The 140,650-nt window shown below is 45.3% G+C and overlaps 8 protein-coding genes and 1 pseudogene across 20 annotated transcripts; 6 read left to right on the forward strand and 3 right to left on the reverse strand.

Moving 5' to 3' along the window:
- Window positions 1-33,693: 33,693 nt before the first annotated feature.
- THEM5 (thioesterase superfamily member 5) lies at window positions 33,694-39,492 on the forward strand. Of its 5 annotated transcripts, none has more exons than XM_037814640.1 (6): window positions 33,694-33,942; window positions 34,913-35,114; window positions 35,715-35,853; window positions 38,453-38,563; window positions 38,921-39,004; window positions 39,312-39,344. In XM_037814640.1, exons 1-5 carry the CDS (start codon window positions 33,700-33,702, stop codon window positions 38,994-38,996), a joined length of 771 nt encoding a protein of 256 aa, XP_037670568.1. In that variant the 5' UTR covers window positions 33,694-33,699; the 3' UTR covers window positions 38,997-39,004; window positions 39,312-39,344. The 5 variants fall into 5 exon arrangements, with proteins under 5 accessions (XP_037670568.1, XP_037670556.1, XP_037670561.1 ...); XM_037814617.1 differs by having other exon boundaries at window positions 33,703-33,942; window positions 38,880-39,004; window positions 39,312-39,492; XM_037814628.1 differs by lacking the exon at window positions 38,921-39,004 and having other exon boundaries at window positions 39,312-39,492.
- Window positions 39,493-50,261: 10,769 nt separating this feature from the next.
- On the forward strand, window positions 50,262-52,497 carry C2CD4D (C2 calcium dependent domain containing 4D). Its single transcript, XM_037814652.1, is given in 11 exon segments — window positions 50,262-50,379; window positions 51,072-51,471; window positions 51,473-51,535; window positions 51,537-51,707; window positions 51,709-51,742; window positions 51,745-51,857; window positions 51,859-51,888; window positions 51,890-52,015; window positions 52,018-52,164; window positions 52,166-52,448; window positions 52,451-52,497. Coding segments are annotated over 10 exon segments (1,059 nt in total). The 5' UTR covers window positions 50,262-50,379; window positions 51,072-51,426.
- A 5,369-nt stretch (window positions 52,498-57,866) lies between these two features.
- On the forward strand, window positions 57,867-80,995 carry RORC (RAR related orphan receptor C). 4 transcript variants are annotated; one of them, XR_005215234.1, is made up of 11 exons: window positions 57,867-57,967; window positions 60,214-60,243; window positions 71,451-71,536; window positions 71,922-72,063; window positions 73,297-73,812; window positions 74,042-74,163; window positions 75,100-75,232; window positions 75,407-75,514; window positions 75,695-75,805; window positions 76,937-77,065; window positions 80,325-80,462. XR_005215234.1 is itself a non-coding variant. In XM_037825964.1 (11 exons), the coding sequence occupies exons 1-11, from the start codon at window positions 57,928-57,930 to the stop codon at window positions 80,484-80,486; spliced, it is 1,560 nt and encodes a 519-aa protein (XP_037681892.1). In that variant the 5' UTR covers window positions 57,867-57,927; the 3' UTR covers window positions 80,487-80,995. The 4 variants fall into 4 exon arrangements, 3 of the variants coding, with proteins under 3 accessions (XP_037681892.1, XP_037681893.1, XP_037681895.1); XM_037825964.1 differs by having other exon boundaries at window positions 76,956-77,065; window positions 80,325-80,995; XM_037825965.1 differs by having other exon boundaries at window positions 75,407-75,478; window positions 76,956-77,065; window positions 80,325-80,995.
- A 147-nt stretch (window positions 80,996-81,142) lies between these two features.
- Window positions 81,143-87,661, forward strand: LINGO4 (leucine rich repeat and Ig domain containing 4). Its single transcript, XM_037825963.1, has 2 exons — window positions 81,143-82,724; window positions 85,269-87,661. Exons 1-2 carry the CDS (start codon window positions 82,522-82,524, stop codon window positions 87,061-87,063), a joined length of 1,998 nt encoding a protein of 665 aa, XP_037681891.1. The 5' UTR covers window positions 81,143-82,521; the 3' UTR covers window positions 87,064-87,661.
- Window positions 87,662-96,337: 8,676 nt separating this feature from the next.
- TDRKH (tudor and KH domain containing) lies at window positions 96,338-115,003 on the forward strand. Of its 5 annotated transcripts, none has more exons than XM_037825969.1 (14): window positions 102,433-103,722; window positions 104,263-104,366; window positions 107,927-108,075; window positions 108,838-108,944; window positions 109,553-109,742; window positions 110,464-110,603; window positions 110,714-111,044; window positions 111,890-112,050; window positions 112,239-112,411; window positions 112,643-112,707; window positions 113,006-113,157; window positions 113,362-113,463; window positions 113,728-113,824; window positions 114,275-115,003. In XM_037825969.1, the coding sequence occupies exons 3-14, from the start codon at window positions 107,952-107,954 to the stop codon at window positions 114,493-114,495; spliced, it is 1,863 nt and encodes a 620-aa protein (XP_037681897.1). In that variant the 5' UTR covers window positions 102,433-103,722; window positions 104,263-104,366; window positions 107,927-107,951; the 3' UTR covers window positions 114,496-115,003. The 5 variants fall into 5 exon arrangements, with proteins under 5 accessions (XP_037681898.1, XP_037681899.1, XP_037681897.1 ...); XM_037825972.1 differs by lacking the exons at window positions 102,433-103,722; window positions 104,263-104,366 and adding exons at window positions 107,524-107,598; window positions 114,008-114,099 and having other exon boundaries at window positions 114,275-114,410; XM_037825970.1 differs by lacking the exons at window positions 102,433-103,722; window positions 104,263-104,366 and adding an exon at window positions 96,338-96,400.
- Window positions 102,567-104,666, reverse strand: LOC119526669 (annotated as a pseudogene).
- Window positions 115,004-116,481: 1,478 nt separating the features above from the next.
- On the reverse strand, window positions 116,482-119,390 carry OAZ3 (ornithine decarboxylase antizyme 3). The gene is given in 6 exon segments (XM_037825975.1): window positions 116,482-116,624; window positions 117,382-117,467; window positions 117,941-118,116; window positions 118,813-118,887; window positions 118,889-118,949; window positions 119,233-119,390. Coding segments are annotated over 6 exon segments (561 nt in total). The 5' UTR covers window positions 119,253-119,390.
- A 2,946-nt stretch (window positions 119,391-122,336) lies between these two features.
- On the forward strand, window positions 122,337-126,086 carry MRPL9 (mitochondrial ribosomal protein L9). 2 transcript variants are annotated; one of them, XM_037825973.1, is made up of 7 exons: window positions 122,337-122,529; window positions 122,727-122,883; window positions 123,305-123,429; window positions 123,674-123,724; window positions 124,753-124,854; window positions 125,322-125,405; window positions 125,498-126,086. In XM_037825973.1, exons 1-7 carry the CDS (start codon window positions 122,386-122,388, stop codon window positions 125,630-125,632), a joined length of 798 nt encoding a protein of 265 aa, XP_037681901.1. In that variant the 5' UTR covers window positions 122,337-122,385; the 3' UTR covers window positions 125,633-126,086. The 2 variants fall into 2 exon arrangements, with proteins under 2 accessions (XP_037681901.1, XP_037681902.1); XM_037825974.1 differs by lacking the exon at window positions 122,337-122,529 and adding an exon at window positions 122,980-123,218 and having other exon boundaries at window positions 122,746-122,883.
- A 9,787-nt stretch (window positions 126,087-135,873) lies between these two features.
- On the reverse strand, window positions 135,874-140,642 carry LOC119517719 (methylsterol monooxygenase 1-like). Its single transcript, XM_037814664.1, has 2 exons — window positions 139,635-140,642; window positions 135,874-136,774 (listed from the first exon to the last, which is right to left on the reverse strand). The coding sequence occupies exon 1, from the start codon at window positions 140,516-140,518 to the stop codon at window positions 139,637-139,639; it is 882 nt and encodes a 293-aa protein (XP_037670592.1). The 5' UTR covers window positions 140,519-140,642; the 3' UTR covers window positions 135,874-136,774; window positions 139,635-139,636.
- Window positions 140,643-140,650: the final 8 nt, after the last annotated feature.

Below are 140,650 nucleotides of genomic sequence, written 5' to 3' on the forward strand. Positions count from 1 at the left end.
AAAGGGGATTAGAGGTTTAAAATGCTAATAGCAGAGATGATCCCAATCTAGATAATCCTACAGTGGTAGGGGGGTATACTTGAAGATTTATATGTATCAAGTTTGCAAGTCTGATTACTAGACTGTTATTAAGAGTGATTCAAATTTCCTGAGTGCACACCATATTTATTTGTGATTAAAGCCCAGGAGTGCTACTGAAACAAAACCATCAGGGGTTAAAAATTGGCGATAAATAAATCAGAGAGTAGAAGATCAATAATTTTAAATATTTTTAAAATAAAACAAAAATATTTAAAATCACTGTATTTTAAAAATAAAATAAAACCAGGACTGAGGTTCCCAATGCCACAATTGAGTTTTTTATTTTATTTCTTAAGAGACAATTTATTCCAATATAGTAGAAATCTCAAACATTGAGTCACTAAATATACAAATTCTTACAAAGTTCCTATTAAAATATAACATTTATTTTGATTTTTCATAGGTTCTAAGTCAAAATAAAATATGGAAATGGTAGTAAGAGAAGTTAAACAAGTACTTCTTCAAATGTAAACCTAATACTGATATATCAAAAAAGTAGCACTTTAAGCAAGTTTGAAAAAACAAAGAATCAGCAATAATAATTAAAGGTGATTGACTCTATGGAAGTTGAAAATGGAGCAGGGTGGAGGGAATATTCTGTTTTTGATAATAAAGCTTGCTTCCACAAGGGTTGACTAAATTATGTGCAAGTATTACTTTGATAAAATAAAAATAGAAATTTTAAAATAGTACATACATACATGGGGATGTTGTAGGGCTTAAAAGTAAATATTTGTAGAGCACTTAATACAGCACACAGTAAGTGTACAGTAAATGTGTGTACATATCCCTGGGTGGAGAAGGAAATGCCCATGCCTTTACAAAGAAGACAGAACTTACTGAGACTTGGTTTCTGTTGACCAGGCCTGGGCTCTGTGCTCACTTAAGAAGATACTTAGTCATGATTTGAAGACTCTGGCTGGTGGAAGAGCTCACTCACTGTAAGTTCTTTCTCTGGTAGTGCCTCATCCTGCCCAGGTAGCCTTTAAGGGGAGTCCTCTGGCAGCACATGATCTGGTGGGTTTGTCACAGTGGGAAAAAAACATCTAAGCCTGGACTTAGGAGCTAGACGATCTGGATTTTGTCCTGGCTGTGAGACTTCAGGCAATTTAGGTAGCTGAGTTTCCTAATCTGTAAAATGCCCCTACTTCCTAGGGTTGTCATGAGGAGTAAGTAAATGAATATAAAGTGCTCAGCACAGTGTCTGGTTAAGTGTCAATGTAAGTGTTTGCTGTTATTGTCACTTTTACCTTCTGTCCGCCTTGTTTGGGAGCCATGTCAACCTACTTTTGACTCACATGATACCCAGCAATGTGTTGTGCTTGAAAATTAAATTTTGAATAAGCATAGGTATACACAAGGAATTTATAATCCGATGGAGGAGATAAACTCAACCTACAAAGAAAAGTAATAGAGAAGTGCTTAGGGAGGTAATACTTCAAAACATTTTTCCAAGAAAATTGACTATTACTGATTGACTTATTATCCCCCTTTCTGTTTCCAGGGCATGTTGTCAGACAGAAAAACAGGCGGAGCCAAGTCACCCTTCCTTCCACCCCTTCATCACCACCAACCCCCTCCCCTTAACTATTTTTTTAATTCAGTTTTATTAAGATATATTCACACACTCTACAGTCATCCACAGTGTACAATCAGTTATTCACAGCACCATCAAACAGTTGTGAATTCATCACCAGAATCAATTTTTGAACCTTTTCCTTACTTCAAGATAAAAATAAAAGCAAAAAAGAACACCCAAAACTTTCCACCCCCTCCATCCCACCCTATTCTTCATCTAATTTTTGTCCCCATTTTTCCACTCATGTGTCCATACACTGAATAAAGGGAGTGGGAGCCACAAGGTTTTCACAATCACACAGTCACACTGTGCAAGCTACATAGTTATACAATTGTCTTCAAGAATCAAGGTCACTGGGTTGCAGTTTAACAGCTTCAGGTATTTCCCTCTAGCTATTCCAACACACCAAAAACTAAAAAGTGATATCTATATAACGCATAAGAATACCCTCCAGAGTGATCTCTTTACTCCATTTGAAATCTCTCAGCCACTGGAACCTTATTTTGTTTCATCTCTCTTCCCTCTTTGGTCAAGAAGATTTTCTCGATCCCACAGTGCTGGGTCCAGGCTCATCCCCAGGAGTCATTTCCCCCATTGCCATGGGGATTCACACCCCTGGAAGTCATGTCCCATGTAGCAGGGAGGGTCATGAGTTCACCTGCCGAATGGGCTTAAAGAGAGGGGGAGCCACATCTGAGCAACAAAGAGTCTCTCTGGGGTAGACTCTTAGGCACAATTATAAGTGGGCTTAACCTCTCCTTTGAAGCAAAAAGACTCACAAAAGAAAGCCCTTCCAGATCAAGGGCTCGGCCCACCAAATTGGCAGTCCTCAACGTTTGCGAGAAAATCAGCAATAACCCAGGTGGGGAAGTCCAACATTTCCACATTTCTCCCCAGTTCCTCAGGGGGCCCTGCAGATACCCTTTTATTCTCTGCCCATATCACTCTGGGATATATCAGGATTTCACCCCAGCCTGTACAAATTCACCAAATCCCACTTCCCATTTCAAAGCTCCATGCACCTATGGTGTTCAAATTAACTGATCATACAGGTTAAATTATCTAGTGTGCTACAGAAAATATAGATCCTGCACCAAACAAACATCTCCTGCCTTGGTCTTGCACAAAAGTTGTAGTTTTAAAAGCTAGTCTATCATCCTTTACCAATTGGCTTGATTTGCCTTAATCCTAACTAGATCCACTTTGTTCATATCTCTAATTGAAGTCTGAACTCTTTTTCAGCTCTTTCAACAGTTGCCGTATGGGGTAATGCTGACATTCATAGCTGCCAAGCTCTAGCTCCGAGTCTCAGGTGTCACACAGATACCCAAAGTTCCAGAGACCAAACAGGCTATACACAAGGAGCTCAACATCACAGGATTTATAGATAACCATTACAACTTGGGAATAGATGTGACTGCAATAGGAGCTTACAATCTAGGGACCATTATTATTAGTGTTCCCCTGATAAGCTGTGTTCTAAGATTCAGTTCTCACAGTTTACACATTATAGTTAGTCCATATTAAAGAGGCATTATAATGTTTGTCCTTTCGTTTCTGGCGTACTTCACTCAAAATGCTGTACTCAAGATCCATTCACCTTGTAGCCGCTCAGTATTCTATTGTATGCATACAGCACAGTTCACCATTCTGTTCATCAGATGATGTACCCTTAAGGCCACCTCTGTCCATTGCAAATCATGAATACTGCCGCGATAAACACCAGTGTGCAAATTTCATTCATGTCCCTGCTCTCAGATCTTCCAAGTGTATAACCTATAATGAGGTTGCAGAACCTTTTGACACCCACATATGTAACTTCTTGTGGAACCACCACACTGTCCTCCAGATAGGCTATACCATTGTACTTCCCACCAACAACAAATACATACATCTTTCTCTCCAAGTTCTCTTCAGCACTGTGTCCCTCTGTTTATTCTTTTCCCTACAATTTTATAGGGATATATACAAGTACCATATAATCATCCACAGTGTGCAGTCATTTACAGTATCATCATATAGTTGTGCATTCATCACCACAATTAGCACTTACACATACTCATTACTCAAAAAAAGAATTGAAACAAAAGAATAGTAAAAAGGATAAAAGAAAAAGTAAGAGTAAAATAAAATTCAGCAATAAGGTCGGACAACAACACCACTACCAAGAATCCCGTACCTCTCCCTTACACCCCCCTCAAAGATATTGCCTTTGTTATGTTTAATGGAAGCATATTACAATATTACTGTTAACCCCAGACTCCAGTTGCATTGATTATACTTTTTACCCAATACCATCCCTTTTTCAATGCCTTGCAAGGTTAATATTCATTTGTTCTCCCACATGTAAAAATATTTTTACATTTGTATATTTAGTCATCATCACTGACCACTCTAGGTTTCACTAAGTTACACAGTCCCAGTCTTTATCATCCATCCTTCCCTCTGGTATCACACATGCCCCTAGCCCTCCTCTTTAAACTTTACTCACAGACATCCTTGGTCATTGTACCTACAGTACTGTGCTACCATCACACAGCACTGCACTCTCCATCTCTGGATCTACACAGTCAGTCCGGTTGAACTTTCTATAATCCTTCAGCATCAAATGCCTGATCTCTACCATCTTTCTATTTCCTGATAACCTGTGTTCTCAGCTTCAACTCTCAAAGTTTGTTCACTAATATTAGTTCATATTAGTGAGACCATAAAGTATGTGTCCTTTTGTTTCTGGCTAACGCACTCAACATAATATTCTCAAGGTTCATTCACGTTATTGTATGTTCTGTGACTTTGTTCTGTCTTAAAGCTGCGTTAATATTCCTCAACAAAATACTGGCAAACTGTGTGTATATACCACAGTTTGTTTATCCACTCAACCGTTGTTGGACATCTGGGCTGTTTCCATCTCTTGGCAATCGTGAATAATGCCACTATAAATATCAGTTTACAAATGCTCGTTCACATCTTAGCTTTCAGTTCCTCTGAGTATATACCTAGTAATGGAATTGCTGGATCATATGGCAATTCTATACTTAGCTTCCTGAGGAACTGCCACACTGCCTTCCAGAGCGGTTGCACCATTCTACATTCCCACTAACAGTGATTAATTGTGCCTCTCGAGGCGGGGCAAGATGGCAGACTGGTGAGCTGTAAGTTTTAGTTACTCCTCCAGGAAAGTAGGTAAAAAGCCAGGAACTGCGTGGACTGGACACCACAGAGCAATCTGTCTTTGGGCATACTTCATACAACACTTATGAAAACGTGGAACTGCTGAGATCAGCGAAATCTGTAAGTTTTTGCGGCCAGGGGACCCGTGCCCCTCCCTGCCAGGCTCAGTCCCGGGGGAGGAGGGGCTGTCAGCTCCAGGAAGGAGAAGGGAGAATTGCAGTGGCTGCTCTTATCGGAAACTCATTCTACTGATTCAAACTCCAACCATAGATAGACTGAGACCAGACACCAGAGACTCTGAGAGCAGCCAGCCCAGCAGAGAGGAGACAGGCATAGAAAAAAAACAACACGAAAAACTCCAAAATAAAAGCAGAGGATTTTTGGAGTTCTGGTGAACACAGAAAGGGGAAGGGCGGAGCTCAGGCCTTGAGGCGCATATGCAAATCCCGAAGCAAAGCTGATCTCTCTGCCCTGTGGACCTTTCCTTAATGGCCCTGGTTGCTTTCTCTATTAGCATTTCAATAACCCATTAGATCTCTGAGGAGGGCCGTTTTTTGTTTTTGTTTTTTTTTTTAAATCCTTTTTTCTTTTTCTAAAACAATTACTCTAAGAAGCCCAATACAGAAAGATTCAAAGAATTGCAATTTGGGCACGTCAAGTCAAGAGCAGAACTAAGAGAGCTCTGAGACAAAAGGCAATAATCCAGTGGCTGAGAAAATTCACTAAACACCACAACTTCCCAAGAAAAGGGGGGGTGTCCGCTCACAGCCACCATCCTGGTGGACAGGAAACACTCCTGCCCATCGCCAGCCCCATAGCCCAGAGCTGCCCCAGACAACCCAGTGTGACAGAAGTGCTTCAAATAACAGGCACACACCACAAAACTGGGCGTGGACATTAGCCTTCCCTGCAACCTCAGCTGAATGTCCCAGATCTGGGAAGGTGGAGCAGTGTGAATTAACAAAGCCCCATTCAGCCATCATTTGAGCAGACTGGGAGCCTCCCTACACAGCCCAGCAGCCCAGAACTGCCCTGGGGGGATGGCACTCACCTGTGACATAGCACAGTCATCCCTCAACAGAGGACCCGGGGTGCACGGCCTGGAAGAGGGGCCCACTTGCAAGTCTCAGGAGCCATACGCCAATACCAAGGACTTGTGGGTCAGTGGCAGAGACAAACTGTGGCAGTACTGAACTGAAGGATTAGACTATTGCAGCAGCTTTAAAACTCTAGGATCATCAGGGAGATTTGATTGTTAGGGCCACCCCCCCTCCCCGACTGCCCAGAAACACGCCCCACATACAGGGCAGGCAACACCAACTACACACGCAAGCTTGGTACACCAATTGGGCCCCACAAGACTCACTCCCCCACTCACCAAAAAGGCTAAGCAGGGGACAACTGGCTTGTGGAGAACAGGTGGCTCGTGGACACCACCTGCTGGTTAGTTAGAGAAAGTGTACTCCACGAAGCTGTAGATCTGATAAATTAGAGATAAGGACTTCAATAGGTCTACAAACCCTAAAAGAACCCTATCAAGTTCAGCAAATGCCACGAGGCCAAAAACAACAGAAAATTATAAAGCATATGAAAAAACCAGACGATATGGATAACCCAAGCCCAAGCACCCAAATCAAAAGACCAGAAGAGACACAGCACCTAGAGCAGCTACTCAAAGAACTAAAGATGAACAATGAGACCCTAGTACGGGATACGAAGGAAATCAAGAAGACCCTAGAAGAGCATAAAGAAGACATTGCAAGACTAAATAAAAAAATGGATGATCTTATGGAAATTAAAGAAACTGTTGACCAAATTAAAAAGATTCTGGACACTCATAGTACAAGACTAGAGGAAGTTGAACAACGAATCAGTGACCTGGAAGATGACAGAATGGAAAATGAAAGCATAAAAGAAAGAATGGGGAAAAAAATTGAAAAACTCGAAATGGACCTCAGGGATATGATAGATAATATGAAACGTCCGAATATAAGACTCATTGGTGTCCCAGAAGGGGAAGAAAAGGGTAAAGGTCTAGGAAGAGTATTCAAAGAAATTGTTGGGGAAAACTTCCCAAATCTTCTAAACAACATAAATACACAAATCATAAATGCTCAGCGAACTCCAAATAGAATAAATCCAAAAAAACCCACTCCAAGACATATACTGATCACACTGTCAAACATAGAAGAGAAGGAGCAAGTTCTGAAAGCAGCAAGAGAAAAGCAATTCACCACATACAAAGGAAACAGCATAAGACTAAGTAGTGACTACTCAGCAGCCACCATGGAGGCAAGAAGGCAGTGGCACGATATATTTAAAATTCTGAGTGAGAGGAATTTCCAGCCAAGAATACTTTATCCAGCAAAGCTCTCCTTCAAATTTGAGGGAGAGCTTAAATTCTTCACAGACAAAGAAATGCTGAGAGAATTTGCTAACAAGAGACCTGCCCTACTGGAGATACTCAAGGGAGCCCTACAGACAGAGAAACAAAGACAGGACAGAGAGACTTGGAGAAAGGTTCAGTACTAAAGAGATTCGGTATGGGTACAATAAAGGATATTAATAGAGAGAGGGAAAAATATGGCAAACATAAACCAAAGGATAAGATGGCCGATTCAAGAAATGCCTTCACGGTTTTAACGTTGAATGTAAATGGATTAAACTCCCCAATTAAAAGATATAGATTCGCAGAATGGATCAAAAAAAATGAACCATCAATATGTTGCATACAAGAGACTCATCTTAGACACAGGGACACAAAGAAACTGAAAGTGAAAGGATGGAAAAAAATATTTCATGCAAGCTACAGCCAAAAGAAAGCAGGTGTAGCAATATTAATCTCAGAAAAAATAGACTTCAAATGCAGGGATGCTTTGAGAGACAAAGAAGGCCACTACATACTAATAAAAGGGGCAATTCAGCAAGAAGAAATAACAATCGTAAATGTCTATGCACCCAATCAAGGTGCCACAAAATACATGAGAGAAACACTGGCAAAACTAAAGGAAGCAATTGATGTTTCCACAATAATTGTGGGAGACTTCAACACATCACTCTCTCCTATAGATAGATCAACCAGACAGAAGACCAATAAGGAAATTGAAAACCTAAACAATCTGATAAATGAATTAGATTTAACAGACATATACAGGACATTACATCCCAAATCACCAGGATACACATACTTTTCTAGTGCTCACGGAACTTTCTCCAGAATAGATCATATGCTGGGACATAAAACAAGCCTCAATAAATTTAAAAAGATTGAAATTATTCAAAGCACATTCTCTGACCACAATGGAATACAATTAGAAGTCAATAACCATCAGAGACTTAGAAAATTCACAAATACCTGGAGGTTAAACAACACACTCCTAAACAATCAGTGGGTTAAAGAAGAAATAGCAAGAGAAATTGCTAAATATATAGAGACGAATGAAAATGAGAACACAACATACCAAAACCTATGGGATGCAGCAAAAGCAGTGCTGAGGGGGAAATTTATAGCACTAAACGCATATATTAAAAAGGAAGAAAGAGCCAAAATCAAAGAACTAATGGACCAACTGAAGAAGCTAGAAAATGAACAGCAAACCAATCCTAAACCAAGTACAAGAAAAGAAATAACAAGGATTAAAGCAGAAATAAATGACATAGAGAACAAAAAAACAATAGAGAGGATAAATATCACCAAAAGTTGGTTCTTTGAGAAGATCAACAAGATTGACAAGCCCCTAGCTAGACTGACAAAATCAAAAAGAGAGAAGACCCATATAAACAAAATAATGAATGAAAAAGGTGACATAACTGCAGATCCTGAAGAAATTAAAAAAATTATAAGAGGATATTATGAACAACTGTATGGCAACAAACTGGATAATGTAGAAGAAATGGACAATTTCCTGGAAACATATGAACAACCTAGACTGACCAGAGAAGAAATCGAAGACCTCAACCAACCCATCACAAGCAAAGAGATCCAATCAGTCATCAAAAATCTTCCCACAAATAAATGCCCAGGGCCAGATGGCTTCACAGGGGAATTCTACCAAACTTTCCAGAAAGAACTGACACCAATCTTACTCAAACTCTTTCAAAACATTGAAAAAAATGGAACACTACCTAACTCATTTTATGAAGCTAACAACAATCTAATACCAAAAGCAGGCAAAGATGCTACAAAAAAGGAAAACTACCGGCCAATCTCCCTAATGAATATAGATGCAAAAATCCTCAACAAAATACTTGCAAATCGAATCCAAAGACACATTAAAAAAATCATACACCATGACCAAGTGGGGTTCATTCCAGGCATGCAAGGATGGTTCAACATAAGAAAAACAATCAATGTATTACAACACATTAAAAACTCGAAAGGGAAAAATCAATTGATCATCTCAATAGATGCTGAAAAAGCATTTGACAAAATCCAACATCCCTTTTTGATAAAAACACATCAAAAGGTAGGAATTGAAGGAAACTTCCTCAACATGATAAAGAGCATATATGAAAAACCCACAGCCAGCATAGTACTCAATGGTGAGAGACTGAAAGCCTTCCCTCTAAGATCAGGAACAAGACAAGGATGCCCACTGTCACCACTGTTATTCAACATTGTGCTGGAAGTGCTAGCCAGGGCAATCCGGCAAGACAAAGAAATAAAAGGCATCCAAATTGGAAAAGAAGAAGTAAAACTGTCATTGTTTGCAGATGATATGATCTTATATCTAGAAAACCCTGAGAAATCGACGATACAGCTACTAGAGCTAATAAACAAATTTAGAAAAGTAGCGGGATACAAGATTAACGCACATAAGTCAGTAATGTTTCTATATGCTAGAAATGAACAAACTGAAGAGACACTCAAGAAAAAGATACCATTTTCAATAGCAACTAAAAAAATCAGGTATCTAGGAATCAACTTAACCAAAGATGTAAAAGACCTATACAAAGAAAACTACATAACTCTACTAAAAGAAATAGAAGGGGACCTTAAAAGATGGAAAAATATTCCATGTTCATGGATAGGAAGGCTAAATGTCATTAAGATGTCAATTCTACCCAAACTCATCTACAGATTCAATGCAATCCCAATCAAAATTCCAACAACCTACTTTGCAGACTTGGAAAAGCTAGTTATCAAATTTATTTGGAAAGGGAAGATGCCTCGAATTGCTAAAGACACTCTAAAAAAGAAAAACGAAGTGGGAGGACTTACACTCCCTGACTTTGAAGCTTATTATAAAGCCACAGTTGCCAAAACAGCATGGTACTGGCACAAAGATAGACATATTGATCAATGGAATCGAATTGAGAATTCAGAGATAGACCCTCAGATCTATGGCCGACTGATCTTTGATAAGGCCCCCAAAGTCACCGAACTGAGCCATAATGGTCTTTTCAACAAATGGGGCTGGGAGAGTTGGATATCCATATCCAAAAGAATGAAAGAGGACCTCTACCTCACCCCCTACACAAAAATTAACTCAAAATGGACCAAAGATCTCAATATAAAAGAAAGTACCATAAAACTCCTAGAAGATAATGTAGGAAAACATCTTCAAGACCTTGTATTAGGAGGCCACTTCCTAGACTTTACACCCAAAGCACAAGCAACAAAAGAGAAAATAGATAAATGGGAACTCCTCAAGCTTAGAAGTTTCTGCACCTCAAAGGAATTTCTCAAAAAGGTAAAGAGGCAGCCAACTCAATGGGAAAAAATTTTTGGAAACCATGTATCTGACAAAAGACTGATATCTTGCATATACAAAGAAATCCGACAACTGAATGACAATAGTACGGACAGCCCAATTATAAAATGGGCAAAAGATATGAAAAGACAGTTCTCTGAAGAGGAAATACAAATGGCCAAGAAACACATGAAAAAATGTTCAGCTTCACTAGCTATTAGAGAGATGCAAATTAAGACCACAATGAGATACCATCTAACACCGGTTAGAATGGCTGCCATTAAACAAACAGGAAACTACAAATGCTGGAGGGGATGTGGAGAAATTGGAACTCTTATTCACTGTTGGTGGGACTGTATAATGGTTCAGCCACTCTGGAAGTCAGTCTGGCAGTTCCTTAGAAAACTAGAAATAAAGCTACCATTCGATCCAGCGATTGCACTTCTCGGTATATACCCGGAAGATCGGAAAGCAGTGACACGAACAGATATCTGCACGCCAATGTTCATAGCAGCATTATTCACAATTGCCAAGAAATGGAAACAACCCAAATGTCCTTCAACAGATGAGTGGATAAATAAAATGTGGTATATACACACGATGGAATACTACGCGGCAGTAAGAAGGAACGATCTGGTGAAACATATGACAACATGGATGAACCTTGAAGACATAATGCTGAGCGAAATAAGCCAGGCACAAAAAGAGAAATATTACATGCTACCACTAATGTGAACTTTGAAAAATGTAAAACAAATGGTTTATAATGTAGAATGTAGGGGAACTAGCAGTAGAGAGCAATTAAGGAAGGGGGAACAATAATCCAAGAAGAACAGATAAGCTATTTAACGTTCTGGGGATGCCCAGAAATGACTATGGTCTGTTAATTTCTGATGGATGTAGTAGGAACAAGTTCACTGAAATGTTGCTATATTATGTAACTTTCTTGGGGTAAAGTAGGAACATGTTGGAAGTTAAGCAGTTATCTTAGGTTAGTTGTCTTTTTCTTACTCCCTTGTTATGGTCTCTTTGAAATGTTCTTTTATTGTATGTTTGTTTTCTTTTTAACTTTTTTTTCATACAGTTGATTTAAAAAGGAAGGGAAAGTTAAAAAAAAAAAAAAAAAAAAAAAAGAAAAAAAAGGAAAAAAAAAAAAAAAGATTTAGTGCCCCCTTGAGGAGCCTGTGGAGAATGCAGGTGTATTCGCCTACCCCACCTCCATGGTTGCTATTCCTCCCTGTATTTGTGCCTAAGAGTCTCCTCCTGAATGCCTCTTTGTTGCTCAGATGTGGCCCTCTCTCTCTGGCTAAGCCAACTTGAAAGGTGAAATCACTGCCCTCCCCCCTACGTGGGATCAGACACCCAGGGAAGTGAATCTCCCTGGCAACGTGGAATATGACTCCCGGGGAGGAATGTAGACCCGGCATCGTGGGATGGAGAGCGTCTTCTTGACCAAAAGGGGGATGTGAAAGGAAATGAAATAAGCTTCAGTGGCAGAGAGATTCCAAAAGGAGCCGAGAGGTCACTCTGGTGGGCACTCTTACGCACACTTTAGACAACCTTTTTTAGGTTCTAAAGAATTGGGGTAGCTGGTGGTGGATACCTGAAACTATTAAACTACAACCCAGAACCCATGAATCTCGAAGACAGTTGTATAAAAATGTAGCTTATGAGGGGTGACAATGGGATTGGGAATGCCATAAGGACCAAACTCCACTTTGTCTAGTTTATGGATGGATGTGTAGAAAAGTAGGGGAAGGAAACAAACAGACAAAGGTACCCAGTGTTCTTTTTTACTTCAATTGCTCTTTTTCACTCTAATTATTATTCTTGTTAGTTTTGTGTGTGTGCTGATGAAGGTGTCAGGGATTGATTTAGGTGATGAATGTACAGCTGTGTGATGGTACTGTGAACAATCGAAAGTACAATTTGTTTTGTATGACTGCGTGGTGTGTGGATATATCTCAATAAAATGATGATTTAAAAAAAAAAAAAAAAAAGACCTTGTATTAGGAGGCCACTTCCTAGACTTACACGCAAAGCACAAGCAACAAAAGAGAAAATAGATAAATGGGAACTCCTCAAGCTTAGAAGTTTCTGCACCTCAAAGGAATTTCTCAAAAAGGTAAAGAGGCAGCCAACTCAATGGGAAAAAATTTTTGGAAACCATGTATCTGACAAAAGACTGATATCTTGCATATACAAAGAAATCCTACAACTCAATGACAATAGTACAGACAGCCCAATTATAAAATGGGCAAAAGATATGAAAAGACAGTTCTCTGAAGAGGAAATACAAATGGCCAAGAAACACATGAAAAAATGTTCAGCTTCACTAGCTATTAGAGAGATGCAAATTAAGACCACAATGAGATACCATCTAACACCGGTTAGAATGGCTGCCATTAAACAAACAGGAAACTACAAATGCTGGAGGGGATGTGGAGAAATTGGAACTCTTATTCATTGTTGGTGGGACTGTATAATGGTTCAGCCACTCTGGAAGTCAGTCTGGCGGTTCCTTAGAAAACTAGATATAGAGCTACCATTCGATCCAGCGATTGCACTTCTCGGTATATACCCGGAAGATCGGAAAGCAGTGACACGAACAGATCTCTGCACGCCAATGTTCATAGCAGCATTATTCACAATTGCCAAGAGATGGAAACAACCCAAATGTCCTTCAACAGATGAGTGGATAAATAAAATGTGGTATATACACACGATGGAATACTACGCGGCAGTAAGAAGGAACGATCTGGTGAAACATATGACAACATGGATGAACCTCGAAGACATAATGCTGAGCGAAATAAGCCAGGCACAAAAAGAGAAATATTATATGCTACCACTAATGTGAACTTTGAAAAATGTAAAACAAATGGTTTATAATGTAGAATGTAGGGGAACTAGCAGTAGAGAGCAATTAAGGAAGGGGGAACAATAATCCAAAAAGAACAGATAAGCTATTTAACGTTCTGGGGATGCCCAGAAATGACTATGGTCTGTTAATTTCTGATGGATGTAGTAGGAACAAGTTCACTGAAATGTTGCTATATTATGTAACTTTCTTGGGGTAAAGTAGGAACATGTTGGAAGTTAAGCAGTTATCCTAGGTTAGTTGTCTTTTTCTTACTCCCTTGTTATGGTCTCTTTGAAATGTTCTTTTATTGTATGTTTGTTTTCTTTTTAACTTTTTTTTTCATACAGTTGATTTGAAAAAGAAGGGAAAGTTAAAAAAAAAAAAAAGAAAAAAGACAAACAAGGAAAAAAAAAAGATGTAGTGCCCCCTTGAGGAGCCTGTGGAGAATGCAGGGGTATTCGCCTACCCCACCTCCATGGTTGCTAACATGACCACAGACATAGGGGACTGGTGGTTTGATGGGTTGAGCCCTCTACCATAAGTTTTACCCTTGGGAAGACGGTTGCTGCAAAGGAGAGGCTAGGCCTCCCTGTATTTGTGCCTAAGAGTCTCCTCCTGAATGCCTCTTTGTTGCTCAGATGTGGCCCTCTCTCTCTGGCTAAGCCAACTTGAAAGGTGAAATCACTGCCCTCCCCCCTACGTGGGATCAGACACCCAGGGAAGTGAATCTCCCTGGCAACGTGGAATATGACTCCCGGGGAGGAATGTAGACCCGGCATCGTGGGATGGAGAACATCTTCTTGACCAAAAGGGGGATGTGAAAGGAAATGAAATAAGCTTCAGTGGCAGAGAGATTCCAAAATGAGCCAAGAAGTCACTCTGGTGGGCACTCTTACGCACACTTTAGACAACCTTTTTTAGGTTCTAAAGAATTGGGGTAGCTGGTGGTGGATACCTGAAACTATTAAACTACAACCCAGAACCCATGAATCTCGAAGACAGTTGTATAAAAATGTAGCTTATGAGGGGTGATAATGGGATTGGGAATGCCATAAGGACCAAACTCCACTTTGTCTAGTTTATGGATGGATGTGTAGAAAAGTAGGGGAAGGAAACAAACAGACAAAGGTACCCAGTGTTCTTTTTTACTTCAATTGCTCTTTTTCACTCTAATTATTATTCTTGTTATTTTTGTGTGTGTGCTAATGAAGGTGTCAGGGATTGATTTAGGTGATGAATGTACAACTATGTAATGGTACTGTAAACAATCGAAAGTACAATTTGTTTTGTATGACTGCGTGGTATGTGAATATATCTCAATAAAATGATGATTAAAAAAAAAAAAAACACTGAGGCATTAAAATTGGGGAAACTTGTCTTTAGGAAAATCAGAATTTCAAGTTCAGATGACATAACAAAAAGGACTCGAGTATGCCCTAATTAGAACAAAATGAATTTAAGTCTGCTTCATTTTTTTTAGCTCCCAATAGATTAACAGGATCTTTAAAAATGTGCTAAAGGTGATTCAGTCCGTTTCACCTACAGATTAGTAACTGTAATGAAAAAAAGCAATGGGCAGGAAGCTGATACCTGAATACTTGTCCAACTCTGTCCTTAATTTATGTTCTTTAAGTGTCTCTCCCATACTCCCCACCTTTAAAATGAGGAGGTTAGATTATATGTTTTCTCTGGTCCTTTTGAGATCTGGCATTCTATGATTAAATATCAATCTACAACTTTGTGGTGGTTTGAAGCTGTATATATCTCCTAAAAATATGTTCTTAAATTTAATCCATTCCTGAAGGATTGTCCATTGTAAGTAGGATGGATCTTTTGATGTGGTTACTTCAGATAAGGTGTGTAAGGCGTGTGGCCCAGCCTGCAATCAGGATGGGTCTTAACGCTATTACTAGAGTCCTTTTAAGCAGACTGAATTCAGACATGAGAGAAAGAAAGCCATAGGAAGCAAGAAGCTGAAACAGAACCCAGAAGAGAAGGAAGAGACCAGAAAACACCACCATGTGCCTTGCCATGTGACAGAAGAACCAAGGATCACTGGCAGCCAGCCCCAGAACACCACTGTCTTTGGGAAGACAGCATCAACTTGATGACGCCTTGACTGGGATGTATTCCAGGCCTCAAAAAACCATGAGCAAATAAATTCTCATTTTTTAAAAAAAAAAAAAAAAAAAAAAAAAAAATTGTCCCTCTCTCCACATCCTCTCCAGCATTTGTAGTTTTTTGTTTTTTTGGATAATGGCCATTCTGGTAGGTGTGTGATAATATCTCACTGTGGTTTTGATTTGCATTTCCCTGATAGCCAGTGCAATCAAGCATCTTTTCATGTTTTTGAGCCATTTGTATTTCCTCTTCAGCAAAGTATCTATCCATGTGTTTTGCGCGTTTTTAAATTGGGTTGTTTGTCTTTCTCTTGTTCAGTTGTAGGATCTCTTTATATATTCTGGATATTAAACCCTTATCTGATATGTGGTTTCCAAATATTGTCTCCTATTGCATAGGCTGCCTTTTTACTTTTCTGACAAACTCCTTTGATGTACAAAAGTGTTTAATTTTGAGGAGATCCCATTTAACTGTTTTTTTCTTTCATTGCTTGTGCTTTGGGTGTAAGGTCTAGGAAACCACCTCCTATCACTAGATCTTTAAGATATTTCCCTACATTTTCTTCTAAAAGTCTTATGGTCTTAGCACTAATGTTTAGATCCTTGATCCATTTTGAGTTAATTTTTGTATAAGGTGTGAGATAGGGGTCCTCTTTCATTGTTTTGGATGTGGATACCCATTTTTCCAAACACCATTTATTGAAGAGGCTGCTCTGTCCCAGTTGCATTGGCTTGACCACCTTATCAAAGATCAGTTGTCCGTAGATGAGAGGGTCTATTTATGAACACTCAATTCAATTCCATTGGTTGGTATATCTATCTTTATGCCAGTACCATGCTGTTTTGACCACTGTAACTTTGTAGTGTGCTTCAAAGTCAGGTAGTATGAGACCTCCCACTTCGTTCCTCTTTCTCAAGATATTTTTGGCTATTCAGGGCAACTTACCCCTCCAAATAAATTTGGTTATTGGTTTTTCTATTTCTGCAAAGTAAGTTGTTGGGATTTTAATTGGTATTGCATTAAACCTATCAAGCAGTTTAGGTAGAATTGACGTCTTAACCATATTTAGTCTTCTAATCCACGAACATGGTATGTTCTTCCTTTTCTTTTATTTATTTATTTATTTATTTATTTATTTTGGTCTTGTTTGATTTCTTTTAGCAGTTTCTTGTAGTTTTCTCTGTATAGGTCTTTTATGGCCTTGGTTAAGTTTATTCCTAAATACTTGATTCTTTTGGTTGCTATTGTAAATGGAATTTTTTTCTTCATTTCCTCCTCCTGTTGCACATAACTGTGTATAGGAAAACTACTGATTTTTGCATGTTGATCTTGTAGGCTGCCATCTTGCTGTATTCATTGATTAGCTCTTGTAGTTTTGCTGTAGATTTTTCTGGATTTTCTACATAGAGAATCATGTCATCTGCAAACAGTGAAAGTTTTACCTCTTCCTCTCCAATTTGGGTGCCTTTTACTTCTTTTTCTTGCCTAATTGCTCTAACTAGAACTTCCAGCACAATGTTGAATAACAATGGTGACAGTGGGCATCCCTGTCTTGTTTCTGATCTTAGAGGGAAAGCTTACAGTCTTTCTCCATTGACTATGATGTTAGCTGTGGGTTTTTCATATATTGCCTTTATCATATTGAGAAAGTTTCCTTCTATTTCTATCCTTTGAAGTGTTTTCATCAAGAAATTATGTTGAATTTTGTCAAATGCCTTTTCTGCATCAATCAATATGATCATGTGGTTCTTCAGTTTTGATTTATTGATGTGGTATATTACATTAATTGATTTTCTTATGTTGAACCAGCCTTGCATACCTGGAAAAAATCCCACTTGATCATGATGTATAATTCCTTGAATGCACTGCTGAATTTGATTTGTGAGTATTTTGCTGTGGATTTTTGCATCTATATTCATTAAAGGGAGAGGTCTTTAATTTTCCTTTTTTTTTCCTAGTATATTTGTCTGACTTTGGTATTAGGGTGATGTTGGCTTCATAGAATGAGTTAGGTAGCTTTCTCTCCTCTTCAATTTTTTTGAAGAGTTTGAGCAGGTTTGGTACTAATTCTTTCTTGAATGCTTGGTAGAATTCACATTTGAAGCTATCTGGTCCTGGACTTCTTTTTAGGGGTTTTTTTTTTTTTTTTATTAAATTCAGTTTTATTGAAATACATTCACACACCATACAATCATCCATGATATACAATCCACTGTCCACAGTATGATAACATAGTTATGCGTTCATCACCACAATCCATCTCTGAACATTTTCCCCACATCAGAAAGAACCAGAACAAGAATAAAAAACAAAAGTGAAAAAAAAAACCCAAATCATCCCCCCATCCCACCCCATTTGTCCCCCAGTTTTTATCCCCATTCCTCCACTCATCCATACACTAGATAAAGGGGGTGTGATCCACAAGGTCTTCACAATCACACTGTCACCCCTTGTAATCTACATTATTATATAATTGTCTTCAGGAGTCCAGACTGCTGGGTTGGAGTTTGGTAGTTTCAGGTATTTACTTCTAGCTATTCCAATACATTAAAGCCTAAGAGGTGTTATCTATATAGTGCATAAGAATGTCCACCAGAGTGACCTCTCGACTCCATTTGGAATCTCTCAGTCGCTGAAACTATTTCATCTCATTTTGCATCCCCCTTTTGGTCAAGAAGATACTCTCAGTCCCATGATGCCGGGTCCACATTCATCCCCGGGAGTCATACTCTGCGTTGCCAGGGAGATTTACACCCCTGGGAGTCGGGTCCCATGTAGGGGGGAGGGCAGCGAGATCACCTGTCGAGATGGCTCAGTTAGAGAGAGAGAGAGGGCCACATCTGAGCAACAAAGAGGTACTCAGGGGGAGACTCTTAGGCACCATTACATACAACTTTAGACTCTCCTTCGTGGTAATGAGCTTCATAAGGGCAAGTCAGTGGGGGGGGTGCATTTTGATGACTGATTCAATCTCTTTGCTTGTGATTGGTTTGTTGAGGTCATCTATTCTTCTTGAGTCAATGTCAGTTGTTCATGCTTTCCTAGGAAGTCATCCGTTTCATCTAAGTTGTCTAATTTATTAATGTATAGTTGCTCATAGTATCCTCTCATTATCTCCTTTATTTCTGCAGGGTCATTAGTTACATCCTCTTTCCCATTTCTGATTGTGTTTATTTGTGTTCTCTCTCTCTCTCTCCCCCTCTCCCTTTTTGTTAGCCTAGCAAAGGTTCCATCAATTTTATTGATTTTAAGAACTAACTTATGGTTTTGTTGATTCTCTCTATTGTTTTCCTGTTCTCAATTTCATTAATTTCTGTTCTAACCTTTGTTATTTCTTTCCTTCTGTTAGCTTTGGGGTTAGTTTGCTGTTCTTTCTCTAGTTCTTCCAGGCAAGCAGTTAATTCCTCAATTTGTTCTCTTTCTTCTCTTTTAATATAGATATTTAGGGCAATAAATTTCCCTCTCAGCAATGCCTTTGCTGCTTTGATATGTTGTGGTTTCATTTGCATTTGCATTGAGGTATTTACCAATTTCTCTTGTAATTTCTTCCTTTACCCCCTGGTTGTCTAAGAGTGTGTTATTTAGCCTCCATATATTTGTGAATTTTCCGACCTTCTGCCTGTTATTGATTTCCAACTTCATTCCATTATGAACTGAGAAGGTGTTTTGTATAATATCAATTCTTTTAAATTTGTTGAGATTTCCTTTATGACCTAACATGTGGTTTGTCCTAGAGAATGATCCATGAGCACTTGAGAAAAATGTGTATCCTGTTGTGGGGTGTAGTGTTCTATAAATGTCTGTCAAGTCTAGATCGTTTATTTCTGTTTCCTTATTAATCCTCTGTCTAGATGTTCTATCCATTGATGAGAGTGGTATATTGAAGTCTCCAGCTATCATTGTAGAGGTATCTACTTCTCCCTTCAATGTTGACAGTGTTTGCCTCATGTATTTCAGGGCACTCTGACTTGGTGCATAAATATTTATGATTGTTATATTTTCTTGATGAATTGTCCCTGTGATGGTTAGGTTCATGTGTCAACTTGGCCAGAGATAGTACCCAGCTGTCTGGTCAAGCATCACTGGCCTAACAATTGCTGCGAGGACGTTTGTGGCTGATTAATAAACCAACAGACTGGTTTATTAAATCATCAGTCAATTGACTGCAGCTGTGACTGATGACTCACCAAAGGGTGTGTCTTCCACAATGAGAGAATGCAATTGGCTGGATTTAATCCAATTTATCACTTGAAGACTTATAAGCGAGACAGTTAGAGGACCTTCACTTCTTCTTCGGCTGCCCAATGAAGCATTTCCTGAGGAGTTCATTGAAGTTGTCAGTTCATTTCCTGAGGAGTTCATCCAACATGTTCATTGAGGATCCCAGTTCATTTCCTGAGGAGTTCGTCGAAGTTGCTGATTTGTTTCCTGAGGAGTTCATCGGACATCTTCCTTGGAGTTGACAGTTTGCTGACTACAGAATTTGGACTCGTGCATACCTACAGTAGTGTGAGTCACTTTTACAAATCTGATAGTCAGAGACACCTCTCATTGTTCCTGTTTCCCTAGAGAACCCTAACTAATACAGTCCCTTTTATTAATATATAGTGTCCTTCTTTGTCTCTGTTGATTGTTTTACATTTTAAGTCTAATTTTTCTGATATTAATATAGCTACTCCCACTTTTTTCTATTTGTTGTTTGTATGATATATCTTTTTCCAACCTTTCACTTTCAGGCTATTTGTGTCCTTGTGTCTAAAGTGAATTTCCAGTAGACAGCATATAGATGGTTCTTGTTTTTTAGCCCATTCTGCTAGTCTGTGTCTTTTTATTGGGGAGTTTAATCCATTAACATTTAGTGTTACTACTGTAAGGGCAGTATTTTCTTCTATCATTTTGTCTTTTGGATTTTATATGTCATATCTTATTTTTTTTCTCTTTCTCTCTCTCCTTTTTCCCTTCCTGATAGTCTTAATTTCTACACTCTTCTCCAGAACTCTCTCTCTCTCCTGTCTTTTCCTATCAGCCTGTAGCACTCCCTTTAGTATTTCTTGAAGTGCAGGTCTCTTATTCACAAACTTTCTCAATGTCTGTCTGTCTGAAAATATTTTAATCTCTCCCTCATTTTTGAAAGACAGTTTTGCCGGATATAGAATTCTTGGTTGGCAGTTTTTCTTTTTCCATATCTTAAATATATCATACCACTGCCTTCTCACCTCCATGGTTTCTGTGAAGAAATCTGTACATTGTCTTATCAAGCTTCCCTTGTATGTGATGAATTGCTTTTCTCTTGTTGCTTTCAGAATTCTCTCTTTGTCTTTGACATTGGACAGTCTGATCAGTAAGTGTCTTCGAGTAGGTCTATTGGGATCTATTCTATTTGGGGTATGCAGGACATCTTGAATCTCTAATTTTATGTCTTTCATAAGAGTTGGGAAATTTTCAGTGATTATTTCTTCTATTATTCTTTCTGCCCCTTTTCCCTTCTCTTCCGCTTCTGGGAAACCCATAACATGTATATCCATATGCTTCCTGTTGTCATTCAGTTCCCTATGACCCTATTCATATTTTTCCTTTCTTTTCCTTATCTGTTCCTTTGTGTGTAGGATTTCAGATGTCCTGTCTTCTAGATCACTTATCCTTTCTTCTGCCTCTTCAAATCTGGTGTTGTAATTCTGCATTGTGTTTTTCATTTCTTTGATTGTGCCTTTCATTCCCATAAGTTCTGCCATTTGTTTTTTCATATTTTCAAGTTCCTCCTTATCTTCACCCAATGTCTTCTTTATATCCTTCATCTCTTTTGCCATATCTTCCCTCAGCTCATTGATTTGATTTTTGAATTGATTTTTGAATTGATTTAGGAGAGCTGTTTGATTATTAATTAGTTGTTTCAATCCCTGTATCTCAGTGGAAGTATTAGTTTGTTCCTTTGACTGGTCCATATTTTCGTTTTTCCTAGTATGGCTTTTCTTTAGCTGTCTTGGCATCTGATTTTCTTGATTAATTTATTCTGGAGCTCATTTTCACTCTTTTACCTATGATTTTCTTGTTTATTGGCTCTGTTCTCTGTTCTTTGGCATTCAGTTCAACTTAGTCTAGACCTCTACCATAGCTTCTGTTTGATTGATCAGAATTTTTCACCTCTTGTTTTTCTGGTTCTTACTCTGCCTCTATATAACCTTTATGTGAGAGGGTCTTCCCAGATAAGATCGACCCCAATCAGATTTGACCAGTCCAGACAGGCCCAGATCTTAGGAGGAAGGTACAGCATTTCCCTGAGAATAAGAACCCAGAGGTTGCCAGACCCTCCTGTGTAATTTCTACTGTCTTTGTTTTTCCTATCCTGTCCGGCAGGTGGCACTTGTCAGGTCGCAGCACCCTACCAGCCTAAAGAGATGCCACAGGTGTCTTTAATACTCTGCAAACCTTGTCCCTGCCAGGGGCATGGCTGACCTAAGCTGGTTTCTGTTTTCTAGCCCCCGGGCACTGAGTTCTCTGAAGGAGGGCTGCCACTTGAGCTGGACCCTGCCCTCCCCCTTTCTTGGGGAAGTTATGCCCTTCAGGGGATTGTCTCCCTCACTAGACTCATTGCTTTGTCTCTCAGAGATATCTTAGCTCCACTCTTGCCTGCGTCCAGTGGTAAATTGGAAGGAAGGAAGAAAGGAAGGGAGGGAGGGAGGAAGGAAGGGGCCCCAAGTTTTCTCAGTCCCAGCATAGACTATTTAAAGATAAGCCCTTTAGGCTATTATTCCCCTTAACTACTGATATGTGGAGCCTAGAGAGTAATTGTGGAAGTAGGGTGGGGTAATTAGTTTATATAAGGATCTTCGGGTCTTTCTAAGAAGGAAGGGATCAAGATCACAGGATTCAAAGTCTTTGAAATGTCTGGAAGTACACATGGATAGAGGTGCAATGCAAGGAAAGAAGGCAGAAAGAGGCAGGGGTGGTGGGCAAGAGGAAGGGGAAGGGGTTTGTGGAGTCAAAGCCATGAGGTGGCCCTATTTAGTCCTCTGGAAGACTGTAAGCCAGGGAAGTGGCCACATCTATGACCACAGCAATGGAGTTGTGTCTGTCTATAGAGTACCCTAGTAGTGGGAACCCAGGCCCACCTGGTGGGAAGTTCCTCTTTCTTCCCCCATCGTGGAAGTAAAGGTGTGTTGGGGTCACAGTAGTAACTGTGGAAAAAACGGCAGGCTCAGTGGTGTCATACCTCAGATGCCACAGTGAACAAAGGGCACATTAGAGACATAGCAGCAGTTTCAGCAGCACCAGCCAAAGAGAATGGGTCTCTCCACAGACTGAGAAACCTACCCCCCCATCTTCCATGGTAGTAGCTAGGACTTCCTCCTTGGGGCTAGGCGACAGGGGGCTTCTTGGATATATTGAAGGAGGACAGGAGGGGCAACCCTGGGGTGTGTAAAAATATGACTCCCTGCCTGTCCACACAGGTTGGGGGTGACTTTGCAGTATTGAATTTAGAGCACCTTCTACATAGACCAGTATTCACACCCTAAATAGTAAAGAGGAACACTCCAGATAAATGCACAATTACAAATGACATTAATGAAAGTGAGTAAAGCAAGCTGGCTCCCTCTGGGAATGTGTGGCCGGCCTTCAGCTGTGACAGTTCACTCATCTTAGAGCCCTGAGCATGGCAGTCTGGCCAAGTGAGGATAGGAAGTGGGAAGAAGAGGGGCAAAACTTAAGTTGAGCTTCCACACAGCAGGCAGTGATTACATTGTCTTCAAGAACATTCTTTATGAGCATACACACAATAGATTTTAATGCAAGGTCTTTGCCCTACTTAGTTGATTTTGTCTTCAGTTATTGCTGGGGAGAAGCAGTGTTAAAGATTATGGACACTAAGGCAGCCCAGTTTACTAGAGGCTAGAGGCTATTTATGAAGAGGCTGTATTCAAAATGAAATTGATCCATATCTCTCCCTTCAGTGGTTCAAGTCTACTGCAGTACAAGGAATTGGGGGAAAAGCGATATTGTTACTTAAAATTGTGATTTGCCAATTATTGTGCAAGCACATTATTATCAGCACTTCCTTTACTTCTTAGATACTTATTGATGCCCTCATTTTACAGGTGAGGAAACTGTGTGAGGTTAAGTAAATTTTCCAAAGTCATACAACAGCCCTGTGAATTAGGTACTCTTATTATTCCCATCCTACAGATGAGGAAGCTGAGGCAAACCTGGAATTTGCATCTGGGTCTCCTATTTCCAGATACCAAGCTTCCAACACTGGGATTAATTGTCTTTCTGTGATTACAGACACGGACACAGAGTTGTGTAAAAGTAAGATAGAGTAATTGCTAGGTCATGTAGAGAGCTCCTGAAGAAAATAGAGTTGGAAAGGACATTTCCTTTATCACTGGACTTAAGATCAGAATTTTCAAACCTGACTCTTGCAAAATTTCTATTTTATGAAGAATGATATCCTAATCAAGAAATTGATAAAGTTTTAATAATAATGCAAAATTTGATAGTGGTATATCATTAATGTCTATTTTAGGAACAGGAAAAAACTCAAATAACAACAGACAAAAATATAAGTGTAAAGGGCTTGAATGTATTATGTCCCCCAAAACTCCACTGTCTTTGTTGTAATCTTGTGTGGGCAGAGGTATCAGTGTTGATTAGATTGTAATTCTTTGAGTGTTTCCATGGAGGTGTGCCCCACCCAACTGTGGGTGATGACTCTAATTGGATAATTTCCATGGAGGTGTTACCCCACCCATTCAGGGTGGGTCTAAATTAAATCACTGGAGCCATATAAATGAGCTGACAGAGGGAACTCAGTGCAGCTGAGAGTGACATTTTGGAAAGGAGCTACAGCCAAGAGGGACACTTGGAAGAATGCACAGAACCTGAGAGAGTAGCTGCAGATGAGAGACAGTTTGAAGATGGCCATTGAAAGCAGACTCTTGCTCTGGAGAAGCTAAGAGAGGACAAACAGCCCAAGAGCAACTACGAGTGACATTTTTGAGGAGCTGAAGCCTAGAGAGGAACATCCTGGGAGAAAGTCTTTAGAAACCAGAACTTGGAGCAGACGCTGGCCACGTGCCTTCCCAGCTAACAGAGGTTTTCCGGACACCATTGGCCATCCTCCAGTGAAGGTACCCGATGGCTGATGTGTTACGTTGGACACTTTATGGCCTTGAGACTGTAACTGTGTAACCAAATAAACCCCCTTTTATAAAAGCCAATCCATTTCTGGTGTTTTGCATTCTGGAATCATTAGCAAACTAGAACAGGGCTGGGGATAGATGTTATAGAATTGTAACTGATTGTCTAACTGTACATTAGCTGAGTCAGGAATGCAAATGCAATAAATTTCCTACCTACGGGGACAACACTAAGGCTGTTAATTCCCTCGTCACTAAGGCTGTTAATTCCCTCTGAAGTATCTTATTGTTCTTAAGAAAAAATAAATACACCACTGCAGGTAAGGAAAAGTATTGAAAACAGAACTCAAGAGTAATATCCATCTCACCCGTATCTAAAATATGAAAAAAAAAATGCTTTCATAAAGTCACTCAAGTCCTCTCAGTCCATTTATGAAATGCAAACTTCAGCAAATTTAGCAAGTTTCTGAAGACATCGCTGATTGAAAAACTGAACTGTAACACTTCAAAATGAGCCTTGGCAGAGACTGCCACTTCTACTCCTTTCTTTTACTTTGTCTCCATTTCATCCCTTCTTTCCAAAATACAGTCTTCACACTGAGGGCGTGACTCCTTGGCAACCCCTTCCCCATCATAACTGACCTCTATGTTTATTTCTGTTCATCCCTGAGGCAGAAACCTTTGGGCCACTGCTTAGATACAGTCACAGACATCAGTTTTTTGCCTTTCCTCCATCACTCCTCCCTGTCCTCTGGTATCAGAACTATGCTGACTTGGGGCACAGCCCTTTCAAGTTCTATTTGATTCTAGAGGGATTGCCAATCACACCCCCTGGTCACTGGGCTAGGCATGTGACCTGTCTTATTGACCCTAACGCCTCACCTTTCCATCACAGACACTGGTCCCAGGAAGGGGGCATATACCCCAAGCGATTAGAGCCTTTCCTTAGGAGTTTAAATATGGATGATAGGTGAAGGAAGTAGAAAGATTAAAATATATTTTGGAAATGCAATCAGTGAGGCCCGATGTATGGATGAACGAGTAATTTAACTTCAATGAACTTGAATAAGTTCTGTAAGATGAGAGGCTTAGGACAATGGCTCTTGGAGGCACTCCAAACTCAGTCTGAGTGTTCTAGGTTTCACCTATGAAGAAGTCAGACAGTCTGGTCCAGCCATGCCCTTTCAGGAAGGAATTATTTAGCAAAATTGTGCATCCAGGGAAATTTCTCTTCCATAATCTTAGCCTCAAGGTTGTCCCCTTAGTCATCGTTTCTCTCTTCTCCTTATCAAAACTAAGAAGTTTAAACTGGGGTAATATAACTAACTGCTTATATTGTGACCCTTCATAGGAATATTTACATTTTAAAAGAGAATCAAAACTTTAAACTATGATGAACAGTTCATGGTCCAATAGCTGTCATTATCACAATTCCCTAAACTCACTCCAAATATCCCCCACATGCATACATACAAACATTCCCCCTTCCCTTCTCCCACCTCTTGGAAAGTATGGTCATGTGTTTGCACATGCACATATGTAAGTGTGCAAGTGTGTGTACATGTGCCTCTTTGTATGCTTATGTGTGGTAGTTGTGTGAGTCAGTGTGTAGGTATGTGGCTTGTGCCATTTATGTGCATGTGTGTATGCATATGTACGTGCATGTATTTGTGTGTGCATGCACCTGTGCACACATTGTATATCCAGGTGTGTACGAGTGTGCTGCATGTGTGTGTGTTTATGTATGCACATAAACCCCTATGAGTATGCTGTCAGCATGTGTATGCATATGTGTGTTTCTGAGTGTGTCCACATTGTTATGTGTGAGTGTGTGCACATATGTATATGTGCGAGCATACATATGAGTGCATATATTTGAGCATGTGTGCATACATGTATGAATGTGTGTGTGTGTGTGTGTGTGTGTGTGTGTGTGTATGATGGTGTGGACATGTGTGTATGTACCTGTACCTGTGCCTCTGTGTGTGTGTGTGTGTGTGTTCACTAAAAAGGCCAGGTAACTCGGGGGCTGCGGTTGCTGGAGGTGGGGGCAGGAAGTAAAGCCCACAGTGCCAAAGAGCCAGGCCAGTTCAGCCTAACAGAGGGCACAGAGCTGGGAGCAAGGCTTTCTCTCATGCCCTCACACCAAGGGACTCTACACCAGAGCAGTCATAGCACTGTTCTTTGCTGACAGGACCACCAGGGCTCAGGGTTGACATTGCCCAGCTATGGGCAGGAGATCTGCCCCTCCAAGCAACCACATCTCCCACACTTCCCTGCCCAACTAAAGGCCAGGAGCAGAGCTGCAGGAAGGAAAGAGCTCCCCAATGGGTTCTTTCTCTGTTCTCATAGACAGAAGCCAGGCCAGAGCTCTAGAACTAGACACTACTAGGCAGCCTAGCTTTAAGGGGGGAAATCCTTGGTCAGACCGGTTTAGGATGAAACAGTCTTATTGTGGCACTCCAAAAATAGAATGCCAGTGTTTCACTTCATCCTCCAGAGTAGTGAAGAATGAGCCCTAGCAGCCCGCAGGGGAAGAGGAACCGGTTTTTCAGATGCTGATCATTTATTTCTGTGCTTTCTTGAGAGATTGGGAGAATTTCCCCACCACACTAAAAGGAGATCTGAGGCTTGGTTGAGAAGAGGGGGATGGAGAAGGGTATTTCCAGGGGATTTAGCAGGAAATTGCCCAATAAGGGAGAGGGATCCTTACCTGAGAAGCACCGGAGGAGAGGGGTGGAGGTGGAGAATGTTGGAAGGCTCCCCTGTGTGGGACATTGTTCAAGAGTTCCTTGGAGAGCCAGTTAGTAGCTGAATCACCCAGCAACACCTTGTTCCTTTTACTCCCAAAGCCTTGCAGCTTTTCCTCCTGTGGGCCTCACCCCACCCCAACCCCTCCCATGACTGATCAGCAGGAGCAATGCCCCAACAGGGCCATGGTTATTGGCTCCATCTCTGTCTGGTTATCTAGGATGGACCCCCAGGATACCTATAGCTCCAAGAAAAGGGGGCTGAGGTCCTGGGCACCCAGCCACAGCCGGTGAAGACACCATCACCTGTACTCAGGGGACCCACGAGCCTGGCCCCTGAGCTGGTCCAACAGTTAGTGACACCCCTGTTTCACTGTTTTTTGGGGGAGAAACAGGTGGGGGGCAGGGTGCCAGCAATATGCTTGTTAAAAGGAATGTGGCCTAATTTTACACATCAACCAGTTGAGAGCATGATGAGCCAATGGCACTAACTGGCTGTCCCGCTGGTTTGAAAGTACTGCCTCTGCAGTTATCATCTGGATTTCAGAAGGGGGTGTGCCAGTTTGAATGTATTATGTGCCCCAAAACACCATTATCTTTGATGCAATCTTGTGTGGGCAGATGTATTAGTGTTGATTTCTTTGATTGTTTCCATGGAGGTGTGACCCCACCCACTCAGCATGGGCCTTGATTAGTTCACTGGAGCCCCATAAAAGCTCAGACAGAAGGAGCAATCTTGCCACAGCCAAGAGAGACACTTTGAAGAATGCACAGGAGCTGAGAGAGGAACATCCTGAGAGAAAGCCATTTTGAAACCAGAACTTGGGAGCAGACACCAGCCACATGCCTTCCCAGCTAACAGAGGTTTTCCAGACACCATTGGCCATCCTCCAGTGAAGGTACCCAATTGCTGATGTGTTACCTTGGACACTTCATGGCCTTAAGACTGTAACTGTGTAACCAAGTAAACCCCCTTTTATAAAAGCCAATCCATTTCTGGTATTTTGCATAACAGGCAGCATTAGCAAACCAGAACAGAGGGGATTCCAGGTATGGGCCTGTCAGTGTTACCAACAGAAAACACAGTTCTAAATAGTCGGGCCTGCCTGATCCCACATCAAACAGAGAAACAAGTCTCTTTGCTTTGGTGAGAAGGTGAGTTTATTGAAGATGCATCAACAAGGAGCTGGAGAAAAAAAAAGGCTTTCCAAGACCAGTTCAGAGGGAGAAGAATTATTTGGGCTTTTATAACCCCAAACAAAGAAATGGCCAGAAGCCAGAAGAAAGCAGAAAGAAAAAAAAAAAAAAAAGAAGAAGAAGAGCGAAAGCTGTTTGGTCAGCATCTCCTTGTTATCTTCAGGTCCTCCCCTCATTCAGGCTTGTTTTTCAAGGTCCTGATTATGAGACGATACGGTTACATCCCTCATATCTTACTGAAGGCAATGCTGGGAAAGTTCATAGGAACAGAGAATAAGTTTTTGTTGTTGAGATTAGAACAATAGAAATTTATTTTAAGAAGGGCTTTTCATGGTCAGAATAACTCAAAGCTGCTTGAGTGAAGTGATCTCAATAAACAGCTTTTTTTTTTTTCCTCGATTGGCTATTGAAGACTATACTAACCATTTTCCAGCTAAAGAATTATATTGAATATTTTCTACTTATCCAGCTATCATCAACCCTACTCTGAGCATCCACACACACATGCACACATGCATACACAAACACACACCCCTTTGGAGTGTGTCACGGCAGCTTTCTGAGCTTAGAGGTTCCCTCCCTGTTTGTTTCACAAATAGGAATTCAGTTCCAGTGCGGTCGTTGGGTTCAGCATTTCTGGGAGACATTCTCAAGGTTCAGCAGGTCCTCACCTTCCCCCATACTCTGCCCAGCCCCTCCATCAACCTGGAGCCAGACCTGCTTATCCACTGCCCCAGATCCCCTGGGCACAAGGTCCCTCTGCCACAGTCCTGCCCTCTCCGTGTTATTTGTCACCCAGGTGGGCATTTCACACAGCCCAACTACCCAGGGCCCCTCTGGGCAAAACACTCAGCAACTACTTCTTTTAGCTCCCACCCTTTGCCCCAGGTTTCATCAAGAGAGTCTTTTTCCTGGTCTTGGCTAGTTCTCAGCCAGCCCTTCCCCAGGCTGCCTACTGACACTTCCCACCCACAGCAAATACTAGAAAACTTCAGAAACTGGATGAAGCAAAAAACCATGAAGCAGCATAGGGTCAACTAATTCATTGGTTTCAACAGATGACCATGATTTTCCCTCCCAAAGGGCCCACCATGGGTGTCCAAGCTGTAAAATAAATCTCAGTTTCTCCAAGAGGGTACCAGGAAAAAACAGTCTGATCTGGGAGCAGTCGGAGAGACTACTCTGGGACAGGCAGGCTTCCAGGAAGAGGATCTGAGGGGAAAGTCCCAGTAATGAGCTTAGAACCAGCAGCCTACAGGGCAAGACTGAAACAGGAGTGTTTGGTTTGGCCCATACGATATTTTTAAAATCAGTTGCAACTAATGAAAGTCTGGATTTACGGCTGACTTTCCTTAACAGATTAGAAGAGCTGACAACTGGGCCTGTTTGCCCTAATGGAAACTCCTCTGAGTGCCCTTGAGTTTGCCCCAGCCCCACGCCCTCTTGTGCACAGTTGTTCCTGCCCTGCATGCCCTCTGACCCTTAGCTCGGAAGAAGGTCAAAAAACCAAGCTTCGTCCCATAATAATGCAAAGTGTTAATAATGGGGAAAACTGAGTGTGAGTGGGGGTATATGGGGACTCTGTACTTTCTGCATGATTCTTCTGTAAACCTACAGCTTCTCCAATAAAAAGGAAGGAAGGGACAGAGGGAGGGAGGCAAGGAGAGAGGCGAGGGGTGGAGAGAGAGAGAGACGAGGGAGGGAGGGAAGGAGGAAGGAAAAGAGGTTTCCCCTGGGAGCAGGTTCAGCCTTAGCAGGAGTCTGGGGGGTCAGCCAAGGACTAACAGGTCAGACAGTCCAGGAGCCCTCCAGGAATTGCCCCTAGTGATCCCACAGGGACAAATCTTCAGAAGGGATTTGAGTTCACCGTAGCCTAAGCCAGGAAAGGCATCGAGGAAGGCCACTAGGGAGTTCCTTCCTCACTCTAAAAGGCCAGATGGGGGTCAACCCAGACAGAACCACTTTTGAAATGGTGGGAATCCCACCATCGCAGCAGGGAGCCGACCAGCCTACATCAGGGGAGCTCTACACATGTGTCCAGAAGGATCTGAGAGGGGGCTACCAGAACCAGCCAAGATGAGGAGGACTTGGTAAGATTTCCAGAAATGTTAATAATTTTCCTGCTTCCCCTTAGGGAACAGGAATTAGCAGTGAAAATCTTCAAACAGCAAATGTCCTTTGAACTTGTTTAGGAAGCAGGAAGGGAGGAGGGCAGGCTGGGGAGACTAAGTTCTGTTCCACAGTCAGTCTTGTGAGGAAAGGGAACTCTAGCCAATAAGGAAGTGGAAGCAAATTTAGTTCTGGGGGGCCAGCTAAAAGGGAGAAAGGGCCTGAGACCAAGAAGTGATCCACTGAACCTACCAAGACCCTGGTTACCCTTGTTGCTTTGTTTGCTCCAAGCTGTGTGCTGGAGTGGGTTCCCACTGGCTTGTAAAGGCCAGTTATGCACCTCTCTTCCCAGCTTCACATTCAGGGTCAGTGACCTACTTGTGGGTTCAAATCAGCCTTGCTGGGAGTATTTACACCACAGAAATTGGCAAATGCTACAAATCAGAATTGTCCGGTGCATTGCCCCTCCAACTCCCACCTGACAGAGCCAGTTGTTAAATATTTACTGGCACAAAACTGCTGATTCTCTTTTGGACCACCAGTCAGTTCAGGGCCAGGCTATGCTTCTTGATACAGGTTATGTCTCATCCAGAGAAGTCCTCAAACTCACTCCCCCACGGGTCCCAAACTGGAAATGAACCAGTCAGGCAACAAGCTATATCAGCATCCAACAGGAGTTCTGAATTATGCTGAACCTTTGCTGCTGACTTCTCTTTTTTTTTTTTTTTTTTTTTCCCTAGTTTTATCTCTAGAGAGTGCAAGTCTGGGAAGAAACTTTATTTTCTCTGAGCTGAGTTCACACAGAAGGAGATGGTTAAAGACCAAAGTTCTCAGGTTGTAATAAAATACATCCAAGGCATGCCAAGCAGCTTTCTTTTTCTTTGAGAGCTAACCGTTCAAAACACATCTAGGAAGGGCTCAGTTTTCAGAAAGAACCCACAAGATCTGTGGGATGGTGGAAAAAGGAGTCAGATCTTGGAAAAGGAGCATTTTCTCCACAACCCTAATCTTTGTCTTCCTCAATGGCCTTAGTCAAATTCCTCCATTCTACTCTGGCCACCCTAATTCAGGGCCACATCCATGGTTTTTCCATCATCTACAGGTGTTCTCTTCATGTCTTTCTTCCTAATTACCCGCCATCTGTCTTGCCCTTGATCCCATTATATCTGTTCTTCAATATCACAGACTTCCCCAGATCATTTAGTTTATTTTCTCTCTCCTGGACTCTCTTCCCTCCCAACTTGGAAATGGTGGTTGGTCATCTCAACCACCCACTGCATCCTCCAATTCCCCTGTGTTCCCCTGGACCACATTGTCTAGCTGAACCTTGGTAATTATCAACTCAAGGAAAATAAAAGTTGTACAAGAAAAGAAAAGTAACTACAGTACACTATGTGGCAGGGCTGAGAACAAAATTTACATAATCACAATGACAGAAATATTTGAAAGTTGATTTAATCAAAAATTATGAAATAACTAAATTGGAAGGGTGTCACTCCTCCAGGCAGAAATCAAGAGAAGCACTCAAGGCAGATCCCACGGGGATGTACTACCTGCAGGGAAGGCCTGGCTGTGCATGGTGTTAACCCAGCTCCCAAGTGGCTTTCCAGTAATGAAACGACTGTGTCCTTTCCCAAGTTCACCTATTGGATCTTCTTCAGATGATGGCCCTTTCCTCATCCTGGAGCAACATTGCTAGGATTAGCTACAAACCCTCAAGATTTCCTATTGAACTCCTCCTCCTCCCCATTCCCCTTTCCTTTGGCGCCTCTTCAGGCCTTCTACCCTTTGAAAGATTCTTCTCCCTCCTGCCCCCTCCTCAAACCCTATCTTCCGAATCAAGGTCACACATAGATGCTGGAATGAATGAACACCGGCCCCAGGAATGGCCAGTTGATAAGTAAGAGGGAGAACAAAGCATCAGCTCCAGCCAACTACTGCTGACAAAAATAAAGACGCATTGTCAGCCAGAGATCTTTGACCTTCAACTTTATATGAAATACCCTGTTTTTAATTGTTGGCAACTAATACAAATATTTTTGGTTAGACCCAGAGCCTGAAACAATAAAAAACCTGGATTCTCCAGTCCTTGAGGAAGTTTAATTCAAACCTTCACAGCAAGTGAGGAAAAGCATTTATATTCCAGTTTTCTAGGGCAGCCAAATAGAGGGTGGACAAAAACTTTGAATTTCCATATTAGACCAGTCTAATTTTTCAGAACCTGACAAAACATTGTCATCATCATTTTTATTATTCTGAACTTTAGAAAGTGCTTTATTCTAGGGAATTAAACTGCCAGTTTTAATTCAGTAGAAGAAAGAACAACATCAAAAAAATAGCCCATGGTCTTGCAGGGGCTTAAGAAACACTCCTCTCCACCCACCCAAAGCTATCTCTTTCCAGGCTCACCAGTTTGCTAGTGACAAAGTATCCACTGTCCCCACCTCCCACCTCACTCCCAGCACATTCTGCTGCTATTAGCCCTCCCTGGGGTTCCAAAAGTACGAGCATATCCTGTTACGCCGCTTCCTTCCAAATGATTGTCTATCGCCCACTACCACCACACATCCCAGTACCCACCCACCTTCACACCACACACACACACACACACACACACACACACACACACACATACACACACACACACACACAGAAGGCCAGAAGGCCTCTGTTTGGAAAGGCACATAGCACAGACATTATCTAATGAAGGGAGAGATCTGCCTTCTCTTTCTGAGCATTTTGGCAGCTCTCCAAGACTCCATGTACCCCTCACTATTGTATTATGTGTTTTCTAAATAAATATTTCCTTTAATAAATATGTATTTCTGAACTCAGGCTAGCACTGCTCCCCATTTGCATCCAAGCAGCCTCTGCCCCTCCCCAAGCTATCAAGCACTGGGTGGGGTCTGGGACCAGCTGAAGGCCCCAAGCAAGGGCCTCCCAGCCTATTTCCCCATCTCGGGTGTTGTTTCAAACCAGCCCAGCCTTGCCCTAGTTATAAATGCATCCTCTCTGCAGTGCATACTTGCTCCCACAGCTCCACAGCACAGCTGAAAAGCACTGCTCGCCTTTGGCTTCTCAGGATTCAGCCTGGAGCCCGCCGGGACCCAGCCACTCAGCCATGCTAAGGAGAGGCTTCCAGGCAGCAGCAAGACTTGGCTATCACAGAGTCCTCCCTGGTGGCCGCTGCATCCTGCCCAGACTCAACCCTGCCTCAGCGTTTGGATCCTCCACAGACTCTCTGGTGAGTTCCCAGTTCAGCCAGATGGGCAGCACCGCTCCAGGGAGCCTAGGGCTTCAGGAGCACCCCAAATCTCCTCTTCCCAGCTCATAGCCAGAGATAGCAGTCTGTGCGTCGGGGACCTATTTGATTTGGCAAAGGGAAGGTGCTCTAGGGATACCAAGTAGTCCAGATCCAAGACTAAGACCTTCAGGACACTTGAGTTCTGGTCTGAATCTTGATCGCCAATGAGGCGCTTTCTTCCTCCAGGACCCAGACCCAGGCTGGGTTGGTGTGTCCCTAGATGGAGGCCTCCCCAGGACAAAATTCAGATGTACTTTCTGTCTCTGGTGTTGGCATACAGCTCGCTTACTACCCACAGTTGTGATTGTGGCTCACCCTCGCCCCATGATTGACATGTACTCCCTGCTCCCGCCATGACACTGTGTTTCCAACCAGCCACCCTGTCCAGGTGGGCCCAGGGCTGTGAACAGAGCTGGAGCAGGCCCTGAGGTGAAAGGTCGGTAACAGGACCCCTCTGTGGTATCACCCCCACGGTAGACGGTGTCTCAGAATAGGCTGTTGTCTAACTGTCAGCTGTTATACTCAAAAGCTTGGCATTTTTTCCTCAGTTTCCCCATCTGTACAACAGGGCTAGTAATAGCAGTTCTCAGCCTCAAAGAGCTGCTCCAAAGATTTAAAACAGGACAATTGTACTGCACCACCACAGAGCAGCATCCCTGTAATTGTTAGCCCCAAACCCTTTCTTTCCCTTCCTTTGCCCTTTAGGGTCCCACCACATGGTCACCCACAGGGCTCCCTGAACCCTCTGCAAGCAAGATGGGCCCTTTCCTTCAAGTGAACACTCTGGGCAAAGGGGTTCTGAGGATCCCAAGAACCCAGAAACAGACTACCTAGAGGCTCCCATAGCCCAAGCAGCAGCCTACCCCCTCTCCTGGGAAGCTGTCTAGTCCCCCTGGTATTTCTGACCTAGGTCTCAAGATTCTGTCCAGAGAAGACAGACTTTAAGGATTATGCCCTCCCCAATGCCAGCTGGTGTCCAGACATGCTGAGCCTGTACAAAGAGTTCATGGAGAAGACCAAGTCCAGCGGCTGGGTGAAGTTGCCCTCCTTCAAGTCCAACAGAGAACACATACAGGGACTCAAGCTCCCATCAGGGCTAGCAGTCCCCTCAGGTAAGGCCCAGCATACAGTCAGCCCACGGTCGGGGGAGGTTCCTTCTGTCTAACTTCACTGCTTAGGTCCATAGGAGGAGTCTTCTTTGAGGTCTGTGGTTCTTGTCCGCCCAGCTGAAGAGGGCACACCCAGAGGGAGGGTCTCACCTTTGCTCCCAGTCAAGTGTGTCCCCACAGGAACACCACTGCCAGCTCAGCTCCCTGCCTTTCCGACTTCTCATCGGTTGTTGTTCTCTTACTTTCAAGCCTATCCCAAGTCCTCCTTCCCCAGCTCATAAAAGCCCTACCTTGTCCACTGCAGGCCTCAGCACACCTTCCCGGCTCTGCTCAGCCCAGGGGTTGTGGCCCCTCCCAGAATGATGGTTCCCTGAGGGTCTCCGCCTCAGACCCAGTGTCTCAGACCCAGCACTCCCTGAGGACAGAGACTGTGCCTTTCCTCTCAAACTGAGGGCTCCCTGAGGGTGGGGCCTGGGGTTCCTATGGTTGTCTCTCCTTGCCCTATACCCAAGGCAGGCTGAAGCCATTGTGCTGCATCCTGACCAGGCCCCCCATCCCCACACCCTCCCTTCTCCAGTTGCAACACTGCCTGTCTCTCCTCAGACAAAAGGGACTGGCGCTCCCTCACCAGGTGCATCCAAGTGGAAGGACAAGGCTACGAGTATGTCATCTTTTTCCACCCGTCCGAGAAGAAGTCGGTCTGTCTTTTCCAACCAGGCCCCTACCTGGAGGGCCCCCCGGGGTAAGAGAGGCAGGGCCAGAGCAGGTGTCCTTGGCTGCCTCCTGGGCTTGATTCAGAAGGGTTGATCCCATACTCCACCAGCCCTGGGGTCTGTACCCTTCTCTGAGGGGCCTGGAAAGGACATCCCAGGTCATCTGGTCCGGTCCCCATGGTGTAGACAAGGGAAAGGCTCCTTATCAAGGTCTCAGAATTTTCCAGCAAGAAAGGACCCTAGAGGCCATTTTTTGAAGGATGAGAGAGGCCTGGCTTCCAGTCCTGCTCTGCCACTGCTGGCCTTGGGACCCCAAGCAAGCAATTTAACTTCTGGCCTGCAGTGTCCTTTCCTAAAACCTGGGCAATAACATCTACCTGCCAGGGTGGCTGAGAGGTGTCATATCACCGGCCTGTATTTACATGCTTGTGAACTCTAAAGCACATTAGAGGTATCAGAAACCACCTATCCAAACCCCACATTTTATTCATGAGGAAACAGGCACATGAGGGAAGGTAACTGTGCCCAAGACAGTCAGAGCCAGATTCAGGACTCTGATCTGGGAGCTGGGACACTAAGTCCATTGTTCTCTCTACTGCACTCTGAGCTTCCAAACATGGAAGAGACCTAGGAGGGAACTCAGGCTGGACATAGTATGTCCACAAGGGAAATCAGGCTGGCTCTGGACCTACTGCCTGAGGCCACTGGGCCACCAAGTCCATAGTTGTCTGCTTTCTCCCTCTTCCTTGTTCTTGCTCCAGATAGTCAATGAGGGTGGTGGCTAGTGCTGGAGTGTCCGAAAGGAGTAGAGAGAAAGGGGAAGAGGGAAGGGCAGAAGCAGCATTAGGGTCCCATGAGGGACTCACTTACAGTTAAACAGAATTTAGAGTGCTAAGTAGATGTCAGCACCTCCGCAGGCCATGGATTCAGACTGAGGCCCTGGTTGCCTTGGCCATCCCAGAGGTGATCTCTATGGGGACAGTATTCTCCAAACGAGTGCATGAAGACTCTGGGGAAATAGGTCAGAACCCTTACTCAGGCCACAGACCCCCTCCCTTCTAAGGTGGAAGACCCCAAGGAGGCAGGGGTGGGGGGTGAAGAGCAGCTGACTTTCACCAAGGGGCACAGGAAGGTCTGGCAGGTGCTGTCACTGGATTGAATGGGCTCCAGTGAAGAGATTAAGATCCCCCCAGCCCCTTGGCAATGGGGAGGGGGTGCTGGCCAGCCAGGCTGCTCTGCAGAATCCGTAAATTTGCCAGTGGGTCCCCTGCCTGAACAGTGAAAACAAGGAGGGAAGAGCCAGCTTTGGGCTCTTTGGCACCAACTCTTTTTCCCTCTTTCAGGCAATCTGGGGACAGGAGGAGGAGGGAAGCACTTGGAAGTGTGCGTGAGGCTTTGCAAATGAGCTCATTTAATCTGATGATATAGGAATTATTTTATTCACAATTCATAGTAAAAAAACAAAACAAAACAAAACAAAACTAAGGCTCAGAAAGGTTTTAGCAGATTGCTTAAGATCACATAGGTCTTGAGCAATAGAGCAAGGCGTTAAACAAAGTTGGTTGGGGTTCCATGACTCCATGCGCTTTCCACCAAAGGGAGTGGGGAGGCAAGAGTCCAGGAAGTCTTTTGGAGGCAGTACAGGAGGGTACAGCTGACGTGGTGTGTGGAGAATCAGGAACATGCTTTTGGCAATCAGAAACTCAGAACTGATTTGTGTTATTTGCATTCTAAAATTGAGCACCTTTCCATTTTCCCTAACTAAACAACAGTGAAGTAGCTTCGGCATCAAGGACAACTTACATAACTGAGAATGAGAATTATATGCGCTTTTTTTTCCTATTGAAACTTTTTTTTATTGTGAACTTTAACATACATACATACATAACAGTGATAACTTTTCAAAGTGTGATCCCACAAGTCATTAGAGAGCAAATCTAAAGAATGTCATAAGTCACTGCTCTACAACACCAGCCATTTCCATCACTGTAAAATATAACATACACACAGAAAGCTGTCTATATGCACTTTAAATAAAGCAAATATTTGCTGCATCCTGCTGAAGCAGGCTCTCGGCTTTCCACAGGCAGCACTGCTCAGGTGTCCATCTTGTCAGCACTTTATAGGCTATAAGTTACATTTCACATTTAACAATCTTGAAAATGTGGGCTCAGCACTTGCAGTAGTGACTGGTAAGGTGAGAGACGGCCCAAGGAAGTGCTTCAAAGACCTAGTGAAAAAGTTCAGGGAGTTTTTCATTCCCTGTATGAGTGCACTCTTCCAAAATATGGCAACTGCTGCCAGCAATTAGGTGATGAACCAGAAAAGTTTTTCCATTAGTTCTATCAGAAAAACATATTTTTCCTGATTAAAAAAAAATTTTTATCAGTGGATGCTAACACATGCTGAAGCAAGATAGGAGAAAAGCTTGGATAATTTTGACTGGTTTGATCAGATGAGTTTCTGCTTTGTATCCTTTCCTGTTTGGCTGCCCTGAGGCTGAAGATCTGGTTTGGGAGAGATCTGGAGGAAGGGTGACGCAGGAGGTAGTTTCACCTCAGGGCTGGGGGAAGACCTAGTGCCCACAGTAGCCACAGCCCTAGCCTTCTTCCCCGCCCCCACCTCCAGACTTGCTCACGGAGGGGCCCTGGCAGCCATGATGGATGAGACCTTTTCTAAAACTGCCTACCTGACTGGAGAGGGGCTGCTCACACTAAGCCTCAATATCAGGTTCAAAAAGTAAGTATGAATCCCTGGAGTGTTGGCCAAAGGTGTGGCCATTTTCATCAGTGAGGGGGGTGGCCATCCTAGGCAGTTGGGGCATGAGGGCCTTGCCTGCCACTTTCCTTGCCCAGCCCAGTCCTGGTCAATTCTCTGGCCGGAATATGACCTCTGCTGGAGCCAGCAAATGGGGACCTAAGCCCTGGGCCACTTATGAGTCCTTGAGGAGGAGGAGTGGGGGCGGGGGGCAGTGAACAGGACAGGGATGGGAGGGTGGAGGGACAGAGGAGAGAGGGGTTCAAAGGAAGGTGGGCTAAGCTGGCTCCTCTGCCAGTCTGATCCCCGTGGGCTCTCTGGTTGTACTGAATGTTGAAGTGGAAAAAATCGAGGACCAGAAGATTTACATTTCCTGTATCGCCCAGAACAGAGACCAGCAGATGGTTTATGCTAAGTCCTCAGGTAAGGAAGTCCTCACCCTCAGTCCCATGCCCCGTCCTGCCGTCACCCACCCCCAGAAGAAATGGGGAGGGAAAATGCTAAGGATCAGGTCACAAACTGGTCCAGCTTATTAGGGATAGGATTTGGTGCCTGCTGTAGACACAGACCAAGTGCCGAAGAACTTTCTCTAGGGATGGTTTGCCCGACCTGTACCACCAGAACAAGATCCAGTTAACAGGTATCTGGTAGCAAAATGCTCAGAGCATCCTGTCAAGCTCCTGCCATCCCCGCCCTGACTCCCGCCATTCAGCTTACCCTTTTCTTGCAGCTGTTTTCCTTCAGCTGCAGCTGGAAGAAGAGTCATCCCAACAGTAGTCACCATGCCTGCAGAAGCACCTACCACTGACCACCTTGCCTGCTTGGGGCCCACCCCAGAACAGGAAGGTGTCCCCAGGAAGTGACTGGGAAAAGTGAGGGAGGGGGGGACCTTCTTCTGAGTAAATAAAGTCTCAGCCCCATTCTTGGCTTTTGTAGTTGAAAATCAATATCCTTTCAGGACCTGCAACCTACCCAGTTTCCCATTCAGCACCAGTGGGAGAGATTAACTGAGCACCTGCCAGGTACCAGGCATGGGGTGAGGTGCAGGCACACAGTCATGAAGGACCCCAGGCCTCAGAACACACCCCAGTAGGAAAGAGGGGAGGGGTCAGCAACAAAGTGCCAATCAAGATCCCCCCCCACCATGAGTGCAGTAGAGGCACAAAGCAGGAGGGGTAATTTTACTCACGAAAGAGATCAGAAAAGGCTTTATAGAGGATGCTGTGTTTGAGCTGACTCTCAAAAGTTAAGTGGTATTCCCCAGGCAGGCAGGGGGAGAGGAGGAAGTTCCAGGAGGAGAGAATAGTAAGAGCAAAACCATAGAGGGGCGAAAGAGCACAGCGACATAGGAGGCCAGCAAGGTGTTGAGTAGGGCAGAAGGTAAGGGAGAGGTTAGGTAGGCAAGTGGGCAGGGTCAGGCCATGGAAGTCTTTGTAAACCCTACTATGAAGCTTGCACTGTGTCCTGTAGGCAATGGAGAGCCTTTAAGGGGTTTGAGCTGGGGAGTGACATTAAGTTTTGTTTTTTAGAAAGATGACTCTGGTGATAGTAAGGAGTCAGCAAGCCTGATAGCAGGAGCACTGGTTAGGAGATCCCTGCAGGACTCCAAACTAGATAGAAACAGTAAGTCCTGAAGTGGCATCAGAGCTGTGAAGATGAGAGAAATGGAAATGCTAAAACAAAAGAAGTGCAAAATGGTGGCATTTTCATTTTGCCATTGTATATAATGGATTCCTGAAGGGGAGCCATCTAGAATGACTCCAAGTTTCCAACTTGGGGGTTCCAGGGGGCATCATTGGGAATATAGGAGGAGCAAGCCTGAAATGGGGGGAAATAATGAGCTCAATTTTACATGTACTGAGCTTGAAGTACCCATGGAATTTCCACATGGCAAATGCCAGCAGGGACCTGGATATTGGGATTTGGAGCTCAGGGGTGACATCATGGCAGGAAATGGAAATCAATGAATCACCAATATAAAAACCTACATGAAATCTATAGGAGTGAATGATGCAGGGTGGAAGTGAGGGAAAAGCAAGGGGAGTGACAATGAGAGGACAAGAGGGGAGGGGAAAGAAAGGGAAGAGAGGGAACATTAGGTCATGCTAAGGTTTAAGGTTGGGACAAAGGACCAAAGATCCACAAAGGAGGCAAAGAAAGGAAGAGGAGTGATCATCAGTAAGAAGGTAAGATTAGCAGTATAGAATCCTGCAGAGAAGGCAAGGCAGATGAGAACTAAAAAGAGGCCCTAGGAGACAGAAGAAGATGGTGGCATAGAGAGGAGTGGAAGCTAGTTTGTCCCCCTGGAACAACTAATAAACAACCAGAAACAACTAGTAAATAATCTAGAATAACTGCGGGGGGACAAACATGACTGTCCAGTCATCATACACCAACCTGAATTGGGAGGAATACCCAACATCATGGCATAAAATCTGTAAGTAAAAACTGCGGATCCAAACCAGGGGCCCTCTCCCCCCACAGCCCGAACTGCAAAGCCTCACTGTGCTAGAGAGCAGCTCTCTCCCAGCAAGCGAATATAGCTCAGCTGAGCTCCAACTGAGGTTTTAATTAACAAAAATGGACTGCTCAATACAAGCTACGAATCCCCAACAAGCAGACAGAGGCTTTTGGTGATGACTGACCTTGCTGAGCCAGAGGGTGGCCATGGACTGGCCCTGAGCGGGGGCTTTCTGTCCCTTTTTTGGCTCAGTGGAGAAACCCTCAGCCATTTTCAGTTCCCAGCACTTTGATTCAGACAATGGTGGGGATAGCACAGGCTGAGAGTCTATTCAAATGCTAATGACCTCTCCCTAGGGGGTGTATTTTTCCTAAGAGGAAGAAGGTAGTGCCAAGCTCTACTACACACCTTCCATTCAGAACCAGACCCTGGAGCTTAGGGGAAAACAGCCATGGGCCACCCTCCTTACACCAGTCTGGAGCTACAGGCTGACAGGCACTACCTGCTGGCTGGAAAATCACAGTGACTTGAGGTCTCACAGGGTGCACTAATCTTCTGAGACACACCCTCAGGGAGATGTGATACTATTGACTCCTTCTGAGACCTGAGCCCGTTCTGATATGGGAAAACCTGATTGGGGTAACCAAGGAAATCAGATGCCTAGACAACAGAAAACTACAACCTACACTAAGAAACATGAAGTTATGGCCAAGCCATAGGAACAAACTTACACTTCAACTGAGATACAGGAATTTAAACAACAAATACTAAATCAATTCAAAAAGTTTAGGGAAGATATGGCAAAAGAGATGAAGCGTATAATGAAAACACTGGGCATACATAAGGTAGAAATCAAAAGTACAAAAAAACAACTGGCAGAATCTATGGAAATGAAAGGCACAATGCAAGAGATGGAAGATACAATGGAAATATACAACAGCAGATCTGAAGAGGCAGAAGAAAGCACTCAGAAACTGGAGAACAAGACACCTGAAAGCTTACACACAAAAGAAAAGATAGAGAAAAGAATGGAAAAATATGAGCAACGTCTCCGGGAACTTAAGCACAAAATGAAATGCAGGAATGTACATGTCATTAGTATCCCAGAAGGAGAAGAGAAGGGAAAAGGGGCAGAAGCAATAATAGAGGAAATAATGAATGAAAATTTTCCCATCTCTTATGAAAGACATAAAATTATGGATCCAAGAAGCACAGCATACCCCAAACAGAATAGATCCGAATAGGCCTATGCCAAGACACTTAATAATCAGATTATCAAATGTCAAAGATAAAGAGAGTCCTGAAAGCAGCAAGAGAAAAGAAATCCATCACATACAAAGGAAACTTGATAAGACTATGTGCGGATTTCTCAAGAGAAACCATGGAGGCAAGAAGGAAGTGGAGTGATATATTTAAGATACTGAAAGAGAAAACCACCAACCGAGAATCCTATATTCAGCAAAACTGTCCTTCAGATATGAGGGAGAGCTTAAAATATTCTCTGACAAACAGACAATGACAGAGTTTGTGAACAAGATACCTGCTCTACAGGAAACACTAAAGGAAGCACTGCAGACAGAAAGGAAAAGACAGGAGTGAGAGGTTTGGAAAACAATTTGGGACGATAGTAGCACAGCAATGTAAGTACACTGAACAAAGATGACTGTGAGCATGGTTGAAAAAGGAAGGTTAGGAGCATGTGGGATACCAGAATGAAAGGAAAGATAAAGACTGGGACTGTATAACTCAGTGAAACCTAGGGTGCTCAACGATTGTAATAAAAGGTACAAATATGTTTTTACATGAGGTAGAACAAATGAATGCCAACATTGCAAGGTGTTAAAAATAGGGTGGGATTGGGGGGAAAATACAATCAATGCAAACTATAATTAACAGAAACATTGTATTATGCTTCCTTTAATATAACAAAGGCAATATACCAAAGCTAAATGCTTATAGGGGAGTGGGGAGGTACATAGGGGAAGGGTATGGGACTCCTAGCATTGGTGATTGTTTATTCTACTTTAGTTTAATGCTATCTTTCCTTTTGTTGCTTTCTAGCAGTCATGTTTTTTTCTCTCTCTCTCTTTTTTCTTTTTCTTTTGTCTCTCTACCTTCTTTGACTCTTCCTCCTTCTTTGTGGAAGAAATGGAGATGTCCTTATATAGATAGTGGTGATGGTACTGAATACATAAATACTTGACTATACAGGGAACCAACGATTGTTTACTTAGGACAGAATGTATGGTGTGTGAACAAAACCATCTTTAAAAAAATGAAGAAACCTGGAGGGCACTATATTGAGTGAAATAAGACAGACACATAAGGACAAATATTTCAGGGTCTCACTGATATGAGCTAATTATAATATGTAAACTCATAGACATGAAATATAAGTTACCAGGATATAGAAATGAGGTAAAGAATGGGGAGCAGTTGCTTATTATGAGCAGAATGTTCAACTAGAGTGAAAAACATTTGGGAATGGACAGAAGTGAGGGTAGCACATTGTGAGAATAACTAACAGTGCTGAATGGTGTGTGAAGGTGGTGGAAAGGGGAAGCTCAGAGTCACGTATGTCACCAGAAGGAAAGTTGGAGGTTAAAAGATGGGAATGTATAAAACAGTGAATCTTGTGGTGGACAATGTCCATGACTAACTGTACAAATAGTAGAAATCCCTCTCATGAACTAGAACAAATGTATGACACTATAACTAGAAGGTAATAATAGAGGGGCATATAGGAAAAAAATATATACCTATTGCAAACTATATACTACAGTTAGTAGTATTTTAACATTCTTTCATCAACAGTAACAAATGTACTATACCAATACTATGAATCAATAATGGAGTGGTTAGGGGTATGGGAGGATTGGAGTTTCCTTTTTTATCTTTATTTCTTTTCTGGAGTAATGAAAATGTTCTAAAAATTGAAAAAAATATTAATTGTGGTGATGGATGCACAGCTGTATGGTGGTGCCATGGGCAATTGATTGTACACTTTGGATCTTTGGATAGTTGTATGGTATGTGAACAATCTCAATTAAAAAAAGAGAGAGGCCTTAGGATTTGGTGATGAAGAGGAAGGTGGTCTTTTTGAGCAGAGCAATTTTAGGAGGTAGGCATAAAATCCAGATTATGGTGGATGCAAAAAATGAATGGGGAATGAGGAAATAAGTGTAGATAATTCTTTCTAGGAATTTTGTTGTTGTTTTTGTTGTTGTTTAAAGGAAGATATTTGACTATATTTATAAATAGCTTTAGAAGGAGCCAGTGGAGAAAAGCTGAAAGTCTAGGAGAGAGTTCTACCAACGAGCAGTTTCCTGGTCTTAAGAGATGGATTAAAAGCACAGGTGGAGACAGTAGTCACAGGAGACCATCGATGTGATTCTGAGACTGACAGGGAGGTGGTGGGGGTGCAGAAAAGGACCAGAGATTGAGGAAATTTACCCCAGAGCACTTCTACTTTCTCAGCAAATAGGAGGCAAGGCCATCAGTGGGGAAAGAGGTCTGGAAAAAGAGTAATGATTTGGAAGAGCCACCAGGGGCATGAGGAAAACAAATTGACCAAATACATGTGGGACATTCCAAATGTCCAGTTGCTGGTGGAAAACAAGAATCTGGAATGGCCCCAATCTCAGGTAAGAGGAAGGTGTAAGCCAGGGGCCACAGCAGAGCAGTCAGGGGAGAATAGCACCAAAGAAGGAAAGAGAACAACATGGCTGGAAGGTACACATTTCAAAAGAGTTGAGGTTTGACATAAGGGGGAGAGCAATGGACCGGAAGAAGCAATGCAGCTCCTCTGGCCCTAGGGAAGTGAGGGCTGGGAAATCGAGCACCTTCCACAGGGAGGCCTGCAAAAGAAGAGGTATCTATCCTGAGATAGCCAGAATTTCATTAAGGTCAATAAGTGGAGGGGATGTTCAGAAAAGAAGTAAAACATCAGGGAAGTTTTACCAAAGAATGGGAGCTCCAAGGGACATATATTTTTTTATTAGGTATGGTAAAACCAAATGTTGAAACAGACAAACCCTTAAATCTCTAGAGCGTAACCTTTATCTTAAATAGAACTTTCTTCTCACTTGCATAAAGTCCAGTTGGGGGTGCCTAGGAGTCATTCAGGAACTTGACTGAGAAAAACTCTGCCATGTTCAACACATGACTTCCAAAGTCATCCTGGGTGTTGACATCCAGTTTCCAGATGAGAGAAGAGAGAAACACAAAGAAGATGTTTCAGGGCCAAACATCTAAGTGGTTTATGTCATGTCTGCCCATATTCTACCAGTCAGAAGGCAGTCACAAGGCCCCACCAAACCGCAAGGGGAGTTGGTTAGAAAATGTGGTCTAACTAGATGTTGAAGGATGGAAGATGGGTTTGGTGAAAAACTATCAGCCACTGCCTCAATTTGAGAAGACGGTCAGCAGGGGAAGGAAGAATCTATGTCCAAACCCTTATCCTGGGAGGTAAAGGATTCAGGTTCAGGTCAAAACTGGGGTTTGGAGATCTGGATCTGGGGTTCAGAGCAGCCAAGAAAATGAAAAGCTTTGTGGCAAGGAACAAGGTCAGTGAGTTGTGCCCAAACTCAGCAGCAGTGGTAAGGTAGGTGGATCAGGTTCTCTTGCCAGTAGCCAGATTACATACTTCCAAAGCCATCAGTCTTGAAATGACAAGCAAAGAATAAGTGGACATGGATTCAAAGGGCCTTTGCCCAGTGCCCCCCAAAAGTAGAGACGTGCTGGAGGTCATAGCCAGAAATTTTGTGGCAACCAACTATCTCCATCCCCAAATGCTCACATAAAAACCCTTTCCTTGCCTTTTCATATATATGTTATATTTCACAGTAAGGAAATAACTGAAACTATGGTACTATAACTCATAACAACTTTGGAAATTTCCTATATAGCTACTTGTTAAATTATAGTTTGAAAGATATTACCTTTTTGTATATATGTTATATTTCATAATGAGGAAATAACTGAAACTGTGGAACTGTAACCTATAATATTTTTTGAAATTTGCTCTTCAACTACTTGTTAAATTACACTTGGAAAATTATCACTTCTATGTATATGTTATGTTCAATAATAAAAAATACGATTAAAAAAAAAGCTCCGTTCACCTTTTGTGCTTTCCCAGTTGCCCTTGACACTCTATTAAACCCAGAGCCTAAATCATTGTACACTGAGAAACTTGTTGCCTTTTACTCATGGTCAAGGAGAGCTTCAGTAAAGTCAAGTAAAGGAAGAAAAAGAAAACATTCGATTTCAAGTTTCCATATTAAAATAGGTTGAATGCATTCTGCCACTTCTCTGTTAGGACCAGTCTTAAATATATAGGCACAGGGTGGAAATCCCCAGAAGTGGGAGCCTCTCAGGAAAGGCCCCACAGCCAGGCTGGGAGTATCAGGCAAGGCCAGGTGGGTAGGCAGGATCTGGATAAGAAAAATAAAGTCATCAACTGCTGGGACACTTCTCTAGTATCTAGGGCTTTGACAGATGCCTTTCCTTTCCTAGGAGTCCTTCTAGACAGAAACAAGGGAAGTTGTTGCCTCCACATTTATAAACCCATCCCCATAGGTAATACATTTATCTGGAATGCAACTGCTGCAGAGGTAGATGGGGTAGAATCCAGTAGGGAATCCAAGATAACACAGCAGCCAATTCTGCCTTGAAGGAGAGGACGTGTACCCTCCAGATGGTCAAGTGCCAAGAGAAAATACAGAGTGAACAAAGTGTTTGCCAGATCAACCAGTTAAAGAAGAACCTCTGTAGCTCATGCCAGCTTTCAAAGAAAGGCCCCCCAAAGTATTCCTGGAACTGAGACCACAGAGCTAGAACTTTCATTGCAGGTCCTGGGCAAGGAGCTAGAACTGCAAGACACAGTACATCCCAACCCCATGACCTGCCAGTGCCTGCAAAGGATACTGGTGGCCAAGTCATGCTGCCTGAGGCCACTGCTCAAGGCCAAGGGACATAGAGCTTAGCGAGGCCCAAAAGCCCAGGGAATCTTGTAGAAGTTGCCTGTGTAACTGGAGGAGAGGCTTTTCCCTGTCTGTCTCTTCTATCTGGCTTGAACCCAGGGAAGCACTCTGTACTGCCCAGTCCTCTGAGTATTATCCTACAATGACACCAGCAAAAGAAAGGTCAGGGCCGTTGGATCACCTGGGACGTTCTCCAGGAGTGGCAGCAATGGTGCTGGGAGAGATGAGGAGGCAGCACTCTGGCTCCCCGCCCCACCCCATCCCCTACTCAAGGGAACACCTCTGCTTAAATCTGAAAACCCATAGGGTACAAGAAAGATAGGAGGTGTGGGTTCTAGTCTCAAATCTGCAGCCAGTTGGCTGGGTCTGTTTTCTGCTCTGTAAAATGAGAGGGTTGGCTGAGGTGACCTTTAAGTTCCTTCCAGATGTGATTATTTTATTGCTCAAAAAGGGCCAACTTTTGACGACTAGCATGCCAGACATTTGATTGCTCTCGTCCCCTATCCTGCCTCTACTTTGTTTTGAATTCAGAGGACTGGTGCCTACAAACCATATTTCCCAGTCTCCCTTGTCAGCTGGCATTGGGAGACTCTGGTGGCAGATTGGAAGGTGAGAAGAAGAGAGAAATGAAGTTATTCATCCCAGTCTCTCTGCTTCAGGAGGTGATTCAAGTAGTGGTGTGTCTCCATAGCAGCTCCTGCCAGACAACCCCTCACCACCCTGTGTGCCAGCTCAGCTCTTCCAACTCCTTCGTAACAAGTTCCCTGTACTAATTCCCTCTATAACCACTTAGCAAGCACTGTTTTCCTGACCAGACACTGACTAATGCAACCAGACTGTGGATTATCTGTAGTACTTTTCAATCTCATGGCCTAGATGGTGGGTACTCTCGTGTGCAGCCTTAATTTAATATCTACAAAGAGAAGGAAATAGAAGAAGAGGGGGAGAAGGAAAAGGGAACTGTCAAATATGGAGCAAACTCCTGGCAAAATCCCAATCTCTGCTCATTTTCATCCTGTACAGTGCACAGCTGAACACAACCAGAGAAAAACATACAGCCATGCCATCCAGCCTCACTTTAAAGTCGTGATCGGTCCCCTAAAGGGGGTGTGCTTGTGCTGCCAGCAATTCCCGAAACCATTCATTCTCCCACAGTTCCATACCTGCCCCTCTCTACTCAACTCCTGCACCTCCTCCCCCATCATTACTCACGGCTGATGACCTTGCTTCCTGTTTCACTGAGAAAACAGAAGCCTCAGAAGACGTGTCATTGCTCTACTCACCAAAGTTAAAGCCAAAATCAGTGGCAGTGGCAACACGCACCTACAGTCTGGCCCCATTACCTCTCTGACCTCATCTCCCCCTCGCTCGTTCTGCTCTAGCTACACTGGCCTCATTGCCTCTCTGAACAGTCCAGGCAGGGATCCAGCCACAGGGCCATTGCATCTTGCTATTCCCTCTGCCTAGAATGCTCTTCCCTCAGATATCCTGCAGGGACCCCTCCTCCTTCCTTCTTGTCAAGTCAGCCATCCCTGACCACTCTCTTTCAAATTGTCTACCCTCTTGATGTGCTCTAGCAGACTAGAGGCCTCTACTTATTGCTTCTACTTATTGCCTCTACTTATTGCTTCCTAATAACTATATATCTTATTAATTTCTTTTGCTTATTGTCTTTCTCTTCCTCCACTAAAGTATAACTCCATGAGGGCAGGGACTTGATCTGTTTTCTCACTACTGTGAGCCCAGAACAATACCTGGCACATAGTAGGTGCTCCATAAATATGGTTAATAAATGAATGATTTGAGCCACAGAATTCAACTGCCTTAAATCCCACCCTACCTCTGGACTTTCTCCATGGAAGCCAAAAAATGTTCCTTATTGTTACGTCAGAATGAGTTAGGATTTCTGTTTTCTTATACTTCAACAGAAACCCTACTGTCTATTATTATTTCACTTAATCCTCACATGAATTCTGAGGGGTTGGGTATATTCACTCCATTTTCCAGATAGGAAAGTGAAACCCAGAGAGATAAGTACTTGTCAGAGGCCCAAAGCTAGTAAGTAGCAGAGCCCAGATTCCTAGCCCATCTGACAGATGTCAAAGCCCTGAGCTCTTGGCTGCAGCACTCCACACAGACAGACAGCCCAAGAAATGACACTGGGCTGAGCCTGAGTCAGGGACCACAGAAAGGGAGGGTCTGGGGTTCAGCAGGGGATTTCCACAAAACACTTGCTCTATCAAACCCTCAAGTATCAGATGTTAAAATGATCATTGCACTGTTTTGTTTCACCTTGTCTGTTTCCTATATTTCACAGTTTGTCTTGTTGTTATTTGCATGCTTATTGTCTGTCTCTCCCCTTAGACTGCTCCTCATTATATATATCCCCAGGACACAGGACCTGGTACAATTTAGGTACTCAATGAATGGATGAACAAACTAATTCAGGTAAAATTCTGCTTAATATAATTGAAGCTACCATTCAGACCCATGGTAACCCATTCCACTTTTGACATCTAACAAGTCCCTCAGAGTGATGCCCAGACTGAGACACCTTTCAGAAGGGCTGTGGGCCACACCAAGTTCTCTTTCCCCTTCACTTCTGCTTCCCCTCTCCAGGCCTCTCTCATTAATTCATTCAACAAATCCTGGTTGAGCATTTGGCTTGTGCTGAGCACTGTCCACGTGATGCATACGGTCTAGGAAGGGAGGCAGACATTAAACAAATAATCACACAAATAAAGGGGGGGGGGGTACTGTAATCAACACCATGAAGGCAAGGGCAGGGTGCTGTGAAAGTTACAACGTGGACCCCTAATTTCGATGGGAAGGTGTCAGTGAGGGCCTCCAGATTGGAAGGATAAAGGGGAAGAGTGGTCCTAGAAGAGAAAATAGCCCATGCAAAGGTCCTCAAGAGGGAATAAGCTTGCTGCCTTTGCGAGACTGAAAGATGGTGGATGTGCCTGGCATGCAGCCGATGGTCTCGTCTTGTCAGTGGTGGCCATGGGCAGCATAGAGGGGTGGCGTCCACGTTGGCCTTCTCCCTCTATGCTGCCACCCCCTCCCTTCACACCTCCCAAGCAGCCCAGGCCCAGGAGAGGAGGCCCAGGGCACAGGACTGGCTTGCTGACTAGAAACAAGAAACCTGGAGGAAGGAGTTAAGAAGGCCGGGCTGATGGCCACGGAGACGAGCTGTGTTTATCCAGGAAAAGAGGTCGGACGTAGGCAGCGGAGGCCCCTGCCAGCTCCTCCCAGAAGGCCTGGGTTGGGGGAGCAAGCTGGAGAGGAAGCTGCTCCCCTCCTGGCTCTGAACGCCTCCCGGCCAGAGACCAGGACCCAGCGGCGGCCCACAGGTGAGGCCGGCACTCCGAGCGCCCGATGGAGCCCGCGGTGGCTCGGACTACTGGCAGACGGTCTAAACGTCTCGCTCCCGGGGGTGTAGCGCGGGGATGCGGCGAGCGAGGCGGGCGTCGGAGCCTCCCGGAGCCGGCTCCTGGCGTTGGCGGAGAATCAATGGGGCCTTTGTGCTCCGCGGTTTCCCAGGGAGAGCAAAAATGGAGAGTGGGAGGGGCAGCCCAACAGCACGGCCCCGCCCTACAGACTCCCGACGCGGCGGGGCTGGGGGACCCGGGCTGCTTGGTCAGGGCTGGGGTGAGGGGGGTGGGATGGGAATTCTGTGCCCCGGGGAGGTGCGACCTCCTTGGACCGGCCCTAGGTGCCCACAGTCAGCAGCTGGTTGTTCAGGGAGTAGGCTTCTGGGCAGAAGCGATTCAGGAAGGCGAGCGTGGAGCCAGAAGAGGCCGGTTGCGCTGGGGCCGGAGGATGACACAGTTCTGAGAAGCTGCAGCGCAGGGGAGGGAAGTCCGTGAGGTGCCAGGCAAGACCTTGGAGGAGAGCTCGAGTCTTAATGGGCGGGGGGAGAAGGGGGGTGAGTCACCCCTAGGGCCTCGCGTCCCTCCAGGGGGCGCATGTAATATAAGCGGGATCTGGGTAGGTGTTTATGACTACAGACCTTTTGGTAATGCGGTTGTTATTCTATTTCTAGGGTCTAGAGGAGTGCATTGTGATATGGGTGGGGACATCTTTAGTACCACTGGGAGAGTCTGTGCCCTCGGGTGTCCGAGGCCTGCATCTGAGAATATGACCGTCTGGCCCTGGGCTCTCCCCACACCCCTGACTTCACCGCCTTTTATCTTTCTTGCTCAAACGGGGGCCAGCGCGCCCAGTGGACCCAGGGAGGAGAAGGGCACGACGGCAGAAATTCCGGTGTACACTCGCAGGATCACCCACCTGCAGCTCCTTTTCTCTCCTCTCCCAACCCAGCTCCTCCCAGCCTTCCAAACTGAGACCCTGGATTTGGACTCGCTCACTTTCCGGCTTTCGTCATCCCACCCCACCGCATGTGGCTCTTGGAGAAAGCTGGCTACAGGGTGGGGTCCGCGGAACCCGGGGGCATGGTGGGCGCCCTCCAACCTGTTCCTAAGCGAGCGGCCGCTCCGGGCCCCGCCAGGCCGCGGCCTGCCCCAACGTCCTCACCCCCGACAGCATCCCGCAGTTCTTCATCCCGCCTCGGCTCCCGAACAGGAGGCCCCGAAGCCGCTTCCGGGCGCGAGGTCGGCGGACGAGGCCCATCCCAGCGCCCTGCTCACTGCCGCACCTGGCAGGCCGCGAAGGCTGGGCCCTTCCTGCCCGAGAGCCCGCACACTCGCCGGCGCGAGTCCTGTTCCACTGGCCGCCTCCCGCCCCCGCCGCGGGGCTCCCTCCCGCGCAGCCCCGGCTGCACGTGTCCGCCCCGGACCTGCGCCTCTGCCGGGCGCCCGACCGCGACACGGGCCTCGGCGCCGGACTCGTCGCCCTTCGGCCTCCCCGCGCCCGGGTCCCGACCGGCGCCGGCCGCCCAGGCCACACTCGCTGTCCCCCGAGGAGGCGAGCTCGGCGGACACTAGTCCGTACGCGCCGCGCCGCGCCGGGCCGCCCACGCCATCCGCTCTTTCCATCTCGACTTCCTGTGCTGCCAGCTGCGGCCGACCAAGGAGAACGTGCTGCGCCTCGCGCCCCGCGGCGGGCAGCTGCGGCTCTCCGCCGAGTATCAGGCCGGGCCCGGGCGGCTGCGGCTGCGCCTGGTAGCGCCGAGGGCCTGCCCCCAGGCCGCGGGCTGGCCCTGGGAGCGGCGGCGGCGGCTGCTGCGTAGTACTGAGGCTGCGGCCGCGAGTCCGGCCGCGGGGCCAGCGAAGCCGCGTGGTCAAGTGCAGCGCCAACCCCATCTTCAACGAGGACTTCTTCTTCGACGGGCTGGGCCCGCCAGACCTGGCCACCCGCAGCCTGAGGGCCAAGGTGCTGGACAAGGGCGCAGGGCTCCGCAGGGACGTGCTGCTGGGGGGAGTGCGAGACTCCCCTGCTGCCCTGCTGCCCCCCTTGGGTGGGAGCTAGGCCCAGGAGCCTCCCTGGTGCCCATCCATTACAGCCTCTAGGACTGAGAGTCTCTTCCTCAGGAGGTCTCCCTGGATCCGCAGTCCATCATTCTTTCCGTCTGCCTGGAGTGTATTTATTTTTGCTAATAAAATGTACATTTGTCTCTAGCCTGTATCTCTCCCCTTCTTTGGCACCCTACACTCTCAGATCTTCTACAGTCTGCCCTCTTCCCTCTGCCCTAGCCATAGAAGGGCTGGAGGAGCTCATCCAGGCCATCTGAATTGGAGCAGACCTGGAGCAGTGGTTCTCAAATTTGAATGAGCATCAGAATCACCAGGCATCAGAAATTCAGGAAAAGTTCACTAAACATGCAGAATTCTGGGCTCCATTCACCAAGAGATGGTCGTTCAGTAGGTCTGGGCTGGATAGGCCTACAGTCCCTGCTCAAAAAAGGCCCCCCATCTTGGCAGGAAGCGCTCCAATCACTAAGTCACTCTGGAAAAAGCTCTGGCTGAAACCAACACAGGATCCCTTCCCTGGGGAGGGGTGTTGTCCTTGAGGCTGCACAGGGGAAATTAGCACAAAGGTCCTTCTCATCTCTCCCACAACCCCAGGCCTGCACTCACACCCGCATCTGTCCTTGAAGAGATGAGATTCCTGGCTCTTGAGAGTGGGTCAAGGGATGTCAGACCAACACACAGTGCCCCCTAGGCTTTCTGCCTCTTTTCTATCCTCTCCACACTGGTGCGACCCTGGGGGCCAAGACTAGGGTTGAGCAAGGGTCAGAGCTGTGCTTGGGCATGGAATGACTGAGATATAAAGTCTCCCCCACTCCCCCAATGAGATCTGGGGGTAGGAGGGGTCCTGCCAGAGGTGAGAGCTGTACTCAAGGTGCCAAGCCCACTGGGGGAGGGGGCTGAAGATGGATAAATGTAGGTCAGATTGTATTTACTTCCTACCTGAACGTCCCTGACGTCAGCAGCGACCTTCTCTCTCCCTTCCCTGGAGCTGGTTCCTCTTGGCACAGGCCAGGCTTGAGGGAGGGAGGGAGGGAGGCAGACACTGGGCTAGCCCAGCTTCTGCTTCCCTCCCCCTTGGGCCTTTCCTCATTCCCTGCTATGGCTCTGCACCAGGGCTGATTCTGAATCCTGATGAAACCTCAGCACGTGCAACTCCAACACAGCACACACACACCCTTCCATTCAGATGGCTCCCTGGTTCCTTCTCTCTCCCTTGGAATACATAGGTCCCCACCCAGCCCTTGGCCAAGCTTGCTCCAGATGTCCACCAGGTGGTAGCATTCACAAAAGAAACTTTAAGACCTAGCAGCTACGAATAGATCATCCTCACGCAAGGTACTATTCCAACATGTCAACCCATTTGTTCCCCCCCAGCAACACCCATAAAGTTTTATTATTGTTATTTAGTGTGACGTTGGGCATGCAGCTAGTAAGGAAGGGGTAGAAGTAAGATTTTAACCCAGAGAGTCTGGCTTCAGATTCCATGCTCTTAATCACCTCTCTATAATATCCCCACTGTCCAACTGCAGCTTCCCAGCCAGGTCACTCTAAAAGGGGTCTCCTCTTTCCCCAGGATGTTAGCTCTCCAATCTTTTCACACTGTCTTCACATGTGTAAATTCTGGGAAGTCCACCCATAGGTCTAGCTCTATCCCTAGTGCTGGACTTCAGCCCCCAAATCTTCCCATTATAACCCTTGGTGAGCAACTGGATTTGATGTCCATTTGAAAGTCTAGAAGGAAACCTAGAGATCATTGAACCTTGATTCATGTATTCCTTCAACAGACATTTAGCAAGGGCCTATGAGGTGCCAGGTATTGGACAGAGCAGTGATCAAGACGGATGTGGAGATCAGACACGTGGCCAAATAAATAAAGTGACATATGTTACGGAGAAAAGTAAAGCAGAAAAAGGAGATGGGAAAGGGGATTCAGATAAAGAGAAGAAGGAAAAAATATAGGAATGAAAAGAGGGAGGGAAGAAAGGAAACTTTTTTTTTCCAACACAGTACTTTGTACCAGGTCCTGTACTTTATCTGTATTATCTCAGTTAATCATCACAACCACTCAGTAAGGAAGGCATTATTTTTCCCATTTTACAGAGGAGGAAATAGATCAGAAAGTAAATGTGCCCGCAGACCCAGGGCCAGCCTGGGGATCTGCCCTGCAGAGGGAAGGTTTCCGACTGGGGCTCCACCCCAGATTTCCCACCCCCAAACCCTGCAGCCCAGGGGAGGATGTGAGGTGGGAATTCAAGTCCACTCTGCTCAGGAGCAGTTCACTCAGCATTCACAGCACTCAAGGGCTGTGATGGGGACCACAAAGCTCCTGGAGGAACTTCCCGGAGAGCTAAAGCTACAGAAAAATGCATGGGGTCAAATAAGCTCCTCGGAGTCCCTCTTGCATGTGTAGATGGCTTTGACCCCAAAGCAGTTTCACAAACACTTGAATTTGGTCCTCATTGATGTGGCCATTGAGGACTGAGGACTGGGAGGCTCAAGGATTTGCCTGGGGATAAATGGTAGGCCACATTCTTACCCAGGTCTTTTGGCTCCAAATGTCAGAGCTCCTGCTTCTCAGCCCTCCTTGCTGCCTCCCAGCCGAAGTAACTCTAAATGTTAATTGACAGATGAGTGGTATAGGCAGGGTCACCATGGAAAGTCCAGAGCCAGGAGCTGGGATCAAACTCCCAGTGCTCCCTCCTCTGCCCTCAGTGGCCTTTGTGACAGGAAAGGGGAGGGGTGGAGGCTATGGGAGCTGGAAGCTTCAGATGTTTATACAGACTGGGTTGTCCCTTTTTCTAACCATCGGGTGACCCTGGGTCACCCCCGGGAGTTGAGGTCTCTCCAGGAATGGCACCCTCCTGGGGAAGGAAGGTGGTCCCTAATCGCTGGATCAGGCCTCCCACAGAGGAAGGATGAGGCTAGGGCAGTGTGTAACATTGCAGGCTGCCCAGGTCCCTCGTGTGCTCCACCCTCACACCCCCAGTCCCTCCCTGGAAGGGCAGGTTTGAACCGAGCTTTAAGTGGTTTGTGTGGTTTGGAGGGTGGGGAGGAAGAGAAGGAGAAGTTGGTGACTGCTCCCCAGTTCCACACCACCACCACCACTCCTAGCCCCAGGTGGCCTACCTCCTGCATTGAGATTCTCTGGCCTGATAAGGGGACTTGGGCACATGGCGGGTGAAATGATTCTCTGATCCCTATCAGCCTCTTTCTTGCATAATAATATAAGAATGTATTTGAGGAGGAAATAACCACTGACCTGCTTTGAAAGGACTGATTGCAGCAAGAGGGAGCAAGGTTTGGTATGAGGGAGGACTTCCCAAAAGAATGACCAAGGTACGTTCTTGCCCTAGGGAGAAAGAACACCAGCCATCCATGCTTAGTACAGGAAAGGGGTAGATGTGAATGTCTAGGAAGCATGTGACTCACTTAGGCCTAGAGGCCAGGACCTTGTCTTCCCAAGCCCCAATCACTTCCTCCCCAACCCACACAGTGGCACAAAGTAGCACAGCTGGGATAGGCAGCCATATCTGCAGTACCTGGAGTGGTCAGGATTGCCTGGCACAGTGCCATGGCCAAGTGCCCTTCCCCAGCACTCTGCATGGCCCCTACTCTGTGCATACAATTGGGAGTTCAGGAAGAGGCCTATGAGAACCAGGGTCAGAGAGGAAAAGAAGCCTAAAGAGAAGAGGAGATAGGGTGGGGAGAGCTGGAGAGACCCGGAAAACAGAAGAGCCATACCGATGGGCAGGGACGGCAGGGAGAGACTTAGAGATAGAGGAATTGAAGGGGAAGGAAGAGAATCGTGGCTGCCTCCAGATGCAGGAGTTCTGAGGAAAGGAGAAGGGCAGAAATCACCACACCCAGCAGTTCCATCCCTCTGCCTGTTGCTGGCTCTACTTGTCAACTTTTATATGCCCCACTACCCTACCCCCACCCCCCTGTAGCCAAAGTGTTCTGGGAGGGTGGTACAGTGGAGAGCTTTGCCTCTTACTTCAAACCTGCCCAAGGAACAAGGCCTCCAAATAAGCTGACGTCCTGTTCTGCACAGAGAAGTGCACATAGCTGGAAAAAGACATGGAGATCATCAGACCCTCAGAAGCACACACACAGACTCTCAGAATCTTAGTACAAGGTCGGTTAAAAGTTTCCACTCCACTCTCCCTCACTCCCCATCCCACTGTCAACCACCCCAGGAGTTGGAAAGTCCTTCTTTACTTCTAACCGTTGTCCCTCATGCTGCAGCCAGTGGGGGAGTCAGGGAGCTACCCAGGAACAGAGGTGCTGATGGCAGCAACATGTTGAGGCTCCAGGGTGGGGCAGGAGAGGAGGATGGTGAGATGGGAGGGCCGGAGAGGGAAGGGACAGCTGCCTGCCCTCTCCACGCCAGGTGCCACGTGCACCAGGTGGGGGGGAGTGGGTGAGTCACGAGGCTGTAGTATGGCTGGCTCCTGCACTGCTGTTTACCAGCTGGGAGCAAGCGCAGGAGGAGGTGCCAGGGAGCCTCCCCACTGCAGCCTGGCCCCTGGCCAGCCAGCCTGTTGGGTAACCAGGAGAGCCAGGCCCAGCTAATCAAACTCTGGGCCGAAGCCGCAGCAGGAGAGCATGGCATCCAGGCTCCACGGGGACCTCGTCTCAGAGCCCTCCTCAGCGTCCAACAGTGCAGACCGCAGTATGGGCCCACTCAGTCTGGGGGGCTCCCCTGCCCCCCCACACACACTAGTCCAGCCTAGTGTCTCTCCTCTCTCCCCTCCCACTGCTTCTCTGCCTCTGCAAACTCCTCCAGGCCTGCCCAGCCCCCGAGGGAACCAGGGGGATAGAGACATTAGAGAGCCAGGGGCTTCTAGAGAAGGGCGGCAAGGGGCAGGGGCCAAGCTGATAGATGCCCCAAGGACCCAAGGAACTGGTGGGATAAGCCTGATCCTATCCTGGAGAAGAGGCAGGATCCCCTCAAACATGCCATCCCCTGCCATCTCCCCCATTCCTGTCACCTTTCTTGGTTAAGTGGAAAGCACACAATTCTGAAGTCACAAAGACCTGGGTTCAAATCGCAGCTCAACCCCTTACTGTCCTTGTGATTTGGGGCAAGTGATTAATAATATCTGTGAGCATCATTTGGCCTATCAGTAAATCTGGAATAATTATTCTTGTCTCATGGTGGGTATCGTGAGGATGGAATAAAACCATGGATGTACATAAAGTACCTGGCAAAGGCCCAGAACACAGTAGGTGATCAATAAATCCCTTCACATATCCCGTTTCTCCTCAAGGCTCCGAACTCTGGTCCTCTGGTCTCTCCCCGTGTCCCCTCCCGGTCCCAGGACACTCTGCCAGCCACTCCTTTCCCCTGCCTGCTGGCGGGCCAGGTGCTCCCTCCCTCCTCCCTCCACCCTCCACCCTCCCCTGGGCCCTGCTCCCTGCCCTCCTGGGCAGCCAGGGCAGCAAGGACGGCACCAAGGGAGCTGCCCCATGGACAGGGCCCCATCGAGACACCACCAAGCCTCACGGGGTAAGAGGCCCTACAGCCCCGCAGGCAGGTGGAAGGGCCTGCTGGGAGGGCCAGAGGGGAGGGAGAGATGGCAAGAAGTGAGGAGGGTGGCGGGAGACAGGGCAAAGATGGGGCAGAAGGGAGGAGGCAGACAGGAGCACAGGGAAGGAGGGAGAGCAATGAACTAACCGGGGAAGGCAGGAGGGTGAGACAGGATAAGTTTTGATAGAGACTGAAGGAGAAGCAGGAGGAGTGGAATGAGAATAGAGGAGAGAAAAGAGAGAGAGGAGTGAAGAAGGAAGAGACAAGACCGAGACCCGAGACGGGAGGGGGAGATGAGAAGGCAAGAGCAGAACTGGGGAATCAGAGCAAGTGGGCAGAGGGATCAGTACGCAGGCAGCTGTCCCAGGTGTGAGTGTGCCCCAGGGGGGTGGCAGGAGGCTCCTGAGACAGCTCAGCTGGCTGCATCCCTGGGAGACAGTGGCCAGGAGGTGGGCCATTCCACCTCTGTTCATTCAAAACGGAGGAACCTGCCCTGCCTTTAAGAAGTGACAGTTTGGGGAGGGGCTTGGGGGAGTAACCATGCCCTGTTGGCTGCCCATGTCCACTAGCCTGGCCCCAGCCAAGGGCATGGGGTTTCATTTCTGCAGAGAATGGGGGCACCAGGTTGAGGGCAGGGGTGGGATGGTGAGTCAGGTGGTCCTTGGCCCCACAGATGGTCTAACTTAGGGACCCCCTCAGGGCAGGATCCCACTGCCACATGCTTGGTCAGCTGGGACCACTGAGGGGCAAGTGTAAGTGCCAGAGCTAACGAGCTCCAGAACCACCTGGTGGAGCAAGAACTCTTCTCTGCTGTTCAGGCAAGGGGGAGGAAGCAGCTCGATCCCACCCCCCACCCCCCACTGGAGGCCAGAGAGCCAGGTGCCAAGTCAGGGAGGAAGCTGGGTGGGGCCAGGGAGGCTCAGCCGGCAGGTGGGAGGGGCCGGATGGAGCCACTCCCTCTCTGGGAGTCCTTCCCCTACCCCCGCAGAGCCCAGGCCGTCACCGTTCATACCCCACCCAGCCCACGTAGGCAGCCTGCCATTGGGGAGCAACTCCCAGACAGAGAGATGGTGGCAGTGGGAGATGTCCAAGATTGGACAGCAGAAAGGAAAAAAAAAATGGACAACACAGGAGGGCAGAATCAGAAGTAAGGGAAGCTACAGGTGGCATAAGGCAGGGCTGCAGGGCTTTCTGGGACAAAAGACTGGTCCTGTGCTCTGTGAGGAGCTGCTGTGTGGAAGTAGGAAATGGACCAAACCTGGCAGGGGACATATCTCCCCAAGGGCTCCCTTAGTAGGTGTTTAATAAACGCTAACTGTATGAATGAACGACCCACCCCTGCTCTAGCTAAATCGTCCCCTCGGCAGCTGCTGCCACACTGGTCCTCCCTGCCCTTTTTGGAGGTCCACACACCCCCACCCACCCCACATCAGCTTCCCTGTGCTCCCTCCTGCCAGGTCTCCACCTGGACCCAGAAGCAGTGAAGCCAAGGCCCAGGGAAGGCAGAGAGGGGTCCCGGGTCTGCAGTCTCCCCTCCTCTTCCTCCAAACCCCCTCACCAGTCTTCTCTCAACCCCCAGACCTTTGGAAGCCCCCTAATGCTTCCAGACACAGACATGCAACCAAGAGATTTAACCTGGCTGCAGAATATTTACTGTGCACCTCTCGTGCAGACCCACTGTTGAAGGCTCTGGGAATAATAAGGTGAACAAGACAGACACAGTCTCTGCCTTCATTGAGTTCACAGTCTAGCAGGAAAGACTCATGGAATAGATAATGACACGATTGTGGCAGTTACTTAATGCAGTGAGTGCCAGGAAATCAAACACAGGGAGCTGAGTGTGAACGCATGAGGGAAGGGGTGGGGGGGGGGTGTAAGGCTTCCCCAGGGAAGAGACATATAACCTGAGACCTGAGGGAAGAAGAGAAATTGGCTAGATTCAGGAGTGTGGAAGGGAAGGTATTCCAGGCAGAAGGAAGAGTTTGTGGGAAGTCCCAGAGGCACTGAGGAGCCGGGCTCTTCTGAGGATCTGGTCAGAGTGGCTAAAAGGCAGAGGATACGAGAGAGAGGGGTGCTGCAGAGGGTGCCCCCGTCTTCTCCGCAGATGCCAGGCTCTACCAGGAAGGACCGGGATGGGAGGGGGGGCCGTGAGCGGGGTAGCATCTCTCGGCCCCACCCCCATGATCTTTGACTTTTGACTCTGACCCTCTCTCTTCTCTTTACAGAGCTGTCGGCTGCCAAGAAGACCCACACCTGTGAGTGGGGGTTGAGGGCAGGAACTGGTGCTGGGGTGTGGAGAGATGGTGAAGAATTCGCGAAAGGCTCCGGGAGGTTCGTGAAGAAGGGTGCAGAGATGGAGGAGACAGCCAGATGACCAGGGCCTGAAAAGAGGCGGAGCCCAGAAAACAGAAGCGAGGGCAAAGCGAGGAAAGAGGGAGAGGGAATGAAGAACCACAAGATTAGAGCAATGGGAGGAGAAAAGGAAGAAGCCTGTAGAGTGATCGAGGAGGGAGCATTATAAAATACCGTACAGAAACAAGGAGAGAACAAAGGAAAAAGGGGAGCCATGGAGCTGCTGGACAGAGGCACAGGAAATCAGAGGGGGCTTGGGGTGGGGGATGGAGCTTGAGGAGACAGGGGTGGCCTCGGGACTCAGCGCTGCTATGGGAGGCCAGGGAGCCAGGCTTTGTGGTAGCAGAGCTGGGTTTTGTTTTCATCTCTGTGTTTAACACATCCTGAGATGCAAACAAGCCTGGAGCCAGGCTGTGTAGGGCTAGAGAGCAGGAAAGACTTTGTCTCTGTGGGAAACAGAATGAATAGGGACACTCAATACTGGGGTACTGCAAGCCTGAGGCTGCAGCATGTGAGAAGGGGACTAGAGCTCAGGAAGGACTTCCCAATGGTCATTAGCAAGTAAGCATCTTCACTAGGGACCTCTCAACATACCAGATCTATCCTCCTAGTTTGCAGGAGAGGCTACTCCCCCAGAAAACGCACCCACTCCACCTCATTCCCGAGGTTTACGTCCCATTAGCACCATCCATGAAGAAGGCTTTCATAATCATGGATGCCTGAGTTGATGAGGACTGCTCAGGAGCAGGAGAGGCCCTCTGCATTTCTCCATGAAATTTCTTCCTGAGAACTCGCTGCTATCCCTCCCACTGCTAAAATTGCCTAGAATCGCCTTGTTCTGAGCAGAGACATCTCAGAGGGCCACAGCATCACCTCCTCCCTGAGCTGTAAAGACAGGGGCTGGGGGTGGGGGGTGCATCCAGAATGTTCCATCCTCCTGAGTGGGGGGTTGCTTTGCTCAGCACAATCCTGATCAGTGCCTCACTTGCCCCTAGCCACAGGGCCCCACGGAAATGCTGAGCAGGGCCCTGGGAGGAAAGCGGGTCAGGGAGTGACGCGGATGAGCTGGGGTGGAGGGGTGGGGGTCAGGGACCATATGTGGGTGGCGGGGAGAAGGGGGACTTTTGGAGCGGCTGGAACTGGGAGAAGCTAAACCCCATTCCTACCCTTAAACCCTTACCACAGAAACCTTGGCCAGGACCACACCCCCTTATCCCCTCCCCATTCCACTGACCCTCTGCAGCCATCCCAGTCACATCCCACACCCGTTGAGTGTCCTCATGAGAACCCAGGCTGGGAGCCTCTCCCTCAGTCTATCCAGCTCCTGCAAGCCCCAGGAGGCCCAGCCAGAAAGGCCTATACCAAGCTGAAGAGCTGCTAGAAACCTGGCAAGCTCAGAGATCTCTTAGGGGATTTGGCCCAGAGCATCCAGGAGAGATTAAGTTCTCCCCAGACAGAGAGATTCTGAAAAATGGCCCCCAAATGGAGACAACCCCAAGGGGTGATCCGAGATGAGAAACCCTAGAGGGGACACCCAGACCAAGAGGGGACTGATATGGAGGGGCCCAGAGAAAGACCCCCAAGCCTGAGATACCCCACAGAGCTGATATGAGGCTGAAGGGCCTCTGAAATTGATTGACCCCTCAGAAGGAAGGACCTCTATCCAGGCCAAGAACCTCGACTATAGAAAGACCCACATGCCAGGAGAAACCTTCCCAGCCCTCAGGTGGGGTCTGGGGCCAAACTGCCTGGCCTTGAATCCTAACACCACCCTTTCCAGCTGTGTGACCTTGGGAAAGTTACTTAACCTCTCTGTGTCTCACTTTCCTCATCTTTGAAATGAGGACAACGTACTTACCTCATAGAGTTATTTTGTAAGGAACCATTTTTAGCACATAGTACCACTATTATTATTGTCATTTATTATCATCATCTGCATCCCAATTTCAGCCATTTTGCTCCGAGGAAACTGGACCAACCTTTCTTGTATCTGGTGGGTACTTGCCTGATGATTATTACCACTACTATTATCATTTCTCCCCTGGACCAGGGCATACACTCATGTTTGTAGGGAGGGGACGTGAGCCTGGTGGATAGTGGGACAGGCTCCCAGACTGCACCACACTGGGCCGGGCTGTTGGCAGATCACAGGGGTCTCAAGTGGCACATGCCACCACCCAGAGCCAACATCTTGTGACTTACCTCTGGACACATCCCTGCCCCTGCAATCCTCTGGCAAGGAAGAGCAGGCTCAGGGGCTCCTCAGGAGGAGGGGGAGTAGGAACCCGGACCCAGGTCCGTGTGAGCTCCATTCCGGCTCCCCAGCCAGAACTACCCCAGCAGGTGGAAACAGCCTTTACCGCGTGTGGCTGTCACATGTGGTTTTGGAATTTTCCAACGCCCCCTGCTATTGGTTGCCCCGCCCCTCACACCCTCCCCCACCCGGCCCCCACCCCTGCCCCAGGCCCAGATTGGCCACATGGGGCGCCTGTCATCTTACCCGCTGCACCCCTGGGGGGGTGGAGTTGGGGGAGGCTGTCCCTGGGCCACCTGTGCGGTGCGGAGCTTAAACCCCCCAGCCCAGAGCACTGGGGGGAGAGCTGGGTGCAGAACCGTGGGCTGAGGCACTGCTGAGAGGGCCCTGGTCCTCCACCCCCGTCGCCAGCTGAGGCCCCATCCCTGGACCACCCGGCTGAGAAGGACGGGTAGCCAAGGCTGGCAAAGCCGAAGGCTCAATCATGAGAAGTAAGTGAATGGGGCACCTGGGAGCGAGCAGCGAAAGCCTGGGTCCTGTCATCATCCCTGAATCCCTGAGATCTCTGGAGGGGGTGGGGGTGGGGGTGGGGCTGTCCCAGGAGCAGTGTGAGGAAAGCGGCTCCCTGGTAGTGTGTGTCCCAGCCAAGGTCAAGGTCAAGATCTGTCTGAGAGATGGGTGTAGTAGTTGGAGAGTCTCGCTTAAGCCCCCAAGCAGTTCCCTTGCAGCAGCAACATGAAGGAATGTTGAGGGCCTCCTCTATCATGAGTTCTAGGACGGCTCTCCGAGGGTAACTGAGGTATCCAGCCCCTCATTTCACAAAAGAGACTGAGACCCAGGGAGGCTGAGTGCTTTGCCCATGATTACACAGCTGGTAGTAGATGGAAGTTAGTAATTAAGGGGGAGCCTGAACTTCGCCTCCTGGCACGGATTGTGGTGTTTTCCTCCATGACTCCAGCCTGCCTGTGAAGGGGGTGATGCTGTGCCCTGAAGCAGCAGGACAGAGAGAGTAAAGCAAGGCCAGCAGACGGAGGGTCAGCATCTAGGCCTCAGAGTCACTCTACTTTCTGCCCAATTCAGAGAGGTACATGACCAAGTGGAACCCAGCCAGGGTGCCATGCATGAGAGTGTGTGAGTGACTATGCATGTGTGTGTGTGTGTGTGTGTGTGTGTGTGTGTGTGTGGTCCCCCCAGGTTTGTCACCCATTTGATGGAAGATCAAGGCACTGGAGATGGGAGTGGAAAGTCGTCCACATCACCCTCTTCCTGGCTTGCAGACATGGTCCAACAGCTGGTGGGCAAATGTCTAGGGTCTCTGTACCTTCTAACATGCCAAGGCTAGGCAAGTCAAACAGCCTTCATGTTCATGGAAGGGAAACCAGAGAACCCTTTCAGATCACAGGGTTAAGGAGGAAAAGGGAAATCCCATGCACCTGTGGCCTGAGGCCTGAGGCAGCCCCAGCCCTCAGCCTAGAGTCTTCCCACAAGCCACAGACGGGAGGCTATATTGGGTCCCGGAAAGGCCCATGGACTGAGAGCCTAAAGACCAAGTTCTGGGGCCACCTCTGTTGCTGACTAGCCATGTGGCCCTAGGCAAGTCACTGAGCCCTGGTCTCCTGGTCTGCAAAACAAAGGATCTGAATTTAACTCAGAACTGGAAGTGGCTTCCAGTTCTGAGGGCCCAGGAACAAGGAGAGAGCCCCAGATCCTGAGTTAGGCATCCCTCAATGTTAGTGGAAGAAGGGGAAGAGGGTAGCTCTCTTCAAGGCTAGAGGGAGAGGAAGCCAAGGAAAGGAAAGGGGTAACAGCTCTGCTCCATGACTGGGACTGAAACCACAAAGCATGTATAAGAGCTGAGTGGAAAAGGGGTGGAGATAAGAGCCAAAAATTCCCACCAAAGGAACAAGGGGCCCTTGGAGCTTTGGTTTCCTTTCTGGCTTCTCCCATTAGCGGCAACGAATGTCAGACTGGTCTTCCTAGAAGCGACCCAAAATCAGCGAATCACCCCTGGGAAGCCAAGACTGAGTGTGTGTCAGAGCCTGGCAGGAAGGCAGGAGTCCCCAGTCCTGGCTAAGGGAGATCCTTGGGCAGCTCTACACCATATCCCCCCACAGCTCACCCAGGCTGGTAGGTAGGAGAGGGGGTCTCCTCCAACCTGGAGTTCAGTGGCACTGGGCCTTCTCACTTGGACACCTCCGGGCATCTCATAGCCCCAAGTTATGACTCACTCCCCCTGGTGAGTGTTGGCCATGACCACCCCGTCCAACCATGACAGGGGGCAGGCAGGGCACTGGGGGCTCAGGACTCGGACACACCCAAAGACCAAGGGCCAGGCACACAAGGAGCGGAAATGGATCTAGAAATAAACAGAGACGCTGAGGCCAAACTCAAAAGCCAGAATGATTTATGAAATGTATGGGGAGACAGTGATATCATGATGGAGGAATAAAGGGAGAAATACCAGGAAAGCTAAAAACATTGAGGCGTGAAGCCCCAGAGACAGGACGAGAGTACAGAAGATCGCAGGGAGAAACGGAGGGAAAAGAAGGGTCAGTGATAGGGTCTAGGAGAGCAGTAAGTGGGAAGCCCGGGTTTTGTGCAGTCCTGACAAGGATGGCATAAGCTCCCTGCCATGGGGACCTGCTGCTGTCAAATAGAGAGGAAATGACCGTTAGCCAAAGAGAACCTCCAGCCAGCCAGATGGAGAGTGGCCCAGTCATCTCGCCCTGGGGGCACACGGCCAGTGTGGAGCCAATAGGCATGTACCCCGGCATTAGGCTGGGGTGGGCTGGGGGGGATGAGGAACACAAGTCCCATACCTGACTTGGCTGTAGCCTCAGTTCATAATAATTAGGAGCAGTGGACCAGGAAGAGAAGTTCAAGTCTCCAGGGTGCCACAGATCTCACCTGGGATCTCAAGACTTTGTAAAGGACTCCCTCCTTCCTTGCATCACTCCCACGTCTTCCCCTTTTCCTTTCTTTCCTTTCCAAACAGAAATCCCAAATGCCCAAAGCCCAAGGCACCTGGAGTTTGAGGGTCCAAGCCTGTCCCACCACAATGAAAATATCTGAGGTGGTATTGCTCCAACCAGGGATTCACCCTGCCCTTTTCCTGCCTCTGCTCCCCTAACTATGATTACAGGGAACAAAGACTTTCTCGTACTAAGGACTTTCCAAGGAAAGTAGCCCTGGAGTCTTGCTCTTATCTTCAACTGCTAGTTCTTTCTAAGGTCTAACCTCCACTCCTCCTGCTGCAATGCAGCCCTTTGCCCGGGCTTTGGGGCTCAGCAAGGACGGAGTTGTCTGTTTGGGGGAAGGTGCTTCATGGCCAGAGGCAGGGTCCTTCTGGGTCCCCTGGCCTTCTCGAGCAGAGGAGATGTTCTGGAAAGAGGGAGATACGACCCTGGAGGCAGGGAAGGCCTCTGGTGGTGACGTTTGAGCTCCCACTTCTCAAAGCTTCCGCAGGGTGATTCATCCCCTCCCCCCACTCACTAGTTGTTTTCACTCGAGATTCTTTTTTTCTCCTCCTTTCTCCCGTCCCAGACTGCGGGGGTGGCGGGGGCACCAGGAGGGGGTTTTGGGTGGCTGACTGTCTTTCATGGCTTTTCAAAACCCCAGACTCTCCCTCGCCCACCTGAGTTTTAGCTTTACTACTTTCTCAGCCTGGGATCTGGGTGTATCAGCAGAAAATTCTCGCCATGGCCTGGGGGAAGGGCCTTGGTCTGGGCTGGGGGTAGGGTACACCAAGTAGAAGACCCGCTCCCCTGGCTTCCCCCTGCCTTCCCTCCCCTGCTCCCCTGTGGCAGCACCAACCACCTTGGTTTCCAGCTTTGCAGAAGCTGGGGGAACTGAGAGCTGAGAAAGGAGGGAGGCTGGTGACAGGTTCGGGTGCACAGGGGACCCCTGGACAGAGCTGTGGTCTCAGTGGTGAGAGAGACTGAGAGTTTTGGCTTTAGGGAGTAGAGGAGCCTGAGTTAAGAAAAGGGATGCATTCCTCTTCTTAATTCATTCATTCATTTCTACAAAGAGAGGCCTCCCAAGATGCATGAAACCCAGTCCACACCCTAAAGGAGCTGTGGTCTTCCGGAGTAGTCTCAAATCAGAAGCTCTGTTGGGATGGACGAGTTGTTACACCTTGACTTTAGAAGCCTGCCCTGGAGAAGTGGGTAAAGGCAGGAGGAAGCAGGGACCAGAAAGGAAGGTTTGGGACACAGGGAATATCTCTCTGGGTCTTTATGCTAGCCATGAGTCCTGCCTTTAGTCCCAGGGGTTTCCTCCCTGAATTCTGCTCCTAGCCCACCCGCCTCACTTCATCCTTTTTCCCTTACCACCGGCAACCTTGCCCCCATCCCGCCCCATCTCATTCTCCTTGGTGCATTTAGGCATCTCATTCTTCTAGGGTGTTTAACTTAGTGGGCGAAGGCACTGGCTCTAGTCAAGCCACCTATTCTCTCTAGGCCTCAGTTTCCCCATCTGTAAAATGGGGACAATACTAGCAGTACCTACTTCATAGGGCTGTTGGGATCACTAAATGACAGTGTGTACAAAGTTCCTGACACAGAGTAAGGACACAGGGCAGTGCTTATGTTTGTCACTATTATTAACCTTCCTTAATCAATAGCACTGGAGAGAAGGGCGAGAGAAAGGGAAGAGAGAGGCCAGTCCAGCTCCAGACTGAGAGGGCACCAGGAGATGATGAGGACCCCAGGATCCTCTGTCTGAATCCATTCTCCACAAAGGGCGGTTCTGGGGTTTGAGGGGAGAAAGCCCTCAAGGTTGCAGCCCCTCCTCTGCTCCTACCACTTCCTCTCTGTGGCATAGGGCACCTGGACAGGGCCTAGGGTCGGCTTCTTGGGGTGGCAGGGGGCCAGGCTTCTGGATGCTTTCACGAAGCACTATCAATGAATCTCACAGCTGTGAGCTGGATGAGATTAGAGCAGGTTGGAGGCAGAGGAGGAGGGATGGCTTTGTTTCTACCGTATTTCTCCACATAGGAGGTTCTAGAGGATGCTCCCTGAGGATCCTTCAATCTCTGAGTAAAGCAAAGCAATCCAGAAGAGATCCATTCTCTTTTCCTAGTACTGAATCAGAATAAAGTTTTAGAGATCAGGCTGGATGGTGGGGAAGAAACAAGAATGAGCCCAGGGAACAGATCATCAACCCCACCCCCATCCCCAGGGAAGAGCAGCCTGGCACAAAAGTAGGAAGAGGAACTCAATTCTTGCTTCTCAGTGTGTAGACTGTAAACTAGGAGCTTGTGAAAATAGAGTCAGAATCTCAAGCCCCACCTCAGACCTCCAGAATCAGGATCTGCATTTTAACAAGATTCCCCAGGTGATCTTGTTTGAAAGGCAACCGACTGGAGCTATCCAGCCACTAGCTGATGTAAGGAGCTAAATCTTTCTCTCTCTTTCCCTCTCCTTTTGGAGTGTGTGGAATTGGAGGGTTTTCCTCTGATGGAGAAAGTATTCTAAAGGTCTCGAGAGAGAGCTACAGTGGGAGAGCCGCAGGTGAGATACAAAGAACTTCCCAAGGAAGCGGGTGAGATTACGGGTAGACTCGGGGCTGCTGTGGGAGTCAGGCAGGCCTAGAGGTTCCTGACCTTTGGTTGGCTCTAGTTCCTGGCACCGTCAGGCCTTTAGACGGTAAGTTCCTGGCAGGCTAGTCTCCCAGGCAACAGTTTGAGTAATCCTGTGATTACTCAGCTCCCACTCCCCAATCCGGGTTCCCACCACCTGCAGCTTCAGGGACCTGGCTCACAGGGCTAGGTTTTGAAGGTGAGTTATCCGAGGTGTTTTTCAGCTCCCGTTCACCCCACCACCTCCTGTACCACTCCCCTTCCTCCCCTTCTCTCCCATCCCCTCCTCCACAAGTCATACACTCATGCGCATGTGTGACAGTACTTTCTCTTTGAGGTTTTGGGTAGATGGCATTGAAGAGGGTACAGGTGGCAGGAGAGAGGGGGAGGAGTAGGATAAGAGGGGCCTGATAGTGCTGAGGGGGACAGGGTTTGGGCATGAGACCAGGACACGAGTCTGGGTTTTTCTGTGTTTCTGTAGCTCTCTATCTCTGGGTCTAATGCCTCTGTTTTCTCCCTGACAGAGGCTATCTCAGAAGGTAGAGGGTCTGACACTCGAGCTCTGAGTCTCTGATTCTATGTGCCTGTCTCACTGTGTTCCCCTGAGCTGGCTGGGGAGGACGGAGGAGGAGAGGTGCTTGGCCTAGAGGCTGGGGTCTACGGCTTCAGCATCCCACACGCGCAATCTGCATGAAGGGGGTCCCTGGCTGGCCACATCTTCCTATGAGGAGGGCAGGGTCTTGGTGACCCTGTTATAAGGTTCCTAGAGCCAGGGCGAGTGGTGGGTCAGGTGAGGGGCAGGGAGAAGTGTCTGGGGTCACCCATGTGGTCAGCGCACACACGCACGCGGATGTGGCTTCTGGAGAAGGGAAGAGGCAGGGAGGCCTGTGGTTGCCTGCTGGGCTGGGAGCCCAAGTTCCCACTGTGGCTTGGCCTAATCTCCAGCCCACTTACTTCTTTGGGTGACCCATGCTGGTTTTCTCCCCTTTCTGGGCTTAGGGCCACTGAGGAGAGAAACACCACAGGGTGCCAGGGGGGAGATGTTGGGGACTGACAAGAGCAGAATCTATGGGTTCAGGGTCTGGTCAGGTCTCCACATGCCCCCTGGGTTTCATTGCCTTCACTGCCCCTCCATAATGACTGGCATGCGCAGCTCTTTACCACTTACACTACACTTTCCACAGATGACATCATTTAATCATTTGTACTACCTGCAATCATCCCATTGACAGGTAATATTATTTTTATCCCAATTTCACTGGTGAGGGAACTGAGACCTAGAGAGTTTAAGTGACTAGAAGAGCTGGTACCCCCACCCACCCATCCCCTCCACCCCCACCCATCCCCCCTCCCCACCTATTTTCCACCTCTCTTCCAGGTATTCAATTTGACTCTCCTTCTCTCTTTCTCTCTTGCCTTCCAGGCATTAAAATCTGCTCTTAATTTCTTGGAAAGGATCTGAAAAGTCCACGTGTCCTCTGGCCCTCGATGGCCATAGATTACGGTACAGGTGTTGGGTAGGCAAGTGTGGATGAGGATGGGGGAGAGAACTGAGACCTAATGAAGTGAGCCGTGTCCCCCATGAGGGGGCAGCTGCTTACTCTGATTCGGTTCAAGGCTGGCCTGAGGGACAGTTTAAGGAGGAGGGAAGGAAACAATGTTTGAACAGTGGGGGGTAAGCCCTGGTCACCCTCCCTGCCTCACACAAGCAGCCCCTCCATGTGACCAGGGCCCAAGCCCTGGAGGAGCTCACAGGAATGTGGATTTGCCCTACAGGGAGAGAGCTACTTCTTCTGAGCCTCGGGGTGGGAGACATGTGAGAGATGAGTAGGGGCTGGGGCCCCAGACCACTTTTTTGGTCAGCTCTCCTTCAGGCTTCCCTCACTCGGAGAGGACATGAGGAGGCGACAGGTCAGCAAAGGCAGAGAGGAGACCCATAAGTACTCGAAAGGGCTGAAAACAGCTGCAGTAGCCGGGACCCCGAGCTTTGCCCAGCTCCCCTTCAAAGATGGGCTGGGGGAAGGCCTCCCGCCAGCTCCTGAAACTCAGCAGAGAGCAGTGGGCACTAGCAGGGACAAGACCAAGAAGGGATGGTGAACCTGGGGCCAGCAGCAAGCCACAGTGAAGGGAGAAGGGGTGTACACAGGTCACAACATGGGAGAGAGAACAAGGGGGTCCTAGTGCCCAGTGAGCAACACTAACATAGCTTAAATAGGCATGCGTGTGCACACCCACTGGCTGGTAAATCACATGTAGCTTTCACTGCACACATACACACACACACACACACACACACACACACACACACAACCGGCACAACTTCAAAATGCCCACTGATATGTGTACTCCAAAAGCCATGTACACAGAACAGCATAATGGAAAGCTCAGGGCATCTGCGATGTAGTCCCTGCACTGGGGCAGGCTAGCTGCATGAACTTGTGCCCAACACTTCAGCTCATCTGACCTATTTGTTCATTTGTAAAATAAAGGAAAGAGGTTGAATGGGATGGTCTCTAGTCTTAGCCAGTTCTCACAGTCATTATTTGTGCTCACACAGACGCAGATGTGCTCACACACGTAAGCAAACGGGCACACTCTAACAGGCTGATACCCAGAGCCACCCTCTAGGGGCCCTGTTGGATTCTCTCCATTGGCTCTCCAGGAGCCAAAGAGCTGGGCTGTTGAGTTCCATTTTCCCAGCCTCCATCTCCTGGTTCTTCTTACCCTCTCTGGACCTCATTCAGTGGTCTCTGCCCTGTGGCCCTCCAGTCTCTGTGCGGCCCCTTCCTGAACCTTCTCTGCCTGTCTGAGGACACGAATCTGGGTTTTCCTGTCATGCTCCATACTCTGCCCATGGGAGCAGGGCCCCAGTGGGGGAAGGAGGCACAAAGGAGTCCCCTTGGGTGGGAAGCAGGTGGTGTGAGCAGTGGGGACTCCTGTGTGGCAAGGCGGGAGGGAGGGAGACAACCGGGGCTTCTCCACTTGAAGGGTTGAGCAGGTGGCCTCTCTGCAGCTGCTTTCTTGCCCCATAAAATTGATACACCTCCCTCCTGTTGCCTCCTTCAACACCCCTCCCCCCCAAAAAAAAGCCTCCACAGCCCCCTTTTTGAGCAGCATTTGGCGCTTCACTTCTCGTTCCATATTGCAAGGAGGAAACGGCAAACTGGAGTAGTTGGAGAAGTGGGTGCTTGGGTGTAGTGTGTACTCTAGCCCAGGTACTTGGTGGCAGCATGCAGAAGAAGCTGCTGTGCTGACCTCCTTCTCTTTCTCTCTTCCAGCACAAATTGAAGTGATCCCTTGCAAAATCTGTGGGGACAAGTCGTCTGGGATCCACTATGGGGTTATCACCTGTGAGGGGTGCAAGGTGAGTTGCAGGTGTGTGCTTGCCTTTGTGTATGTGCATCATGCACACACACTTACACAGTCTTTTTAGAGAGGGAGGAGAAGGAACTTGGTGACCTTCCTTCTGACTCCAGGGACGTTCTCCTGAGGCAGTGAGGGAGGTGCCTGAGATGGTGTCCTACCCGGAAGGCTCTGCACACAGGAGGGCCTCATCTTAAGCTGGAAAAGTGACTGCAGAAGGACAAATTACAGTAACACTAAGAAATGGAGGAGAGAAAACTGATAGGCTATAGGATCAGAAAAGCCTGGAGCCAGAGTGTTTTTTTGGGCGGGCGGGGGGTGGCGGGAAGAGGGCCGAGCAGGGCTGGGCCAGAATAAGAGCCTTGGTTTCCATCTGCCTACCCCAGGGTTTCTTCCGCCGGAGCCAGCAGTGTAACGTGGCCTACTCCTGCACCCGTCAGCAGAACTGCCCCATCGACCGCACCAGCCGGAACCGATGCCAGCACTGCCGACTGCAGAAATGCCTGGCACTGGGCATGTCTCGAGATGGTGAGGCCGAGTGGGCAGGCCCCTGGGGTTTTGGGGGTCTCCAGAGGGGCAGCCTGGCCTGCCATGCTAGCCAGGCATTAACCAGCAAAAACACCCCTCCTGAGGACTGCTCTCCGTTCCTCCTTCTGACAGCCCCTTTTCTCTTACACCACCCGCTGTGGAGGTGGGCAGGTCATCCTACTAAAGCTCTTCAGAGTCCCCAGCTTTAGGCTCTGCTAGAACAACTCTCCTTTTCCCAAGCCCCAGACATCAGCCTCTTCTTCCCTGGCATGAATTCTTAATCTGTCTCCCTTCTGGGTCAGTTCCCGCCAGTTTCCATCACTCCTGTCGCAGCACCACCTCCCCTCCTAGTGCCCCCTGCCATCCTAGGACACAGGAATGGAGCCAGAGTCGGCCCAAGAACAGCCCAGAAGGCTTGGGGAAGAGGGAGGGCTGGTGTTCCTGGGGCTTGCATCCTCCTTCCTCACCCACCACGTCCTCGCCAGCCCCCCAGCCCCCCACCCACCACCACCACCACAGAAGCCCAGGGCAAGGCAGGGGGAGGCACGAGGTGATGGGGAGCCAGAAGGAGCCTGTCAGCACTTTTCAGTGCCCAAAATAACAAAGCGAAAGGAAACACGCAGGGGTGCAAAGGGGCAGGCGGGGCGAGGGGCTGTGCCCCCACACCTGGGAGGGGTGGCGGGGGGGAGTAAAAAGGCAGGAAAGAGAGAGCAGAAGAGGATGTTCAGAAACAAGCCGCGGAGCCTGGGTTGGGCTGTGGTGAGTATCTAGGTCACCAGGGAGCCTGTAGGCCTGACCACAGGGAGACCTGTGTTCTCAGCTCTCCTCTTCCTCCGACCCTCCTAGACAGGCGAGGTGACCCCAATACAGTTGGAGGCCCCCTACTCAGCCACTCCCCAGCCCCAATATCAAGAGGCCAGAATCCCCAGCCCAGCTCATTCCTTGAATTCTGCCACTGTTAGAGGCTGGTTTAGAGCCAGAGGAATTTGCTCAGGAGATCAAAACGGCAGAGGTGGACAGATCCCTGAAGCAAACAAGAGCGAGAGGTGGAAGGGGTCTTAAATATAAATTCCCTGAAGGTTGATTCTCAGGCAGGGCTAGAGAAGTTCTGCTTGGAGTCAGCTATTCAGGGAGCTGGCAGGTTAATCCTGAGATGATCAAAATGCCTGTTAACCCTGCCCTGTACCATGTTCTCCTGCCTCAAAAAACTCCTGATCCCTGGACCTTTTTCAGCTGTCAAGTTTGGCCGCATGTCCAAGAAGCAAAGGGACAGCCTGCACGCCGAAGTGCAGAAACAATTGCAGCAGCAGCAGCAGCAGCAGCAATGGGAGCAAGTGGCCAAGACCCCTCCTGCAGGGGCCCAAGGAGCAGACACCCTCACCTACAGCTTGGGGCTCCCAGACGGGCAGCTGCCCCTGGGTTCCTCGCCTGACTTGCCCGAGGCCTCTGCCTGTCCCCCTGGTTTCCTGAAGGTTCCAGGCTCTGGGCCCTCCTACTCCAACAATGTGGCCAAGGCAGGGCTCAACAGAGCCTCCTACCACCTTGAATACAGCCCTGAACGGGGCAAGGCTGAAGGCAGAGAGAGCTTCTACAGTCCAGGCAGCCAGCTGACCCTTGATAAATGCGGACTTCATTTTGAGGAACCCAGGCATCCTGGGCTTGGGGAACCAGGACAGGGTCCGGACAGCTACTGCAGCCCCAGCTTCCGCAGCACCCCAGAGGTGCCTTATGCCTCCCTGACGGAGATTGGTGAGCGGCTGGGAAGATGGAGAGGGTGGTGAAGATGAGGGAGGGGCTTCTAGGACGGGGACCCTGGCCTGCACCCCTTGTAAACATGACCCCAAGGGAGTTGAGGGGTCCTAGGCAAAAGGCCCAGGGAAGAGGCAAAGCAGGGACGGCCCAGGCAGAGGAGTCCCTTACATGGGTAGGGGTAGGAGCTGGTTAAAATTGAGCTCGTGCCTTCCTCCTCCATCCCCAGAGCACCTGGTGCAGAACGTTTGTAAGTCCTACCGAGAGACATGTCAGCTGCGGCTGGAGGACTTGCTACGGCAGCGCTCCAACCTCTTCTCCCGGGAGGAGGTGACCGGATACCAGAGGAAGGTGAGGCCAGGAGGCCATGTTGGGAAGGCAGGACACCCACCACCACTGGGAGAGTGCAGGGATGGCCGCATGCACACACAAGTGGGCTGGAGCAGAGCAGAGTATTACAGATACACACTGGTCTGCCAACAAGGGTGTGCACCCACCCACCCTGCTTTTAAGCATAGTTGTGTGTGTGTGTGTGTGTGTGTGTGTGTGTGTCTACACCCTAGCTGAGATGAGAGCTTTCCTTAGCCCCCTGCCTATTAAAATTTTCCCCAGTTTTCATTCCGCATTCTCCACCACCCAAAACGGTATACCCTCCCTTCTCCTCTTCTTTCAATAGTAATAATCATAATTCTGACTACCATCTGTTAAATACCCCTTCTCTGCCATGTGCTGTGCTAAATGCTTTACATAAATTATCCTCGATTCTTAAAACAACCAAACTTGGAAACTGAGCTGAGAGGGGTTAACAGGCTTCCTCAAGGTCACAAAGCAGTAGAGTCAAAGTCAAATTCAGATCCATCTGGCGCCAAAGTTTGTGCTTTCTCTTCTGTTGCACTTTGACAATACCACCTGCTCTAAAAACGCTCATTTGGCACTTACAATTTGCCTCTCTAGGTTGTTAAGACCCTTAGGTATATCCTTTTCATCTCAGTGGGAATGCAAACTCTTTGAGGGCAAAGCTGTTTCTCATAAGTTTGTTTTTTTATTTTTTTAATTCCCCCACAACAGCTAAGTCAGTACCAGCAGCTGGCGGGTGCTCAGTTAAGTGTGACAGACAGGAATTGATCCCTGAGTGTGCATTTGTGCTAAGAATATGCTTTTAAAAAAATAGCTGGTGTTCAGAATGTAGGAGTTCATATACAATACCTTAGTTGAGGCTCTTAGGGGCTTGGGAGCGTCACCAGGTCCTAACGAGGAATCCAGTGGGACCCTCCTTCTTCCCTGCAGTCAATGTGGGAGATGTGGGAACGCTGCGCACATCGCCTCACAGAGGCCATTCAGTACGTGGTGGAGTTCGCTAAGAGGCTCTCGGGCTTTATGGAGCTCTGCCAGAATGACCAGATCGTGCTACTCAAAGCAGGTGAGCAGGGAGGGATGGGCAGGTCTGGGGTGGGGGGAGAGTGGACAGAGCATGGAATGGGGCAGAGCGGAGCAGAGGGAGGTGGCTTGCAGAAACCAGGACACTGAGCAGGTCAGAAATGGATTCCTGACTTTGCTTGACACTGTCCCTGCATCTTTTCTCCTCACTCCCCAGGGGCAATGGAAGTGGTGCTGGTCAGGATGTGCCGGGCCTACAATGCTGACAACCACACAGTCTTTTTTGAAGGCAAATACGGTGGCATGGAGCTGTTTCGAGCCTTGGGTGAGGGGCAGGGGGGAATGCGAGAGAGGAGACCGATGGCAACCCCATCCAAAGCTTCATGACCCAGGGCACCCTCTCTTCAGGACAGGTTGCCGCCTTGGCTCCAAACTCCTACAGGGTGGGTGTCCTTGGGTGTCGCAGCCTCACCCACTTTGCTCATTCTTCTCCTTTCCATTTCAGGATGCAGTGAGCTCATCAGCTCCATCTTTGACTTCTCCCACTCCTTAAGTGCCTTGCGCTTTTCTGAGGATGAGATCGCCCTCTACACAGCCCTTGTTCTCATCAACGCCAGTGAGTGTCGCTGGGCTTGGGTAAAGGACATTCAGGTGGCAAGGTGGGCACAGCAGATATTGGAGAACCTGAACCTTAGGATGCGGTTAAATCTGGGAAATTGCTTTCAATAGCAGAATGAGCCCCACCCAATATTTCTATAAAATGAACTGAGTTAAAATGAAGAGTCAGAGGAACGTGAGAAAAGAGCAGCAGAAAGTGGGGGTGTAGAAGTGGGGAGAAGTGAGGTTAAGAGGAAGTGGGCCTCCTTCCTGGTGGAAATTAGTCTGACTGTTACAGTGTGTCAGTGACTCCATGGCAGCCGCACATTGCAATCCCCTGGGGAGCATTAAAAAAATATTGATGTCTGGGTTCCACTCCCAGAGATCCCAGTGTAATTGATCTGGGGTGCAGTCTGAGTGTCAGGATTTTTAAAAGCCTCCCCGGATGATTGTAATGTATTGCCAAGGTTAAGAATCACTGCGCTCTGTAAACTAATTTTAAGACCATAGGCCTATAATGGCAGGACCCTGGGAATCTGCTCCACTGGAATGGATTGGGCTGGGCTGAGCCAGCTGAATGCAAAGTATTCAAAGAGGACCTGGGGAGCTGGGTGGAGCTGTTACCTGACCAGGAAGATGAAGATTAACAATCTTCTGGCTCTGCCAGTGAGTAGAGAGCTAAATGTGCCCCTTGAACTGGAAATAAAAACTTAAAAGAGCTGTTTAAGAGCAGAAAAGAGTTGTGAAACTGGAAGAGAGGATGGCTGCTGGCTGTGTTAAGAGCTAGGGCAAAGGTGGTTTGTGTGCTGAAGCTAGCCACGGACTGCTGCAGAGGCCGGGTCCTGGGACGGGCCTGGAAGTACACACAAGGGGTTGAGCTTCACTGAGGCCATCACTTTGAATGAGCTGTGTAAAATATTAGGGTACCAGGGAGAAGGTAGGTTGGAGTTGGGAGGTTGGAAGCTCTCATCCCTGGTTTTCCTTGTAGACCATTAGCTAACTCCAAGGTCCCAGAGCTAACCCTTATCAAACACAAGACACAAACACACAAAGATCCTCTGCTGAAAAGGCCTCTATCCACCACAGGTGCCCAAAAAGATACACCCTTTGGTAGAAATTGATATCCGTGTTTTTTCTTCTTCCCACTATGGTTTCAACCCCTCCTTCAGACCGGCCAGGGCTCCAAGATAAAAGGAAAGTAGAACAGCTGCAGTACAATCTGGAGCTGGCATTTCACCATCATCTCAGCAAGACTCATCGCCAAGGCATCCTGGCCAAGGTAGGAACAGTCCCCAGGGAAGAGGAGGTCAGGCTCAGTGCCAGAACTGTGACATCAAGGCTGTGAGGGGCAGGGTCTGAAGGCACAGACAGGGATGCTTGAGGGCCATAGCATGTTAGCCAACTTGCAACAGCAGTGGGAATCAAGGGCACGAGCGATCGCTACCATGCAAATAAAGAGGAAAGTAGAGAGCTTGAAATTGGGAGGGACCGCCATAGAACAATTCAGTTTGATAAAGCCAACACTTACCCAGTACCTGCTTGTATAAGGCACTGTGGAAAGATACACAGCTGTGGTCCTTGCCCCCACTGAGAGCTTATAATCTGGTATGAAGAAGAGATTCATTTACCAATAACTCCAATATAGAGTAGAATGAGACATATAATAATAATATAATAAACAAAGATCTTTCACAAACATTATCTCTCAGCCTCATGGCAACCCAGTCAATAAGACAGGTGTTCAAATCTCCCTGTCACTGACAAGGAGACTTAAGTGACTTGTTCTAGTTTGCACGATTGGTAAATGATAAATACAAGATTTAATCCCAATGCTCTTTCCTCCATATCCTTGTGCCTCCCAATGTATTACTATAGTAAGAGATGTTTGGAAAATATGAGAGCTTAGAACAGGCATACAAATAATTTGAGAGTAGAAAAGGAGTGGATCATAAATGCTTCCAAGAAAAGGTGGAACTAGACCATGAAAGATGTAAGATTTTAAGAGGCATTCATGGGGATGGGACAGGCATTCCAGACTTAGAGAAAAATATGGGCAAAAATAGGGAGGTAAGATAGTACATATATGGAGGCTAGTTCATAGTACATTTTGACTAAAGAATAGGATCAGGAGCTGGGATAGTTTGATGGGGTCAGAAGCTAAGCTTGGAAATCAGGTCAGGGATAAATAGAAGAGGACTTTCAATGACATATTAAAGAGTCAAGGCTGTATTTCTAGGCAATGTGGAGCCCCAGAGGCCAAAGGAATGATATACACAGAGCCAATATTTAGGCAACTTAATTTGGAACCAGTAAGAGCCAATTGTGTATGTAAATCATTAGAGCAGTCTTTATTAGGCACTCTGTGCCAGGCACGGAGTTAAGAGCTGAGGATACAAAGATGACTTAAACGATAATCTTGTCCCTGAAGAACTTCAAGTCTGGTAGGACTGATTAGGAGGAGAGACTAGAAACTGGGAGAGCAGTTAGAAAGCAAATCCGGTTGACTGCACCTTTAAAACGTATCACCTCCCTCACTGTTACTGCCTAGTCTAGCTGCCATTGGCTCTCATTTGGACTGTTCGAGAGGCCTCCTAACTGTATCCCTGCTCCACCCTTGTCCATGCTGCAGCAGGCACACAGCACCCACTCAGCATCCAAGATGACCCTCTTTAAAAAAGTCAATCACATCATGCCATACTTGGTTCTCAACTCTCCTATACCTGCCTATCATGCTTAGAATCAAATCTAGAATCTGTGTCATGGCCAAAAGCCTTCTTTTCTCACCCGATCACCTTCCTCTGCCCCCTCAATCACCCATTCCAGTTACACGGGCTTCCCTGCTAGTCCTTGTTCACACCGAGCCTAGTCCCATCTCCAGGCTTTTGAACCTGCTGTCCCAGCTGCCTGGATGTTCTTCCCCCAGTTTTCCAAAAGGCTTGCTCCATTAGTCATTCAGGAGAGGTTTTCCTGACCATCCAACAACAGAATGCCCTCTACTCCTCAATCTGCTTTATTTTTCTTTATGGAACTTATTATCTGACATGTATTTGTGTGTTTTCTGGCTCCTTCACCAGAATGTAAATTTAATAATGGTTCACTGATGTATCACCAGAACCTATCACAAGGCCTAGCCCAGAGTAAGTTGTCAATAAATATTTGTTGAATAAATGAATGCATGCATGAAGCTATTGCAATGGCCCAGGAAAACTCAGAATAAAGCAGTAGAGATGAAAAGAGATATCAAGGTATCTTCAGGCTGCCTGTTCTCTGCTCCCGTCTGACTGCCCCTCTCCTAGGTAACTAAACAAGGAGTGGGGATGGGGGCCTAGTGGTTGGTGAAAGCTATTTTTAAGCCTCCTTTGATATATAGGAAACTGCAGGAGAGAAATGATTTTTCTCAGTCTTTCTCCAGAGAGGTCTCCCCGCCTCTGTCTCCACATAGGTCTCCGCTCATTTTTCACCTCCCCTTTGGCTAAGTGTCAGCAGTGGTGGTTTACTGCTTTCAATGTTGGGGACTTGCTTGGGAATTCTGTTCAGTTCAAACACTTATTGAGCATTTGCCATGTGCCAGGCATTATGATATGTACAAGGGGTACAGAGAGAGAGAGAGAGACCCTATCTAAGGAGCTTAAGTCCAGGGTGAGAAGGCAGACAAATTGGGTCATTTTGCTACAATGTGCTCAATGCTACACAAAGGAAAACCCAAAGAAAGGGCTCTTAATCCAGATTGGGGGTAATTAAGGACACATTTCCAGAGCAGGTGACACTTGAAGGTGTGTAAGAATTAGTCAAGCACAGTGTGATTGTGAAGACCTTGTGGATCACACCCCCTTTATCTAGTGTATGGATGAGTAGAAAAATGGGGATAAAAACTAAAGGACAAACGGGGTGGGATGGGGGGATGATTTGGGTGTTCTTTTTTCACTTTTATTTTTTATTCTTGTTCTGGTTCTTTCTGATGTAAGGAAAATGTTCAGAGATAGATTGTGGTGATGAACGCATAACTATGTTATCATACTGTGGACAGTGGATTGTATACCATGGATGATTGTATGGTGTGTGAATGTATTTCAATAAAACTGAATTTAATAAAAAAGAAAAGAAAGAAAGAAAGAATTAGTCAAGCAAAGAAGAGTCGGAAGGGCATTTTAGGTGACGGGAACAGCTGAACAAAGGTAAGGATGCACGTGATAGCATATAACAGAGCGTCACAGAAGTTCACTATTATAAGAGCATAAAGTATGCATTAGAGAGCCTAAAACAGGGTTCATTTTAGGAGTAGCAGGAACAATACTTGGGCGCATCACCCAGAAAATTTGTACTTGTCCCACGTCAGCTCTCACTTGCTTCCAGTTTTCTGAACACATACATACTCCTACCAATGGGATCTGGTTGTTCCAGAAGTGCCGAGTGCTCAGGAGAAAAGCAAGGAGAGTTATCCCAGCCCGGGAAGGGTGAGGAGACTTCTTTGCTCTGGGGAGAGAGGTGATGGCTTGGGCTGAAGTACTGACCCCCCTTCCCCATTAACCCATCTCCAGCTGCCGCCCAAGGGGAAGCTCCGGAGCCTGTGCAGCCAGCATGTGGAAAAGCTGCAGACCTTCCAGCATCTCCACCCCATCGTGGTTCAAGCTGCTTTCCCCCCACTCTACAAGGAACTCTTCAGCACTGAAATCGATCCACCTGAGGGGATTTCCAAGTGACCTAGACGAGGGATTCCTTTGCCCTCCCTAGAGCCTGCTGGCCTACCTCCCTGGACTCTCTTCCACCCTCAGCCTTTTCCTTTCCCGTGTCCTCTGGAAGGTGATCCCCACCTGTTCTTTGGGAGTGCTCAAGTGCTGAGACTGATTTTCTGCCCGCAGACTTCCCTGGCAGAGGGACAATAGTCAGAGGGTGGGGGCAGAGGAACACCTTCTCCAGCCCTCGGCTTTGTTGTGTCTCGTTTCCCACACCCCTTCACCGCCAGCTTCTGGGAGGCCTGGGGTGGGATATAATGACCTCCAGGAGGACCAAGGTGTCCTCAGGACATCATGGAGAACCCAAGGTGCTCTGAATGAATGAAACTCAACTCTGGGCTCAGAAGCTAAGAATAGGCCTTTGAAATACCTCACTGCATCTCCCCATAGGCCTCGCCTGGGGGAGACAGATCAAGCTCAGAGACTGGTGACTGGAGCCTGGAAGGAACTATACATAACATGAATCTGGATCTTTAGATATTCTGCCTTCCCTCTTTCTCCCAGCTCAGCAAGAAGTAGCTGGGTATCCTGCCCTTTCCCCAAGGCCTAAAAATAATACAACTACAACAACCCAAAACTGGACAAATGGAGGGGAGGAACAAAATGCAGGGCAAGGGGTTACGGAGGAAAATTGTTTTATGGGATTTGAGGGTGGGAATCGGGTACAATGACGGCCAAGAGCATCACAGACAGATATAACTGGAGAGTTAGAATTCAAGCCGCCAATGTGCACTTTAAAAATAGACCTTAGGAGTTAGCCCAAATCTGATCAGTGACACACATCCACATTCAGGTGAAACACATACTCAGGGACTCAACCTGCAGTTATGCAATTCTGTAGACACACTGAGTCTGGCACAGTCACTCTCATCCTTGGGGTCACACCTTGGAGGGGCTTAGTGGCCTCAGGGAAGAATCCCAAGCCTGAGGGGTCAGAACATTTCCACCAATATGAGACTTGGGGTGGTTCAAACTGTCCCAGCCCCTGTCTTCAACCACAAGAAGCCCCAAGAGAAGCGGAGATGGTTGGACACTGCCCAGTCAGAAGGCCACTGACGGCCCCTTGGAGAAGCTCCTTGGCGGTGCCCTGCAGCCCTGCTCTGGATATGGAGAAAGGAAGCAGGCACAAGCCCCACTCTACCTTCAGCACGGGGAAGGACCCAGGGCAGAGTCACTTCTCCAGTCCATTATCTTGCCCCAGAACTTTTCTTGGCTTTATATAAATAGCTGTGAACCCTCCTCTAAGAGATAAACAGGTGATAGGGAGGGAGATTTTATTTTATTTTATTTTTATCTCAGGGGAGGGGATTATCCAGGTAAATATAAACCCCCAACTTGCACCATTCTTTATAAAATAATTTTAAGAGCCATAAGTGGGAGGAGGGGAAGTCTTAAATAAGGTTACCTACATGCCTACTCTCCAGCCTCTTTCCTGCATCGAGACCCAGGTCTCCAGTTCAGCAATCCATCAACTTTATAACCCAGGAGGGTTCTAGCCCCTGCCAGCTTCTCCCTGGGCTGAGCAGTCCCCCAGTGAGGCTTACAAACTGAGAGATGAATCCTCAGGAATCCCCAACGAAGGAGCCTCAAATGAAGCTCCACAGCAGATATTCTGGACTGAACTTTCCCCACAAAAGAGATCCCACAGGGGACATTTAGATTAAGAGGTTGCACAGAATTGCTGTGCATCTGGAAGACTGATCCAGAGACATCCCTCTGGAAGGCACTTAGCCCTAGGGATCCCCCAGAGGTGAAACAGGATGTCAGGAAGACCTTTTCCAGCTTCCCGGCTACCTCTATTGCCCGACCCTTCCCCTGGCACCAGAGTCTCCCTCTGTGCTCTCCATTCCCCCCAGACACACACTCGCCATCCCTTAGTTGCACTTGCTGCAGCCCTCCCTATTTGCTTTATTTATTTATTTTGCACCAACAGGGTTGCTGCAGACTCATTCTCGCCTGGTTTAAAAAGAGGGAGAGGAGAGGGGAAAAAAAAAAAGGAGAAATGCTTTCTGGCTCTTTTCTCTACCTCAGTCTTGGCAGCAGTGTCCACAGCAGCAGCAGCGGCGGCAGCAGGCAGGCAGGCAGGCAGCAGGAGCGGGGCACCCGGGGGAGGCGCGGGGGCCGGAGGTGCAGCGCGAATGGGACAGGGCCCCCAGCCCTGGACAGATGCGGTTCCCAACTTGATGCCGCCCTCCAGCTTTTCTGGTAAGCGACCCCTACCCCTGTCCCGAAGCTGTGGCTGCCCTTTTCCATAACATTCTCCAAGATAAGGCCAGATCCAGGTCCCTTTTTGCCACCGCAAGCCCCCCCTCCAAGCCAACCATTAATCCTGGCCCCACAGGACTTTGAGGGGAAAATTAAAATGTCCAGGTGCCCCTGAACACTCAAAGGACTTCAAGGAGACCTCCCTTCTCTTACTTCTGCCTCCGTCTCCCCAGTGCTCCCTCATGACCAGTGTGGATATTCCAGAAATCTTTTCCCCCAAGAGCCCCCTCATCTCACAGGTCTTCATGCCCCAGTCAGGTCTTTAAAAAGGATATCCAAGTTCAAATCTGTCCTATAAGGACAGCAAGAAGACCCCTATTCCTTGAGGGAATTGATGCGCAGACCCCACCCCATTTAGGGAGAGAAAGAAGTGGTTCTGACACGCATCTCTTCCTGCAAAGTGGCTGGAAGCCAGTCCTGTAGCCATGGAGATTGGCAAGGAAAGTTTGTGATTAAATTAGCCACCTTATAAATAAAGGAAAGGGTTGGTCCCAGATCCCCCAGCCTCTGGCCCTAGCAGGCTTTAGAGTCCAAGAGGAAGCTCACAGGAGTGGGAAGGAGGAAAGCTGGGTTACATGCTTCACTGCACTTTTGCTGAATGCAGAGCAAGAAGGATGAGCGGAAACTGCAGCAGCAGTGATGAGGAGCTCGCTGTCAGGTGGACTTCCCAGAACAGGCACAGGGAGAATGAGGGAGGCTGGGATATTTCTCTCCCTAGAGAAGCCTTAGCAAGACATGGATACCTGTTAGGCTGGGATAGGGGCAAGAGGAGTCTGGTTAGCACCCTTTTCCCCATGCCATTCTTTCTCGTCCCCAAGCCTTGGAATGGTTTCCTCAGAATAGGTTCTATCCTGCATCCCTCTCATTGCTCTTTTGGCCTCTTCTTCAATTTTCCAACTGCTACCGTCTTCTGAAGTGGCTGTAAGATGCTGCCAGAACACCCTTCCAGAGGAGGGTGTAGAGTGGGAAGGAAAGGGGAAGAAATCGTACTGTCTCTTAGGCTGCTCTCCTAAGTTCCATGGTGGGGGGCAGGGAGACAGGGCACATGCTGGAAAGCTGACTCTGTAGGGCCCAGAAAGACTGACACTGGTGGTTTCCACCCAAAAGTGACCAGGAGCTGTAGCTAGGGAGAACCTCAGGCATCCTGCATCCCAGCATCGGTTGGCTCCTTGCTCTTTAGCCATACCCTGCCAATTCCAATACTTCTCCTCCCTTGAGGTCTCTTGACATCGAACAGGGTGATTCAAGGGGCTCTCACCAACTCTAGCACGCCTTCTCCTCTATGACTTCAGCCAGTATTCAATGGCCACCATCTTCCCAATATTGCCCAGGCCCCTGGTACCCAGAAACACCCTTTAAGTTGACAGGTTCTGCCTACTGCCCATGCCCAGATAGCCGAGGGCTTCTTTCCTCCCCACTCCACGGCATCTGGTCTCTCCTCATGTATGCCTCCCCAGTTCACAATCTCTCCTGTGTATTGCTCAGGCAGCTGAGGACAAAGGGGACAAGAGATCTCCCACAGACTCACATACTTGAATCAAAACACCACTAATGAGGGATATAAGAGAAGCCTAAGACTGAGGCCAAGCCCCAAAACTCAAAACTTTGGAATCCTTTGGGACCCTCACAAACCCCATCCTTCATTTGTAGAGGAGAAGGGGTTGCCCTTGGGGTTGTTGCTTCAGGACGCTTGTGAGGGATTCCCAGCTTCCCAGCCTCCCCACCCAATGCCTGCATCCTGTGCCATGGCTAATATGCAGCTTGGCTGCCATCCATTCAGTTATTCTGGGGAGACTGGATCATTCTAGTTCAGGGCCTCAGGCCCTGGACCAGGCTGGAGGAGAGCAGAGAGGCAGTAAGTGGAGACTGAGGGGCAGAGCTCTGATATGCATGTTTCTCAGGCTTGAATGACTTAGTCAAGGTGAGGGCCTCTCTCCAATCAAGCTCCAGGTCATGGATGTGATCCTCCTGAGCCTAAGGTAAAGCTTTGGATTGATGTGGCAATGCAACATCCATGCTTCACACCAAGTAATATGGAAAACAAAGGTGGGCAGAGAGGGACAGAGCAGAACTTGGGGAGAGCAGCAATCTGGGAGAAATCACCTGGGGTACCCTTGAATCCCACAGACATAGGGAAAACCCATTATATGGAGACTCAAAGTCTCTTCCCTGCTGCTTTCTTCCTTTGTGCTCATAAAGTTTTCCCCCAGAAACTAGGCTTGACTAGGGTCCCATGACCTACTAAGTACTTTGAGCTATTATCTGGGACTAGGAAAGGAAGGAAAATAGAGGTTTCTCAAAGAAAAGCCACAGAAGGCCCCAGGGATGTGATACACCAGAATCACAGGGCCTGGTTCTGTGCCCTACCTGTTGGCAGTGCTGACAAAACCAAACTCTCCCTCCTCTCAGGAGGATCAGGGAAGCCCAGGGTTACCAGTATCTGAGGCCAGTTTCCAAAAAAGGCCATGTCATCATCTATTTCAGGACTGAAGAGGGGATGGATGTGGCCACAACTCCAAAGCAAGACTGGTCCCCGTGGTGCCCCCTCCTTTTCCTGCTCCTCCTGCTTGGAGGGAGCAGGGGCAGCTGCCCTGCTGTGTGTGACTGCACCTCCCAGCCCCGGGCAGTGCTCTGTGCCCACAGGCGGCTGGAGGCTGTGCCTGGGGGACTCCCGCTGGACACTGAGCTCCTGGACCTGAGTGGGAACCATCTGTGGGGCCTTCAGCAGGGGATGCTGTCCCGCCTGGGCCTGCTCCAGGAACTGGACCTCAGCTACAACCAGCTCTCCACCCTCGAGCCCGGGGTCTTCCATGGCCTACAGAGCCTACTCACCCTGAGGCTGCAGGGCAATCGCCTCCGAATCATGGGGCCTGGGGTCTTCTCAGGCCTGCCTGCCCTCACGCTACTGGACCTCCGCCTCAACCAGATTGTCCTCTTTCTAGATGGAGCTTTTGGAGAGCTACGCAGCCTGCAGCAGCTGGAGGTTGGGGACAACCACCTGGTGTTTGTGGCTCCAGGGGCCTTTGCGGGGCTGGTGAAGCTGGGCACCCTCACCCTGGAGCGCTGCAACCTCAGTACAGTGCCTGGCTTAGCCCTTGCTCGTCTCCCAGGGCTAGTGGCCCTCAGACTTCGAGAATTGGATATTGGGAGGCTGCCAGCTGGGGCGCTACGGGGGCTGGGGCAGCTAAAAGAGCTGGAGATCCACCACTGGCCTTCTCTGGAGTCTCTGGATCCTGGGAGCCTGGTTGGGCTCAATCTCAGCAGCCTGGCCATTACCCGTTGCAATCTGAGCTCAGTGCCCTTCCAGGCACTGCACCACCTGAGCTTCCTCAGGGTCCTGGATCTATCTCAGAACCCCATCTCGGCCATTCCAGCCCGAAGGTTCAGTCCCCTTGTGCGGCTCCAGGAGCTGCGCCTGTCAGGGGCTTGCCTAACCTCCATTGCTGCCCACGCTTTCCACGGCTTGACTGCCTTCCACCTCCTGGATGTGGCAGATAACGCCCTTCAGACACTGGAGGAAACTGCCTTCCCTTCTCCGGACAAACTGGTCACCCTGAGGCTGTCTGGGAACCCCTTGACCTGTGACTGCCGCCTCCTCTGGCTGCTCCGGCTCCACAGGCATCTAGACTTTGGCACGTCCCCCCCTGCCTGTGCCAGCCCCCAACATGTACAGGGAAAGAGCCTGAGGGATTTTTCAGACATCCTACCTCCAGGGCACTTCACTTGCAAACCAGCCCTGATCCGAAAGTCTGGGCCACGATGGGTCATTGCAGAGGAGGGGGGCCATGCTGTTTTCTCCTGCTCTGGAGATGGAGACCCAGCCCCCACAGTCTCCTGGATGAGGCCCCAGGGGGCTTGGCTGGGAAGGGCTGGGAGAGTAAAGGTGCTAGAAGATGGGACCCTGGAGATACGTTCAGTGCAACTACGGGATAGAGGGGCCTATGTCTGTGTGGTCAGCAATGCAGCTGGGAATGATTCCCTAAAGACCTGGCTGGAGGTAATCCAAGTTGAACCATCAAATGGTACCCTCTCTGACCCCAACATCACCATGCCAGGGATCCCAGGGCCTTTCTTCCTGGATAGTAGAGGTGTGGCTATGGTGCTGGCAGTTGGCTTTCTCCCCTTTCTTACCTCTGTGACCCTCTGCTTTGGCCTCATTGCCCTCTGGAGCAAGGGCAAGGGACAGGTCAAACATCATATGACTTTTGACTTTGTGGCGCCCCGGCCCTCTGGAGATAAGAGCTCTGGTGGTAATCGGGTCACTGCCAAGCTCTTCTGACCTCTCCTTCCACACTGGGGACCCAGCCAAGCCAGCTTCAGATACCAAAGGGGAAGACAGAACCAAGATTACTTAGCCAGAATTTAGTCCTGAGCAGCACAGATCAATATCTCCTGCCTGCAAGTCCACCTCCTGATAGTCTGCCTCCCTGTGCTTTACCAATGGGGGGCAGCATTGTCATCTCTTCCCTGAGGCTCTCAGGGAACTAAGGAAAGAGACCTTGTCATCACACCAACCCCAACCCCCCCCCACAACACACACACATACACACAAAGTAGGAAACATTACCAAAGCATCCAGGCTCTGGTCTGCTAGTCTAACCACTAAGCTTTCTTCTCACACTCTAATAACCAATACTAATTGCCAATCAATGCTATACGATTATTTCAGAGGTGGGACTGGGGAATACCATTTACTTCTTGGAGTATCTGCTCTGCTCCTCAACCAGGTTGTCTCCTTCTCTTTTCTGCCCTGCCCCCTACTCAGTCACAAGAAACGAGAACCAAGGACCCCACTGCTAAGGAGAAAAGGGTGTGACTGCGGGATGTGGGAGGATAACCTGCACACTGGCACTGTATCTGCATGAGCTTCCACCATCTGCCTCTGCCTGTCAGATCATTAAACTTGCTGCCAAGAGGCTGTGGCAACAGAAGTCAGAACTAAACGTCATCTCTGGAGTTTTCTTTAGTCTATTTCCACCCCTCATTCCTGTCAAATCTCCCCTCTCCTATGTTTCAGCCTTCCCACTGACCATGTCTCCTAATGGCCTTCCTGCCTCCATCTAAGCCGGCCTCACAAACAGGGGGTTACAAAAAAGGTGGTCTGCCGTGCCTGGAGTGATCGGCACCCCCAGCCTCAATTTCAGTTTCAACCCTTCTTTCACACTCCCCATCTCTGGAGCTAGAGATGAAGAGATCCTCTGCCTTCCAAGAGATCCCGCCGCAGAAATTCCAACGCAGGATACCCAGCTCCTTTCCCTTCTCATTTCTTGATGGGCTTTCCCTTTCGTTCCCTATCAGAGTTCCCTAGGGCTCTTGGGGGAAAGCAAGAAAGAAACTCCTGGAAAATGACTAACGACAGCAAGAATCTGCAATTGTTAAAGGAGAGGGACCCAGAGCACAGCAGGAACTAGGCTTGGAGAAACAACAGAGGAGCACAGTAAGCTGTAGTAAAAAGTGGAGGGAAGAGGTGAGCAGCAGGAACTGCCAGCCTAGTTAATTTCCACTATGCTTCTGCAGTTTCCCCTCCCTCTGTGATTAGTGCAGCACCACTGGGAACAGTCTCTGGATGGAGGTCACGGTTTTAGAGAGACCCCAGATGGGGAGCGAATAGGAAGTGGAGCCAGCCAGAAAAAGAGAGATGCTGAGAGCTCAAGGGAGAGGGCAATGGCTTCAGCATCATCAGAAGGGGAGGAGTGGAAGAGAGAGGAAAGGAGCAGGGAGGAGGGACTGAGAAGCAGAGAATCACGCGGCCCCGGCCCCGGGGAGCCTTTCTCTCTCTGCAGCAGCATTTGCCCAGCATCCTCAAGAGCTCCCACCCTCCCCTACTCCAAACAATACACAAGCATCAGGAGCTTCCCAGCCAATTCCTGCTGCTCTTTGTCCTTGCTCTGAGAAGGCTCCACTCATTAGAAGATTCCCAGCTCAAAGTGTCCCCGAGAGGTGAGAGGAGCTGGCACCACTGAGGAGAGGAATCTGGGCTTCATTTGTGGCGAAGAGATGGGAATGTGAGGATGGGGACAGAGGTAAATGTGAGAATCCAGCAATGTGGAGAGCGAGACTGGGGAAAATAAGTGACACTCCTGAGAAATGGGTATCCCTGGGCCTCCAACCCGGCGCTCCACTCTCGGACAAGCACACACAATTCAATTAGTGTCCCAGCAACTCTCCTCTCCGGTTTATAAGAAGCCAGAAAGGTTTCCTCACTGCACATCCTTCCCTCTCCTCTCCAAAATCTTCCACCAGCAGCTTGTTAGGTTGGGACTTAGGGGCCAGGTGCTAGCAGTGCTCACTCTGGTTGCCCACTCTGCAATGCAGATCCAGAGAGATCTCCGGAAGCCCCGTGAGGCGGTGGGGAACAGATGAAGTCGGAAGCGGGGAGCTGCTGCCGCCGCAATTCCAAAGTCTCCAAAGCAGCGTTGTCCAACAGAAATATAATGCGAGTCATGCATGCACTTTCAGATTTTCTAGTAGCTACATTTTTTAAAAAGTAAGAAGAAACAGGAACAAGTAAATTTTAATATTTTATTTAATCCAATATATCCAAACTTATTATTTCAACATGTTATCAATATGGAAATTATTAATGAAATATTTTATTCTCTTTTTCATACAAGTCTTTGAAATCCAGTATATATTTTACACTCACAGCACCTCTCAATTCAGTCACTAAATTTTTACCAGAAATACCAGATCTGTATTTACATTTCATAAAATTTACTATTGAAAAAGTAGAGTCAGACATCCCTTCTTAAAAGTTTTCCAATAACTGAATCAATTATCAGTTTTTAATTTAAATTAATTAAAATCAAATAAACTTAAAATTCCTTTCCTCAGTCACCCTAGCTTCCTTTTAAGTTGCTTAATAGCCACATGTGGCCAGTGGCTACTATATTGGATGGCACAGTTACACACACATATAACCCTGGGCAGAGACAAGGGTCTCCCTGGCAGAGGTGAGCAAAGCACCCCCAACTCCAAGAAGCACATTCAATCTTGGGGAAATGCCCATGGAGTTACCCCCCTCCACCACCCTTTATTCTCCTTTCACAGCCTTTCCCTACCTTCACTGGAAAAGCAGGTTAATGTACTGAGGTGATGAATAATTTCACAGCTTGACCAATCATCAGCAAGCCAGTCTCTTATCTTACCTGTCTGGGAAGACTGCTCTTAGCTCAATTACAGCAGTACATGCTGTTGGGTGTACTGATACATGTGCGAATGAAAATAGGGACATGTGCGAGTGTGGTGTATGTGCAGAAGTCTTGTGGGCTGTGTGCATGTGGAGGGCTATTAAGGTACCACACAATGGGGGCAATCCATCTGCCCAGGGTGGGACAAGAGTGGAACAGAAGAGAGAGAGAGAAAAAATAACTTATTCTAAGTTAGCAGCTTTATATATGCTTTCTTATTTAATACTCACGCCAACCCTACAAGGCAGGAAGGCATCTTAGCTGATAGAACTGAAGGTCAGATAGGTTAAATAATTTGCTGGGGTGCCCAGAGCTACATAGTGAGGGAGCTGCCTTTGATTAAAGGCTGTCTGACTCAAAACGATCTTCCTGTAGTTGCTATCTGCCACCTCTAACCCCCTTCCCCAAGGCCTCTCACTTGCAAGAATTGACCTGTAAGATGGGTGAAAGCCAGGGGGGGAAGGGGGAGGTCAACTTTTACCCCACCAGCTCTACACAACTCTTTAGTGGGGACTGGGATGAGTTGTTGATCCTAACCTTACCTATGGTAATGCAAACGATTCAGGAAGTTGAGGGTTTTGTTGTTGTTTTCACGCCTTCCTCAGTTTCTTCCCCTCTCCCAATGTCCTCACTGCTTCTGCCTCAGGGACCAGTATAAAGGAGCAGAAATTCCAGGGATCAGTATCATACTATCAGTTGGACTGAACTGAAATGTCTGGTTTCCTGCAAAGATCTTCTTATGGTTAAATAACAGAAGTTCCAGATTTCCTAGTTCCTTTTCTAACCTCAGCAACCTCATAGATTAGAGAGAAGCTGCTCAGGGATTCCCCAGGATGCCTCAGCCATCTGTGAGCTGTATCAGATTCGAGGAGAGTTTAACTCTGCCCACCTTCTGCCCTATCCACTCCTTGACAGAACCTTCCTGAGGTCATCCCATCCTTCTCCCCACCCTTCCTCCTTTCCATTTTAGACATGGTCTCACTTAAGCTGAGAGAACTTTGATTCCAACGATGCTCTGGCATCACTTCTGCACTCCCGATTTTGGTCTCTGACTCTAATTTCTGACTTCTATTTCCTTTGCTGCCCTGGGTTCTTGACGGATAAGAACCTTGCAAGGCAATAATTCCCAACATTTTGAGTCACAGACTCTTCTGAGAATAAGTGGTGCAAACTATGAACTTTCTTGAGACTCTGGTGCAAGCTATGAACAAAAATGTTCATACATTATCCACAGTCATCCTGAAGCAATCACGGACTCCGTGGAGTGCAAGTTAAGAACCACTGCTATGAGAAGCCTCAGGTGGCAGATAAAAAGCTGAGGGCTTAGGCTGCCTTTGATCCCCAGGGCCCATTAGAGGCAAGGAGAAAAAGCTGAGAAGGACCAGAGTGTGCAGTAGAAATCAGAGAAGAGCAGGTGGTAAGATGGGCCCTGCAACAAAAGACACCATTGCCTCAAGCTTCTGATCCCCTTCCTCTAACAGCATCCATCTCTCAGGGAGGGCAGGAGACCTTCAGTGGGACTCTTGCTTCTGAAGTGAGTGTGGCAGTGGTGATTCAGGCTGGAGAGCATCTGAGGCCAGGGGCTGCTGAGTCCTCTTCCTGCAAAATACTTTGTTAAGAGGAATTAAATAGGGAGACTTAGCGCTGAGTGGTGACAGCAAGAGAGGCTGAGGAGAATCTCTCTCTTCTTGGCACCTGTCACAACTTCATCATTGGATTTAAAGACTGACTAGTAGCACCAGCATGATTTATGACACTAAGGCTCATGCTTCCACCTGCTGATTTCTCATGAAGAGCCTTAAATAATAGGGGAGGAAAGGGTGACTCCTACAATGGGCAAGGGGTAAAATGAGTGCTATTTAAAAAACAAAGAAAAAACTCAGTCACCTGAATATCATTTGAACGGACTGTTTCCATGTTGTCTGGGAAGGAAACTATGTAAGGCAGCCAAGGTTCTGGGATCAGTTTACCTGTGTTAGGGAACCTCTCACTGCCCATCCCTCTAGCTAAAGTCTACTTTCCAGCTTCGGCTTAATTAACGGAAGCATGCCCACTGAACTCTCTGGGCAACCCCGACCTTTTATTGACTAGTTTCACCTACTACCTCCTGCACTCAGTTTAGAACACACTTTCAGGAAAAAGAATGGATTCTTAGGGACTGGAAATGAGAATAAAGAGATCACAATTCACCCAATCCCAGCCTCTCACAATTCAGTGTTTCAATCCTGATTTGGACTCTTACAGGGAAGATGAGATGACAAATCCCAAAAGCACAGTGACTTGAGAGCAAATTTGAAATCACTTCACCTAAAGTTATCCCTTCTATTCCCCCTGCCCCCATCCTCCCTACCCAGCCAGTTAGGAGAAAACCCTCTTTAATTTTCTAGGAAAATTAACTTTTTACTGCTCTGATGATTGAGAAATTCCTCTTGTGGCTTAATTTTTAATCCCTCCATTTAGACTTCCATTTAATTTCCTCTTTTTTGCCCCCCACCCCAACTGGAGTTGGAAGATGATGGGCCTCTAAAGTAGGTGTGTGCTTTCTATAGCAAGAATTGATATTCCTCCCTGGGTCTGAAGTACTCTCAATTTTACCTTTTTAAAAATAAAAATAGCAATAGCAATCAAGGTTCTCAAATACCTAACAATAATCTTAATAAGAAATATGTAAATTCTATATGATGAAAACTTTAGAATGCTACCAATGGAACATCAATGACTTGAACAAACATATAGGAAGATTCAATATAAATACAACAATTTTCCCTTGGCAATATAAAAATACGTGATTCCAGTCAAAATAACTTCAACAGAAGAAATGAAAAGTGAGCTGTTATATCCCCAGAATAGAATACTACACAATAATGAGAAGAAATGGACTACCACTATACACAATAATACGGCTGAATCTCATAAAAATAATATAAAGCAAAAGAAACCAGACACAAAAGAGTACACATAGTGTAAATCTCTTTACATAAAAAACAAAAGCAGGCTAAACTAGTCTATGCTATTAGAAGTCAGAAGAGTGGTTACCTTCGAGGGGAGTAGTGACTGCAAGGGGACAGGAGGGAAACTTTTGGGGCACTGGTAATGTTGTTTCTTGATCTGAGCATTGGCTACATGTTTGTGTTCACTTTTTGAAAATTCATCAAAATGTACACATTATTTGTGCACTTTTTCATATGTATATTGTACATCCATTAAAAAAACATCAATGGAACAAAATGAAAAATCCAGAAATAGACCAAAATGCATATGTCATTTTGGATATTATAAAAATAGTATTCAAAAACAATGGGGGAAATATGGATCATTCAATAAGTAGGGTTAGCTAAAACAAAACAAACAAAAGGAAACGTGGCTCTCTCTTTCACACCTTACATCAAAATAAATTACACATCTCTAAAAGATTTACATACACAAAAAGACACTACAAATGTATTTGAAGAAAACCCAGAATTTAAAAAATAATCTTCAGTAGTGAGAGGCTTTTCTAAATATGAAATTATCAGATAAAATGTTGATAGAGTCAACTATACAAAAATTTAAAATATTTGCATAGTAAAAAAATCACCATAAGCAAAGTAAAAAGACAAATGACAAACTGGTAAAAGAGCAAAATATTTTTAACTTATATATGGACAAAGAGCAAATGTAGGAAAAGACCCAATTATCAAAAAAATGTGAACAAAAGATAAAACAGAATTTGCAAAAAATAAAATGCAATTCTCACTTGTAAGAAAGGAATAAGTTTCGTTTTCACATAGAGACAGCATGGAATAAGGGAAATGGAGGCAAAACCAGTTTAAACAAGCCCCAGACAAAGAGAAGAGAGAATCTGCCTGATGTAAAGAGACATGAGGTAGTATCAGAGGCGGGAACTCACAGCAAAAAAAATAAAAATTGGGGGGGGGGGGCATTGGCTAATCAGTTCAAAATCTCAATAATGAGCTAATTGGCTCTCTGGGATTGGCTGTACAAATTAAAATCTCAAAAGATGAATTAGTTAGTGTTCTCGGATAGGCTGTAACCTCTGTAGTACCCAGTCAATGGGGAAACGGGAGGGACTTGCGAATTAGGAGTAGGAGATTTAAACATCGCCATTCTCTTCCTCGGGCGCGCCAGCCTTCCGCGTGTTTGGCTGGACGCCCCATCTTGCAAGATCGTAAATAAATTCTTTTCTCCTCCAGAACCGAGAGAGCGTTTATTCCCTCACAGGTACCACTTTATTTCCGACACACTTAAACATAATAAAAATGCTTATAATAAGAGAAATGAAAACTAAAATTACTTGAACCATTTACACCATTTAGATTGTCAAAAATCAAAAAGTTTGATAACACACAATGTGTTATCAAACAGGTCCTTTTCAAACATTGCTGATGGGAGAGAAAAATGAGTAAAACTTCTGTGGTAGGCAATTTGCCAATACTATGTTTACCAAAATCCTTTCAAACATTGCTGGTGGGAATGAAAATTAGAAAAATCTCAGTGAGAGGAAGGCAATTTGTAAAATTGTGTCTATCAAATGAAAAAAACAAACAAAAAAACACCTTTTTGACCTTGTATCTGCATAAATATTTATCATACAGATAAACTCATATACCAGCGAAATGAAGTATGCTTGCATATCAATATGTTAGATGACTGCATAAATGTATCTTAATACATCACTCAGGCATCTATGTAACTATGAGACAAACGTGCTGCCATGGAAAGAGTTCTAGGATACATAAAAGAAAGTTGCGAAACAGTATGTATAATACATATGTATAGTATCTATTGGGAAGAATATATAAAATGATTGTTAATCATAGAATATCTCGTGAAAAATTACTAAGAAACTGGTAAAACTAGTTCCTTTGGGGTGATGAACCGGTGCCTGGGGTGGAGATGGGTGATAAGGAAAGAAGAAATACCTATTCATTGCAGTAACTTCTTGCTCCTTTTGAATTATATGTAATGGGCATGTACTACCTATTCAAAATACCTATTGTTTTTTTGTTTTTTGTTTATTAATAGAAAACGAAAAACTGAGGCCCAAAGATAACTTCCTAAAATGACCAAAGATTCATTACAGCTTTCATTCAACAAACGTTTATTGAGTGCTTATTACGCGCCAAGAATCGTGGTACAAGCTATTGCGAAATATCTCCAAAAGACAAGGAGGGCCCATCCCTTTGTTTCCAAGATGAGCTCCTCGCGGGGTGGGAGTAGGAGAGGAGAGTGAAGGGTGGGGTTGGAGGAAGGGGGTTGGGAGCAGGAGGGAGCGGGGACGGAGGAGGGTGGAGAGGAAAGTGAGGGGGAGGAGCAGTGGGGGGAGCAGTGGGGGCGTTTAGACTCGCGGCGAGGACCGTAGCAATGCAGCCCAACCGTTCTTAACGGTCCAGGGCCCCGGAACTGCGGCTGGAATTCAGTCTACCAAAGCAAACCGTCGCCTTCAAAAACCCACCCGGTTTCTCGCCCCCGCAGAAACCTCGCCCTGGCTGGTGCTCCGCGTCTGTCGCCTCGACCTGATTCCCTGCAGGCTATTTCTTCCCCAAATCCCCAGAGAAGGGCGGGCCCCTGACGCCCGCACTCCCCGCAACTCCCTTACCCCGGGGCTGTCGGAATTCGGGTCTCATCGGCATCTCTCTTGCTGCCCTTTCGGTCCATAACGTCTGTTAAATCCTTGGCAGAGAAATAGAAGAGTGGGTCCTCGCTTTCTGCGGTGCAGTTCCTTTCCCTGGGTCTTTCTCCATCTATGAAGCCTATTTTATGTTTTCCCAAAAAATGTTTCCAAGTCTCCTGAGCCCTGTCAGGGTATGGGGGACCGATCGAGGCCAAAGATGGCAAGAACAAACAGTGGTGGAGCGTCGTCCCTCATGAGCCGCTATGGCAATGGTCACTGGGTTGTGCAGTGGCACTAGCTTTGTACAACGGCGCCAATTTTGTACGAACGGTGACACGCACGAGTGATTCAATCCTTTCATCCCTTGGTCCCAGCCTTGAGAGAACGCATTTCTCCCTAAGCCTTAGGAGGTGACGCCTCCTCGGTAATTAGCCAAAGGTGAGCTATGAGGACTCAGTGACGCCTCTAACACGCTTTTTAATTCTCTGCAGGTGCGATCCCTATTAATGCGCTCCGCTTTCCCTGAATCCTATTGGCTGACCTGGTGGGCCGGCTTTTGAATTCCTTCCTGATCATTGGGTATCAGCGCTCAGCAGCTACGTCGCTCAGGGGCAGCCCCCGGAAAGATTGGTATGGAGGGAAAGACGATTGGTCGGCCTGGGAGCGGGGCCTTGATTGGTGCGGGCGGGCCGCGGGGGCGGGGTAGTGCAGGCTGGAGGCCGGCAGGCGGGGTTCCGAGTAGTGGTGCGAGCGGGAGGTGGCGACGGCAGCTGGGGTGAGGTGCGGGGCGGACGCGCTACTGTCGAGGAGCGGTAAAGGCGGGCGCCGAGAGCGGAGGTTTGGGGAGTGGGAGAGGCTGGGCCGGGGCCGACCCGGGCAACATGGAGGCGGAAGTGCGGTCGAGGGAAAGGAGGCGTCGACCCTGGGCGAGGCGGGATGGGGGTGGGGTGGTGGTGGTGGTGGTGGTTTGGGGACTGGTGGGAGCCCCAGGTTGGAGACTGTTTCGGGGGCAGCTCTACCTCCGGGAACTAGTAACCGTATCCAAAGGGAACGCTGTGGTCCCAGGGGGAAGCCATAGTGGACCCGGTCCAAGAAGGTTTGCCCCGAGTCAGTTTGGGCTCTTCTGCTGATCCTTTTTTGAGCAGAAACGCCATCAGATTATCCTTTTGCCTTTTATCTTACCAGCTTTTTCTTTAGTTATCTCTGCTAGGATGACTGTTTACATCGTGAGAATAATAAATTGGGTTTTTTGTTTGTTTTTACAACTTCCCTCCTTACTCCTTAGTGCAGATGTCGTCATCGTGGAGTTTGGCTGAAGACTCCGATTTCATTTATACCTTCTTTTTAGCGTGAGAAAAACGGGTTGACGCTTTTTGTACTCACTGGTTTTAAAATAACTGCAGCAAGGATGAGAAGATTGAGCTACTTCAACAAGCATATTACCATGTTTTAGGTACTTTGTGGATTCTATTTGTTACAGGTATTGCAATGAGATGGATATCCTTGCCCACATATCCCTCACAATGTAATTTAACTCTTAAGATGTTTGTGAAACAGTGACACAAAAGTAAACGTTAGTTATGCATATCAAATAGTTGTTAGCAACTGTTTTTTTTTTCTCTTGAAAGTTGTGGGTTTACAGAACAATCATCCATAATATACACTATTCCCATAAACCACCCTATTGTCAACACTTTGCATTGGTGTGGAACATTTGTTACAATTGATGAAAGCACATTTTTATAATTGTTCCATTAATTGTAGTCCATGGTTTAACTTAGGATTCATTGCATACTGCAGTTCCATGGATTTTTTTAAAAAAATTTTGTTCTCTTACCATATATATACAACCTAACATTTCTGCTTTTTAAACACATTCAGATATATATTTCATTGCTGTTGATTACATTCTCAAAGTTGTGCTACCATCACCACCAGTGTCAGGAAATTCCAAAGTTGGATTTTACTGAAAACCATTGTCTAGCTACCTTTCTCACTTAAAGGTGACCCATATGTCCTCTTATCTTGCAACCCCCACAGGGTCTGTGGTCTAAGTGTCTCTTCTTCCTTCCCATTCAATTTTAAGTGGAAAAAAAAGAAAAAAAAATGAAACACAAGCTAGCATTCAGTACTATACTGAATTATTTCTGTTTGCACCATATTTTTTCCCACTTTTATTTCTTTTTTTAAAGGGAAACTCATAGCATGAAGGGATATGTAAATTATAAACAAAACTGAGCTTGATTAATCAAGTATATACTCATTCTACAAGGTACCAGCTGATAACTCAGCAGAAAGTTCACTTGTAATGTCTGAAGAAGAGTTAGTGAAATTTAGCTTTTGGCTTAAATAGAAGTAAATTTATTCTTGTCATGGACTTTCATCTTCCTGCCACCTCTCCCCACCCCCCTTACTGCAACCACCAAATTATTAATATTCTTTATCCCAAACAGGACCATCTACCAGGTGCTGGAACCAGAAACCTGATGCTAGCTCCTTGGCTCTACCTTCTGCCTTTCCATAAATCAATTCCTAGGTCTTGTGGAATCTACCTGTTAAAATTCTGTCTAATCCATTTATGCTTTTTCTCCACCTGGACCAGCCTCCAGACTGGCCTTGGTGCACCCATTTTGCTGCCTTCAATTCCTTCTCACTATAGACACAGCCGATAATCTAGAATTATAAGAAGGCATGTGTTGTGAAAGGATATTTGGGGTACTAGGGAAGCCCTTAGCAGTGGAACCCAATGTAGTGTAGAAGGTCGGAATTGAGGGGGCTTTGGCTGCAGAGCCAGAGGCATGTCACATATCCTTTTCCCTTGGTCATGATAGTTCCTGAACTGAAAAATGCTGTTAGTCCCTTGGGACTCCTTAAAGAGGTGCAGTCATGAGTAGCCTTCAAAACAGACTTCTTTTCGTTGTGCACCACATTGTGTAGAAATGACTAATTAGCTTTGTGATCTTAGGGCAATCCTTTCATATCCCCAGGCCTCAGTTTCCCCAACTGCAGTGCTATTAATGGAATCTCATCATCTCTGTGGTCTCTTCTAATTCAAAATTCTGTTTTCGATGCTCTATAAGCATGAATTATAACCAGAAAAGGTGGTGTTAAAAGCAGACAACATTAGAGTGCTGATCAAATTATTGCTCTTTTCACAGGGCTAGATTTTGTTTCCCAAAACCTTTAACACCAGCAGACTCTTTAAGCAAACAAGGGAAAGGCAGCTATGGAAGAGCAAGTAAAGACCCCCGCCCATTAAGATAAAACCTTCCTTGCCTGACAAAGAACTCCATGAAAGCAGCTGTTAAGTCTGCCTTGACTGTTGTGTCCCCAGGGCTATGCACAATGGAAACTCAATATTTATTGTTTTGAATGCAGATAAACATTTGCATTTTAATGAGGTGGTTTTCAGCTATGCACCATGTAAAAAATAAGCTTTAAGTTCTAGCTCCTCCCAGCTGTTGCATTAACTGAGAACTTATATTGTCTTTGCATTGCCATGTAATTTAACTAATTGTTTTGGCATTTATCTTTCCTGCTAGATTGTGAGTATCTTAGGACAGGAATTCTTATTCCTCTTTGTATCCCATCATGCTCAGCTCATGACAAAGGGATAGCATTATTTAACTGAGGCACATTAATAGTGAAGACGAACTTCATACTTTAAAGACCATATGAAAAGTTATATGAAGTGATCAGAAGAATATGAGAAATCAAATATTTTCTAGACACCCAGAGTAAACCATCTCTTCATGTAAAAAAGTAGCAGTTTGAGGCTCGTGTATTTGAAAATTATTTAACCAAAAAATCTCCTTCATGAACCAAGCTTGTTCCTTTGGTATATACAGAAGTATTTACATGATGCTACCCTGACTTTCTCAGAGAGTGGTGAAAGATTTGCAGACTGTTTAAAAAAAAAGAATAATAGAAAGAAAATGGTTTTTATACAGTGAGTTGGGGAAAGGAGCCTCATAATTGAGAACAAACAGACATTAAACTCTTTTTTTCCTACCCCCTAAAAAGAAAGAAAGAAAAAATTCCCTCAGGTTGTGATTCAATATCTAGAAGTGATACACTGGATCTACTGAGTAACTGATTACCCATAATAGGACACTTAAAAAGAGCCCCCAACCAAAATAATTAAAGGAGATTTTGCTTATCTTCTGAGGCCGTGAGTTTTGGCATGAGGTAAATTAAATGCGTTTAAAACTATAGGCTAGAAAATAATAGATTTGACAAACTTCTGGCAGTTCCCTGAAGAACTTTATTCAGTTCTGGGTCAGTAAAGCTCTCTGAGATCAGATGCAAATTATGGTCTTCTGTGTGACAAGAGTAAGAAATCTACCTCCAGTCTCCTTAATGGGATTTTTATCTGCTTCTCAGTGTGAGATTACCATGCTAGATCCTCTCTTTTCTGTCTTCACTCTTTTCCTGAGAAGGTTTCAGGTATTGCCCATTTAGATTCAAAGTTTTATTCCTGAGTAGGTTCTGTATTAATATTTTTTTTTAGCCTTATTGGGATACAGCTAGGTTTTCGTTTGTGTGTCTGTGTGTGTTTTAGAAGACTTTTTTTTTTTTTTTTTTTTTGTATATCATAATCATTTGGGTTGGATTTTTGAACCTGGAGGCGAATTATAGCATAAATTACATCTTCCTCACTCATTTTTTTCTTTTTTCTTCCTTGCAATTTCATTGAGATATAGTCACATACCATACAATCATCCAAAGTGTTCACAGTATCATCATATAGATGTGCATTCATCACAATTTTTTAACATTTTCATTACTCCAAAAATAAGAATAAGAATAAAAGTTAAAAAGATCACCCAAAACAGCCAATTACCCTCATCTTCCCCTATTATTCATTTACTTTATTGTCCCCATTTTTCTACCCATCTGTCCATATACTGGATAAAGGGAGTGTGAGCCACAAGGTTTTCACAATCACACAGTCGTACCATATAAGCTCTGTAGTTATACATGCATCTTCAAGAATCGGGGTTACTGTGTTACAGTTCAACAGTTTCAGGTATTTCCTTCTAGCTATTCTAATACACTAAAAACTAAAAAGGGATATCTATATAATGTATAAGAAGAACCTCCAGAATGACCTCTTGACTCCATTTGAAACCTCTCAGCCCCTGAAACTTTATTTTGTTTCATTTCTCTTCCCTCTTTTGGTCAAGAAGGCTTCCTCAATCCCACTATGGCAGGTCTAGGCTCATACTCAGGAGTCATGTCCCACGTTGCCAGGGAGACTTACACCCCTGGGAGTCATGTTCCACATAGGGGGAAGGGCAGCCAGTCCACCTGCCAAGTTGGCTTAGAGAGAGAGGACACATCTGAGCAACAAAAGAGGTTTCCTGGGGGTGACTCTTAGGCACAACTATAAGTAGGCTTAGTCTCTCCTTTCCAGTAACAAGCTTCATAAGGGCAGGGCCCAAGAGCAAGGGCTCGGCCTACTAAGTTGGTACTAAGTTGGTAGTTCCCAATGTTTGCGAGATATAAGAAATTTCCAGGTGGGTAAATTTAATGTTTCCACATTTTCTCCCAGTCCCTCAAGGGGGCTTTTCAAATACTTTTTTATCCTCTGCCCAAATAACTCTGGGATGTATCGGGTCTTCATGATAACCTGTCCAAATGAACCAGATCTCACTCTTTATTGAAGGTTCCATGTAATTATGGTGTTTGAATAAATTGACCATACAAGTTAGATATATAGTGTTTCCTCGCTTATTTTTAAGCAAACCTAGTTAAAAGGCACATTGTATTTTGTCCTACTAGATTGAAATACATGAAAATAAAAGCTGCCTTTAGTTTTTCATCACTTACAATGTTTTCCACCAGTATTCGTTTATTCATTTTAAATGTGTTGATCAAAATAAAGAATAAAGATATCTGGTACTGTTCCCCCTGAGAATTTAGGTAAAAGGAAGAGGTAGGAGCTTCTGTACTCACTTTATAAGGTTTTTAAGAAGCAAATAATAACCCTGACTCTGGGCAAAGGGTTAGGTAACCTCTTTGAGCATGTGTACTCTTCTGTAAAAATGGAGTTAATATTTCCTACTCTACAGAGTTGTATGGAGAGTGAATGAAATAATGTGTATAAAGTGCCTGGTATAGTAGCTACCAAAAACGTTTGTCTTTTCATCTTTGAATCTTTTGTGTCACAATAGCATCTAGCACATAGAAGTGCTCAGTAAATGTTGGTTGTTCTGTACTGGGGAAGCCAGTAGTCTAGAAAACACAGACATAACAGATAAACAATTACATTACAGTGCAAACAAATGCTCAGTGGAGGTAATCGTACATGGGGAAGTGTGAACTCAGGAGAAGGAGTGTCCTAAATCATCCAAGGGAAATCACAGGCCTCAGAAGAGGAGATGGTATTAGAGCTGAGACTTGAAGAAGGCATAGAATTTTTCCGTAGTATCAGATAAGATAATGAGTAAGACTAGGAAGACAGACGTGATACATGTGTCAGAGCAAGGATACTTAAGAAAGCACATTGTGTTCCCCCACTAGAGGTGGGGTTAGAATATGAGGCTGTGAGGATGGTAAGCAGAGATCAAATTGTAAAGAAACTTTTGTGCCATTAACGAGATTACATTTAGGTAACAGAAATGCAGAAGAGGAAATTTATTCATTCATTTGACAAATATTTATTGAGAAGCTACTGTGTGCTAAGCACTAGGGATATAGAAAAACAGAAAAATTCTCGCCCTTATGGAATTTACATTCTAATGGGAAGACACTCAAGATGAAGTAACCATTGTAATGACTTTGGCTTTTTTTCCCCCAATAGCAGAATTTGATTCAGTAACACTTGAGGATGAATATATATATTCATACTTTTGTATATATATATTTATTACATATGGATAGTCAATGTATTTAGCAGACATTCCCCCCACATAACTTATTCGCCAATTTTCAGTAAACACTTGTTCACAGATAATCCATTTGTCTTATATGAAGTTAGGCAATATCAAATGTTCCATTGTGGTTTCCATCTTCTTCAGAATCATCTTCTAAAGTTTCAAGTTCTTCCATATATGCCTGAAGAGTTCTTGTAAGGTTAATAAATCGGACGCGTGTGCTTGGCTTATTGGTATTCCCCATCACATCAAAAAAGCTTTGTTCACAAAAGTGCAGTAACATAGCTAAGTAGAGACCAGAGCTGATAAAACTAATATTCAGCTTGTTCATCTGCATGAGCTCTATGTAGTCCATGAATATGAAAATCCTCCAGGGTAAGCTGCAGCTTTTCTTTACAGAGTTCACAGGTGGTTACAGCCTCTAATGAAGAACCAGAGTTAATTTTGGCCTGTAACCACTTTTTTATGCATTCTTGGTGGACATACTGCAAACTTCCTGTGCACTTGCAAGGCTCTGTTAGCAAACTAGATGATGCAGCTGCCATTTGACAGATTCTACAGAAGTCACCTTCTTCAGAGTCCTCTAGAAGGAGGCTCTCTTTGATTTTCTGAAGTCTTTCTGGATATCTTGAAGGTACACTTTTAGTTTCCTCACTTTATCCATCAGATGAATTCCAACCTGAAGGAATCTCTACAGTGATCATGACATTGTCAGATTACTTCCAAGTGCTGGGGGAACTGCAAATCAGAATAAGGAACCAGGAAGAATCCCAGTTATTCCTGCATTTCTTCCACTTTGAGCCGAATCTGATGTGGAACCACATGTAGTGGCACTGCTTGATGCTGCAGGTGCTTGTGATCTGTTGGTGGTAGCCCCAACAGAATCATTCTGTGCTTCAAGGTGAACCATTTCATTAGATATACTTCTAAATCTATTATGCACTCTAGATGGTATATCAGAGGTAGGTATCCTTGAAGATTCATCTCTTCCTTCTCCCCTCCTTCTAGAAAACAAAGATGTGCATCTGTTTCTAAGTGAGGAGGATAACCATGGTCCTGTATTTCTACCTTCAGATTCTTGGTTAAAATTTTCTGAATCTGACTCAGAGCTATGATTTTAGCCCAAGAAGTGACAAACCCCATCTTCTAATAAATCAGAATCCTTGAGAAGTTTCCAATGCCCTATCCTCTGGCACTTCAGAAGTTGATGCTGCATTACTATGAGACTGCGAGGCTGTTAATACTCCTGGAGAAATGTAAGCATTTTCAGAACTCAGTGATCTTGTATTCTAAGAATCCTGACTAGATCTTCATGGAAAAAAAAAAAAGTATATGACATACTGGAAGCTATACATGACAGTAATCTGGTTATATGCTTCCCTTCATTGTCAGAAGATTCTTGAAATGATCTTTGAGATGAACCACCCCTTTCCGAACTGCTTATGGTTGCGGTTTCATAATCTGTTTGAAATATAGGAAAATCTAGGCTGTGTACTGCTTTGGGGAGATTCCAGTTCTCCTGAACAAAAGTTTGATCTAAAACAATTTCTGCTAGAGTCCCTAGAACTTAGTATAAACTGATGTTCAGAAGACAATAGGTGATTAGTAGATGTATTCAGTTGTAAAGTGTTCACTGAATTCTCTTTTGATCTTGCTCCCTGTGAATATGAGGAAGGAACTCTATCTTGAACATATGATGAAGCTGTGTAATCACTACTTCAGTGACTATAATCCATAAGATTACTAATGGAGGAATCTGCTCTCCTCTCCAAATCTCTCCTCTCTCATTAATTCAGTTCCGAATGATCCAGGTACCACTGACGATCTGGGAACTTTACTTTGTCTTCAAGAAGAATCTGATACTGCATTTAAACTACTTCCAACATTTCTCCCAGTTGAGGTAGATACACAGTTTGTTCAAGAATGTTTTAGGTCTTTTTAAATCATGATCCAATTGCTGGTTTTGTGATCTTGTGCATGCTCTCTCAGTTATCTCAGTTTTTCTGTACCATGTGGATTGAAATGGTGATGCAGATGCTGATGTAGACTTATATTCAGAATCCATTTTAAAAGAAGAGTCTCTTGGGTGATAGGTATCATATAAACTACTTCCTCTGCTTCCAGACATCATCCTAGCACTTAAAGAGCTCCACGGTTGAACAGAAATTCTTCTTGGAATCCTTGAAGGTTTAGACTCCATTCTTTAGGTTTTCTTCACTGAGGAATGGCCTATGGCATCCGGAACACCTCTTTAAGCTGGCAAGGGAGGTGGCTGGCATCTGCTTGTCCTTTGCTCCCAGGTCGAGTTTCAACATGGCTTTCTCCAAAATGTCTTTGGGCTTCTGTCTTTGCTCTTCTGTCTCAGCTCCTGTTATGTCCTTGCTTCTTTCCCCCAGGGTGTTTCTCTCTAAGCACATGGGGGTCCTCTTTTAGCTTCTCCAGGGCAAACTCTGGGCTTCATCTCTTAGCTTAGCATCTCCAAATGTCCTTCTGTGTGAATGTCCAAGCATCAGCCATGACTTTGACTTTTAATGGTGATGAGATGGGAAACCTTTGGAAGATTTTGAGCAGATGAGTAAAGTTATTTGACTTACTCCAGCTGTTGTGTTGAGAGTAACCCAAGATGATTGCAGGGTGGATAATTAGGAAACAGTTGCAACAGTCTAGGCAAGAGATAATGGTTGTCATAGAGCAGGGTCATAGGAGTAGAGAAGTAAAAAGTGGCCAAATTCTGGATAATTTGAAGGTAGAGCTGACAGGATTTGTTGATAGGCTGGATGTACAGTTTGACAGAGAAGACAACTCTAAGATTTTTTAGTCTGATCAACTCAAAAAACAGAGTTCCCTTTACTGAGATGACAAGACTGTAGGAAGAGGGGTGTTCTGGCTTGCTAAAGCTGCCGTTATGCCAAATACCAGAAATGAATTGGCTTTTATAAAGGGGGTTTATTTGGTTACGGTCTGAAGGCCATGAAAATGTCCAAATTGAGGCATCAACACAAGTATACCTTCACTGAAGGAAGGTCAGTGGGGTCCAGAAAATCTCTGTTAGCTGGGAAAGCACGTGGCTGGCATCTGCTGATCCCAGGTTGTGTTCCAGCTTCTCTCTCAGCTCCTTTGCGTTCTTCAAAATGTTGCTCTTGGGGCATTTTGTCCTCACTTAGCTTCCCCGGAGCAAACTCTGGCTAGCTTCAGTCTGCTTTCAATGGCCATCTCCAAAATGTCTCCCTCAGTTGTTCTCCAAAATGTCACTCACAACTGCTCTAAGCGCCTTCTGTCTGTGAACTCTTTTATAGGACTCCAGTGATTTAATTAAGACCCACCCTGAATGGGTGGAGTAACACCTCCATGGAAATTATCTAATCAGAGGTTTCACCCACAGTTGATTGAGTCACATCCCTATGGAAACAGTCAAAGGATTCCAACCTAATCAACATTAATATGTCTGCCCCCACAAGATTGCATTAAAGAACATGGCGTTTTAGGGAACATAATACATCCAAACTGGCACAAGGGGTTAAGATGAGGACCTCAGTGTTGTCAAGTTCAAGATGCCTATTAAATGTCAAATGGAGATAACAGTAGGCAGTTGGCTATGCAAACCTGGAGTTCTGAAGAAAAGTCCTAGTTGGATCTGTGAATTTGGAACTTATCAGTATATAAATGGGCTTTAAAGTCAAACCATGAATGAGCCTGATGAGATCACCAAGGAAATGGGTATAGGTAGAACTGAGAAGAAGGTGAAGCATAGAGCTTTGGGCACTCATGTGTTTAGAGTTAGGGAAATGAGAAGGAACTAGCAAAGATGACTGATGGAGGCACCAGAAAGGAAGGAGGAAAACCAGGAGAGAGTGATATCATGGAAAGCAAGTGAAAAAAGTGTTTCAGAAAAGAGGGAGTCACCAACTGTGCTAGATACTGTGGTGAGGTCAGGTAAGATGAGGACTAAGAATTGATCATTGGATTTAGCAATATGAAGTCATTGGTGACCTTGACAAGAGTAGTAAGATTGGACTCAAGAAGAGAAATTGAAGATAGAAATATTGACTCACTCTTGGGTTTTCCTGTAAAGGGAAGGAAAGAAATGAGAAATAGTTGGAGGAGTAAGTAGAGTCAAAAAAGGGTTTTCTTTAAAAAGGGAGAAATAATAACATGTTTATATGCTAACGGAAAGAACCAGAAGAGAAGAAACCATTAATGCAGGAAGAGGAAGGAGAACTGGTGAGGAACACTTTTATTAGAGACATCAGTGCTGGGAGCACAGACGGTTCATCCATGGCCACAGAAGAATAGAGTATTTAGGTGCAGATGGAGGAAGGTGGGTAAATACGGGAACTTGTGGATATTTTTTCTGAATGTTCTACTTTCTCAGTGAAAAAGGAAGTAAGGATACAAGTTGAAAGTGAGGATGGGGAAGGAGGTGCTAGAGGTTTGACACGAGAAGAGACAAAAGAATTGTCTGGGAGGTTGAGAGAGTATATGGAATAAGGAAATACAGTGAGGGACATGTTAAGATTTGCTTGGCAGCAAACCAAAGATAGAGTATTAGAGACTAATGGCAGGAAGGCCAGTAAGAAGGTCATTGAAGTGGTCTAAGTGAGATTTGATAAGCATCTGTATCAGGCCAGTTGTATTGTCGTTGGAGTCACTAGTATATAGATGGCATTTGAAGCTGCAGGTGTGGGTGAAATTGTCCACAGAAAGCAGAATAACAATAGCAGTTGGATAGAGGATGTAGGAAAACAAACCCCAAACTCAGAAGGATCCTCCAGGGATATAGAAGGAAAAACTAAAAGAAAGAGGGCAGAGAATCTAAGGAAAGAGTTTTGTGGAGGGAGTGGCTACCTTCCTGCTGCTCAGAGAGGTAAGATGAGATAAGGCTTCATACATGAGCTCTCATGTACAGGAAGTTGTAGTTTTGGTGAACGAGTAGAGCAGAACCCCCTTTAACTGTTCGCTGAGGAGTAAATAGAAATCAGAAGTAGAGATAGTATATAAAGACTGTACTTCCAAAAGTAGCAAGGCCTATACTAGGGCTGGAATGGTGTTCCATGCAGAAACAACAGCTTCTGGAGAGACCTGGAGACAAAAGGCACAGGAAGGAGTTTTAAAGAGTTTGAGATGAAATCGAAGTACGTATTTTTAAAATGTGATTCATTTAGTAATTTTTTGTTCCTCTGTCTTTTAAAACTGTGATCGTTGTATCACATTTCTCCTTGGGGTGGGTGGGTGGAAGGGGAGGGAAGTATGTTTCTATTTAGTTGTATGGGTATGTGTCCCTCAGCTAACTTTTTATATATCCTTAAACCTTTTAAATGAATTTGATTTTGAGACTGCGAAACTTGAAATGAGAAAGTAGACGGTAGTATTCTTTCCAATAATATTTTAGTGTGTCCGTACTTCTCTGCCAATTTTACAAGTGTTGGGTGAAAGCTCTTTTCCCTCATTTACTTGTTTCAGGATGTAAGTAAGAATACAGCAGAAAATGTCCACTGAACGGACTTCTTGGACAAACCTGTCCACTATTCAGAAAATAGCACTGGGCCTTGGGATCCCAGCTAGTGCGACAGTTGCCTATATCCTATACCGCAGGTATAGGGAAAGCAGAGGTATGTAAACTCTATGACTGTGCCATGTAGAAATGTTCAGACTGTGTTTCTGCCTTGTTAAATTGAAATGAAAGCTTTACCCTTGCCAGACCTGGTATTGTTTGTTGGCCTGTAATTGGCTTTCTGTGAGGGATCTTTGATTGTAACTATTTGGTTTCATCTTTCTTATGTTCTTACTGTAAAGCTAGTCTATGGAATGAGGAAGCATTTTATAATTCCATTGATCCATTGCCTTTAGCAGCACCAGTGCTGCAGTGGGATGCGTGTGTGTGTGTGTGTGTGTGTGTGTGTGTGTACTCTTCTTTTTATATGCTCCTTCTCTCTCTTCAATTGTTAGAAGAAGGCAGTTTCCCCACAGGCTAGACCTAGAAAATTAAATGATTTGTGTACATATGTACAGATCAGTCAGAAGTTCTGAGTTTAACTGACTCCTCAGCCAACTTCTAACCTTCATTCTTCCCTGGAAATTACATATGTCTTGGGAAGAGTAGTTTGCCTAAAGCCCAGCACCTCTTCCTTGCAGAGCCTGAATACTTTTCCCATTTTAGCACCTGAAAAAGCATCCTAGAGAGAATGTCCATCTCTGGGTCTTTTTGGAGCTTCTAATTCCCACTCAGATATTACTTCTCCTTGTCATTATGGTTGAGATCCTCAGTTTATCTCTTAGATCAGTGTCTGTTGCACAGCCAGATTTCGGGGGGAGGGCTGGTAGGAGCTTTGGGTGTTAGATCTAAGCCTGATCTCACGAGATTATCTATGCAGAAGAGCGGCTGACATTTGTTGGGGAGGACGACATTGAGATAGAGATGCGGGTTCCCCAGGAGGCTGTGAAGCTGATCATTGGCCGACAAGGAGCCAATATTAAACAGGTAAGTGTGTGACAAGGCAATTGGCTTTTCCTGGGATTTACTCTTATTTATTGATTTTTTTTCATCTCCCTTCCCTTCCCCCATTCCACAAAACACACCCACAGTGTGCAAATTTTAATAGGAAAAAAACACAGAACTTTAGCAAGCTATGCTGTTTTCCTTCCAGAGATGAGTACTTCTCCTCCCTAGAGAATGGATGACTTAGATTGAAACCACGTCTTTTGATTGGATGATACTCAGCTTTGTATAGCACAAACTATTCATTTCTACCATGGAATTAATGATTTTTCTGCCTTGTTCTTCTCACCATGTTCCATTGTTCAGTTGGAACATCAAGAAAACAAAATATTTGATTCTTTAATCAAATTAAATTAGGGGGAAAAACTATTCTAATCCAAAGAGAAACTGTTTTGAATTAACTGTTGTTTGGGGTTTGTCACTAATCTCCTTCTGTAAGTACAAGTAATTGAGGACTAATTTTAGCATTCTGATTTAACTGACCAGCTCAGTCTACCTCCAGGATTTGGTTTAAAGTTTCCTTAGCTAGGACCAGATGGGACCTCTTCCAGAACATACTGCCATGTATCAATGTATCCTTTTCTCTGCAGCTTCGGAAACAGACAGGCGCTCGGATAGATGTGGACACAGAGGATGTAGGCGATGAGCGGGTGCTGCTTATCAGTGGTTTTCCTGTTCAGGTGTGCAAGGCCAAAGCAGCAATCCATCAGATCCTGACAGAGAATACCCCAGTGTCTGAGCAGCTCTCAGTTCCCCAGAGATCTGTGGGCAGAATCATAGGTACCACCGGATGACTTCTGCTATTTTCTTTATTCTTTATCTTTGCCTTTCTTTTTATACCTTCCCAAAGGTTTTTCCTGGCCTCCTCCCCCATTCACCTTGCTGAGAGAAAAAGACAGGGACATTGAGACCAGAATTTTACTCTTTTAGAGAACCAGTGATAAAATAAAACCCATTACCTCCAGAAGTTGTATAATCTGAAACTTAAAAATAGATTCCAGAAGGGTTCAGGTCAGTGTATTTACCTCATAAAAGATTTTTAAAGGGATGCTAAGGACATTGAGGTTAGCCCTAATCTTTCAGGATGGTGCTATAGAGAGTAGCTATTATGCTTTCCCCTAGAGTATTGCTTAGTGCTGCTGTGAGAGCCAGAGAAATGTCCCCTCCCTGGTCTAGTGTTCTGACCAGGTAGCATATCTTCTTAAGTGCTGGGGATATAAAGTATGGCCTTGCTGAGTGTCAGAAAATGGAAATGACATAGAGACATTAACCTAGCCAAAGTATAGAGTTTAAATAAAGTAGAAAAAGCAAATAATGCAATATTCTCCTCCCTACAGAAAGGGCTTCAGAAGCTCCTGGTTTCTATTTAACAGTTTATGTCCTGTTCAATTTGGAAATGAGAACTAACTCTCTTCTCCCAATATGTACAAATTAGTGGTTTCTCTAGTAGTTAGGGTTGGCAGGAAGAGAAGAACAGATTTTTGTGTATTATTCAATGCAGGGAGAGGTGGCGAGACAATTCGTTCTATCTGTAAGGCCTCTGGAGCCAAAATTACTTGTGACAAAGAATCAGAGGGGACATTACTACTATCAAGACTTATAAAAATCTCAGGAACACAGAAGGAAGTGGCAGCAGCCAAGGTAAATAGCTTAGAATGAAATCGTACCTAAGAATGAGAAGAACCTTTTACTCAGCCCTGGGACGGAGTATCTGGCCACATAGATGCCATCCCTTCTCTTATTTTCCACAGCACTTGATTCTGGAGAAAGTTTCAGAAGATGAAGAACTTCGGAAGAGAATTGCTCGTTCTGCAGAAGCAAGGGTCCCACGGAAGCAGCCCATTAGTGTAAGAAGGCAAGAAGTGACAGAGTCAGGTGGAGCTGGAGAGCCAGCTATATGGAAAAATGCTGGTGCTAGCAAGGAGCACCCTACACCACTGGCACTTCCTCCACGCAACGGAGGTGGCGACATGGCTGTTTTAGAGCCAGAGCAGAAAGAAGGTTCCTGGGAAAAAACTCATGGTGACAACCTTCAAGAGGAATCTGGAGCCCAGGCCAGTCCAGAAATGTCCATGTTTGAAAGTATGTAACAAAGAGGGAACCTGTTAGCCATAAGAAAGATGGAAATACTGGCTTAGAGGACTCAAAATAGGACATAATAAAAAATAGTTTCTATTTTCTTGATTACTTACAAGTCTATCATACAGATGTTTTTCTGATAATATTTTACTTGGATTAGTACTAAATATAAGTAATAGTTTTCTGAATACAAACCAGCTAATGATAAAGGAGATAAACACAAGGAAACTACTCTGTGAGTAATACATCAAATACTTGAATTTACGTGCTATCCTTTCTCCAAACATACTTATTAATTAAACAAAATACCCAGCCTGAGTTTTTGCCTGTCTCATTACTATGTTTTAAAATCCTTACTATTCAATAATGAAAAGGTTTGTAAGATTTCTCTTCTTGCATAGGTGCTAGGGTAGTTAGGGGAGACTAGGGCCTCCAAGAGGCTCACACACTTGTTCAGGGTCAGTAAGGAGTTAGTGGTAGAATAGGACCTGGAACAGACCCACATCTGTTGCTGTCAGTGTAAATTATCTTTTCACTGTTCTATGCTGTAGCTAGCTCATGGAAGATTTACCTTCAGTCATAGATGTGACTTGACTCAAATTCATGGCCCATGACCAAGAACTTAAAATTCTCTCTTATTACTCAGTTATATATAAAGATACAGAAAATAGCTTAGTACCTCTCTTTAGGATATTCTTCTATGATTCATCCAGTTGTCCTTCAAGCCATGTTTAAAATGGTAACAACCACTTACTACTTGCACTTCCCACCCCCCACCCCCAATGCAGTCTCCTCATTCCAGTCAGAGATGCTTCTGATATCACCACCATCCTTATCCCTGTGCTCAGTCCCCAGCCCTGACTTCAGTTTCCATGCTGACGAGTACCTAGAAGTCTACGTCTCAGCCTCTGAACACCCTAACCACTTCTGGATCCAAATCATTGGCTCGCGCAGCTTCCAATTGGATAAGCTTGTCAGTGAGATGACTCAGCACTATGAGAACAGTCTGGTGAGTTGTCATAGGGACAGAGATAGGATTTAATGGAAAAGGGGCACATTGTTTTTCATTGTGATATACTCTCTCTTTTCCTGTGATACTGCTGCTTATTCCTTCTTCTTTCTGTATTCCCTGTGCATCCATTTATTAATCTACCCATTCCTAACTCCCCTCTCCTGACTTCTCATCCCCATGTATAGCCTGAAGACTTGACTGTACAGGTAGGAGACATTGTGGCAGCACCTTTACCAACATATGGTTCCTGGTATCGAGCCCGGGTTCTTGGCACCTTGGAGAATGGGAACCTGGACCTCTACTTTGTTGACTTTGGAGATAATGGAGATTGCCCACTGAAGGACCTCAGAGCTCTCAGGTCAGTATCAAGTCAGGGCGGGAGTCAGACTGGAAGCATAACTATTGACAGCCCTGGCTATAGGGTGGTAGCTATTAGCACTTACCACCAGAGGTATTTGGAAGACAACCTATTAGAGAGTAGATGATCATCCTCTTATTCTGGGTTGGTTGTCTTTGTCTAAAAGCAAGGAATATAAGAATGCCCTTCATGGCCTTAGGATTCTAATTTCAGTCTTTTCTTTTGCTGTAGGAGTGACTTCCTAAGCCTTCCATTTCAAGCAATAGAGTGTAGTCTGGCACGGATTGCCCCCTCAGGTAATTAATAATATGGCTTAATGACCCTGCCTCTGCGTAGAATAATTTTCATATGAAAACATGGGAGGAATTTTCACATTCCCAGACTTCTTGAGTTCCGGGGCTTAAATGCTTTTCCTCACTGGCATAGAAAGCCACAGCCAGAAACTTGCCTGGCAGTCAGACTCACTCCCACTAGAGAAGATATAGGTGTCTTCCAGCGTAGAAAGGAATCATTCTAATTTCCCTCCAGGGTATAATCCCCACCCCTCTCTGCACTGACCTCTTCTTAGACCCTCCCCTACAATTATTTTGCCAGGTGAACAATGGGAAGAGGAAGCTTTGGATGAGTTTGACAGACTCACTCACTGTGCAGACTGGAAGCCCCTAGTGGCCAAGATCTCTAGCTATGTTCAGACTGGGATCTCAACTTGGCCCAAAATCTACTTGTATGATACTAGCAATGGGAAGGTAAGATTGGGTTTCACTCACTCCTCACTCTCTGTTTAGTATACGTACTGCCTCGTTTACTTTTTCTTTCCTAGAAACCCTTAAATTATATTACTCCTACTTCCTAAGATCCTGCTCACTGTCCCACCAAAGGAATGTCTTTAAAGTATTAATCCAAGCTCTTTTGTCCTGTTTCTATAATTCCTTTTTCATTTTTCTTCTCAGAAACTTGATATTGGATTAGAGTTAGTTCGTAAAGGATATGCAGTCGAGCTTCCTGAAGATGTGGAAGAAAACAGAGCTGTCCCAGACACATTGCAGGAAATAGTGAGTGAGCCATTGTAGTCATTTCTAGTGCTTCTTTGGGTGAAACCTGGTGTGTTGAAACACACGAGGGCTTCTAGCCTTGATACTTTATAGAGAACTTTCTCAGGGTGCTCTCAAAGTTGCTCCACTGATTGATCAAAGGAGCCACTGCATCCCTCTCAACAGCCAAACCCAACTGCCTTAACCAGTTCCTATGGGCAAAATGACAGGGTGGCCTCTCCTTTCCCACCAGCCAACAACGTTCTTTTATTTTCATCCCCTCAGGCCACAGAAACAGACGTCTCTCTAGGCAGCATGCTGACAGAGACCAAGAAGAGCCCTGGAGAAATATCACATACCCTGTCCTGCTTCAGCTTATCAGGTACAAACAGCATTTCCTCCCTAGAACATCTTTGGCGGTTACCATCTCTCAGTGTCTCCAAACTAGGGAGGTTAAGATTTGGTTCTTAGCCAGATCACTGAGCACAAAAGGCCTATTTCCCCCCCGGACCTCACTGGCTAGAATCAGGCAATGTCTAACTTTCTTTTCATTTCTGCTCGGTAGAAGCTGCCTCTATATCTGGTGATGATAACCTTGAAGATGACCACTTACTCTGAAGTCTGTGCTTCAGCTGGCTTGATCATCTGCTTTGCTGTGTGAGTGAAGCTGTCATCTATCTATCTGTAGCAACAGGAGATAATGAGGGGTGACAGCAGGGGCCTTGCTGCCCCACCTTAGTCCTTGTCTATGCATTGTTTTCCTGCAGCTTGACTTGCCCTCAGATTGAGCTCTTTCAAGCTTTTTGTGTTTTTGTGTTTGTGTCTTTGGCAGGATTTGGCACAGGATTTGGTGTCTGGAGAAAGGAGTCTATGATAAAAGAGGTCCCTGCAGTCCCTCCTTTGTTGTACACACAGTCTGGTTTGCTGTGGACCAAATGCATTATCTACTTCCGTTGGACTTACCAGAAAGATTGTGGGGAACAAGATGACAAATACACCCCCCTACTCTGCCCCTCTGAACCCCCTTTTCCATTGTTCTTCCTGGCTGTTTAACATCAGGCTCATTCCCATCTGCCAGCCCTAATGCACATTACTGCTAGGCTATGTCCTTTATGAGACTGGAAAACACCCAGGGTTTTGGTCATTGGAAGTGATGGTTCTGCAGACTTCTGACTCGTCTCATCAAGTGACTATGGTTAAGGGAAGTCTCTGAGTGGTGAACTGGGGACTCATAGACTGCAGTGAGTCAGGAGAACGCAGAGGTTAAAATCTGCATAATTAGATTAAAAAGCCTAGGGAACTAGGAAGATAGTACTGCCTCCCAAATTCAACTCTTGTTGTTGGAGACAGGGTTTTTGAAGCAACTTCCCAACTATTTCCCTGTAAACTTTGGTTAAAATACGAATAGAAGAGAGAAGACTCAGGAAATAAGTTGCTAGTGTAGTATCTATATATGTATTACACACTTAGATCCATAAGGAGAGAAAGAATATATATAACTTTGTTTAAATCATTTGAGGGATTCTTTGCTGAATAAAGTTCTCAAGAAAATTATGTGAAACCAAATGCTGATTGAATTGCAAGGTGGGTAAAGTATCCTTTGAGCCTAAGTTTGGTGAGAATTGCCAATGCCCATGCAACAGGTGTCTCTCCCATGCTCTCATTTCTCTAAAGTTACTTCAGAGTCAACCATTCACAAGAATCAAAATCAGTTTAGGTTTTGGCTGTGTAAATAAGAGCCCCACCTCAACTATTTGGAGGAAAAGGACTGCATTAGGATTCCAGACACCTGGGTTCCAGGAATAGCTTCCCACTGCAAACTTATTGTAAGACTTTAGACAACACATTTCCTTGCCTCATTCCGTTTCAGATGGTATTCCAGTGAGAATTGTAAATCTACTTGAAAGTAAATATTATGTGAATAATGTGGGTGATAATAACAGATGAACTTTTTTTAAGAATCAAGCAAGATAAACTGGGTTAGCACATAAAGATGCCTTATGCAGGACTTTTTTTTAATCTAAGGATTAGTAAGGTCTACCTATTTACTACATTGGCAACTGTAATATTTTCCCATAGCCACAATAGGCTTTTTCTCCAAAAAATCTCAGTACCAATTAACAGAAGAGCTCTAGTGAAGGAATCAATGAGTAGCTTCCATTGATTTGACACTTCAGACCTTGGCTGCAGTTAACTGAATTGCTTACTGAAGCATGCTCAGCCCTGGAGTTGGAGCCACCTCACGGCCCTGCCATTTGGCAACAGCTTCCTCAGTTCCTCAGGGAGCCTTTGCTCTTGTCCCCTGATATAATTCATAGGACTTCCTGCTCTGGAAAATGAGTAATGTCATTCCTAGCTGCAGTTTGTTACTTTGTATAAAAGTCTGTTTCTTTAACATGGCTTTAAGTTTTGTCAGTTCATATCCCATTCTGTTGGAATACTTGTCATTCTTCCACTGCAATCCTGTACTTTCCCTGCTGCCTAGAATGCCCTCTTCTATGCTAACTGTTACTTTATCTGTTGAAATCTTCCCCTTGAACCAAAGCTGAGGGATCCATGAAGCCTTCCCTGGTTTCCTCCACATTCAGAGATAAGGAATTAGCACTTGTCTCCAATTTAAGCTCAAATATATTTTTGAAAACTTCCCAGCAAGGCTTCTTCTGGATTCCCTAATGCTTGGTCCTTGTTTTTGGCAGGTGCTTAGTAAATAATTACTGAATAAATGGGGAAACAGCTTTGGGGTAGGAGAGAAGGCAAAGAGAACCTAAAACCCTTGGGTTCTTTCCCTCTGTAGTTCAGGTGACCATTAAGCATTTATCCTACAGTGCATTCAGCCCTGAAAGGCTCATGTTCCACTCTAGCTGACCCCATTATCCACCACCTCCCACCCACCACCCACCCCCCAAGAAACAGTGAACACTTGAGGATTGCACTACCCTTTATTCCTAGGATGGAGGAAGGTGTCCTGAATCACATCCTGGACCTCTGGCTTCCATGTGTCAGGGCTTTCAGCCCCTCACAGGGTAGAAATAAGCATGGTCAGGGAGGTTCACTGGGTGAGGGGCCAAGGTCCCTTTCAAGGGGATACACCATAAAGATGACATTTTCCCAGGGAGGGAGGGCAGGGTGATCTGGTTTGACCACTTCAAAGCCCATGTAGCTGAAGGCCCGTAGCAGGGCACCTGTGAAAGGAGGAGAGAAGAAATTGTTAGAATACTCTTTGGAGCTCACTACATCTATTCCTCCACCAGAGAGTTGGTCTTTTCTATTACAGAAACAGCTATGGAGGAAGCAGTGTTGTGCAGGTATTAGGATGATGTACTCTGAAATCAGACAAACCTAGACTCTATCCCTGGCTTTAATGCTTAACTAGCTTTGTAACATTCTGCAAATTAACTTCCGGATTTCAGTTTTCTCATTTGTAAAACAGGGATTCTAGGTTTGAAGACTAAATGGGATATTTATGAAGTGCTTAACATGATGATGGCTTAGTAAGCTCTCAGCTGTTATTTATGAATGATGATTGTTGACCATCCTTTGGCTAATAGCTAACAGAATATAAACTTGAAGGGGAAGAGGTTATAGATTTCTATAATACATTCTTTGAGCATCTGCTTTTAAATATATTCTTATCCTCCTGCCCTTATGCCCAACCCCTTTGTGCTGTAGGTGCTCAATACATTTGGGATCCTTTCTATCCTACCAACCACATCCCTCGAATGGATCATGTGTAATTTCATCAGTACTCCTTCAGTCTGGCCTCTAAAATCTGCCAGGAGTGGCTTCCTGATAGTCCATTTGTAACTTGAGTGAACACAATGTAAGGTGTCTGTTTCCCTGAGGTGTGGCATGGGGGTGGGGGAATCCCTCAAATGCTTGAAGAAAAAATAGCTGCCAGCAGCTTCAGCACTAAGGGCAGCAAAGGACAGAGATCCCCACCTTTATCATTCCGATCAGTTTGGAAATTCACAAACACAGAGTCGACATTGGTCTTCTCCTCCACGTACTCCAGTGTTGCGGTCAAACTAGAAGTCAGAGAAATCAGTTATTGAAATGTTTAGCCAACTCATAATCCAAAAAGACATCTAGTTGGAGCAGAAGAAATCTTACTGGTCAACTACTTTTGGTCAATTTTTCTTGGAAGTCAAAGGATTGCCTACTACTGGATCAACACCTAAGCCACTGGATGGGGTAGTGGGGTCGGGGGACTGCTCCGTAGAGACAAACAGCTGAAAAGTCCTTCCTGTTCAACTGTTATGGATCCCCACTTCTGTGTTTCAGATTCTGAGTCCTACAACCTCCCATAAACACTATCCCTGGAACCTCAGATCCTGGCACAGTTCACAGGCTTGTCTGTGTGTCAGCTGAGTGTTTTGCCTGTATGCAGCTTCTGAATCAGCCCTCAGTGGTTAGTGTAATGAGTACCTGATTGTGACATGATGGAAGGGTGAAGTCCCTTACTCCTTCCTTCCCTACTCTCCCATCCAGATTCAGTCACCTTTCCCGGTTGCCTTGATCCAAGGCCCGATATGGGATATCCAGGAAAAGTTGATGGTCACAGAGAAGGCCATGCCAATGGGCAGAAGTCTGGGGGGTGAGGCGAAAGTGGAAGTCTAACTGCACTGGGTTCTGGTGGAGCAGGGGGTCAGTAGATAGCACCGTCAGGTTCCCAGCCTGGAAAGAAACAGGAGTAAAAATTACAGTAATAGTCTCCCGCTTCTGAGCTTACCTAGTCCTCAAAATCAGGTCTCAGGCAGATTTGGTTGTGTCCATGGAGGCAAGAAAGGAACTGATGAGGAGCCTTAGTCCTAGGACCAAAAAGCCATCCCTGTTTTGAAGTTTTGGATATCAAACTCAAACTAGAAAGTATAACCTCACCCTGCTAACACTACTTCAAGGGTGCTATCCCCTCAGAAACAAATGTTTAGATCAGAGAGCAATGCCACCTCTTAAAAAAAAACAAAATAGCTGTACTATTTAATTTTTCTTCTCACTGATACTTTTCCACTTTTTTTCATCATGGGTTTTCTCCAAATTCTCCCATTTTGCATTTAGAATGCAGAGATCACAGTCAGGCATGTTAATGCAGTATGACACAGGAGCACACACAGGAGTTCCAGGTTTTAGTCCCAGCTTAGCATCTAAACAGCTTTACATCCTTGAGTATTAAGACTCCATTCTCTGATAAGAATCCATTCTACTTCAGGATCTTTGTCTATAAAATAAGTAGCTTTTACACATGAGCTCTAAGGTCCTATCTAGCTCTAACTTTCTGTGATTCATTTTCCAGTAGCTTATGCCTCTCCTCCACAAGGTATTACAGCAAGCAAGGGTCTTCCCTGTCACGGCACCAGCTCAGAGTCCACTTACCGAGTACAGTTCTTTAAGCTGGTCGTAGTTACCCTGCTCGGTGCTTCTGCCCCCCTGGAGGCCTACTGGGGACTCAGGAGCACTGAAGGCAGCAACGGGGCCGGAGTGTTAGGTCCTCCTGTTCCCTATAAGTGATGCTGGTTGGGAAAAAAAGGCTCAAATTAGTTTATCTCAGGGTCTGGGGAGAGATTCATAGCTCCCAAGTACACAGGACCAAACTCCGACACTATCTTCTGTATTTTCCATGGCAAGCTCTTCTGTTTCCATTTTCTGAGGCAAGACATGGAAAAATTCAAAAGTTTCATAACCGCCTTCCACCCTATTTTGCCATTACCATCTCTTGTTACTTAGGAAGTTCTTTCAAATTATTCTTCCTTACAGTTTACATAAACAAATACAAACAGAGATGAAAACAAGTACCTTTTATAAAAAGGCAGCATCTTCTCCCGGAGGCTGATCCGGTATTTGTAGCAGTAAAGGTAATAGGCGTATGGGGACCAGATCGGGTAGAGGTAGTTCCGTGTTTTTCCCCTCTTGATATAAGAAAGGGAGTAAAGAGAGGGGTGCAACCTGTTACAAGGCAGTTTCTCAGTTCAGTGCCTCCCTGCGGCAAAGTGAGGTTCAGAGATGGGAGACAGAGTTTCAAGCAACCTGGTGCCATTGTGACCCGGTGGGCACTATGACATAGACAAGGGGTCAGCCCTTAAGTCACTTCAGGATTCTGCTGCTCTCCTACCCCATCCTGCCCCCTTAGCCAAAGGCTCATATTCAACCCATATGCACTTTACCGCTGTACAAATGGTTAAAACACTTTAAACCTGCACTGTTGGCAGATAGCTCTGCAGGAACACTTGTGTCCACCTGGTCTTGTCCCCTTCTCTGTGACCCTCTCCATTCCCGACATCCCCATAATCCAGCAACTAAAGGTTAGTGCCTGGCACTGCAGGTGACTTCCAGGGCCCTGATCCAGCATCTAATCTGATTAGTTGCTTCCAAAAGTTCTTACTAGTTAAATATTTTAATCATCCCTACTCTTAACCCAGGGTGCTACAGGTTATTGAACTTTCTCCATTGCCTTGTAGGTTAGGAATTGCAAACTAAATGCCTCCAGGGGCCGGGACAGCCAGTAAAAAATAGTGGAGCTGCACAGTGGGGCTATAGCAGAATGGAAATCCCACACCCTAAAAAGAAGCAGACACATTTTGTCTGCATCCAGTGTTGCCATGTAGGAATGCAGATTTGGTGATGCGTGATCATATTATTTTTTTAACAGAAACTGGAAAGACAGATTTTTGTAGTAAATTTCTCCATTAAAAATATATATTGATTGGCCTCTAATTCAAAAAATAAAAACTGTTGATAAAAAAATCAGAACATTGTAAGCCAGATTGGTTCTGGAGCCACCAGGTTTTAGAAGTCATCCATTCAACAAGTATTCAATGAAGGTCTACTGAGAGCAAGGTGCTATTCTAGGTGCTTGGGATATATGTCAGTGAACAATACAAAGATCCCTGCCCCATGGAATTTATCTTCTAAGTAACTCAAACCTAAACAGTAAACATAAGTAAATTATTTAATATGTTAGAAGGTAACAGCTTTGAGGAAAATAGAGCAGGATAAAGGATGATCAAGAGTGTAAAGTGTTGGACAGAGTTTCAGTAATAAATAGGGTATTCCAAGAGGGCCTCCTTGAAAAGGTGACATTTAATCAGACTTGAAGAAGGTAAGGGAGTTAGCCAAGCCAACATCTGAGGGTAAAAGTATTCCAAGCAGAGGAAATAGCCAGCACAAAAGCCCTACCCAAAGAGGAAGTGTGCCTGGAATTTTTAAAGTGGCAAGGAGGCCACTGTGTGTGGAGCAGAGTAAGCAGTAGGGAGAGTAGAAGCTGAGGTCAGAGAGTTAATGGGGCCAGTTCACATAGATCTTTTGCCTTTCCTTTCACTTTGAGTAAAGGGGAAAAGTGACATTATCTGACTTATGTTTTTTAAAAAGACCATTCTGGCTGCTGTGTTGTAAATAAACTGTAGAGAATTAAGGGAGACCTGTTAGATTATTGCAATAATCCAGATGAAAGATGCTGTTTTACTACAGGGTGGAGCAGTGGAGGAAGTGGGAAGTGGTTGGATTCTTGATACAGTTTAAAGGTAGATCCAAGAGGAGTTGAAGTATGAGAGAAAAAGAAGTTGAGAATGAGTCCAAGAACTGAAAGAAGGGAGTTTCCATCCACTGAGATGGGAAAGACTACACTTGGGGCAGTTTGGGTGGGTTTGTGGAGGGGTAGAGATCAATTCAGTTTTGAACGTGTTAACTTTGAGATGTCCATTAGAGATATAAAGGAAAGATGACAAGAAGATGGATATTAAGTCTGGAATTTGGGAGAGGTCTACATATAAATAGTATTTTAAGGCATGAGACCATCCTCAAGAGAGGGTGTATATTAAGAAGAGGTCCAAGGACTGATCCTGGGGGCACTGTTTTGGGAGATAAGGAGAAATTAGTAAAGGAGACTGAAGAAGTCAGGTGAAGTGGGAAGAACATAAACAAAAGTGGTGTCCTGAAAGCCAGGTAAAGAAATTGTAATCGGGAAGAGGGACTGACTAAGGGTATTTATGGGCCAAATAGATAATACATAGAGCATCTTTCCATAATTCCCCCCTGTAAAAACAAACAAACAAACAAACAAAACAGTAAAAAACCCTCTGTTCATCCCAATGGTCTTCTCTCCAGTACTGAGACCCTGGGCAGAGGCCCTGCCAGTCTTGTTTTCGTATGGCCTATATATCTTGTGGTTTAGAACTGTTCTTTAAATATTATCTTAAATACTGCAGTGTAATGACTAAGGGTTATACTCCTCCTCCTGGGGGTGTCTGTTTTCCAGATGATCCCATACTTCCACTTTTACATATATTTGAAGTCAAGTGAGCAAATATAGGAACTAAATTACAGGTTGGAGGGGTGGGGAGGGATGAGTAGTTAATGCTTAATGGGTACAGAGTTTCTGTTGAATCTAAAAAAGGTTTTGTGACGGATGATGGCGATGCCAGCACAATATTGTGAGTGTAATTAATCCACTGAATTGTACACACGAAAGTTGTTATAGTGGGAAATTCTGTGTTGTATGTGTTACCACACTAAAAATTTTAAAAAGAAAAAGAACAGAAGCTTTCTTCCCTTTAGGATCCAGTTATCATAGAATGCCAGCACTGGAAATGCTCTTAGCATCTAGAGCTAAATCAAAGCCCCCATTTAAAAGATAAAGGTGAAGCCAACAGGGAGAAAATGTGTTTTCTGCTATCCACCTAACACTCATTCCGCTATCCCTCAATAATTATGGCCGCCCCCCTCCCCCAAACGAAGGGAATGGGGGGAAATGCTGAACGGTAGAAGCAATTATCTCGGATCTGATTTCTCATAGCGCGGGATCCGAGATCCTACCCGTGGACCCTCTCTCCCTCCGCTCAACCCAGACAAAGTCAGCGCCAGCTCAGGCGCGCCGCGGGCAGCCCCGACCGGGACCTTTTTTGCCGCCGGGCGCCGGGGTCCTTCCTCCTGCTACCCTCCGTGCCCGGGAATATGGCGGCCGCTCCGCTGGTTAGAAGACTGCGGCGGTTTGTCCCTGAACTGCTGTTGGGAGGAAGAGTCCGGGAACTGCTCCAGCCGCGACATGGAGCGGGCGCCCTCGGTCCGGAGCGCAACTTCAGCCTCTCTTCCAATCTGGTGAGGGCAGGGTCGGGGTTGTAGGGGACCTGAACTTGGAGGGCCACTTAAGCCCCATAATTTTGGGGGGTCGAGTTGAGACCTGTTGGGGCCCCAGCTTGGGGGTGGCGGGCTTTCCTCGAGGTACTGGCGGCCTGGGGAAGGGGGCAAGTGTGTGTTTGTGGAGACTTGTTCACCCTCGCTTCCCCGGCCGCTAGGGCACGGTCATCGTAGAGCGCTGGTGGAAGGTGCCGCTGGCCGGGGAAGGCCGGAAGCCGCACCTCCACCGGAGACATCGCGTCTACAAGCTGGTGGAGGACACGAAACACCGGCCCAAAGACAACCTGGAGCTCATTCTTACGCAGTCTGTGGAGGGTAAGCCCTGGGTCCAGGTACTTCCATCGCAGGCATCAACTTCTCCCTGCCCTTCTCCTTCACTTGTTTGCCTTGTTTTTTCTACTTTGCGAAAAGTAATTGAGAAGAGGGAGCCATGAAGAGTGCTGTGATTGTGGCATCGTCCTCCTGCGAGGAAAATTAGAACATGAATGCAGCAACAGCATTAACAGTGTGTGGGGAGAGGCCTGACAGTATGTGCCTGCAAATACAGAAATTCTATAAATCAAGCCTTAAAATAGAGGACTCAAATGTTCCTGGTGAATGTCAGTTCATGTTTCCTCTAGGAAGATCACACACTGTGAGAGAATTAAGAGGTGCTGCTTTCTTTGATCATCTCCTTTTCTTTAGGAACTTCTAGATAGTCTTCCTGATCCAGTGTCTCTGTTGTTCCCACTGGCAGAACTTGGAGTCCGGGGTGACTTGGTCTCAGTGAAGAAATCTGTGGGCCGTAATCAACTACTTCCTCAAGGACTGGCTGTATACGCATCCCCCGAAAACAAGAAGCTGTTTGAAGAGGAGAAATTGGTGAGCTCAAAGGAATGGGTGGAGGAACTTGGAGGAATAAGACCTAAAGACTTACTATAGCAATGTTCTTCCCAGACAGGAAAGGATTGATTGCTTGAAATTGATATTAATTTGAAAATGCAGTACAGAGTAGAACAGGAATCCAGAAGCCCAGCCCCCATACCCAGTACTGTAAGAGTTTGATCTTACTTGCCATGGACTTACTTTTCTTTTAATTTTTCTCATTGTTAACTTTCTTTTCAAGCTGAGACAAGAAGGAAAATTAGAGAAGATCCAGACCAAGGCAGGTGAGGCGGTGAGTAGAAACATAGAAAGTCTTTTTTTGGTCACCTACAGGAATCATCAACCTCTTCCTGAGAGTCTCTCTGATTCACCTGAATTTTCCTAATTGCAAGTATAAGGGTGGAGGAAGTGTTCTGGCCACTGAAAGTAGTATAGAGACTTCTTGGCAGGGTCTGGCCTGCCAAGTGACATGTGCTTGCTTGCTGAGGAAGACCGCATGCTAGACATGGAGGGGACGTATGGAAAAATGTTAGATGAGCGCTCTGCTCTCAGGATGTTTATGGACAGGTTGGCGAGAACTTAGATACATGAGAAGGTGATCAGTAAACTTAAGGCAGCAAATTATGAGGGCAATGTGGACCATAATGGGCTTGTCCTGTGGGGTTAATGGCGAGGGCTTTGTGGGGCAGATGGGATTGAATTAGGCCTCGGAGTAATAGGCTTTGGATAGGCAAGAAGGATGGAAATGGTGGTGTTAAAGGAGAACAACCTTAAGTAGAAATTTAAGGCATATTTTAGCATAGAAAATAAACCAATTTAGCTAAAACAGAGGATTTCTATAATGTAATATTAGAAACTTGGCTAGCATGGAGGTTGGGGCCAGATTTATAAAATATCTTGAATACTAGGCTCATGTATCTATTCTTTATTTTGTAAGCAGGGAGGAACCATTAATGGGGTGGGAGTGGGATTGCAGGACCGAAAGTATTGGGCTAAAACAATCTATGAAAGTTATTCCATCCTGAGGTAAACCAGTGGCCCCGTTGATGAGCCTAACTTTGACATGTCCTGTTTCTCCTTGCTTAGGAGCAATCAGATATAGGTGACATCCCCCGACAAAGTATCACTAATACATCTTCCCACTATATCAACCTTGAGACAGTAAGAATGTTTTAGCCTTCCCTTTCATCTTCCCACCTATGTTGGCTTTGAGGTAGAAATAGTGCTCTTTTTCTGAGCCCTCAGACCTTCTGCCTCTTACTAACATGTTTCCTCTCCTTGAATCTGAACTCTAACCTAACTCCTATTTATAATTCTCAGACAGTGAAATTTTTGAGAAGCTGTCACCTGGAGGTGGGAATGAAGAACAACGTCAAATGGGAGCTAAATCCTGAAATAGTTGCACGCCACTTCCTCAAGAATGTAAGTGATCTCTATAAACATTGCTATACCCCTAAGGCTGGGTTATCTAAAGATCAGTCCCTTTTTAGGAATGGATGTGGTCATCCACCTGGAGTTAGGGAAAATGTTCTTGGTTGCTTTGCAGGGGTGTGGGAGGGAAATGAGTAAAGACTAAGAGTAAGTAGTCACATAGAATTTGAAGACTGATAGGAAAGGATGATTTCATTCATTTCCTCCTCTAGCTAGAGAAAAGCTGGGGAATTGTGACTCACTGAAGAATTTTTACTTTTGTGGATGAAGTTATTTTTTACTTAAGGACTGAGTTTCTCTGCCATCTCCTCTGGAGGTCTCCATCAGCCCAAGACTCAACCAGATTAAACTTCCCGATTTAATTCACCCTGTACAAGAAATTCTAGAATTCACTTTATGAGGCTGTATAGAATGGCAGCCATGAAAACACCGTTCATTTCTACTGTGATCTGTTTCAGCTTGGTGTTGTGGTAGCCCCACATGCATTAAAGTTACCAGAAGAGTCCATCACACGGTGGGGCGAATACTGGTGTGAGGTGACGGTGAGTGTTTCACATACTGCCTCCTTTTCTGTTGGGTGAAAAGCCAAGATGGGAAGCTGGGCTCTGAGGATTCTTCTTGTTTTTTTCTACAGGTAAATGGGCTTGACACTGTGAGGGTGCCTATGTCTGTGGTGAACTTTGAGAGGCCCAAAACTAAAAGATATAAGTACTGGTTAGCCCAGCAAGCTGCCAAGGGAATGGCCCCCACCAGCTCCCAGAGGCTCTGAACCTTCCCTCCCTCCAGGGCAACAAGATGCCTTCAAGATGCCAGTGTTCTGCAAAGCAGAATCAGAGGAGCATTGGAGCAAAGATGGGCCAGCACCCTGATCTTACTCCCAGCTCTGACTAAATATGGAGTTTTAGAGACCATACAGGGACATCAGACTGAACTGCACACACATGTTGAATTCTCTGTGTTTTTCAACTCTGTCTTAAACTGTCATCACATCCCCCCTTATTGGGGCAGTCCTGCTCAAGAAATACCAGTCTGTAAATTTGATAAGCTGGATATTAATGGACTGAAATAGTAACCTCTTCGTCCTCTCTCAGAACTAATAGAACAAGCAGAAAGAGCTAGCTTTTGTTTTAGTACTTAGTATCTGGCTCATTCTCATCACCCAGACTGAACATTTGTATCTCAAATAAAAAGATGTGTCCATTGAATAAACACCCTGGATTTTATTTCTCTAAGGAGATTTGAATGTTGGGGAAAATGAAGCTGCAGGTGAACGAAGCTTGTAAAGGGAACTTCAGTTTTGCTTCTTGACCCAGGTTCCTAAAATTCTGTAAAAGAAGACACCTTGATTTCCAGACCAAAGTTAAGGTGTGGGGCTAGTCATTATGTAATTCTGGAACACGTACCTCGATGGGAGGTGAGGGAAGTGGATAATTCTATGTAGATTCAGGGTCCGTTAGTGGAAAAAAAGACCGACCATTGACAGTTGGTTTGTGCTAAGGTCACTCAAATATAATGCGAGGTCATGCAGTTTAGGGAGGGTAAAGATGGGATCCTTTACTCCTTTGCTATCCTTACCAGAAACTCAGTTTGGTTTCTATTATCCTATTTGAGCTCACCAACACTCCCAGAGCCAAATAAGCACTTTCTTTCACTTTTTTCCACATGAGGCCATCCCAATAAGTGACAAGCTTGTCATTATCAGTAGTTGCAGTGATAACTGTTCCCTGCCTCACACTTCCAGAAGTCTGTAATTCAGATCTGGCCCTGGTACTGTTTGAAATTTGCCATTGCAGTAATCCTCCTCCATACTGTCCTTGAAATGGAAAGCTCACCACATCTCCCCATCCGCCATCATCAAGAAGCTCTCTGAAATTGATCAAAAGGCATGACATTCTACACAGCTAATCTCAGAAATCTAAGTATTTGTCACAAGCTGAGTTCCTAGTGAAACACTGAAATAGAAGATTGCATGCAGGAAGGTTATTGGGAGAAGTCGTCAGGATCAACTCCTATGAGAGACTGAAGGCAGCAGGATTGGATAAAGGGAGAAAGTAAATTGATGCAGTCTCAATGAAAGCCTTAGCCAGTCCTTCAGGGAGCTCAGGCTGGGATGGCTCTACAGAGATGTGCACCAATTGAGGCAAGCAGGCCAGACCTGTATATCCCCACATTGGCCAGGGAAGTGATATGACCTCGGCATGAGGTGGCTGTCTTCAGCCAAAGGCAGTTTCCAGGGAAGAATAGATGAGAACTGACAGCTGCCAAGGTCCTGATCAACTAGCTGAACCATTTGCTATTGCCTAGGAGTCTATATACTTAGTTCAGGCAGGTACACTCCCTGAAATTGCCCACTGGGAAGACTGATTTCCTCTCACTGCTGCCTAAGTAGGGCCACAGTGTAGCCACAGACTACTTTTAGCTTACTTCCATCTATTAATCTACACATTAACCAAATGCAGCCTTTTTCTTCTGATTTGCTCAGTCCTCAACACTGGAATTCTGGGCTGGCTGATGGTGAGCCTTGGTCCTTTGGCTTTTCTGTCACATGGCAACATGCATGGCGGCATCTTTCTCTTTCAGGTTCCCTTGACTTGAGTTTCTTATTGCTCCTCATGGCTTTCTATCTGAATTTCATTCTGCTTATAAAAGACTCCAGTAATATGGATTAAAGCCCAATTTGATTCACTTAGGCTACACCTTAACTGAAGTAACAGCTTCAAGAGATCCTATTTCAATGGGTCCATACTCTCAGGACCAGGGGTTGGGACTCGAACATGCCTTTTGTGGGAAACATGATTCAGTCCTCCACAGCAGGGTGATTCGGTTTTGTTTTGTTTTTTGTTTTTTGTTTTTTGTTTTTGTTTTTTTGAGATAAACGTCACATACCATACAGTCATCCAAAGTGTACGATCAATTGTTCACAACAGTCAATTGTTGTGCTTTATCACAATCAATTTTTGAACATTTCATTAGTCCCCCAAAAAAGTAATAAAAGTAAAAAAGAAAACCCAAAGCATCCTGTTCCCCCTCACCCCCCTATTATTCATTTACATTTGCCCCCATTCTTCTATTCATCTATTCATACACTGGATAAAGGGAGTGTGAGCCACAGGGTTTTCACAATTATGGTCACACCATGTAAGCTATATAGTTATACAGCCTTCTTCAAGAATCAAGGCTACTGTGCAGTTCAACAGTTTCAGGCATTTCCTTCTAGCTCTTCCAACACACTAAAAACTAAAAAAGGACATTTATATAATGCATAAGAAGAACCTCCAGAATGACCTCGACTCCATTGGAAATCTCTCAGTCACTGAAATTTTGTTTCATTTCTCTTCCCCCTTTTGGTCAAGAAGGCTTTCTCAATCCCATGATGCTCATCACTGGGCCTCATGTCCCACATTGCCAGGCAGATTTACACCCCCAGGAGTCATGTCCCACGTAGTGGGGAGGGCAGTGAGTTTACCTGCCAAGTGGGCTTTGAGAGAGAGGCCACACATCTGAGCAACAAAAGAGGTTCTCCAGGAGTGACTCTTAGGCACAATTGTAAGTAGGCTTAGCCTCTCTTTTGCAGTAACAAGCTTCATAAGGGCAAACGCCAAGATCTAGGGCTCAGCCTTCTAAATTTGTAGTCCCCGGTGCTTGTGAGAATATCAGTAATTCCCCAGGTGGGGAAGTTTAATATTTCTACATTTTCCCCCAGTCCCTCAAGAGAGCTTTGCAAATACGTTTTTATTCTCTGCTCAAATTACTCTAGAATGTATCAGGTCTTCACACTAACTAGTACAAACCAATCAGATCTTATTCCCTGTCCAAAGTTCCATGTAATTACGATGTTTGAATAAACTGACCATACAAGTTAAATTATATAACATGCTACAGAAAATACAGATCTTGCACCAAATAAACATCTCTTTCTTTGGTCTCACACAGAAGTTGAAGTTTTAAAACACCGTCAATATTGTTTTTTACCCTTTAGTCTGATTCACCTTATTCTGAACCAAGTCCATTTTGTTCATATCTCTACTTGAAGTCTGATCTCTTTCTCAACCTCTTTAACATTTGCTGTATGGGTAATGCTGACATTCATAGCTGCCAAACACTGGCTCTGAGTCTGAGGTGTCACACAGATACCCAAATTTCCAGAGACCAACCAAGTTATACACAAAGAACTCAGCATCTCAGGATTTAGAAATAACCATTACAACTCAGGAATAGAAGTAATTGTTATAAGAGTTTACAATCTAGGAATCTTTACCATAAGCTTTCCCCTGATATTCTATGCTCTCGGATTCAGTTCTCAGAAGAGTTTGCACATTATGGTTAGTCCATATTAGTGAGGTGTTGTAATGTTTGTCTTTTCATTTCTGGTTTATTTTACTCAACTACTGCCCTCAAGGTCCATTTACCTAGTTTCATACCTCACAACTTCATTCCTTTTAGCCGCTCAGTATTCCATTGTATGTATACACCACAGTTCGCCATTCTGTTCATCAGTTGGTGTACCCTTAGGCCACCTCCATCCATTGCGAATCATGAACACTGCCACCATAAACACTAGTGTACAAATGTCTATTCATGTCCCTGCTCTCAGTTCTTTCAAGTATATACCCGATAAGAGGGTTACAGGACCATATAGCACCCCATACTTAGCTTCCTGTGGAACCACCACACTGCCCTCCAAATGGGCTGCACCATTCTACTTCCCCACCAATAGTGATTAGGTACATTCCTCTCTCCACATTTTCTCCAGCACTGTATCCTTCTTTATTTTTTACAGTTTTATTCACACACCCTACATTACCTCCTACGTAAACAAGCAGTGGTTCCCGATATAATCACAGTTATGCATTCACCACCACATTCTATATTAGGACATTTCCATTTTTTCTGCAAAGAAAGGAGGAGAAAAAAGAAAAAAGGAGAAAAAGAAAAAATTTAAAAAAAAATTAAAAAGTCAGAAGGCATCAGCGTCAAGAATCCCATATCCCTCCCTTACATCTCCTCTTACAGACATTTGTTTGTAACAATTAATGGAAGCATGTTACTATTTACAATAGATTCTAGTTTGCATTGATTGTATTTTCTCCCAAAACTATCCCTGTCTCAACACCTTGCAAACTTGTCTTTCATTTGTTCTTCCTCATGTAAAAACATTCTAATATTTGCACATTTAATCAAAATAATGGACCACCCTAGGTTTCACTAAGTTATACAGCCCCAGTCTTTATCTTCTATCTTTCCTTCTGGTGTTCCACATGACACTAGCCTTCCTCTTTCAATCATACTCACACTCATCTTTGTTCAGTGAACTTATAATATTGTGTTACCATCATCCAGTGTTGTGCTATCCATTTCTGGATCTATACAATCAATCCTGTTGAACATTCTACACTCCTTCAGCATCAAATGCCTGATCTCTGCCCTCTTTCTAACTCCTGATAACTTATGTTGTCAGCTTTAACTCTCAAAGTTTGCTCATTAATGTTAGTTCATATTAGTGAACTATTTATCCTTTTGTTTCTGGATAATTTCACTCAACATCCTCAAGGTTCATCCATGTTGTTATATGTTCTGTGACTTTATTCTGTCTTACAGCTGTGTAATATTCCATCATATGTATATACCACAATTTGTTTATCCACTCATCCATTGATGGACATTTGGGCTGTTTCCATCTCTTGGTAACTGCAAAGAACACCATTATAAACATCGGTTTACAAATGTCTGTTCATGTCCTAGCTTCCAGTTCCTCTGATTATAGACCTAGTAATGGGATTGCTGGATCGTATAGCTGTTCTATACATAGCTTCCTGAGGAACTGCCACAGTGCCTTCCAGAGTGGTTGCACCATTCTGCATTCCCACCAACAGTGAATAAGTGTGAGAATCCACTCCAACATTAGTAATTTTCTGTTTCTTTTTTATAATAGCCATTCATGAGATGGTATCTTGTGATTTTGATTTGCATTTCCCTAATAGCCAGTGAAGTTGAGCATCTTCTCATGTTTTTGAGCCATTTGTAGTTCCTCTTCATAAAAGTGTCTATCCACGTGTTTTGCCCATTTTTTAATTGGGTTGTTTGTCTTTCTCTCGTTGAGTTGTAGGATCTCTTTGTATATTCTGGATATTAAACCCTTATCTGATAATGTGGTTTCCAAATATTGTCTTCCTTTGTATAGGCTGCTTTTTACTTTTCTGACCAAGACCTTTGATGCACAAAGTGTTCAGTTTTGTGGAGATCCCATTTATCCATTTCTTCTTTCATTGCTTGTGCTTTGGGTGGGTGGAGGTCTAAGAAACCATCTCCTCTCACAAGATTTTTAAGATATTTCCCTGCATTTTCTTCTAAAAGGTTTATGGTCTTAGCTCTAATGTTTAGGTCTTTGATCCATTTCAAGTTAATTTTTGTATCAGGTGTGAGTTAGGAGTCCTCTTTTATTCTTTTGGATATGAATATCCAGTTCTCCAAACACCATTTATTAAAGAGGCTGCTCTGTCCCAGTTGCTTTGGCTTGATCAATTTTCTATAGATGAGAGGGTCTATTTCTGAACACTCAATTGGATTCCATTGGTCAGTATATCTGTCTTCATACCAGTACCATGCTATTTTGACAACTGTAGCTTTGTAGTATGCTTTCTAGTCAGGTAGTGTGAGACCTCTCTCTTCCTTCCTTTTTCTCAAGATATTTTTGGCTATTTGAGGCACTCTGCCCTTCCAAATAAATTTGTTTATTCATTCTCCTATTTCTGCAAAGTAAGTTGTTGGGATTTTAATTGGTATTGCATTAAGTCTATAAATCAATTTAGGTAGAATTGACATCTTAACTATACTTAGTCTTCCAATCCATGAACACAATATGTCCTTTCATTTATTTAGGTTCTCTGTGATTTCTTTTAGCAGTATCTTGTAGTTTTCTGTGTATTGGTCTTCTATGGCCTTGGTTAAGTTTATTCCTAAATATTTGATTCTCTTGGTTGCTATTGTAAATGGAATTTTTTTTCTTGATTTCCTCCTCATGTTGCTCATTACTCATATATAGGAATACTATTGATTTTTGCTTGTTGATCTTGTACCCTGCCACTTTGCAGTATTCATTTATTAGCTCTAGTAGCTTTGCTTTAGATTTTTAAGGATTTTCTACATATAGGATCGTGTCTTCTGCAAACAGTGAAAGTTTTACTTCTTCCTTTCCAGTTTGGATGGCTTTTATTTCTTTTTCTTGGCTAATTGCTCTAGCTAAAATTTCCAGCACAACGTTGAATAACAATAGTGACAGTGGACATCCTTGTCTTATTGCTGATCTTAGAGGGAAAGTCTTTCCCCATTGAATGTTAGTTGTGTGTTTTTCATATATTGCCTTTATCATATTGAGGAAGGTCCCTTCTATTCCTATCCTTTTGAATGATTTTATCAAGAAAGCATGCTGAATTTTGTCAAATGCCTTTCTGCATCAAGTGAAATGTTTTACTACTTTGATTTATTGATGTGGTGTATTACATTAATTGATTTTCTTGTGTTAAACCAGCCTTGCATACCTGGAATAAATCCCACTTGGTCGTGGTTTATAATTCTTTTAATGTGCTTCTGGATTCAATGTGAGTATTTTGTTGAGGATTTTTGCATCTATATTCATTAAAGAGATTGATCTGTAATTTTCTTTTCTTATAGTTTATTTGTCTGGCTTTGGTATTAGGGTGATACTGGCTTCACAGAATGAGTTAGGTAGCTTTTCCTCCTCTTCAGTTTTTTTTGAAGAGTTTGAGCAGGATTGGTACTAATTCTTTCTTGAATGCTTGGTAGAATTCACATGTGAAGCAATCTGGTCCTGGATTTTTGTTTTTGGGGAGCTTTTTTATGAATGATTCAATCTCTTTACTTTTGATTGCTTTGTTAAGGTCACCTATTTCATCTTGAGTCACTGTTGGTTGTTCATACTTGTTCTAGTTTGCTAATGCTGCTGGAATGCAAAACACAGAAATGGATTAGCTTTTATAAAAGGGGGTTTATTTGGTTACAAAATTACAGTCTTAAGGCCATAAAGAGTCCATGAACAAAGGGTACCTTCACTGGAGGATGGCCAATAGTGTCGGAAAACCTCTGTTAGCTGGGAAAGCACATGGCTAGCATCTGCTCCAAAGTTCTGGTTTCAAAACGGCTTTCTCCCAGGATGTTCCTCTCTAGGCTGCAGTTCCTCAAAAATGTCACTCTTAGTTGCTCTTGGGGTGTTTGTCTTCTCTTAGCTTCTCCAGAGCAAGAGTCTTCTTTCAAAGGCCGTCTTCAGACTGCCTCTCACCTGCAGCTGCTCTCTCAGCTTCTGTGCGTTCTTCAAAGTGTCCCTCTTGGCTGTAGCAAGCTTGCTCCTTCTTTCTGAGCTTATATAGTGCTCCAGTAAACCAATCAAGGCCCATGCTGAGTGGGTGGGGCCACACCTCTATGGAAACTATCCAATCAGTTATCACCCACAGTTGAGTGGGGTGCATTTCCATGGAAACAACCTAATCCAAATGTTCCAGCTTAATCCCCACTAATATGTCTGCCCCCACAAGATTGCATCAAAGAACATGGCTTTTTCTGGGGGACATAATATATACAAACTGGTACAGTGCTTTTCTAGGAAGTTGCCCATTTCATCTAAGTTGTCTAGTTTATTAACATATAGTTGCTCATAATATCCTCTCATTATCTCCTTTATATCTGCAAGGTCAGTAATTATGTCCCCTTTCCCATTTCTGATTTTATGTATTTGCGCCCTCCCCCCTCTCCCTCTCCCTCCCCCTCCCCCTCCCTCTCCCAACTAAGGATCCATTGATTTCATTGATTTTCCTGAAGAACCAACTTCTGGTTTTGTTGATTCTTTCTATTGTTTCCATGTTCTCAATTTCATTTGTTTCTCCTCTAATCTTTGTTATTTCTTTCCTTCTGTTTGCTTTGGGATTAGTTTGCCATTCTTTCTCTGGTTCTTCCATTTGAACAGTTAATTCCTCGATTTTTGCTGTTCTTTTTTAACATAGGCATTTACTGCTATAAACTTCCCTCTCAGCACCACTTTTGCTGCATCCCATAAGTTTTGGTATGTTGTCTTTTCGTTTTCATTTGCCTCAAGATATTTACTAATTTCTCTTTTAACTTCTTCCTTGACCACTGGTTGTTTAAGACTGTGTTGTTTAGCCTCCATATATTTGTGAATTTTCTGGCCTTCTACCTGTTGTTGATTTCCAACTTCATACTAATATGATCTGAGAAAGTGTTTTGTATAATACCAATATTTTTAAATTTATTGATACTTGCTTTGTGACCCAACATGTGGTCTATCCTGGAGAATGATCCATGAGCACTTGAGAAAAATGTATATCCTGCTGTTGTGGGGTGTAGCATTCTATAAATGTCTGTTAAGTCTAGTTCATTTATCAGTTTATTCAGTATCTCTGTTTGCTTATTGATCTTCTGTCTAGTTGTTCTGTCCATTGATGAGAGTGGTGTAAAGTCTCCAACTACCATTGTAGAAGTGTCTGCTTCTCCCTTCAGTTGTGGCAGTGTTTGCATCATGTATTTTGGGGCACTCTGGCTCGGTGCATAGATATTTATGATTGTTAGGTCTTTTTGGTGGATCGTCCCTTTTATTAATACATAGTGTCCTTCTTTGTCTCTTTAATTGTTTTATATTTGAAGTCTACTTTGTCAGATATTAGTATAGCTACCCCTCCTATTTTCTGGTTGTTGTTTACATGAAATATCTGTTTCCAACCTTTCACTTTCAACCTGTTTTTGTCCTTGGGTCTTAAATGAGTCTCTTGTAGACAGAATATAGATGGATCCAGTTTTTTTAATCCACTCTGCCAATCTGTGTCTTTTGATTGGGGAGTTCAACCCATTAACATTTAATGTAATTACTTACAGGCATTACTTTCTTCAACCATTTTTTCTATTTTTATTTTATATGTCATATCTTTTTTTTCCTTTCTTTTTACCCTTTTAGGTTACCATTATTGCTAATCTTCATTTCTACACTATTCTCCAAACCACTCTCTCCTGTCTTTTCCTGTCTGTCTGTAGCACTCTCTTTAATATTTCTTGTAGATGAGGTCTCCTGTTTATGAACTCTCTCAGTCTCTGTTTATCTCTAAATATTTTAAATTCTCCCTCATTTTTGAAGGACAGTTTTGCCAGATATAGGATTTTTGGTTGGCAGTTTCTCCTCTTTCAGTATCTTGAATATATCATACTACTGCCTTCTTGCCTCCATTGTTTCTGCTGAGAGATTCAGACTTAGTCTTATCAAGCTTCCCTTGTATGTGATGGATTGCTTTTCTCTTGCTGCTTTCAGAATTCTCTCTGTCTCTGACTTTTGACCATCTGATTAGTAAGTGTCTTGGAGTAGGTCTATTTGGATCAGTTCTGTTTGGGGCACACTGCACTTCTTGGACCTATAATTTTATGTCTTTCATAAGAGTTGGGAAATTTTCATTGATTATTTCCTCTTTTATTTCTGCCCCCTTTCCCTTCTCTTCTCCTTCTGGGACACCTATAACGCATATATTCATGTGCTTCATGTTGTCATTCAGTTCCTCAGACCCTGCTCATATTTTTCCAGTCTTTTCCCTCTCTGTTCTTTTGTGTGTAGTATTTACAGTTCCTCTAGTTCACTAATACTTTCTTCTGCCTCTTCAAGTCTGCTGTTGAATGTCTCCATTGTGTTTTTCATCTCTTCTGTTGTGAATTACATTCCATAGGTTCTGCCATTTGTTTTTTCAAGCTTTCAAGTTCTTCTGTATGGACACCCTGTGTCTTCTTTATATCCCTCATCTCTTTTGTTACATTTTCTTTCAACTCATTGATTTGATTTAGATTTGTTTGAATATTTTTAATTTGTTTCAATTCCTGAATCTCAGTTGAGGTGTTAGTTTGTTCCTTTGACTGGGCCATATCTTTGTGTTTCCTGGAGTGACTCCTGAATTTCTGCTGTCTAGATACCTGATTTTTTTTTTTTTTTTTTTTAGTAATATACCTTTAATTATAAAATGTAATTATTAAATGATTTCTGCACATTTTTTTGTAAGAATAAAAGGTGACAGATGATGTTCAGAAATGGAAACCACATAATCAGACAAAAGTCACATTTATCTCAACTGCTCAAAGTGCAAATACAGCAAATCAGTTCAAAAAGTTTCAACATACAGTATAAAGAGAACTCGACATACAAAAATGAAAGTGTAAATAACAGAAATAAGGCTCAATTTAAAAAAATTCAAGTAACTTTGGAAACCTTTAGACTAATTACACCCATACATAAATGCTTTAATTTATTGATGCCAGTAGTACATTACAATCAATATGGACCCCTCAAAAAAAGGGAGAATCACCCCAAATTTGTCAGCTCCCAAGAGTGGAAGTTCTCAGGGGTGGATATTCCTGATTCAGCAGCTTCAGTCATTCACTTTTTCAACATGTATGGGTCCAACCCATGATATTTGATCATTAGGCAAATTCTAAAAAAATGCTTAAAGTTCAATATGAGGACAATAGCACCACTACTAAGATTTCTCTGAAATGGGCACTATATATCTAAAAGATTTACAGACCAATTCCAACTTCAGGCCTACGGTATTACAGCAAAAAAGAGATAAATTAATACTTCTCCCAGTACCTAAAACCTTTTTATAAGATTAGCAACATGGCCTTTACAATTTCCTAAAAAAAATTGCACTTTAATGACTTTTTCTACATATATAGAACTTGTATGTAAAGTACAAAAAGTTCCCACTAGAAAGATAATTAAAGGTGTTAATGTTCTTTGTATCTTTGTATCTTAGCAGCCAAAACACATGCTTATTTCTGCTCCTCAGAAGCAATGTTAGCTAATAGTTTCAATTCAGGAAAATATGTATCTTCAGGAAGGTCTATGTAAAATGTTTATTCAAATCAAGTACCTAGGAATAAACTTAACCAAAGATGTAAAAGACCTATACAAAGAAAACTACATAACTCTACTAAAAGAAATAGAAGGGGACCTTAAAAGATGGAAAAATATTCCATGTTCATGGATAGGAAGGCTAAATGTCATTAAGATGTCAATTCTACCCAAACTCATCTACAGATTCAATGCAATCCCAATCAAAATTCCAACAACCTACTTTGCAGACTTGGAAAAGCTAGTTATCAAATTTATTTGGAAAGGGAAGATGCCTGGAATTGCTAAAGACACTCTAAAAAAGAAAAACAAAGTGGGAGGACTTACACTCCCTGACTTTGAAGCTTATTATAAAGCCACAGTTGCCAAAACAGCATGGTACTGGCACAAAGATAGACATATAGATCAATGGAATCGAATTGAGAATTCAGAGATAGACCCTCAGATCTATGGCCGACTGATCTTTGATAAGGCCCCCAAAGTCACCGAACTGAGCCATAATGGTCTTTTCAACAAATGGGGCTGGGAGAGTTGGATATCCATATCCAAAAGAATGAAAGAGGACCCCTACCTCACCCCCTACACAAAAATTAACTCAAAATGGACCAAAGATCTCAATATAAAAGAAAGTACCATAAAACTCCTAGAAGATAATGTAGGAAAACATCTTCAAGACCTTGTATTAGGAGGCCACTTCCTAGACTTTACACCCAAAGCACAAGCAACAAAAGAGAAAATAGATAAATGGGAACTCCTCAAGCTTAGAAGTTTCTGCACCTCAAAGGAATTTCTCAAAAAGGTAAAGAGGCAGCCAACTCAATGGGAAAAAATTTTTGGAAACCATGTATCTGACAAAAGACTGATATCTTGCATATACAAAGAAATCCTACAACTCAATGACAATAGTACAGACAGCCCAATTATAAAATGGGCAAAAGATATGAAAAGACAGTTCTCTGAAGAGGAAATACAAATGGCCAAGAAACACATGAAAAAATGTTCAGCTTCACTAGCTATTAGAGAGATGCAAATTAAGACCACAATGAGATACCATCTAACACCGGTTAGAATGGCTGCCATTAAACAAACAGGAAACTACAAATGCTGGAGGGGATGTGGAGAAATTGGAACTCTTATTCATTGTTGGTGGGACTGTATAATGGTTCAGCCACTCTGGAAGTCAGTCTGGCAGTTCCTTAGAAAACTAGATATAGAGCTACCATTCGATCCAGCGATTGCACTTCTCGGTATATACCCGGAAGATCGGAAAGCAGTGACACGAACAGATATCTGCACGCCAATGTTCATAGCAGCATTATTCACAATTGCCAAGAGATGGAAACAACCCAAATGTCCTTCAACAGATGAGTGGATAAATAAAATGTGGTATATACACACGATGGAATACTACGCGGCAGTAAGAAGGAACGATCTGGTGAAACATATGACAACATGGATGAACCTTGAAGACATAATGCTGAGCGAAATAAGCCAGGCACAAAAAGAGAAATATTATATGCTACCACTAATGTGAACTTTGAAAAATGTAAAACAAATGGTTTATAATGTAGAATGTAGGGGAACTAGCAGTAGAGAGCAATTAAGGAAGGGGGAACAATAATCCAAGAAGAACAGATAAGCTATTTAACGTTCTGGGGATGCCCAGAAATGACTATGGTCTGTTAATTTCTGATGGATGTAGTAGGAACAAGTTCACTGAAATGTTGCTATATTATGTAACTTTCTTGGGGTAAAGTAGGAACATGTTGGAAGTTAAGCAGTTAGCTTAGGTTAGTTGTCTTTTTCTTACTCCCTTGTTATGGTCTCTTTGAAATGTTCTTTTATTGTATGTTTGTTTTCTTTTTAACTTTTTTTTTCATACAGTTGATTTAAAAAAGAAGGGAAAGTTAAAAAAAAAAAAAAAAAAAAAGATGTAGTGCCCCCTTGAGGAGCCTGTGGAGAATGCAGGGGTATTCGCCTACCCCACCTCCATGGTTGCTAACATGACCACAGACATAGGGGACTGGTGGTTTGATGGGTTGAGCCCTCTACCATAAGTTTTACCCTTGGGAAGACGGTTGCTGCAAAGGAGAGGCTAGGCCTCCCTGTATTTGTGCCTAAGAGTCTCCTCCTGAATGCCTCTTTGTTGCTCAGATGTGGCCCTCTCTCTCTGGCTAAGCCAACTTGAAAGGTGAAATCACTGCCCTCCCCCCTACGTGGGATCAGACACCCAGGGAAGTGAATCTCCCTGGCAACGTGGAATATGACTCCCGGGGAGGAATGTAGACCCGGCATCGTGGGATGGAGAACATCTTCTTGACCAAAAGGGGGATGTGAAAGGAAATGAAATAAGCTTCAGTGGCAGAGAGATTCCAAAACGAGCCGAGAGATCACTCTGGTGGGCACTCTTACGCACACTTTAGACAACCTTTTTTAGGTTCTAAAGAATTGGGGTAGCTGGTGGTGGATACCTGAAACTATCAAACTACAACCCAGAACCCATGAATCTCGAAGACAGTTGTATAAAAATGTAGCTTATGAGGGGTGACAGTGGGATTGGGAATGCCATAAGGACCAAACTCCACTTTGTCTAGTTTATGGATGGATGTGTAGAAAAGTAGGGGAAGCAAACAAACAGACAAAGGTACCCAGTGTTCTTTTTTACTTTAATTGCTCTTTTTCACTCTAATTATTATTCTTGTTATTTTTGTGTGTGTGCTAATGAAGGTGTCAGGGATTGATTTAGGTGATGAATGTACAACTATGTAATGGTACTGTAAACAATCGAAAGTACAATTTGTTTTGTATGACTGCGTGGTATGTGAATATATCTCAATAAAATGATGATTAAAAAAAAAATGTTTATTCAGTCTTTTTCTCAAATTTCTTCTTCTTTTCAGTGTAGGCAATATACTGAGAGTCTGTTCCAAAAAGTCTGTCCCACCATGTAAATGTCGAAGCATAGTTTCCGATGAAGTTCATGTGGTGAAAATCATGATGCCGAGAACCAGCATAGAAAGGGATGAGATTTAAAGGGTTGAGAGGAATATCATAACCACTATGGACATCAATAGTTTCCATCAAACGAACGGTTACCCATGCCCAAAGAAGAATTACATGATCACACAAAAGCAAGATTCCAATGAAAAATCCAGTTCCAAGAATTATGGTTTCCAGAGGATGTGCATATTCAGCTTCCATTCCAAATGGAGCCTGAAAATCATGATGAACTTTATGAATATATTTATATATTCTTTTGTGGTGTAAGAGCCTATGCAGGAAATAGTGCCAGGTGTCCTCAATCACTGCGCAGGCAAAGCATCTGGCCAGAAGCTTATACCATCTTGGCATTGTTTCCCAGTCGTAAGGAATACTGAAATACTCTGTAAAATAATAGGTTCCACAAATCAAGGGCAGTTGGATACAAAAGTGATTAAAGAGAAGCACTTTAAAACATTTCCATTGGTCTTCCAATGTTTCTGATTTATCCTTTTGAATTTTGTACTTTTTCATGTAAGGAATAAATTGAAACAAAAATCCAGGTAAACAGAACAAGAAATAAATGAACTCATGAACAATAAGGGATCCCCAGGTTGCAATCTGGAACTTTGTATAATTACTCAACATGTAATTCCAAGCATTTTTAAATGGTTCTTGCAGAGGATTCTCAGGAAGAAGTGAATTGACATACTCCACAGCTAAGGATACTGAACTAAGGATGCTGACACTTTGATTTGTTGCCATTTTTCAGTTCTCTTCAGATATCTGTATAATTCTCTGGACTGTCGCGCGGGAGCTACGGGTCACAGTCAGACTGGCGCAGCCAGGTGCCGCAGCTTCGCAACCTGCCTCAGCGGCCCGGGGGTGGAGCGGATC

Source organism: Choloepus didactylus, chromosome 2 (assembly GCF_015220235.1).
Source record: "Choloepus didactylus isolate mChoDid1 chromosome 2, mChoDid1.pri, whole genome shotgun sequence".
In the NCBI taxonomy this organism is placed as follows: domain Eukaryota; kingdom Metazoa; phylum Chordata; class Mammalia; order Pilosa; family Megalonychidae; genus Choloepus; species Choloepus didactylus.

Bases quoted from the DNA above. Each gene is read 5' to 3' on its own strand.
- TDRKH (XM_037825970.1), top strand. From the start codon at position 107,952: ATGTCCACTGAACGGACTTCTTGGACAAACCTGTCCACTATTCAGAAA. The intron at 113,158-113,361 runs GTAAGATTGGGT...TTTTCTTCTCAG, and splicing joins ATGATACTAGCAATGGGAAG to AAACTTGATATTGGATTAGA. The intron at 113,825-114,274 runs GTACAAACAGCA...TGTCTTTGGCAG, and splicing joins GTCCTGCTTCAGCTTATCAG to GATTTGGCACAGGATTTGGT.
- MRPL9 (XM_037825973.1), top strand. From the start codon at position 122,386: ATGGCGGCCGCTCCGCTGGTTAGAAGACTGCGGCGGTTTGTCCCTGAA. The intron at 123,430-123,673 runs GTGAGCTCAAAG...TTTCTTTTCAAG, and splicing joins TGTTTGAAGAGGAGAAATTG to CTGAGACAAGAAGGAAAATT. The intron at 125,406-125,497 runs GTGAGTGTTTCA...TTTTTTCTACAG, and splicing joins AATACTGGTGTGAGGTGACG to GTAAATGGGCTTGACACTGT.
- THEM5 (XM_037814608.1), top strand. From the start codon at position 33,700: ATGCATCCTCTCTGCAGTGCATACTTGCTCCCACAGCTCCACAGCACA. The intron at 35,115-35,714 runs GTAAGGCCCAGC...GTCTCTCCTCAG, and splicing joins AGGGCTAGCAGTCCCCTCAG to ACAAAAGGGACTGGCGCTCC. The intron at 38,564-38,879 runs GTAAGTATGAAT...CTCCTCTGCCAG, and splicing joins CTCAATATCAGGTTCAAAAA to TCTGATCCCCGTGGGCTCTC.
- LINGO4 (XM_037825963.1), top strand. From the start codon at position 82,522: ATGCTTTCTGGCTCTTTTCTCTACCTCAGTCTTGGCAGCAGTGTCCAC. The intron at 82,725-85,268 runs GTAAGCGACCCC...CATCTATTTCAG, and splicing joins GCCGCCCTCCAGCTTTTCTG to GACTGAAGAGGGGATGGATG.
- LOC119517719 (XM_037814664.1), bottom strand. From the start codon at position 140,518: ATGGCAACAAATCAAAGTGTCAGCATCCTTAGTTCAGTATCCTTAGCT.
- RORC (XM_037825964.1), top strand. From the start codon at position 57,928: ATGGACAGGGCCCCATCGAGACACCACCAAGCCTCACGGG. The intron at 57,968-60,213 runs GTAAGAGGCCCT...TTCTCTTTACAG, and splicing joins ACACCACCAAGCCTCACGGG to AGCTGTCGGCTGCCAAGAAG. The intron at 60,244-71,450 runs GTGAGTGGGGGT...TCTCTCTTCCAG, and splicing joins TGCCAAGAAGACCCACACCT to CACAAATTGAAGTGATCCCT.